This window comes from Ranitomeya variabilis, chromosome 3, assembly GCF_051348905.1.
Source record: "Ranitomeya variabilis isolate aRanVar5 chromosome 3, aRanVar5.hap1, whole genome shotgun sequence".
Taxonomy (NCBI): domain Eukaryota; kingdom Metazoa; phylum Chordata; class Amphibia; order Anura; family Dendrobatidae; genus Ranitomeya; species Ranitomeya variabilis.
In genome coordinates, this window is record NC_135234.1 from 105085098 (window position 1) to 105229276 (window position 144179).

General features: G+C 44.1%; 1 protein-coding gene across 1 annotated transcript; it reads right to left on the reverse strand.

Moving 5' to 3' along the window:
- Nucleotides 1-42880: 42880 nt before the first annotated feature.
- On the reverse strand, nt 42881-116453 carry LOC143815352 (protein ABHD15-like). The gene is made up of 3 exons (XM_077294471.1): nt 115608-116453; nt 72364-72716; nt 42881-43650 (listed from the first exon to the last, which is right to left on the reverse strand). Exons 1-3 carry the CDS (start codon nt 116043-116045, stop codon nt 43110-43112), a joined length of 1332 nt encoding a protein of 443 aa, XP_077150586.1. The 5' UTR covers nt 116046-116453; the 3' UTR covers nt 42881-43109.
- Nucleotides 116454-144179: the final 27726 nt, after the last annotated feature.

A 144179-nucleotide genomic window follows, 5' to 3' on the forward strand; every position in this document is an offset into this window, starting at 1 on the left:
GAAAAGTCAGATTTAGGGAGGTTAGTAGATGGCGGGAGCAGAAGAAATTCAGTTTTGGAGAGGTTGAGTTTCAGATAGAGAGTGGACTTGATGTTGGAGCCTGAAGACAGACAGTGGCGTTCTGTAGTACAGCGGGGGTAAGGTCAGGGGATGACGTGTATAGTTGTGTATACAATAGATCAATGGCCAAACTTATCTGTGCTAAAAAACAAGGAAATGTGAAATATGTGAAATATGAATAGCATACTGGCTTATGAACTTTATGAACAAACACATGAGATTTTTAGCACAAGATTTGCAAACGTTGTGAGCCCATTCACCAAAACGTCAAGGTAATCTCAGATCGAAATATTTCACATTTCCTTGTTTTTTAGCACAGATAAGTTTGGCCATTGATCTATTGTATATTTGACTTTTTTTTGGCTACAAACTATTTATATATATATATATATATATATATATTGTTCGGTCAGTTGATCTATTTACTATATATTATTTTCTGACTTGAACGCCCTGCCCTTCTCCATGTTTTAATTACATCTCAACACAATTGGTTCTGAGCCTCCTATATAAGTAGGCTTTACCCTGTCATTAGCCATAAGTAAGTGTTCACATTAGGCATTCAGCTCAGATACCATAGGTAAGTGTTCACACCAGACAGTCAGTGTAGTTACCCATTCGATCTGAGATTACTTTGACGTTTTGGTGAATGGGCTCACAACGTTTGCAAATCTTGTGCTAAAAATCTCATGTGTTTGTTCATAAAGTTCATAAGCCAGTATGCTATTCATATTTCACATATTTCACATTTCCTTGTTTTTTAGCACAGATAAGTTTGGCCATTGATCTATTGTATATTTGACTTTTTTTTGGCTACAAACTATTTATATATATATATATATATATATATATATATATATATATATATATATATATATATATATATATATATATTGTTCGGTCAGTTGATCTATTTAGTGTATAGTTGTGTGTCATCAGCATAAAGATGGTACTGACTCTCACTGTGGTTCGCTGGTGTCCCAAAGCTTTAGAAATGCCTTTGTAACCTTTTCCAGACTGATAGATCTCAGTTACTTTGTTTCTCATTTGTTTCAGAATTTCTTTGGATCGCGGCTTGATATCTGAATTTTGAGCATCTTTTGTCTTCTTCACTTTGTTAGGCAGATCCTGTTTAAGTGATTTCTTGATTGAGAACAAGTATGGCAGTAGTCCAGCTTGGATGAGGCTAGGGAATTTGATCTTAACTTCCTAAGGATGTGATTAACCACAGTTAGTTTATGTTTTAAGGGGGACAAGGGCAATCACTTTTTCACACAGGGCCCTGTAGATTTTGAATTTTTTTCCCCTTAATAATAAAGACCTTAATTTAAAAAATGCATTTTGCTTTTACTTGTGTTATCTTTATCTAATATTTAAATTTGTTTAGTGATCTGAAATATTTAAGTGTGACAAACATGCAAAAGAATAGGAAATCGGGAAGGGGGCAAACACTTTTTCACACACCTAGAGCTGTGCACATTTATTTCTCTTGACTCTACTACCGTAAGTGTAAATTCACTCTACAGGTTTATTGCAACATATACTGTTTATCAGGGCTGCCACTAGGAATTTCGGGGCGCCATACGGGTAAAATTTTCAGGGCCCTCCGAGACTCAGCCCAGGCTCCACCCCAGCTCCGCCTCCACCCCTCGAACTGGCCACAGCCCCACCGCTCTCTCTTGGAAAGACTCAACTTCTCACCAATCACACATTAACAGTTCCCATCACCAGATCACACATATAGCCAACAGCTTTTGTTTTAGCCAAAAGATTTTTTAAGCCGCCACCACGACAAGGTAGACTCTTTTGGCCGAGCTCTACTCTACTCTATCCTATTAATCATTTGATAAAATATCCAATACAGTTTAGGTATTTTTTAAATTTATTTTTCAATTTTTAAAATGACCAATATCATCATATACAAGGGACAAATACCGCCGCACCATGACCAGACACCATATAACCACCACAGTGACCGAATAATATCACATACAAGGGACAAATACCACAGCACCATGTCCAGATCACATATTACCAGCACATGGTGACCAATAATACCACATACAAGGAACAAATACTACTACACCATGGCCGGACAACATATTCCCACCACATAGTGACTGAATACTACAATACCGATCACTAATAAAAAGACACAATACTAATATCACCATAAGTTCCATTATACATAGGAGATCTGTACTTAGTATGCTGTGTCTGTGTAGAGGTAATACCGGTTTACCGGTGACATTATACACAGGAGCTCTGTATGTAGTGTCAGTGTACAGGTAATACAGTGATCACTGGTGATGACATTATACACAGGAGCTCTGTATACAATGTATATAGTACAGGTAATACAGTGATCCAGGTGACATTATACACAGGAGCTCTGTATACAGTATTCGTGTACAGGTAATACACAGTGATCATCAGTGACATTATACACATGAGAACTGTATATATTGTGCAGGTTATACTGTGATCAATTACATTATACACAGGAGTTCTGTAATATAGTGTCAGTGTAAAGGCAATACAGTGATCACTTGTGACATTGTACAGAGGACCGCTGTATATAGTATACAGTGTATAGTGTCAGTGTACATGTAACACACAGACACAGACACACACAGTGACATCTCTAGATGAAGTCCTTCATCTTTGCTTTTCATCTTCATGCAGCACAGACCACCATCACTTCCAGCCAGGGCTCGTCTATGCAGAAAATAACACAGTTAGCTAGAGCACCGCTTGCAGAACACATTACTGAATTTTTTCCCAACTTCTAAACTATACCAGATGAGGAAAAAAAGGCGATATAGTGTCGCTCTGCACAGTAACAGGACCGCCTCCCGCGTTTAAAACAGTATCCTCAAAAAATAAAATAAATACATCACTGCAGTAATAATATCCCTTAATTAGCCCTTATGGTAATAATATCCCTCTTCCTGGCCCCCGTGTGTCTCATTCCTGGCTCCAGCCATATGTTATCCCATCCTGGCCCTATATGTTCTCCCATTCTGCCCTCATGAGTATCCATTCTGCCCCCATGTGATGTCTGATCCTGCCCCATCTGTCCCGTGATCCTGCCCCATCTGTCTCCATTGTATCCATCCTGCACCATGTGTCTCCATCCTGCTCCATGTCTTCATCCTGCCCCATGATCCTGCCCCATCTGTCTCCATCCTGCCCCATGATCCTGCCCCATCTGTCTCCATCCTGCCCCATCTATTTCCATCCTGTCAATAATCCTGCCCCATCTGTCTCCGTCCTGCTGTCGAAACATATTGTGGCTTGCTGCTTTCAATAAAAATAAAAAACCCTTTCTCCTTACCTGACCACACCATCTGTCTCCATTCTGCCCCCTGTGTCTCCCATTCTGCCCTGTGTCTCCCTTCCTGCCTCGTATCTCCCTTCCTGCCTCGTATCTCCCATCCTGCCCCCTGTGTCTCCCATCCTGCCCCCGTGTCTCCTATACTGCCCCCGTGTCTCCTATCCTGCCCCCTGTGTCTCCATCCTGCCATTGAAACATATTGTGGCTTGCCACTTTCAATAAAAATAAAAAAAACCTTTCCCCTTACCTGACCGTGTCATCTGTCTCCATCCTGCCCCCTGTGTCTCCCGTCCTGCCCCTTGTGTCTCAGATCCTGCTCCCTGTGTCTCCCATCCGGCCCCCTGTGTCTCCCATCCTGCCCCCTGTGTCTCCATTCTTCCCCCTGTCTCCATTCGTCCCCCTGTATCTCCATTCTTCTCCATGTCTCCATACTTCCCCGTGTCTCCATACTTCCCCCTCTGTCTCCATTCTGCCCCCTGTGTCTCCATACTTCCCCCTGTATCTCCATACTTCTCCATGTGTTTCCATTCTGTCCCGTGTCTCCATACTTCCCCCTGTGTCTCCATATTTTCCCCTGTATCTCAATTCTGCCCCCATTGTCTCCATACTTCCCCGTGTCTCCATACTTCCCCATGTCTCCATACTTCCCCGTGTCTCCACTCTTTCCCCCCATATCTCAATTCTTTCCCCTGTGTCTCCCATCCTGCCCCCTGTGTTTCCATTCTGCCCCGTGTCTCCATTCTTCTCCCTGTATCTCCATTCTTCTCCCTGTATCTCCATTCTTCCCCGTGTCTCTATTCTTCCTCCTGTGTCTCCATACTTCACCCTGTGTCTCCATTCTACCCCCTGTGTCTCCATTCTACCCCCTGTGTCTCCATTCTACCCCCTGTGTCTCCATTCTGCCCTCTGTGTCTCCATACTTCCCCCTGTATCTCCATTCTTGCCCCGTGCCTCCATTCTGCCCCTGTATCTCCATTCTGCCCCCTCTGTCTCCATACTTCCCCGTGTCTCCATACTTCCCCGTGTCTCCATTCTTTCCCCCGTATCTCAATTCTGCCCCGTGTCTCCATACTTCCCCCTGTGCCTCCATACTTCCCCCTGTGCCTTCATACTTCCCCCTGTGTCTCCATACTTCCCCCTGTGTCTCCATACTTCCCCCTGTGTCTCCATACTTCCCCCTGTGTCTCCATACTTCCCCCTGTGTCTCCATACTTCCCCCTGTGCCTCCATACTTCCCCCTGTGCCTCCATACTTCCCCATGTACCTCTATACTTCCCCCTGTGACTCCATACTTCCCTCTGTGTCTCCATTCTTTCCCCCATATCTCCATTGTTTCCCCCATATCTCCATTGTTTCCCACATGTCTCCCATCCTGCCCCATGTCTCCCAATCTGCCCCGGGCTTGCTGCTTTCAATAAAAATAAAAAATGATCTTCTTACCTGGCCGCGCTCCTGCGGCGAAGTTCCCTCAACGAAGTCCAGGCGTGCACTCGCCGGCGAATGACAATGACATCATATGCTGGTGATGTGCATGCTGACGTCAGCTACCAGCCTACGATTGGCTGGCAGCCTTTAACTATTGGCGTGCAGGCCTGGGCATGGGCCCGCACAGCAATAGAGTTTAACTGAACCAGCATCTCGAACGCAGGTTCAGTTACTGCACCGGCAGAATCCTGCCGCTGGGGCCTGATAACCTGAAGAAAGGGGCCCCCTCTGGTCATTGGGCCCCATACGCCAGTCAGGGCAGTAATGCCTTGATGGCGGCCCTGCTGTTTATCTGAATTGACCTTGCAGAAATCCTCATGTTATGTAGTGGATTTTCCATAGATTTCATGATTCTACAGTAAATCCAGAGTGAAATCTACAGTAGAATATGGAATTTCAATAATATATATGTTAATTTTTTCCTCGTCTGAACTCGCCTTAAACAAATAATGCTTTATCCTAGAGAGGCAGTCCTCTAATTTAGAATTAGGGGACCACATTTTAGCATTCTGTAAACTAAGAATGCAGACTTATTAGTTACACTTAGTAAATCATTGAGAAAACCATTTTAAAGTTTGAGAAAAGCAATGAATAACTTGGCGTTAGAGGAGTCCAAAAATATCTAATGATTTCTTAAAAAGGAGTTCCCTTCATCAGATCACTGCTTTCAGGAGTAGGAAGGAACATAAATTTGAAGGCAATTATATATGGTGGCTCCAAAGCAGAATTAAGTCGGTTTTCAAGCTGACAATCGACAAGGTCATCTATCCATAAAAATATTCAGGCCTGATGCCTAGGAATGCACTATCCAAAATCAAACCATCCACAAAACTCAAGATGCACATTATATGGATATTTAAAAAAGCACTCCCATCAAAGTTTTAATCCTCTTAATACTGTATATTGCTGTCATCATATTATATAGCACAGTGTGGAGACTTCATATATAATATGGTATAAGATAAAGAATGCCAATTTTTGTATTACTCATGGATTCTGTGTCAAGGTACATTAAAATATTGGCTCTACCTATATATTGTATTCTGCAGTGTGAAGAACACCAAAAATATAGTATATTAAAGGACATTCACAATTTTACACTGATTTCTTAAACAGTTCTTTTGCTTCCTAAAATCCAAAATTTGTCTATTTTCTGAGCAGTGTTAATCAAAAATGTCCTACTGTTTTGTCTGTGCAACTCCTTTACATATCTGGCAGTGCTGCTGCTTTTGACTGCTGTCCATGCAGCGCCCCAGAGTCCTGGTCGTTGCAGTACTGACGCTCCGCCACTAAGGGGAGTGATGGTACGTCTGATGGCACTAAAGGAGTTCACCTGACTAGGTATCACAGTCACACATTACACTTCACACTCCGGCCACCAGGGGGAGCAAAGGGTTCTATGTATTAGGCCACTCCTCACACTCTGGTAAAACTGGGGGTTGGATAGGAAGTTAGGCAGAAGCTGACTGGGTTTTGCCCAGGTAACATCTAGTGAGAGAAGAGTGCTGCTTGGAAAGATCCAGGGGGGTCCCTGTCAGGGGTGGGATCCTGACAGAGGCCTAGCGAAAGGACAGAACGTTACGGAGCCGCACCTGCACTTCATTGCGGCGGCATCTTAAGAAAGGACACGAAGTGAAGTATATTGTGGAGAAGTGAGGATCAAGATAACAGCACAAAGGCGATAGAACCAGTAGGAGTCGTGCCCCGAGATCGGCAACATCCTACTGAGGCGCGTAGCCGGTGGCCGGAACGCCGAGGAAGTATTGGTCTCTACGCATTACTTCAAACCAACGGCAGGGCAGTTAATTTTAGGTTGACTGTCTCACATAAATCACCTAATGAAGACAACGGAGGCAATTGTGGGAGAGGGGCGTCTCTAGGGTCCCTATAAAATAACTCCAGGCCTACCCCGTCATACGGGTGCGTCCTATCCATATCATCTGGGGGACGGAGAGAAAGAACAGAAACATACACGACAGTTGTGAGGACTATCCCGTGGTGCTCAGCAGGGAAGTACTACAACACCCAGGCGCTAGTAGGTAGGCACTGATTTCCACCTGCAAAGGGAACTCTGGATGTGCCTTCGGACCGGCCGATCTCAGCCAGCCCTGTTAGCAGTGCTCTGGATTGCGGATGCCGAAGCCTTCAGTAAAGAGGTAAAGAGACTGCAACCCTGTGTCCTCGTTATTTACTGCGACCTACACTACCTACACCTTTTATTGGGCACCCCTTAGCAGGACCACGGACCGGGTCGGGCCACCGTGACATCCTCAGAACCGAGAGACCCGGTACCAAGTACCCCGTCATCCTGCGTCTGGGGGCCGCTCTATCCACTTACCTGCAACTTGGATACCCCAAATACAGTGTTTAGTTTTAGAGATACCACAAAGGGAGAAGAAGGAAATTGTACATAGACAAGCAAGCTGTATTAAGGAGAGAGAAGAGAACCTGCTGAATCTGCTATGAGAGGGAGGGGATCACACAAGCTGCATCAGTATATAGACAGAGCCTTTGGCAGAATTTTAAGAAGTAAGAAGTATTGATCACATACAAACAAAGCATTAGTGTTGGCAAAGATTTTTTGATGAATCAATTTATTCATCAATTTAGAGATATTTGGTGAATTTTAAAATATACAGTCCTGAGAATACTTGACCTTGTGGGGTTAGATAAATATGTAAAGCAAATACAGATTTATAATGCTGATATCATGTGACCTAAACCCAAAATTACCCCATAGACTCTAGATAGCTCTGCCATAGACAGGAGTGCTCGATTTACCAAGCACTCCTGAGCTTTCTATAAAGTCCGTCATGCATCTCTGGTGGCGGCTTATCTCTTAGGTAAAAAGAATCAGTAGTCCGAAATCAGGCATGCCGCATCCTTATCTTCTACAACATCATCTGGTGGGGGAATGTTTGGTGCGCTCATACACATTAGACTGTCGGTCGAACATGTCAATATGTGTTTGAGGGGAGAAGAAAACAGCGCGGTCTTGTGAGGAGCGCTAAGGCAGAAATTAAATCCAGGCAATGTAAGTTAAAAGGCACAAACCTTTATTATCCTCTATTATCCACAACGCGTTTTGACAGCACTGCGCTGTCTTCATCAGGTGACATACCAATATGTGTTTGAGGGCCTTAAGAGTACAGGTCCAAACACATTACTGCAGTTCAGAGCTGGTGAGATTTAGGCCAGAAATATTGTTGCATGGTTAAAGCATAAAATCGCATTAATAAATAAAGCTTTCAACATATGTATATATCAGTAATACGTGCTGTAAAACAAGAATCTCAACATTGTAAACTTTACAGCTGCTTGCGTGTGCTAAAAAATGGAGGATCTTCTGCTACCAGGCAGGCAGAATGCTGATCTATGAATGTCTGATGTGAGCAGACAAGGCCTTGAGTCAGCGCAGTGCCTGGGGAGCGCGTTAGGAAGCATGTGTCAGTCACAAATATTGGGTGAGGCTTTGGTCAGAGATTATGACTTACTCACAGTTTTGTAATTCTTTGCATTCATAGAAAAAAAATCAACTAGGCAAGTTTAGCCTAAGGAGAGAAAAGTGTAGAGGCTTCAAAATCTGCAAATACATAAATATCATTTCTTATGAGGAAGAACAACATGATTGAGTGTCGATTTATGAACAACTAAAGTATTTCTGTATATTGTACTCTCTTTCTTCGGAAAATAAGATTCTAGCTAAGGCATTGTACTATTCAAAAATTTTAGGTAGGTGTAGACCGAATGCTGCAAAGTAAGAATGCCTTAAAAAATAGAAATGGTTAGAGGGAACCGGTCACCTGAAAAAACGGTATTAATCTGGAGATATTGGGTTAATCTGCAGGTTAATAGCATTGTGAACCTGCCTGGCGCCCACACTTAGACCCTCGCTGCTGGGAGGAAATTAACTTTATTCCTCCCAGCAGTGTTTCAGTCAGGGGTTGGCACTGGCACGGGTTCAGCCACCCCTCTGTGTGTATGTAAGCAGGGCACTGGATGCAGCACGCTGTCAAGGCGGAAGTAACCAACTTAACTAATTATTCTCCGGGGGCGAATACAGGAAGCGGCATGGTTGGAACAAAGAATAATTCGCCAATAACAGGGTATTTACAGAGTACAATATTCAATATACAGTAATAGCATGGTTATAATTAACACACTGTAACTCCTGCAACGCGATTTCACTACTTTATACAGTGAAGAGCAAAAGGGTAACAATGTTTTAAACTTTTGACTTTAGGGCTCCATATCTTATCATCCACAACTGATTTGAACATGAGACTAGCATCACTTTATAGACAATCATCTTGGATATCTCATACTTAAATATGACTTGCAACTATTTAGAATATGATTAGTTATGCAGATTCTTGTCATGTCACTGCATTGTTACTGTTTTGCTACTGGTGGTGGAAAAATATTTTTCTTCCTGAAAACTACAAAATGCTCTTCGCTGTATATATCTGGTTTCTAATGACAATAATATTCACAGTAGCAAGGGTGTTGCTATAACGATCCCCTTTATCTTCCGGACCCTAATGGGGGTCTACGGTTCTTCATGCTAGGCTGCAAGCCCTTTTGACAAAGTCAATCAATGCTCTCTGAGTCTCCCACACTCTGGTAGGTCCCCACCCTCTCTGCTGCACCACCCCAGACTGTTTCCTGTACTGTACATCAATGTCTGTAGTAATGGTGCGATTCACTTGCGCCTCTTGGTCACTGCCGCAGACGTTCCCTTGCGGATTATGGTCCTCACTGCATCTTCAGGGCTTATCCTGCGTTGGGTATATGTAGGGTCTGGATGGATGAGGGCTGGGCTTTGGATTTTGCCTGGCTTAGTCTGGTGCCTGGATCTTGACTGACGCAAGGCTAGGCCTCGGGTCTTAAATGGCTTGGTCTGTATATCACTTGCAGGCATGCAGCAGCGGCTGGTCTGGTTTCTCGAGTGCATCCTGGTATATTGGCAGCGACGTCTCCCCGAACACCTGTCCTGCTACTCTCTCTATTTTTTTTGTCAGGGAACTGCGTCATGAAAGTCACCTGACCTGGTGCTCCATCTACACTCGTCCTTCTTAAAACACTCCCCCTTGGTTCCTCAGGGTCATGGTTGGACAGTAGGTGACAGTCTCTGGTCAGAAATGCCGCACAGCTCTGATGAATTTCATCCTTCACGGCACACTGTCCTAGATATTGTGAGCTGCGGCTATAACTTTGCCTCCAGTACTGACTGATGGCTGGGTCTAATGCTGAGCCGCTGTCAGTCAGTGCCAGTTGTGCAGGTACAGCCACCGCTCTTTATACACAGAGTGGTGACTGAACCCATGTCGTCGCTATTCCCATGACTGAAACCGGACCGCTGCTGGGGGGAATGCAGTTCACTTTCTCCCAGCAGCGTGGATCTACTTGTGGGTTCCGGGCAGGTTCACAACGTTATTAACCTGGAGATTAACCGCATATCCGCAGGTTATTAGTATTTTTCAGGTGACAGGTTACCTTTAATAGGTTCATTTTGTCAATTAACAAAATGCAAAGGGAATGAACAAAAGATAAATCTAAATCAAATCAATATTTGCTGTGGCCGCCCTTTGCCTTCAAAGCAGCATCAATTCTAAGTACACTTGTACTTGCACACATCTTTTGAAGGATCTCGGCAGGGAGGTTGTTCCAAACATCTTGGAGAATTAACCACAGATGTTCTGTGGATGAAGGCTTGTGCAAATTCTTCTGTCTCTACAAGTAATCCCATGTGATGTTGAGATCAGGGTTTTAAGGGGGACACATCATCACTTCCACACTCCTTGTTCTCCTTTTCTCTGATGATAGTTCATAATGACATATGCTGTATGTTTGGGATCCTTGTCCTGCCGCAGAGTAAATTTGGAGCCAATCAGTCAACTCCCTGATGGCATTATATGAATACAATGTATTGTATTTGCTCGTTTATCTTACCAGCGAGAACATCATTAATCCTGACCATTCCCACTACCAAAATATCAGTACTTGGATTTAATTTTTCAAAAAAAGTTATACAAGAGCCATCAACATGGTCTTAGTGAATGGAGCTGGGAGGCACAACTCGTGCTGTTTTTCACATTGCCCATTTGCAATGTAGTATCTCTGCAAGTGATTTGTGCTCAGCTCGATGGCTGCATCTGGTTGCTAAGTAACAGATGCTTCTTCTTTTCCTTCAGTGTCTGTTTTCCACAATGGTCTTATTGGTTCGGATCATGGCTAGTTCTTTGTTTTGGCCTCCTTGTTCCTCATTTAGTTGGATCACTATGCATTGGCCTCTCTTCCTGACCTTGACCTTACTTCCTGACTAGGCATTTTCTTTGAACACCATGCCTGGTACTTGTAGCACTTCTCCTGAGTTTGCCTCCTCTTTTGCCCACCATGCTTAGTTCCCATGATGATGCTACTGCTAGCTACTAGTCCTCACCTACAGTTTGATCTACATTTCGATCCTGACTTATCCCTAGGTTTGTTGCATCCTGAATGCTATCGTGGAGACAAACCTTGAGTCTTTGTAGCTGACTTTGCCATTGGCGACACTGTCAGAACAAGACAATCTGTTAGGCCATGTGCACACGTTGAATATTTGATGACATTTTTACCTCAGTATTTAAGCTAAAACCAAAAGTGGAACAGTCAGAAGAAAAGTATAATAAAAACACATCACCGCTTCTCTATTTTATTCCCATTACCGGTTTTAGCTTACAAACACTGAGGTAAAAACTCACCAAACACTAAATGTGTGCATGTGGCCTTATTATTCATGGGACTAAAATTTGGGTATTTAAAAATTTAGGAATTTAAAGACGGGCTCACGCTTTTTTTTTACGCCGGGGTCCCTTACCTCCTTATGCTCCTATCTTAAACCTTATCTATTCCTTCCCTCTCCCAAGGAGGTGTGAGGCTGAAGTGTATAGGATAATACTAAGGCTTCTTTCACACTGGCGTCGTCTGGCGGACGTTGCAATGCGTCGTTTTGGAGAAAAAACGTATCCTGCAAAGTTGCCCGCAGGATGCGTTTTTTCTCCATAGACTTGCATTAGCGACGCATTGCGACGTATGGCCACACGTCGCATCCGTCATGCGACGGATGCGTCGTGTTTTGGCGGACCGTCGGCACAAAAAAAGTTCCATGTAACTTTTTTTGTGCGTCGTGTCCGCCATTTCCGACCACGCGGCCGGAACTCCACCCCCTCCTCCTCGTACATTACAATGGGGCAGTGGATGCGTTGAAAAACTGCATCCGCTGCCCCCAATGTTCATTATTTTCACAACGTGCGTCCGTACATCGGGTCGACGCATGGCGACGGCCCCGTACCGATGCTAGTGTGAAAGTAGTCTGACCAGACAAGAGAAGAGAGACAGGGATGATAAACAACTGCAGTCATACAAATATATTCAGGATAAGCATGCAAGCCAACTCCATGCAGAAATCTCCTGACCAACTCTCCAACTGCCCACTCCAAACACTGAATTTCTCCTCCAACGCCTAACCAGCAAGTAGGAACTATTACTGGCAATTCCCAAGTGCCAGTGATGAGCATATATACCGGAGGAGAGTGGCCGAGACAGAACAGCTGAGGCAATTCAGGATGGAGAGCTCCAGGAGATCAAATGAACTGATTAACCATTGCAATGAAAGGGCAAAGAAAACCAGCACTGTTTATTTGGATGGTGAAGCAGTTCTAATTAGTGCAGGATTTGATGTGACCAGACGCTGCAATCTTCTGGCCCTTCTCTGTCACGGTATCCCTGTAATTTGGTGTATTGTTATCTTGTTTTGTTATTGTGTTAATACAGTATACTCACTGCTGTTTTCTCCGATATATGGAGCCGCTCTGGCCCTCTTCTGAGTGATGTCGCCGCTCTTCAGGTCACACTGTGCTCTGTGTGACCCAGAAGTGGCTTTTACAATATAAGTTTATGGAGCCTCATTCTGACATTCCATAGACTTACATTATAAAAGTCACTTCCTGGTCACACAGAGTGCAGTGTGACCCAAAGAGTCTGAAGAGTGGTGACATCACTGAGAAGAGGACCGTAACAGCACTCAATATTGGAGAAGACAGCAGAAGTTGAGTATATTAACACACTGACACTATACTACATGCACATATACACAGGTTTAGGGGGAAAAAGTTAATGGTAGGGCTTATTTAAGTGGGAGAACTAAGGGGTTCAGCTTAAAGTACAAAACAGTACAGACCTGAAAAATGACAGCTCCATACACTGTATAGTGGCTGTTTACAGGTACTGCAACTCACCTTCAATTGAAGTGAATGAAATCTGAGCTGCAGTACTCAAGAATGGCCACTACACAGTGTATGGCGCTGTGATGTTCCAACTCCGTACACTTTGTGACTTAGATGCAGCTCTAGCTATCATTTGATTGAGGAGGTGCCGCAGGTTGGACCTCTACGATGTTATATTGATTTAAAACTAGATAATCAATATTCAATCCTGTACAATCACTTTAATAAACCCCAAGAGAATACATCAATGTCTATTCAGCGTCTATTTTGCATTTTAAAACAATTAGCACGTTTGCCTAGTGACATGACACCAGGCAGCGTGATCTGGAATTGTTTGTTATTCTTAATTTTTTTTAGAAGTTTAATGACTAATGAAACCATGATCATTCATTTACTATCAGAATGAAGGAAAAACGGTAAGTAAAGACAGTAAAATGGAAAAAATATATATTTTGCAGTTCATTTTTTAGAGTTTTTGGTTTCAAGTCAATAGTAATAAAATATGTGGCGTTTTTTGAGAAGTGTGTCAATCAGTTCAGACTGATCTGTTTAACATGCCACTGTCCTTACTTCACTCCGGTCATAGGAGGGGCTGCCCTTTTAAAGTGCCTGCTTGACAATCACCAATTCAGCCTGTGACCTGCCAGAAATTCCTGTGACAAATCCCCAGGAAGGTGCTAAAACTAGGGGGATGGTGACATGAACGGTGGACTTTAAATAGCCACATAATTTCATTATGTCGTCAATATTTATTTCTTTTTATCAGAAGAAAAGTTAAACACTAATTTCTGCCAAGTTTTGTTTGGGAAAATATTTTTTTATTATAAAAAATGAGGGGGAAAATGATTACTAATCACCAAAGTAGTTGCTAGATAGACCATATCTAGAAGCAAAAAAACACAAAAAGACAAAACACAGGGCATTCTTAGCTTGGAATTTCTAGGAAAAGAATCATCACAATTCCAAACATGGAGGGAATGATCTCAGATGAGACACTGAAACTAGGCACTGACACCCACTTCTATTACTTGTTTATAGCATAAGTTGTCAGAGGGAAGAATGATTGTTGAGAAATAATTTACCATTGAATAATCTATTCATTGTAACTAGTGACCATTGAGAACTATTATGCTCGAGTTCTCAGTATTTGAATAGAGCAGGTCAGACACTCGGACGAGCTCAACTCGAGAAACGAGTGTAATGAAAGTTAATGATAAACTGGAGCATTTATCCAGCTGACCCAACCAGTAAAATCACTGAAATGGATGGAAACAGTGCTCAATTGGAATGTGAACAGCATGGCAGTAGCATAGCTACCGGGGAGGCAGAGGGGGCCATCGCCCCGGGCCCGGTGCTCAGAGGGGGCTCACCCGGAGCTACGCTACTGTAACTGTATCGGCGTGCTCAGCGCGCTGATACAGTTACATTCTGCAGCAGAGCATGGAGACTCGTTCTCCCTGCTCTGCCGCTATGGAGCCCCTGAGCAGGCGGCGGGGCCCGGTGTCAGCTGTGGGCCCCCCACCGTCATCGGAAGATCAGCTGTACTGGCATTAAGCCGATACAGCTGATCGCATTGATGGGAGAAGGAGCGCTGAGCTCCTTCTCCCATCATCCCCCTGTCAGTGTCGGCGTCTGACGTCACCGACATTGACAGCGGGCGCGATGACGTCACTACCCGGCACCCGCTGTCAGGAGATCAGCGGGAGCAGCTCAGCAGGAACCAGGAAGAAGCGAGGTGAGTATTTTTTTTTTATTGGTGCTGCCGCCTTATTACAGGGTCTGACTATGGGGAGGGCTGCCTTATTGCAGGATCTGACTATGGGGGCTACCTTATTACAGGGTCTGACTATGGGAGTGCTGCCTTATTACAGGGTCTGACTTTGGCGGTGCTGCCTTATTACAGGGTCTGACTATGGGGGTGCTGCCTTATTACAGGGTCTGACAATGGGGGTGCTGCCTTATTACAGGGTCTGCCTATGGGGTGCTGCCTTATACTACAGAGTCTGCCTATGGGGGTGCTGTGTTATTACAGGGTCTGCCTATATGGGGGTGCTGCCTTATTACAGTGTCTGCATACGGGGGCTGCCTTATGCTATAGAGTCTGCCTATGAGGAGTGCATTATACTATATTGTGGACTATTTGGTGCCTTATGCTACTGTATATGGAGGCTATCTAGGGGGCCATCATACAGTGTGGAGATTACAGTGTGGAGGTCATTATACATTGTTGGAGCTATCAAGCAGTTTGGGGGCTACTAAGGAGTCAGTATACTGTATGGGTTGTACTATATAGTGAGGGGGCATTATTCTGTGTATAAGAGAGCATCATACTGTATATAGGGGAGCTGTACAGGTGGGGAGACTAGGGACATTATTAAATGTAAAGTGGGCACTTATTGTTATAAGGGAACTCAGGTTACTGTGACTATCAAAGGGGCACACATGGTAATATTACTTTCTAGGGAGCAAAATATGGTCACTGTTTTCTAGGGCACTTGCACCCAGCATTACTATGTTATAGAGGGGTGCTTTAGAATTTAGAGGGCACAGAGAATCACACAGCAGGAGCAGTAATAGGGACACATATGGCAGCAGCGGCTCAGTATTGGGGTATCAGGTGGAGTAATAGGGACACATATGGCAGCAGCGGCTCAGTATTGGGGTATCAGGTGCAGTAATAGGGACACATACGGCAGCAGCAGCTCAGTATTGGGGTATCAGGGGCAGTAATAAGGACACATATGGCAGCAGTGGCTCAGTATTGGGGTATCAGCAGGATGAGGAGTTTGTGCAGGTTGGGAATAGATGGTGATAGGGCTGGAATGTGAGGTGTGAAATGTGTCTTTGTTGTATTCTCTGCAGACGAGTTGTAGCTGGAAGAAGTTGTCATGTCGGTCTGGGCCAGATGGAAAAGACGGGAAAAATGAACGATTCCATCAGAAAGGACATCAGGGGTAAGACATTATCTGTAACTGTGCAGTGATCTGTTATATGTTCTAAAAGAGAAGAAGAAAGGAGTATAAATATCCAAAACATCATATTAAAAGCCAATTATAAACTTTATTACACAGATTAAATAGAAAACAAATCCATAATAATCATATGTATATATGCAGTAAGCAATATATACCAAATACAGAGGTATCAAAGGAAGAAACACGGTATGCCAGGTTACAGGTGAGTCACAGGATTCATCCCCAGGGTAAGCAATAAGTATATATAAATATGGCAGCATGTGGGCCCCAGTATTAAATTATACATAGAGCAATCCCCAAATAGCAGAAGGGTCCCCAAAAGTGCCGCTGTCAAACCAGAAGAATTGCACACTTACCCATATTAAATATACAGGGGATGACCCACACTTCACCCGGTGGCCCCGGACGCGCGTTTCGCGGTGTAGCTTTATCAACAGGGTTTAAGTTGTCATGTCAGTCTGGGCCAGATGGAAAAGATGGGAAAAATTAACGATTCCATCAGAAAGGACATCAGTGGTAAGATATTATCTGTAACTGTGCAGTGATCTGTTATATGTTCTGTAGGGCTGGTAGTATCCATATTGGTCTTTATATAGAGATTATCTTCAGTAACAGCGCGGTCATCTGCTGAGGTTCTCCACTATTAGGGGGCGGTCATCAAGTTGTAATCAAGGTTACCTGGTTAGGGGCCCACTCAGAAGTTTCGCACCCCCCTGAACCAAAACCCTAGCTACGCCTCTGCAGCATGGGGAAGATACCCGGATGCATCTCTGACTCCCAGGTCACTGCTCGGAACAATTTTGTCAGAGCATTACTCTACGTTTACGGACTGACAATAAAACCGAAGATAGAATGGATTTTACAGGAAAAAATGTTAGGAAACATTCTTTCCTATATAATGACTTGTATATAAGGCAAAATTAAAAAGACCCTCTAAAACTTTGAAGCAAGGGCCACATGATGACCCTGTAAAAATTTGGAGCGAGGGTCGTATGATGAGTTCATGACCCTCTAAAAATTATGAGTGAGCGCCATCTGATGACACTTTAAAAATTTGGAGCGTGGGCCGCATGTCTTGCACATTTCAAATTAGACATATAATATATGCCTGCAGACTTTTCAGTATTAATAGGGAAAATAAAATATGGAGCTCTGAAAAGGACTTTTATCTTTAGGTTGCATCAGCAGTATACCAATAGAATGACTGTAAGGCAATACACCCTGCCTATGTGCCGCTAATCCAAAACTATCCCTCCTCTAACGGCTATCCCTACACTAAATGCAGGTAAACGACAGAGACAGGACTAGAGAAAGGACAATATGTAGCCCCGAAAAGGACTTTTTGTTTTAATGGTGCAGCAGCGATATACAAGTACTGCAATAGCAATTAAACACTGCCTATATGCCTGCTCTAATCTAAGCTCTCCATCAGGGCCAGACTAGCCATCAGGCACTTCTGGCAAATGCCAGAAGGGCCGGTGCCAGTAGTGGGCCGCTGCACTCTTCCCCCCCCTCCCCCCACCAGTGCCGCCGCCGCATTCAACTATACCGGTGTCTATGACCCCTGTACAGTTCAATGCAATGATGGAGGAGAGAGTGTCTGCTGACACTCCCTCTCCCATCATTCCCCGCTCTGCCTCTGACACTGCGGGTGCGCAATGACGTCATATCATCGCGCACCTGCTGTGTCCCGGGCAGACTGCAGCCACCGAGACAGGAGCAGGGAGCAGCGCGGGCAAGAGGAGAGGTGAGGAGAGTGTTTTGTTTTTTTTTACTTGACTGTGGGGCCATTATCGGGGGGGAGGAGAGATGAGATGTGGGCTGTGCTAGTCTGTCATTGCCTCAGTTACAGTTGTGTGGGCTGTGCTGTATATACTACTGTGTGGGCTGTGCTGTATATATTACTGTGTGGGCTGTGCTGTACACTACTGTGTGGGCTCTGCTGTATATACTACTGTGTGGGCTGTGCTGTATATACTACTGTGTGGGCTGTGCTGTATACTACTGTGTGGGTAGTATTTGTAATATTTGTAAGCCAAAACCAGGAGTGGAACTATTAGAGGAAAAGTATAATAGAAACATATGCACCACTTCTGCATTTATCACCCCCTCCTGGTTTTGGCTTACAAATACTGATGTAAAATACTGACCAAATACTGCTAGTGTGACGGCAGCCTTATAGCTTGGCTACGGGAGAGGACTCTGACAGGTGGTATAAAAGGAAAAGTTTGTAATGGTGGAGAGTGCCAAACCAGCATAAGGAGACTTAAAGACCATGCAATACTACCCAATAAGTAGAACTAAAGCTCCTGTACTTTTCCTCTCTGATATTTGCATATTTAAATTCCCAGAAGAGTCTAAAATTCACCTTTTGCTGGCTTAGCACTCTATACAAGGAGAAAGCAATCTATACAAGGAGAAAATTGCCACAAAAATTGCTAAATAGAACATTAAAAAAAATGCTAACAGTAAACGATGAAGGAAAACACTAACAGAAAATTAAAGGGGATATCTGGTCATTGACCGCTTCTGCCAGAGATTCAGGAGCTCCCTGTCAACAGAGCATCAAGTTCTCTTCCTGTTGACAGGGCGGGAGTACTGGTGTCATGCTGATGGACAGCCGACTTCCCCCAATAAGGCAGCAGAGAGCTGGCTGTTAATCAGTGTGACACCAGCGGTCCCGCCCTGCCAACAGGGAGAGAAAGTGCCGCTCTGTTGACGTGACATCAAAGGAAGTCTTTGACCTCTCTGTGCCAGTGGAGAATGGTGTGGGACACAACAGGCAGGTAGGTAGCAACTACCTAGGTACTTTTTTTTTTTTTTTAAGTCCCAGATATCCCCTTTAGCAAGAATGCTTTATGCTAAAAAAAAAAAACTGCCAGCATTTCCTGAAGCTGTTTCTGCTTGAAGAAAAACATGTCATTTTTAACTGCTAGAAAAAAAATAGTGTGAACATATCCTTAGGGTATATTCATAAAGTTTTTTTCAAGGGTCTTTGGAGCAGGTCCGTTCTGGAAAATGCCTGAAAATCATTAGGAAAAAAACAATTGAATAACTTCTCCAATTTATTTGTATTAAAAAAAAATACTTGTTGATATATTCAGGCTTCTGATTAAAGAGAGCACGATTTTGCAAGGTAATAATAATAAATAATAATATTTTTTTTATTTATATAGCGCCAACATATTCCCCAGCGCTTTACAACTTATAGAGGGGACTTGTACAGACAATAGACATTACAGCATAACAGAAATCACAGTTCAAAACAGATACCAGGAGGAATGAGGGCCCTGCTCGCAAGCTTACAAACTATGAGGAAAAGGGGAGACACGAGAGGTGGATGGTAACAATTGCTTTAGTTATTTGGACCAGCCATAGTGTAAGGCTCGGGTGTTCATGTAAAGCTGCATGAACCAGTTAACTGCCTAAGTATGTAGCAGTACAGACACAGAGGCTATTAACTGCATAAAGTGTATGAGAACATGATGTGAGGAACCTGATTATGTATTTTTTTTTTCGAATGGGCCACACAGGGATAGTTAGGTTAATGCATTGAGGCGGTAGGCCAGTCTGAACAAATGAGTTTTTAGGGCACGCTTAAAACTGTGGGGATTGGGGATTAATCGTATTAACCTGGGTAGTGCATTCCAAAGAATCGGCGCAGCATGTGTAAAGTCTTGGAGACGGGAGTGGGAGGTTCTGATTATTGAGGATGCTAACCTGAGGTCATTAGCGGAGCGGAGGGCACGGGTAGGGTGGTAGACTGAGACCAGAGAGGAGATGTAGGGTGGTGCTGAGCCATGGAGTGCTTTGTGGATGAGGGTAGTAGTTTTGTACTGGATTCTGGAGTGAATGGGTAGCCAGTGTAATGACTGGCACAAGGTAGAGGCATCGGTGTAACGGTTGGTGAGGAATATGATCCTGGCAGCAGCATTCAGGACAGATTGGAGAGGGGAGAGTTTGGTAAGAGGGAGGCCGATTAGTAGAGAGTTACAATAGTCCAGACGATAATGAATAAGTGAGACAGTAAGAGTTTTTGCAGAGTCGAAAGTAAGAAAAGGGCGAATTCTAGAAATGTTTTTGAGATGCAGATAAGAAGAGCGAGCCAGTGATCGGATGTGGGGGGTGAATGAAAGCTCGGAATCAAGGATGACCCCAAGGCAGCGGGCATGTTGCTTTGGAGTAATGGTGGAACCACACACGGAGATGGCAATGTCAGGCAAAGGTAGGTTAGTAGAGGTAAAGTAAAGACGTTGTCGAAATGACGCTAATATATAGTTTATATTGATATCTTTGCTGAAGAAATCCACGTGGTGGTTATTCTTCAATCACCATTTGTAGTTTTCTGGCAATGAGACTTCAGTGCACAAGGGCGGGAATGTGCACTGGGTCTTTTCCATCTTCCTCAGCCTCCTGTGTCCGGTGTATGAACTGCTTCAGAGACCTGCTTCCCTTTTGAAATTTTGTGCAGGCGCCATCATTGCTGCGGACGTCACATGGGCAGATAGATTTCCCGGCTGGTCTTCAATAAAATGGCTCCCTGGGGGTGGCACATGTGCAGATTGAGATTGTACTCATTGATATCTCTGAAAGGCGTCAATGAGCTGAAATCTCAACCTGTGCATGCACCAACCAAGCTTCAGGAGTTTTTGGTTACGAGGTTTCTGCACTTTACAAAATAAGTCAACGGGAAAGCTTTCTTTGAGCACTTTGTAATTGTTTTTGAGGTTTTTTTTGTCTCAAAAAAATATTAGCGTCTTATTCATTGTTTAATGGATTTTAAAAATAAAAACACAATGGGAAATCACCCCAAAACATTAAAATCATTAAGAGAAAATACTTAAGAAAAATGTTAACAAAACGCTTCAGGAAATTTCTAAAACTCACACTCATGTGAACTCCACAGATGTTTCTGTGACAGGATTTCATTAGCGGTATGATGGATTTCTTTCCCCAGATTATACGAGTCCTGGTTAGGAACATGGAGAGGACTATAGAATGTAGCACCCAACCAATTATGTCACCTTGTCACTGACAACTGAACTTATACACTTTTGATGAAAAATGTTAACTAAGTACCTCACGTTTTTACTTATATAGCAATAGTGGAGTTCATGGATTCATTCATTGGAGAGTGTTGGTGCATAGTGTTTGCATATATGTTTATTGACCTATCAAGCCATTATCCATATTTGATTTGCTCTTAAATTTGTACTCTAAAATGCTGAACAAGATATAGGATCATATATTAGATAGAGATGAGCAAACAGACTTGAACTACCCTTGTCCAGTGTTCACCTCCGCACCAGCAATCCTCTGCCCAGCATTCTAGGTGCTTCTGCCACATCTGATATCATAGAGGCCTAGTAAGCGATCGTATTAAGCATGCCGGGCAGATGATTACTGGATAGGGCCGGGACAAGGGGTAGGCAGAGTAGGCACCTGCCTAGGGCGCTACCTCCTGCCTACTCGAAGGGGACGCAGTTTAAAAAAAAAGAAAATACATTGCTGAGTGCATGCGGCCACCTGTCACTTTCATCCAGCCACAGACATTCAGCAAAATGACAGCGGGCACACAGTCAGTGACATGGCTCATCCCTGTCTCTGCCTGCGCTCTGGCCCATCGCTCGTTCCCCTCCGGCACAAGGGCAGAGGGGTCGTAATCAGCCCCCTGCTCCGTCAGGGACTCCAGCAAGACGCAAGCTCCTTCCTCCCTGCTCCTTGTTGGAGAAGGCACATGCAGTGGATGGCAGATGGCGTCCTGCACCCACTGCTATGCTTCATTCAAGAGTATATGAGTATAAGCTTTTTTTTTAAAATTCTTATATTATTTAGCCATTAAGTGGAGAACATTACAAAGGTGACTGTAGCGGAACCTGATATGAGAGCTGTGGGGGACACAATATGAGAAGCTGCAGGGGGACCTGATATGAGGGGCTGTGGGTGGGCATGATATGAGGGACATTATTTGAGGAGCTGCAGCAGACATTATACCTGGGCTGTGGGGACATCATACTGTATAGGAAGCTGTGGTGACCATACTGGATAGGGGTCTGTGTTGCTTGTTATGGAACACATAATATATATATATATATATATATATATATATATATATATATATATATATATATATATATATATATATATATATATAAATGTCTTTGGGGCCATTATACTGTATTGGGCACTGGGGGACCATAATATTGTATAAGGGGCTGTTGTGGTGACCATACTATATAATGGGAGGGCTGTGGTGAGTGACCATACTATATAATCGGTGGGCTATGGTGGACATCATACTGTATTGGTTGCTGTTATGACAATCATACCGTGTGAGGAGGGGGTACTGCTTGGAAAGAGCAGTGTGGTAGACAGTATGAGGGTATAGTTTGAAGAGGGGGCACAGAATGCAGCGAGGGCAGAGTGAAATGGGGGCACAGTATGGAAAGCAGTTAGCATGGTGGGGGAGACAGAGTGGAGATGTAGAAGGTGTAAGGGAAAACAGTGAAGAGGGGACAGCTATGGTATAACAGGACAGTGTAACAGTTATAGCTGACAATAGCAGACAGTGTAGTGGTTATAGATCATTAAGGCAGACAGTGTGGAGGTCATATACCATAGTTCTGTGGTGGTCCTAAATGGTCCACAGTCACCAGTATCTCCTTCCCATTGTTAAGGACATACTGAGAGTTGTAGGTTTATACAATACAAATGTGTATGGGGCTGACTTGATATTGCAATTGATTGCTGTACTAAGTTCAGTTCTCGTATTCAAGCACTTATGGTGGTTCTGGTGATCTATTGATGTACTGATCATGATTTTGGTGATGAATTCATGCACTGATCGTAAATCTGGTGATATATTCATGTACTGATGGTGGTTCTGTTGATGTATTTATTTACTGATGATGGTTCTGGTGCTTTATTCATGGACTATTGATGGCTCTGGTATACTTTTTATGTTCTGATGATGATTTTGGTTTTGTAATTATATACTGATGATAGTTCTGGTGATAAATACATTACTAGAACCATCATCACTCCATGAGTACATCACCAGAGTCACCATTAGAACATGAATAGGTCACTAGAACCACCAACCATCAGTTTTGTTGCAAGCAGTATTTCTCGCATGATGGATGTCTGTTTGGTTTCAATTAAAGTTTCCAGTATTTGGCGAATACCCCAATGAAAACATTGCATAGCATTCGGACCACTGTTAATCTATGGGGCAGCTCACATTACCATTTTTTTTCATGGACGTATTCAGCATGTGAGTGAAATCGCAGCATGCTGCAATTGTACGTGAATATCGGCCAATGCAAGTCTATGGGTGCGAGAAAAAAATCGGACACTACACGGACCATCAGTGTGACTTGCGAGAAATACAATTTTTCTCATTTCAGCCCATTGAGCCATAAAATTCAATGGTGAAAAGCAGTGAGAAATGTAAAGCCACACGCAAGTCATACGGATACTTAGATGCGAGGAAATCGCATCATCACATTGCAAACGTATTACATGGATGACCATACGAAGAACACTTGTGCGACTCTCGGCAGGCAGACACGCACTGATTTTCCATACGGTAAGTGTGACCCTGGCCTAACTGACAAAAAAGGAACAAAACATACTATAAAAATGTTTCTAAATGCACTATGTGAACTTTGTACATAATTCAAACATTAGCATAGAAAACCTGAATGCACTTCACCTACAAAGATCCAAGGCGGCCTTGGGCGTGCTGCAGCATGGCCACAGATTTGCACAAGGATTAGCCTCTTCCTTGGTCACTGGGGTTAAATTCTGGGGCGTTTCCACCGAAAATAAGTATCACACTGCTTACTTCTGCACTAAATTTTATTCCGCCATAGAAAAGAGGGTCTAAAATTTAAATGAGAGGGTTGAGGAAACCTCATTCAGGTGACATGTGTATAATCTGCATCAAATCTGACTTATGTGAATTGATCCTTCCTGATATATTTAAGAGCTGAAAATGTTATGACATACAAAAAAAAAACAGCAAACAGATATGATAGAAGTTGGCCACTAGATGGCAATATAACCACATGTTTTATAACAAAGAGAACTTTCCCGTCATTTCCGCACCAGTTTTCTTTTATTACTTGAATCCATTTAGAACAATTGAACACATAATGGGGCCTTCTAATATCTAATCGTAAGTAAAAACTGAACAGTTTTAATTTTTGACATTTGACTAATTTAAAGATTTTAGAGATACATTTGCTCTGCTATTTCCTAACTAATAGTGGCACCATTTCCTCTTTATTACTAAATGCTCCAAATCATATTTTGAAGAAGAAATTCATATACAGAGACTACGTTACCCAATAAAAGTCATGAAATCATCATAGCAGGCAAGGACATATGTGGTTTTTGAATGATCGGATACCTTCGTTTCTATGCTTGCATTTGGTTGCAGAAATGCAACATGTAGTAATTTCTAGAGGCATTTTTTTGTGGCAAAAAAGTATTGCTGTCTATGTAAACGCATGCGTTTTTAAAGAAAACCAATTGATTACCTTTGTCAAATAGACCGCATACATAACATGTCTATTAGCCATCATTGGCTGATACCTGCAGCGTCTATAGTAACGGAAAGTATATACATGTTCAACGCCATATACTTAAACTCATAAGAAGGAAAAAATTGCGTATTTTGAACAATTTAGTGAAAATGGTCTTTATTCTCAATAAAAAATAAGGGATATAATCCCTATAACATACATAATACAAAAAGCAAAAAAAGCAAAAGAAAACACACGCCTGGTAGCCATATATGTGTGTTAATGGTGAGCCAACAGAAAGATAGATGGCACCCTTCAGAGTATGTATAAATCTTGAAAGTACATAGACCTGGACCTAAACAGCCATATGTTAGATAAATAATAATGGCCAGACCAACGGTACTGGAATGCAGGTAGTAAGTGAACACAGATCAACCTCGCATCTATTGTAATAGATAGGATCCGCTGTGACACGGATCACTAAATACCAGCACACAAACTGGTGGCAATTGAACAATAATATAGGCCAGACATTAGTAAGAGGTACCTTACCCACACACTCAGAAGATGGTGCCACGACCCCACGTTTTCTTTTGCTTTTTTTGCTTTTTGTATTATGTATGTTATGGGAATTATATCCCTTATTTTTTATTGAGAATAAAGACCATTTTCACTAAATTGTTCAAAATACGCAATTTTTTCCTTCTTATGAGCATGCGTTTTTAAGCACATGCGTTTGCTTGCGTTTTAATAGAAAAAAACAAGAATACACACTGATAAGCCACCCCCCACCGTCCAGGTGATAAAGGGATCCAAACCCTAACCCCAGCCCTAACCCATAAGCCACCCCCCACCATCAAGGTGATAAAGGGATCCTAACCCTAACCCATAAGCCACCCCCCACCATCAAGGTGATAAAGGGACCCTAACCCTAACCCATAAGCCACCCCCCACCATCAAGGTGATAAAGGGATCCAAACCCTACCCCTAACCCTAGGGATCCTAACTAGGGTTGAGCGAAACAGATCGGCCAATTTCAAAAGTCGCCGACTTTCGTGAAACCCGACCCAATCTCACTGTGGGATCGGGTCGGCGATCTTCGCTCCAAAGTCGGGTTTCGTTTATATATATATATATATATATATATATATATATATATATATAATGTCATTGAGACACATATATATATATATATATATTTATATTTACTTCAGCGCGATATAGCAGAAAAGCCGGTAATTCAATTGCCTGCTTTTCATTTCTCCTGCCTAAACCCGACATGATATGAGACATGGTTTACATACAGTAAACCATGTCATATCCCCCTTTTTTTTGCATATTCCACACTACTAATAGTAGTGTGTATGTGCAAAATTTCGTCGCTGTAGCTATTAAATTTAAGGGTTAAATCGCGGAAAAAATTGGCGTGGGCTCCCGCACAATTTTCTCCGCCAGAGTGGTAAAGCCAGTGACTGAGGGCAGATATTAATAGCCTAGAGAGGGTCCATGGTTATTGGCCCCCCCTGGCTACAAACATCTGCCCCCAGCCACCCCAGAAAAGGCACATCTGGAAGATGCGCCTATTCTGGCACTTGGCCACTCTCTTCCCACTCCCATGTAGCGGTGGGATATGGGGTAATGAAGGGTTAATGTCACCTTGCTATTGTAAGGTGACATTAAGCCAGATTAATAATGGAGAGGCGTCAATTATGACACCTATCCATTATTAATCCAATTATATGAAATGGTTAAAAAAACACACACACAATATTGCAAAGTATTTTAATGAAATAAACACACAGGTTGTTTTAATATTTTATTGCTCTCTCAATCCACCTGAAGACCCTCGCTCTGTAACAAAGGAAAAATAATAAACCAACAATATACATACCTTCCGATGATCTGTCACGTCCCACGATGTAAATCCATCTGAAGGGGTTAAAATATTTTACAGGCAGGAGCTCTGCTAATGCAGCTGTGCTCGTGCCTGTCAAACCCTGGTGAATGAAGGTAATGTAGGTCAATGACCTGTAGTTACCTTCATTCGCGGTGATGCGCCCCCTGCTGGATGTCCCTCGAACGTGGGAAAATATTCAGAAAAGTTACCAGGCTCGAGGTCATATGAGGACATCCAGCAGAGGGCGCATCACCGCAAATGAAGGTAATGTAGGTCAATGACCTGTAGTTACTTTCTTTCACGGTGATGCGCCCCCTGCTGGATGTCCCTCGAATGTGGGAAAATATTCAGAAAAGTTACCAGGCTCGAGGTCATATGAGGACATCCAGCAGAGGGCGCATCACCGCGAATGAAGGTAATGTAGGTCAATGACCTGTAGTTACCTTCATTCGCGGTGATGTGCCCTCTGCTGGATGTCCTATGACCTCGAGCCTGGTAACTTTTCTGAATATTTTCTCACGTTCGAGGGACATCCAGCAGGGGGTGCATCACCGCGAATGAAGGTAACTACAGGTCATTGACCTACATTACCTTCATTCACCGGGATTTCACAGGCACGAGCACAGCTGCATTAGCAGAGCTCCTGCCTGTAAAATATTTTAACCCCTTCAGATGGATTTACATCGTGGGACGTGACAGATCATCGGAAGGTTGGTTTATTATTTTTCCTTTGTTACAGAGCGAGGGTCTTCAGGTGGATTGAGAGAGCAATAAAATATTAAAACAACCTGTGTGTTTTACATGTGTTTTTTTCACCACCTGCGTTTGCGTTTTAAACGCTGTGTTTTTAAACGCAAATGTGAAACTAGCCTAACCCAGTTGCTTTCTGTTTAAAACTTCATAACAGGCTGAAAATACACCCTGTATTCCATGTATCCTTACTCAAACCATTCAGTGAAAACTCCTTTTCAGGAAGAACTCAGCCACCTCCTCCAGCAGAAAAAGTCCATGGTGAAGAAGAGTACATTGTGGATAAAGTTCTGGACTCTAGAAGATGATTACAATATTTGGTGCAGTGGAGGGGCTCTGAACCAGAAGATAATTCTTGTGGACCGGAGGCATCCAGGCTTACAAGAGATTTTCACCAGAGACATCCAGAGAAGTCAAGGCCTGCGATGTCCAGAGGCCTTCCTGCATCCCAGAAGGAGTGGAGTACTGTCAGGATTCGAACCCAGCAGCTCTTGTGCACCAGTCAACAGCTCTTCCCTCTGAGCTATTCAGCTTGCTGGACAGTTCATTGCTAAATCTGATACTAGTACCTGTGTTGTTCCTGACGTCTCCAACCTGAGTTCCTGATGTTTCCACCCCAAGTTCCTGATTGGCTCACCCAGTGATCTCCTGTTTGAGCACTCTACTTAAACCTGGCACTGCACTTCCTTCATTGCGATATTATTGAGCTCCAGCCTTTAGTCTAGCTTCTTCCTATCTGCTGCTTATCCTCAAGATCCTACTGCTGCTCTGTGTATCGACCTCTGGCTATATCGTGACTAGGATTCATGCTTATCCTTCCAACTACACTGCTGCTCTGTGTCCCGACCTCTGGCTATATCCTGACGATGCTACCTGCCGGTGATGCGCCTAGTGATTGCAATATCACTACTCCAACTGAGATCAGTCCTTAACATTAGTATAATTGGCATGATTATTTCACACTAAAAAATCTACGGCAGTGTGAGCGAGTCCTTACAATCACACGCCGACTAGGCCTAGCTTCTCTTTCTACTTCTCTCAGTGTTCAGTGAAAAACTGCAGCCCCTTCTTCAATGAAAGAAGCCAAAAAGAGAAGATAGTTGGCACATGAGCACAAGTATGAAAATCGCATGAATGGTCATTTAATTTCTGCTGGAATCAGCAAGTAGAGCCAAATCGTGACAGTGAGTATATTACACACTGTGAGGAATTGGCATGCTACAGACTTTTATAACTAATGCTCCTACCATAAATACAGATATTGTGATTAGTGATGAGTGAGCATACTCATTGCTCGGGTTTTTTCTGAGCATGCTCGGGTGGCCTCCTAGTATTTTGGCGTGCTCAGAGATTTAGTTTTTGTCGAGGCAACTGAATGATTTGCGTCTGCTAGACAGCTTGAATACATGTGGGGATTCTCTAACAAACAGGCAATCCCCACATGTATTCAAGCTGTCTACCAGCTGCAAATCATGCAGCTGTGTCGACATAAACTAAATATCCGAAACGCCAAAATACTCGGAGACCACCTGAAAATGTTCAGAAAAACCCGAGCAACGAGTATACTCGCTCATCGCTAGTTGTCATCCTTAATCAGAAGGGACAATAGTCTATTACCATAGCCATGTATCTTTTTATTTGACAAGTTATGGATAGATAAATGTGTACAAGATCAGAATCAATAGCAATGCAAAAATAAAACATTACAACCATCAACAGTACATGAATACAGCACCAGAACTACCATCAGTGCGTGTATACAGAGCCAAAGTCACTATCTATTCAAGAATACAGCACGCACCAGAATCAACATCAGAACATTCAGTCATTACCAGAAGCACCATCAGTACACGAATGCAACACTAATACCATCATCAGTACATGAATACATAACCACCATCAGTACTGTATATGAATACAGTGGCAGAACCACCATCAGTACATGAATACAGTGCAAGAACCAGAACCACCATCTGTGTACATCACCAGAACCACCATCAATAGAAGAATATAGCATCTTTACCACCACGAATACAGCACCATTTATACAATCAGTACATGAATGTACCATCAGTTCGTGAATACATCACAAGGCTTAGTACAGCAATCAATTGCTATGTCAGGCCAGCCTCACATAAAATAGTAATGCATAAACCTACAACTTCCAGTATACGCTTAACAATTGTAAGGAGATACCGGGAGTTGTTAACTGTGAACAATACAGGAACAACAGTACTGAATAGATGCAGTCAGTATCTTCAATTACCATTTACATCCAGGTACCTTGTAGGTGACATCTTCTCTGATTTGAGTGGTTTCTTTTATTCTCCATCTTGTCCAGACACCATGATAACTTTTCAGATCCACAGATCTTCTTTTGAGACTTCGATCTTCTGGGTCTTCTGCAGAACATCCCAACATGATCCCTTAAAAGTAACAGTGTTATTTTAATGCTCCTGAATAAAATATCTGTCCTAGGCTGTGCCACTGAGTAATTGCCCATCACTGTGCTACCTGCACAAAACCCCTATACTGTCGCTATTATGGTACATGACCTTAACCCTGTTCTTTCCTATAAAATAATGCCTACACACCATCCTTCTTATGAACTATAACTAACTCTTCACCCTTCTGAAGTATAACTGCCACACTGTCCGACCTTATTAACTATAACTGCCACACTGTCTACCCTAATTAGCTATATTTGCCATACTGTCCCTATCTAAAGTGTCTCGCCCTATGCTGCCACCTATCCAAGAACAGAAATATATACTGGACATGTGAACAAAGCCGAATCATGCTTCTTTGTACTACAGTTCAAAATATCTTTAGCAACCTATCACCATGCTGCCACAATAGGTGGTGGTGAGTTCTCCTTCAATGGAAGTCTCTAGCAGATGCAGGAATTGGGGATACCCAAAACGAAATCCAATAGTAACACAACGGATCAATTCTATGTCTATAGGCTCTCTCTGTGCTGTTGATGAGTAAATCCATAATATTTTGCAAAGTAAAAATCAGTGAGCGTAAACAGCCTGCTAATTAATGCTACACATACCGCATGAGAAAAAACGTCAGATTAGTCCCATGCCAATCCTTGTCCGGTAATAAAGATGTGTTGGAATTGTTTGGGCATATCTGACATATGTGAACGCTCCCTTAGACAGGTATTAAGGTGGATGAATTCCCAGAGGGGGTTTTCCATGGCGGCATCCTTACCAGTCATAGGTTCTTCCTGATCTGTCGTGGTGTTAGTGAAGCTGAGCAGACTGTCTGCCATGTGCTCTCTCCCACAGGAGAGGAGAGATGCTGCCAGTTGTGATTTATTGAGATGATAAAGTCGTCTGTGAATGCCAGCCATAGCCGAGGAATCCAGCAAAACAAGTCAATTGCTGAAGTAATTAGGTTGCTTGATAAATATGACTTTTGAAAATGTGTAGAGGGAGCAGTGTACTAAAATAAAAGCAATTTTTGGAGCACAGAGGCTTGAAAATAACATTTAGACTTTAGGGATCTGCAGTAAAGTAGCAGAGGCTGTTTATCATACCACTGTAAAATGACGGTCTTCCTGGATGAAATCCATAGCAGAAGTTGATAAATGAGTTTTCCTACAAACTCTCCACGCGGTAACATTTTGTCACATTGCTCGTCACTGTAAGATCAGATCAGGTCACATGCCACATAGGGAATGGGTAGTGCTGCAAGCAAGGTACCGATGTGATCCCCTAGCTTTAGGACATAGAGAATGGGTAGTGCTGCAAGCAAGGTACCGATGTGATCCCCTAGCTGTAGGTAGAATCCTAACCATGCAGGTTTCATATTAATGTAATTTTTCACCCTGGCATTTTGCTGCTTTGAAAGGGATCTTTAGACAAGAATAAAAAAAAGAATAAAAGGCTCAGCTTGGGTAAAATATCAAGAAGTTGTACCCACCATACTGATTCTCCTTCAAAGATTGACTACAGCTTTCACATACCCCTTCATGTGCAAATATGTGTCCCAAGGTCTAGACTCTAGAGGATCCTAGGCCAGCTGCCCATTAAAACATTGTGCACTTGGCCATATTGTGAATCTGTGTTGGAGGGGTCCATAATGCAGAACCCATAGAAATCTATCCCCTCATGCTATTCAATTTGCTTATAGGGAGAATCCAGTATCTTCAGAGGTACTAGGTTTTAGTGGTGTGTCCAACAGGAGCTCTATTAACCCATTCACCACCCTGGGACTTTCCTTTTTGCATTTTCTTTGTTTGCTCTCTCTTCTTCCCAGAGCCATAATTTTTTTTTTCCATCAATACGGCAATGTGAGGGCTTGTTTTTTTTTTTGCGGGACAAGTTGTACTTTGAATGACACCATTGATTTTATCATATAGTGCACTGGAAAACGAGAAAAAAATTCCCCCAAAAAAGTGCAATTCCACAATTTTTTGTCTTACTATGTTTACTAAATGCTGAAATTGACCAGCCATTATGATTCCCCAGGTCAGTACGAGTTTGGAGATACCAAACATGTATAGTTTTTTTTAATTTTTTTTTTAAAGTGGTGAAAAACATCTGAACTTTAGAAGAAAAAAAAACGTGGTTATGTCGCCGTTGTCCAAGACCCCTAGCATCTCCATTAGTGGTGCCATTTTTTAAAAAAATTTGTAAAAAAAAAAAATGGCACGATTTTCCAAGACCCAAAGCATCTCTATTTTCCGGGATCCGGGGCTGGGTGAGACCTCTTTTTTGCGCACCAAGCTGACTTTTTTATTGATACCATTTTGAGGTAGATACCATGTTTGCTCTCCTGTTATTGCATTTTACTGCAATGCTGCGAGGACCAAAAAAACATAATTCTGGTGTTTTTATTTTTCGTTATGCCATTTACCGATCGGATTGATTCTTATATTTTGATAGATCGGACATCATATTCTTAAAAACATTTTTTTTTCTACTTTTCACTTGCTTCAATAGTCTCTTTAGGAGACTTGAAGGTGCGATTTTCCAATCGCCTGTGTTACACATAGCAGGGCTTCAGCCTTGCTCTGTGTAGCAGAAATCTTCATATCTTATGACGGCATTCATAGCAGATCAGCAATGACAAGCATGGGGGTCTTCTGCAGACCCCCGGTTCTCATGCCAACCCATCAGCGCCCTGCAATCATGTGACGGGGCGCTCACGGGCAGAGCTAGTGACTCGCTTCCGGCGTAATCATGTAAAATGCTGCTGTTAGAGATTGACAGCTGCATTTAACATGTTAACAGTCATGGGTGGATCGCGATTCCACCCGCGGCTATTGAGGGCACAAGTCAGCTGTTATGTGCCGGAAAAGATGTGGGCTCAATGTCGGAGCCCGCATCAAAGGGGGATACATGACCTATGATGTACCTATACGTCATAAGTCATGAAGGAGTTATTTTAGTAGAGATGTCTTTTGACTATATTTCCATTGTAAATATGAGAGCTCTTTTGATAACCATGTATGCAATGTCAATTCCCTAATTCAACTATTAATCTTGAGTTTCGATTTTGGGTAGGTGGGGTGTTTCAGTTGCCAGCTAAGCAAATTAACAGGGTATGATTCGATCCGTGCTTCAAAAAAGGTGGTTAAAATAACGTATATTTTCAGAACTTGGGAAAATCAGAATTCCAATTTGCTTCCAATTAACGCACTGGCGGACACAGAAAGAAGAGGGTCCCTGTGCAACAACACTATATAGACCCTTTGCAGTCCAATAGCTCATCCTAAAGTACCATTCCACCTGATTTGGAGGTGGTAGTGGCCCCCTTACCTCTTGGGCCCCTGTGCGGCTGTACCAATGAAATGACCGCCCTTGAATTGACACTGTGAATATCTTTATTCTTAGGACATGGATACAATGAAATTATCATGCTGTGAAAGAAGTGTACTAGGAAGCCGTGGGTACTCTCCCCTATCATTTGGCACTTTTTCTGTTGCTTGGGAGTCAGATGTGGCCAAAAAAACTCTAGCATGGCATCCCGTGGGACAAAAGTATTTTTTACTCTGGTGGGGGGAATGCATAAAAAAATATTTAACTCCAGTGGGTACGATATAGTAATTATTTCTAGGGGGCATGATCTATAAATTATTTTCATGTGTACAGAGCTTTTTTGCATAAACTATGACTTGTGACATTACGTAATATATTTTGACAGCAAAGTGTGTAGTGCCATTATATCCGGGGGGGGGCACAGTTTGCGGTAGTATTTTTTTTCAGGGGATACTGTGTGTGGCAATGTCAGTCAATAAATTCTGTGTAGCACTATGATAAAATTTTGTCTACAGGGTTTTGATTATGAATGTCAGCTGGCTGTAACTGAACGCAGTCAAAATGGCGTTTCTTTTGGTTGGAGGTCGCACCGAATATCAAAAAAGCAACCTTCTACTCAAACACCTCTAACCCTGGAAAACACAATCCTTCAAAGTATAGACCAGGGGTCATAGCTGTGGTGTCTGTGACTGGGACTCACACTGATGTGAGCAATATGAGATCTTGCTCTGCAGCTTCCTATATATGCATTCATCTATACATATTATTTTGTTTACAACTACTGTGCCTCCGGTGATTGTATTCCTTTATATTTAGGCACTTTGCACTTCATTTATTATGGGTAATACCTTATCCTAAAATGACCCTTTTGTGATTATGATTCAGCGATTTCCATTATACCTAGTTGCTGCTAAGTTTTTCCACCACTGACAGTCCACACCCTGCTACCTCTGAAAAAATCCCTTTGTTTATATTTTAAATCATTTTTTTTATATCTTTTCAATAAAAGGTTCTATTTTATGACATTTATGCTTATGCCTCTTTATCCCTTTTGACAATTTTAATTGGGATTTTGTTTAATCTAAAGCATAGACGAGGTTCGCAATTTGGACGAAGTTATTGACCAGACATTGTCGTTGAAAAACTAAATTATCAGCATTGGTATGTCTTAATTTTTCAGAGAAAATTGCGAAATGAAAGAAGAAGACCTACCAACACTGGTACATGTCCTCAGACCATTTCGGCTGCTGCAATGCCCTACACATCGTCCTCTCAGACAAAGCAATAGACTGCATTCAGTTAGTCCAAAATGGCACAGCTAACTTACTGTATTTTTTGGACTAGAAGACGCACCTTTTCCCTCCCAAAATGTGGAGGAAAACGGGGGAGGGGGCGTCTTATAGTCTGGATAAATTGGCTCTGGCTGTGGTGGGGAGTTGGGGGAGCGGTATCGGAGGAGCAGGGAGTCATAGAGGCAGGAGCCGGCGGCTCCGGTTAACTCCTGTGCCCACAGAGAAATAAATATGCACTGCATTCCACGCACATGGGCATGGAGGGCAATGAGTATTCATTTCTTCCTGGCATCCTGTTATGATTGATTGGCCCCATCCCAGTCCTGGTATTCATGTCCCATCAGCAAAGATTAAAAAAACAAACCTTTACCCTTACCTTCCTCCGCTGCCTCGCAGTCACAGCGTCCTGCTCTGTTGCCAGCAGCTGATTAATGCTTGTAAGCAGCGCATGGCAGGGACATCATGCGCTGCTCACAAGCACAGCACAGCTGCTGGAATACTCACCAGGTGTTCATCAGAGATCGCAGGGAGTATCCATTCCTCTTCAGTAGCGCACACTGTCAACAGGAAGCAGGGGGCTGATAGAGCGTGCTACTGAAGAGGAATGGATACTCATCCCAATCTCCAATGAACATCCGATGAGTATTCCGGCAGCTGTGCTCTGCTTGTGAGCAGTGTATGATATCCCTGCCATGCGCTGCTTACAAGCATTAATCATCTGCTCGCACCGGAGCAGGATGCTGTGACTGTGAGGGAGCGGAGGAAGGTAAGAGTAAAGGTTTCTTTTAATCTTTTCTGATGGGGCCATGGATACCATCAAGGGGATGGGGCCAATCAATCATACCAGGAACTGGATGGCGCCAATCAATCATACCAGGAACTGGATGGGGCCAATCAATGATATCAGAATAAGAAAGGGACCATGAATACCAAGACTGGGATGGGGCCAATCATACCAGAATAAGGATGGGGCCATGCATACCAGGATGGGGATGAGGGCCATGCATACCAGAATGGGGATGAGGGGACCATATTTACCAGGATAGGTGATCTTAAGTACAAAATTGATGACATTTTTTGCTTCAGTTTTTTTTTTCCTAATTTCCTCCTCTAACACCTAGATGCATCTGATGGTTCGGTGCGTCTTATAGTCCGAAAAATATGGTATAACCTTCCAAACTGGTTTTGGCCTAACACCAATGCTCTGTGCACTGCACTGGCTGGACATAAGGCTTTATTCACACATCAGTATTTTTGATTAGTGTTTCATCAGTTTGTATACCAAACCTAGGACTGTCTCCAAAACACAGAACAGATGTCAATCTTTTAATTATTATAGTTTTTCTCTGCAAGTTCTGTAGTGCAGCGGTGTCCACACTGTGCAGTGATCAGGCAGAGACCCAGAAAAGTAAGTAAACATAGTTTAATGTCCAAACTCACAACATAAACAGCACATGGTATCCTCTGGATCGCAGCAGGGAAACAAGACAGTCCGCATCCGAGACCAGTTGCCGCTGGTGACTGCATCACTGTATCACGCTCTGCTTGGCTCTGTGCTATCTCACACAGGCTGAGTTTTACAGAGCCACCTGCTCTGCAAGTTGCAAACTCCAAACTGACACAACCACCAACCCTTTGCTGCAGGGTTTTCACAAGGAACCTGTGGCCATGGGCCACTTGGAAGACCTGGCTGGGAGGAAGCGGACCGCCCCACTACCATCCTGTAGTCCGCTCCAAAAATAAAAGCCCATGGCAGGTTTTCTTAAATCTGCCTTGGGCAAATAGCTTGCCCAAGAAAAACACTTACTTTTATTTTGCATTGCAATCACAGCTATGCCTGTGACTACAATGCACTCCCGCGGCTTCAATACACTTCTGTGCACATCCTGGGTGACACATAGCGACCCTCGGGTATAACACCGGTCACTGCCTTACAATTCCAAGCCTGACTATGGAATATAAACACTGATGCAAAATACACGACCAAATACTGACGTTGAATAAGCTCTAACATGTAGAATAACTTTTTCAATTTGCCTGATGACCTTTAAAGCCAAGAACAAGTTAGACTCCAGTTATTTGAAGGATCTACTGAAGTTCTATACTCCTAGTCAACCGTTCAGATTAGCTGGCAGGAATAAATGGTTCATATTCATGTCCAGCCTACAATATTTAGAGGCAGAGCTTTTTGTTATGTAGCCTCCATTCAGATGTCCATATAAATCAGACCGAGATCGGACTGCAATACACAGACTGGCCAGCGGGTATCTCTACCTGTGTGGGATAGCTTAGTAGAAATTTATGAAGCGGTCCTGCTCGGGTGGGAAGACCCGCTGACCCGTCCAATCTTGGTCCGATATAAGGACATATGACTGCACACTTACCTGGATCAATCACATACACATTTACATCAAGACTCACAGTGCACCTGTTCAGTTTAGAATTTGAGCTCATTGTGAGAAAAGCAGAATACAAATGTCTGTCATTTTTGTAATTATGATCTGCTGAGTAATTGTGGCTTTTTTGGCTCCTTTTAACTTCATAGAAGCAAGACATATAGAGAAGTTGTAATACAGGTCTGGGATGAATAGGAAAATAAATGGGAATGAGAACATCTGCAATCAGAGGAAAACATGGGTTTGTAGCAGTGGATGTTTATTCTGCCTTTAGTCGGAAGTAATCTAGTCAGTATTTTTGCATCAGTATTTGTAAGACAAAACTAGAAATGGATGCAAAGAAATGGAAGTAAATATAAATCTTTCCATCCTATTTCCACTGTGTTTATAACCTACTTGGTGTTTTTAGGTTACAACGCAAAATACTGCAGAAGTGTGAATGAAGCCTAATTTGTGTGATATAAAGGCCTCGCTCACACTCTCGTATAAACTGGACAAGTGTTATCCTGTTTTGTTATTAAATGAGGCAGTGCTGATGACCGATTTTCTTTTTTTTTTTTCACAGAATCTGTGAAAGAAAAAAAAAAAAAAATCACAGCATAAATAAATCAGGTCCTCATATGGCTATTTGGATGGAAAAAAAAGTTATGGCTTTTGTCAGAAGGGGAGGAAAATATGAGAATGCTTAAAAAAAAAAAATAAAAAAAAAAAAAATGATAAAATAAAAATGGCCACGCAGTTAAAAGTAGAAACGTTTTTTCCATTACTCCAGCAGACCAACAAAGTGATTTACTAGTTGTTTCACTGACTCTACAAACAAAACTCTCCAAATCTATTCTTTGTAATGAAGAACTCTCCTGGGAAGAAGAAAACAACTTATGGACACGATGTTCTAGTGGGCGCTGACTGGTACATGGAGTATTAAGTAAACACTACAGGAAAACCTTTGTGTAATGCCAATAATACCACTGATGGGCACTTACTGCAAATGTACAAGTTCATTGTTTTAATATTTTAACAGCAGGGATTTCGCAAACTTCTATGGGCAACTACTCTGCAGCTGTTAAATCGTTTTAATATTTGTAATATTGTATGCCAGAACGAAGAATGCCTGAGAAACGAGAACATTACCAAGACGTCATTTTGAAAACTGTTATTGTCGGCCATACACATAAGCAAGTAAGTATACTCAGCTGTGCCATATTTACACCTCGTGCTGACCTAGGCTCATCTACAATGGCCAGTTAGTGTCATTACATTTTCATTTTTGGTTGATAGTACTAATAGTTGCCCAGGGTTAAAGGCAATCTGTCAGCAGGTTTTTGTTATGTAATATAAGAGCAGCATAGTGTAGAGCAGTTTTTCCCAACTCCGGTCCTCAAGAGCCACCAACAGGTCATGTTTTCAGGATTTCCTTCATATTGCCCAGGTGATTGAATTCTTGTCTGTCCAGGTGATGCGATTATCACCTGTGCAACACTAAGGAAATACTGAAAATATTATCTGTTGGTGGCTCTTGAGGACCGGAGTTGTGGAACACTGGTGTAGGGGTAGAGAGCCTAATTCCAGCGATGTGTCACTTAGCAGGCTGTTTGTTAATGTTTCAATACAATTAGTGTTTTATCAGCAAGAGATTATCACTACAGTATGAGGTGTCTCGTACCTTAGTCGACTGCTCTCTATAACCTCTCCTCCACCATTAATTAGCAAATTTCTGCCTATGCACAGTGTACACAGAAAGCTGCCAATCAGCAGTGTGAGTGGGATTATACAGGGCTCAGCATGTGCAGGTCAAACAACTGTGATTGTATAAAAATGGCTGCAAACATCACTGGAATCAGGGTCTCAGTCCCTACATCATGCTGCTCTTTGATACATAGCAAAAACTTAGTGACATATTCCCTTTAAAGAAGGAGAACATCCATAATAAAATTATTGTATACCTCTAGTCATTATCAATAGCGCTGTTATGGAAAATCATTAGTGAAGGTTATTAAACAGTGACTAAATATCACAGTACTATGACAAAATACCAATATACTAAGACTTTACATTTGTATTTCCAAAATTAGTTTTAGGGCAGATTTCCTTGATTTGGCTGGCAGATTGAACTTCTTCGGAATAAAATTGTTTCAATTTGAAAATGTCCCTGTTATAGTGAAAACTTATTTATTATGCTCCAATATAGCATAGTAAACAGAGGGGAGGGAAGAGGGGCTTTCAATAACAAATAATATTATATTCGCCTGCCTTAGACCCCTACCTGACTTTTTACCACATCCACAGCTTCCTAGTTCTCCGTGCCGGTCTTCGGTTCCTGTGGCAATGAGGCCTGTAATTGGTCCCACAAAACCAATTAGGGGGCAACGCACATTATTGTTGTCAATGGACCTAGAAAAGTTGAGTGTCACGTTCGCTCATCACTGTTGGGTATATATATCTTTTTTTAACTCCTTACAGATTCTCAAACAAATGTAGTAAAATATTGGTCGACGGTCGATAAATTTGCTGTAGTCATGTGATTCAGATCCAAAAAATTTCAGATACGATAGAATCCAAAATTTGGGTAAATTCATAACCTATTTGACTAGTTACAAATTGATCCTTGCTTTTCTATAAACACAATTAACAAAAGAGAAGGTTTAGACAGCACTTCAGGGAAAAGAGAGGGAACATGGTAGTGTTCATTATAGTAACAAAAACAGGTAACAAGCAGCACTCAGTAGAGGAAGTTGCAAAATGTTCATGAAATAGGCAACCTCTAGCCGAAACATGGCATTGCTGGATTAGATCTTCCTCATATTTTGCTACTTCCGCTATAGAGTGCAGGATAGATTTATAAAGTACTGATTAAACAAGCGACATACAGGTGCTTCTCACAAAATTAGAATATCATCAAAAAGTTAATTTATTTCAGTTCTTCAAAGCAAAAAGTGAAACTCGTATATTATATAGAGTCTTTACAGAGTGATCTATTTCAAGTGTTTATTTGTGTTAATGTTGAGGATTATGGCTTACAGCCAATGAAAACCCAAAGGTCATTATCTCAGTAAATTAGAATACTTTATACCACCAGCTTGAAAAATTATTGTAAAATCTGAAATGTTGGCCTACTGAAATGTATGTTCAGTAAACGCAGTCCATACTTGGTCGGGGCGCCTTTTGCATCAGTTACTGCATCAATGTGGCGTAGCATGGAGGCGATCAGTCTGTGGCACTGCTGCTAACACCATATCCGACCACGTTCGCTCATCACTATTGCTTACACAAACACTTTATGAAGTATCCTCTTATATCTCTCAAATAACTCACCAGTTGTTGTGCGCTATGACCTTTATTAGCGCAGTCCCATACTTATCAAATTCGTAGTTCAGGATTCAGCTCAGGGATAGGGAAATGTCCGAGTGGGCCCCTAACCAGATAACCTCAATTACAACTACAGTGGCACCCCTAATAACACTGTTTAACAACAAATTTGTAAATTGAACAAAAGTAGCTAATTCGTATAGAATTGATGCTCCTAAAAGCAAAAATGTCAGCAGATAAAATTGAGAATTAGCCGTCGTTTTTATTTTACAAGTATAGATCATGGAGAATTGTAATGCAGTAAATGTATGGAATCGAAGACATTTCTTCATATTCGGTTGTATTAGTTTGGCATTATCCGGTGAAGAGAACACTTCAGTCCGGTGCAAAAAATGTACAAAGTGAACCATTGGCTGACTTTAAGAATATTTTACTCCCTCCACTACACATCAGACTAGGACTAATGGAAAACACTTTATAAAGAGCTTGTAACAAGAAATTGACGGTTTCAGGTCTTTAACTTCAAAATTTCCTCAATTAAGTCATGCAGAGTTGAAAGAGGGTATCTTTGTTGGCCCACAGATTGGGGAGAATTACACAGACATTCAGTTCAATTATGTACTTCAGGCTGTCGAGAAGGCAGCATGGAATAGTTTTAACCCCTTCACCACCTTGCGATTATCCGTTTTTTACATTTTTGTTTTTTCCCTCCCAGAGCCATAACTTTCTTACTTTTCTGCCAATATGGCCGTGTGAGGGCTTGTTTTTTGCAGGACGAGTTGTACATTTGAATGACACCATTGATTTTACCATATAGCGTACTGAAAAACTGGGGAAAAAAATTCCAAGTGTGGTGAAATTGCAAAAAAAAAAGTGCATTTCCAGAGTTGTTTTTTAGGCTTTTTATTTACCATGTTCACTAAATGCTAAAACTGACCTGGCTATATGATTCCCCTTAGTAGATAGTTGCCTTCGTGTCATGGCCCCTTTTTAGCACCTATGCTGTACTATAGCTTGCCTCCCTTAGTAATTACCACTGTGTGTGAGTGACCTCTGAGTAGCTTTCACTATATATGATTTGATCAGCTGTTATATGCCATTAACAGCCAAGGGTGGAATCGCGATCCACCCACAGCTGTTAACATGTTAAATTCTGCTGTCAATCAGTGACAGAATCTTTAAATTCGAGAGTGCCAGAAGCTAGTCATGAGACCTGCCCATCGGCACCCCTTTCATGTGATCGCGGTGTGCCGATGGGTTAGCATGACAGCCAGGCATCTGCAGAGGACCCTCCGTGCTTGTCACTGCAGATCTCCTATGAATGTCGGCCCATGGCCAACGTTGATAGGAGATGATGATTTCTGCTATACATAGCAGGGTTAAAACAATGAAAAAAACAACAACAAAAAACCCAAACTTTTTTGTATCACTGCGTTCAGAAATGTTCGATCAAAATATAAAGTAAATCAATTCGATCAGTAAACGATGTAACAAGAAAAAAAAAAAATGGAGATGCCAAAATTCAGTTTTGTTGGTCGCTGCAACACTGCAATAACGGGCGATCAAAACATTATCTACCCCAAAACGGTATCAATTAAAGCGTCATGCTGTATGATGGCCCCTTTAGTAGCCGACACTATGTTATTATGGGCCTCTTAGTAGCCCCATACATAATGACACAATAACACAATCTTAAAATAAACATCATAACCTCTCCTATATCGGGCGAGTTCAGCAGACAGTGGCATCTCTCGGCCCTGGATCTCCCATCCCTGGATCTCCCATCCTGTAGGCCTCAGGCCTAATGCAACTTGCAGCCTACAGAAGGGAGAGCGGCTGTGCAGGGAGACCATTTCTACCTACTCTGCTGCAGAGATAAACTACATCGGCGTGCTGTGTTGAGTAGCAGTAGCTCCGGTTGGGCCCCTCTGAGCACGGGGCCTGACGTGACCACCACCTCTGCTCCCTGGTAGCTATGCTACTACTTGTAATCTAATAGCAGTATGCTACCTGCTATTGTTTAGCAGCAGTGAGCACCTTAGTGACACGTTAGTGGCCTTTGTGCCGCCACAAAGGATGCACATATGGTATATCTGCCCCTGTAATATACATTGTATGGGCAAAGGTATTGTGACATTACACCTGCAAGAGCTTTTACAACAAGTCTAAATCCATCGGCAATAATATGGAGTTAGCTTCCACTTTCCAGCGGAAACTGCTTCTACTCTTCCTCTTCCAGGACCACATGGGTATCTGTGAGATCTTTGGAATGAGCCATTCTTTCACAAATGTTATTAAAGCTAGCCTACACACCTGTGGTATCGTAACAGAATGAAAAACCTCAATACGAAAAGTCCTCCTCCTCCCATTAAAGTTTTTATCCTCTTAATATATTGCAATCATCCTATTATATAGCACTGTGTACTTAAAATTGCTTGTTTCACCTTTCTATTCATCTAATTGTTCTCTTTTCCATTAGGTCTACGACATCATGTGATTAGAAACAGACTAGTTGAATCCTCCTAAACTCTGTATAATCGGGGGTCAATTTTCCCAGTATGCCCCACATCATAAAGAAAATTTGCCCACTTAGCTGCTATGGACTATAGATACTGCATGCTTACTGAGATATGTAAATGCTGAAATTCTGTATATATATATATATATATATATATATATATATATATATATATATATATATATATATATATATATATATATATATATATATATATATTTATTTATCTACACAGGATATTACACCATCCAGTTGCAACTCAAACTAGTGAGCTTTGCTTCAACTCTACAATAGCAACAAATCCTGGAAACGGAATATGTTTACTGTGGCAAGGCCTTTAATATGCTTTAGTATTTTTAAATCGATCACATTACTAATTCTTTTAAAATTTGCAGAATGAGATAAAGGCCAAATGTTACCACCCAGATGTCTAATAAGTATATAAAATTTCCATAATTGATAGCCACAAGTAGTTCCACAATAAAAAAAATTCACATATTTTACAGTTCTGATTGTAGTTTGTGTCATCGTGTGTAGGACCGTTGCCAGTTATATATTTCATGGATATTGTGGGGACAGGTTTGTTCTTTTCTGCAGGAGGCTCTGTCCTGTAGCAATCTGATCGTGGAGCTAGAGATAGTTCCTTTCCTTCTAGAAACACCTTTCGACCTTTCTTCCATTGCAAAAAAGTCTACAGTTGACTTGAAAAAGTCTAGCAGTGCGCTGTGACTCCACATTGTACTGGAAATATTGTCTTTGATGAACCCGCAGTGACCACCATAACGGGTCATCAACAAGAAGAAGTGTGGGTTTGTCTCAAAAAGCTCAAAGGGTACAGTGTTATTGGCTTCCCCACGGATGGAATCATCCTTGCTACAAACGCACAAGACTGGAATAGCCACTTCATCAATATCTCTTAAAGGGTCGTTCCTTTCCCAATAAGCATCCCAAGTCAAACCGTTGGAAACCTTGGTCTGACAAAACAAAGCTTCTTCAAGTTCCTTCAAAGTCCGACTCCCCAAAAGTCTTTCAGTATTAATAAGTTGTCCCAGAGCTGTGGCATATCTGTAAGGAAAAAAGTAATAGAATGAGTGAACATGGAAATGGAAGAATTCCTAATATTTTCCATGATATTGAAAAATTAACTAATGTTGAATTTGCTACTTGATGTACCTGTATTATTATAAGCAAACTTTCTAGATGTAAAAATTATAATGAACATCTGTAAAGAGATAGAGATAATCTATATCAGTTACTTGTGAAACATGACTTTTACCTACACACTATATAAATACCAGACATTTTTTGTATGCAATATTTATAACAGGACAGTGACTCAGCTGGTCAAATATGTTAAATATTGCAAAAATCTAGACAGGCAGTAAAAAAAACTCCAAAATGTCTGCATTTGGAAGTTTGTGCTAAGGAAACACTAAGACTTACAAAAAAAAATTAACCCCTTAAGCCCCGAGGGTGGTTTGCACGTTAATGACCGGGCCAATTTTTACAATTCTGACCACTGTCCCTTTATGAGGTTATAACTCTAGAACGCTTCAACGGATCCCGGTGATTCTGACATTGTCTTCTCGTGACATATTGTACTTCATGATAATGGTAAAATTACTTCGATATAACTTGCGTTTATTTGTGAAAAAAACGGAAATTTGGCAAAAACTTTGAAAATTTCGCAATTTTCCAACTTTGAATTTTTATGCCCTTAAATCAGAGATATGTCACGCAAAATACTTAATAAGTAACATTTCCCACATGTCTACTTTATATCAGTACAATTTTGGAACCAAAATTTTTTTTTGTTAGGGAGTTAAGGGTTAAAAGTTGACCAGCAATTTCTCGTTTTTACAACACCATTTTTTTTTTTTTTAGGGACCACATCTCATTTGAAGTCATTTTGAGGGGTCTATATGAGATAAAATACCCAAGTGTGACACCATTCTAAAAACTGCACCCCTCATGGTGCTCAAAACCACATTCAAGAAGTTTATTAACCCTTCAGGTGTTTCACAGGAATTTTTGGAGTGTTTAAATAAAAATGAACATTTAACTTTTTTTCACACAAAATTTATTTCAGCTCCAATTTGTTTTATTTTACCAAGGGTAACAGGAGAAAATGGACCCCAAAAGTTGTTGTACAATTTGTCCGGAGTACGCTGATACCCCATATGTGGGGGTAAACCACTGTTTGGGCGCATAGCAGAGCTCGGAAGGGAAGGAGCGCCATTTTACTTTTCAATGCAAAATTGACTGGAATTGAGATGGGATGCCATGTTGCGTTTGGAGAGCCCCTGATGTGCCTAAACATTGAAACCCCCCACAAGTGACACCATTTTCGAAAGTAGACCCCTTAAGGAACTTATATAGATGTGTGGTGAGCACTTTGACCCAACAAGTGCTTCACAGAAGTTTATAATGCAGAGCCATAAAAATAAAAAATCATATTTTTTCACAAAAATTATCTTTTCGCCCCCAATTTTTTATTTTCCCAAGGGTAAGAGAAGAAATTGGACCACAAAAGTTGTTGTGCAATTTGTCCTGAGTATGCTGATACCCCATATGTGGGGGTAAACGACTGTTTGGGCGCAGGGCAGAGCTCGGAAGGGAAGGAGCGCCGATTGACTTTTCAATGTAAAATTGACTGGAATTGAGATGGGACACCATGTCGCGTTTGGAGAGCCCCTGCTGTGCCTAAACATTAAAACCCCCCACAAGTGACACCATTTTGGAAAGTAGACCCCCTAAGGAACTTATCTAGATGTGTTTTGAGAGCTTTGAACCCCCAAGTGTTTCACTACAGTTTATAACGCAGAGCCGTAAAAATATATATATTTTTTTTTTTTCACAAAAATGATTTTTTAGCCTCCAGTTTTGTATTTTCACAAGGGTAACAGGATAAATTGGACCCAAATAGTTGTTGTCCAATTTGTCCTGAGTACGCTGATACCCCATATGTGGGGGGGAACCACTGTTTGGGCGCATGGCAGAGCTCAGAAGGGAAGGAGCGCCATTTGGAATGCAGACTTAGATGGATTGGTTTGCAGGCGTCACGTTGCATTTGCAGAGCCCCTGATGTACCCAAACAGTAGAAACCCCCAACAAGTGACCCCATATTGGAAACTAGACCTCCCAAGGAACTTATCTAGATGTGTTGTGAAAACTTTGAACCCCCAAGTGTTTCACTACAGTTTACAACGCAGAGCCGTGAAAATAAAGAATCCTTTTTTTCCAACAAAAATGATTTTTAGCCCCCCAAATTTTTATTTTCTGAAGGATAACAAGAGAACTTGGACCCCAAAAGTTGTTATCCAATTTTTCCCGAGTACGCTGATACCCCATATGTTGGGGTAAACCCCTGTTTGGGCGCACGGGAGAGCTCGGAAGGAAAGGAGCACTGTTTTACTTTTTCAACGCAGAATTGGCTGGAATTGAGATCGGACGCCATGTCGTGTTTGGAGAGCCCCTGATGTGCCTGAACAGTGGAAACTCCCCAATTCTACCTGAAACCCTAATCCAAACACACCCCTAACCCTAATCCCAACGGTAACCCTAACCACACCCCTAACCCTGACACACCCCTAACTCTAATCCAAACCCTAATCCCAACCGTAAATGTAATCCAAACCCTAACCCCAACCCTAACCCTAACTTTAGCCCCAAACCTAACTTTAGCCCCAACCCTAACCCTAACTTTAGCTCCAACCCTAGCCCCAACCTTATCCCTAGCCCTAACCCTAGCCCTAACGGGAAAATAGAAATAAATACATTTTTTAAATTTTTTAATTTTTCGCTAACTAAGGGGGTGATGAAGGGGGGTTTGATTTGCTTTTATAGCGGGTTACTTAGCGGATTTTTATGATTGGCAGCCATCACACACTGAAAGATGCTTTTTATTGCAAAAAAATATTTTTTGCATTACCACATTTTGAGAGCTATAATTTTTCCATATTTTGGTCCACAGAGTCATGTGAGGTCTTGTTTTTTGCGGGACGAGTTGATGTTTTTATTTGTAACATTTTCGGGCACGTGACATTTTTTGATCGCTTTTTAGTCCGATTTTTGTGAGGAAGAATGACCAAAAACCAGCTATTCATGAATTTCTTTTGGGGGAGGCGTTTATACCGTTCCGCGTTTGGTAAAATGGATAAAGCAGTTTTATTCTTCGGGTCAGTACGATTACAGCGATACCTCATTTATATTTTTTTTATGTTTTGGTGCTTTTATACGATAAAAACTATTTTATAGAAAAAATAATTATTTTGGCATCGCTTTATTCTGAGGACTATAACTTTATTTTTTCTTTGATGACGCTGTATGGCGGCTCGTTTTTTGCGAAACAAGATGACATTTTCAGCGGTACAATGGTTATTTATATTTGTCTTTTTGATCGCGTGTTATTCCACTTTTTATTTGGCGGTATGATAATAAAGCGTTTTTTTTTGCCTGTTTTTTTTTTTTTTTTACGGTGTTCACTGAAGGGGTTATCTAGTGGGACAGTTTTATAGGTCGGGTCGCTACGGATGTGGCTATACTAAATATGTGTACTTTTATTGTTTTTTTTATTTAGATAAAGAATTGTATTTATAGGAACAATATATATTTATTTTTTTGCATTTTTCGGGGAATTTTTTTTTTTTTTTTTTTTTTTTTTTACACTATAACATTGCCCCAGGGGGGGCATGATGTTATAGTGTAAGATCGCCGATCTGACACTTTGCTGTGCACTGTGTCAGATCGGCGATCTGACCTGCACAGCTCCTGGAGGCTTCCCGGCGCCTGCTCTGAGCAGGCGCAGTGAAGCCACCTCCCTGCGGGACCCGGATGCCGCAGCCATCTTGGATCCGGGCCTGCTGCAGGGAGGAGGAGGTAAGAGACCCTCGGAGCAACGCGATTACATCGCGTTGCTCCGGGGGTCTCAGGGAAGCACGCAGGGAGCCCCCTCCCTGCGCGATGCTTCCCTATACCGCTGGAACACTACGATCATGTTTGATCACAGTGTGCCGGGGGGGTTAATGTTCCGGGGGCGGTCCGTGACCACTCCTGGCACATAGTGCCGGATGTCAGCTGCGATAGTCAGCTGACACCCGGCCGCGCTCCCCCCGAGAGCGCGGCCGATCGCATATGACGTACTATCCCGTCACTGGGAATTAAGTCCCAGGTTACCTTGACGGGATAGTACGTCATATGGGATTAAGGGGTTAAATACCGTATATAATCGAGTATAAGCCGACCCGAGCATTAAGCCGAGACCCCTAATTTTGCCACAAAAAACTGGGAAAACTTAATGAGTCGAGTATAAGCCTAGGGTGGAAAATGCAGCAGCTACCAGTAAATGTAAAAAATAAAAATAGATACCAATAAAAGTAAAATTAATTGAGACATCAGTAGGTGAAGTGTTTTTGAATATCCATATTGAATCAGGAGCCCCATATAATGCTCCATACAGTTCACGATGGGCCCCATAAGATGCTCCATACAAAATACGCCCCATATAATGCTCCATACAGTTTATGATGGGCCCCATAAGATCCTCCATATTAAAATTATGCCTCATACAATGCTGCACAAATGCTGATTATGGCCCCATAAGATGCTCCATACAGACATTTGCCCCCATATAATGCTGCACAAATGCTGATTATGACCCCATAAGATGCTCCATAGAGATATTTGCCCCCATATAATGCTGCACATGGCCCCATAAGATGCTCCATAGAGATATTTGCCCCATATGCTGTTGCTGCGATAAAAAAAAAAAAAAGAAAAAACATTACACTCACCTCTCGTCGCTCAGGCCCCCGGCACTTGCTATATTCACCTGTCCTACGTTCCACCGTCGACGCCGCTGTGTCTTCCGCGTCCTCTGCACTGACTGTTCAGGCAGAGGGAGGCGCACACTAATTGCGTCATCGCGCCCTCTGACCTGAGCGTCACTGCAGAGGACGCGGAAGATGGAGCGGCGCCGACGGTGGAACGTGGGACCGGTGAATATGCCCTTGTTATACTCACCTGCTCCTGGCGCAGTCCCTGCAGGTCCCTGGTTCTCTGGGTGCCCGCAGCTTCTTCCTGTATTGAGTGGTCACATGGTATCGCTCATTACAGTAATGAATATGTGGCTCCACCTGTTGTGAATTTGGATTCTGGGCTCCCCCGGTGGCTACTGGTGGAATTGAACTGGTGTTTTCATCTTCTCTGTTCACCTGTTCCCATCAAGATGTGGGAGTCGCTATATAACCTTGCTGCTCTGTTAGTTGCTTGCCGGTCAACAATGTTATCAGAAGCCTCTCTGTGCTTGTTCCTGCTCCTAGACAACTACTAGATAAGTTGGACTCTTGTCCATGTTTGTTTTTGCATTTTTGTTCCAGTTCACAGCTGTAGTTTCGTTACTGTGTCTGGAAAGCTCTTGTGAACAGGAATTGCCACTCTGGTGTTATGAGTTAATGCCAGAGTTTTAAAGTAATTCCTGGATGGTGTTTTGATAGGGTTTTCAGCTGACCATGAAAGTGTCCTTTCTGTCTTCTACTATGTAGTAAGTGGACCTCAAATTTGCTAAACCTATTTTCATACTACGTTTGTTATTTCATCTTAATTCACCGCCAATACATGTGGGGGGCCTCTGTCTCCTTTCGGGGTATTTCTCTAGAGGTGAGCTAGGACTAATATTTTCCTCTGCTAGCATTATTTAGTCCTCCGGCTGGTGCTGGGCATCTAGAATCAACGTAGGCATGCTACCCGGCCACTGCTAGTTGTGCGTTAGGTTTAGTTCATGGTCAGCTCAGTTCCCATCTTCCAAGAGCTAGTTCCTATATATGCTGATGCTATGTTCTCTTGCCATTGAGAACATGACAGTTTGACCGGCCCGCAAAGTGTTAATTGTTTGGGCTGAAGCAGGAGAAAAAGAAGTGTTTAAGGGAATTTTTTTTTTTTTTTTTTTCCCCTCAGAGTTTTGATGCCTAGCCCTTAATTGCTGTCTAGCTGCTTCTTACCTCCTCTTAACCCTTGAATGGCTCTGTGTCCACCTGTTTGTAATGGATCTTCAGAGTGTAACTGCAGGTTTGAATAATCTCGCCACGAAGGTACAAAATTTGCAAGACTTTGTTTGTCATGCACCTGTATCTGAGCCGAGAATTCCTTGGCCGGAATTTTTCTCGGGGAATAGATCTGGGTTTCAGAATTTTCGAAATAATTGCAAATTATTTTTGTCCCTGAAATTTCGCTCTGCCGGAGACCCTGCACAGCAGGTCAGGATTGTGATTTCCTTGCTCCGGGGCGACCCTCAAGACTGGGCTTTTTCATTGACACCAGGGGATCCTGCGTTGCTCAATGTGGATGCGTTTTTTCTGGCCTTGGGGTTGCTTTATGACGAACCTCATTTGGAGCTTCAGGCAGAAAAAACTTTGATGTCCCTATCTCAGGGGCAAGATGAAGCGGAAATTTACTGTCAAAGATTCCGTAAATGGTCTGTGCTTACTCAGTGGAATGAGTGCGCCCTGGCGGCGACTTTCAGAGAGGGTCTCTCTGATGCCATTAAGGATGTTATGGTGGGGTTCCCTGTGCCTGCGGGTCTGAATGAGTCCATGACAATGGCTATTCAGATCGATAGGCGTTTGCGGGAGCGCAAACCAGTGCACCATCTGGCGGTGTCCACTGAGAAGTCGCCAGAGAGTATGCAGTGTGATAGAATTCTGTCCCGAAGCGAGCGGCAGAATTTTAGACGGAAAAATGGGTTGTGTTTCTATTGTGGTGATTCTACTCATGTTATATCAGCATGCTCTAAGCGCACTAAAAAGCTTGATAAATCTGTTTCCATTTGCACCTTACCGTCTAAGTTTATTCTATCTGTGACCTTGATTTGCTCTTTGTCATCTATTACCACGGACGCCTATGTCGACTCTGGCGCCGCTTTGAGTCTTATGGATTGGTCCTTTGCCAAACGCTGTGGGTATGATTTAGAGCCTTTGGAGACTCTTATTCCTCTGAAGGGGATTGACTCCACCCCATTGGCTAATAATAAACCACAATACTGGACACAAGTAACTATGCGGATTAATCCGGATCACCAGGAGATTATTCGCTTTCTGGTGCTGTATAATCTACATGATGATTTGGTGCTAGGATTGCCTTGGCTGCAATCTCACAACCCAGTCCTCGACTGGAGAGCTATGTCTGTGTTGAGCTGGGGATGTAAGGGGGCTCATGGGGATGTACCTGTGGTTTCCATTTCATCATCTATTCCCTCTGAAATTCCTGAGTTCCTGTCTGACTATCGTGACGTCTTTGAAGAATCCAAGCTTGGTTCATTACCTCCGCACCGAGAGTGCGATTGTGCCATAGATTTAATCCCGGGTAGTAAATACCCAAAGGGTCGTTTATTTAATCTGTCTGTGCCTGAACATGCTGCTATGCGAGAATATATAAAGGAGTCCTTGGAAAAGGGACATATTCGTCCATCGTCATCTCCCTTAGGAGCCGGTTTTTTCTTTGTGTCAAAAAAAGACGGCTCTTTGAGACCATGTATCGATTATCGGCTTTTGAATAAAATCACTGTAAAATATCAATACCCATTGCCGTTGCTGACTGATTTGTTTGCTCGCATAAAGGGGGCCAAGTGGTTCTCTAAGATTGACCTTCGTGGGGCGTATAATTTGGTGCGAATCAGGCAGGGGGATGAGTGGAAAACCGCATTTAATACGCCCGAGGGCCACTTTGAGTATTTAGTGATGCCTTTTGGTCTTTCAAATGCTCCGTCAGTTTTCCAGTCCTTTATGCATGATATTTTTCGCGATTATTTGGATAAATTTATGATTGTGTATCTGGATGATATTCTGATTTTTTCGGATGACTGGGACTCTCATTTCCAGCAAGTCAGGAGGGTTTTCCAGGTTTTGCGGTCTAATTCTTTGTGTGTGAAGGGTTCTAAGTGTGTTTTTGGGGTACAGAGGATTTCCTTTTTGGGATATATTTTTTCTCCCTCTTCCATTGAAATGGATCCTGTCAAGGTTCAAGCTATTTGTGATTGGACGCAGCCCTCTTCTCTTAAGAGTCTTCAGAAATTTTTGGGCTTTGCTAACTTTTATCGTCGATTTATTGCTGGTTTTTCGGATATTGCTAAGCCATTGACCGATTTGACTAAGAAGGGTGCTGATGTTGCTGATTGGTCCCCTGACGCTGTGGAGGCCTTTCGGGAGCTTAAGCGCCGTTTTTCCTCTGCCCCTGTGTTGCGTCAGCCTGATGTTGCTCTACCTTTTCAGGTTGAGGTCGACGCTTCTGAGATCGGAGCTGGGGCAGTGTTGTCGCAGAAAAGTTCTGACTGCTCCGTGATGAGGCCTTGTGCCTTCTTTTCCCGTAAATTTTCGCCCGCTGAGCGGAATTGTGATGTTGGGAATCGGGAGCTTTTGGCCATGAAGTGGGCTTTTGAGGAGTGGCGCCATTGGCTTGAGGGGGCCAGACATCAGGTGGTGGTATTGACTGACCACAAAAACTTGATTTATCTTGAGACCGCCAGGCGCCTGAATCCTAGACAGGCGCGCTGGTCATTATTTTTCTCTCGGTTTAATTTTGTGGTGTCGTACCTACCGGGTTCTGAGAATGTTAAGGCGGATGCCCTTTCTAGGAGTTTTGAGCCTGACTCGCCTGGTAACTCTGAGCCCACAGGTATCCTTGGGGATGGAGTGGTATTGTCAGCCGTTTCTCCAGACCTGCGGCGGGCCTTGCAGGAGTTTCAGGCGGATAGAACGGATCGTTGCCCACTTGATAAACTGTTTGTTCCTGATGATTGGACCAGTAGAGTCATCTCTGAGGTTCATTCTTCTGCGTTGGCAGGTCATCCTGGCATTTTTGGTACCAGGGATTTGGTGGCAAGGTCCTTCTGGTGGCCTTCCCTGTCACGAGATGTGCGAGGCTTTGTGCAGTCTTGTGACGTTTGTGCTCGGGCCAAGCCTTGTTGCTCTCGGGCTAGTGGATTATTGTTGCCCTTGCCCATTCCTAAGAGGCCTTGGACGCACATCTCGATGGATTTTATTTCAGATCTGCCTGTTTCTCAGAAGATGTCTGTCATCTGGGTGGTGTGTGACCGTTTCTCTAAGATGGTCCATTTGGTTCCTCTGCCCAAGTTGCCTTCTTCTTCCGAGTTGGTTCCTCTGTTTTTTCAAAATGTTGTTCGTTTGCATGGTATTCCTGAGAATATCATTTCTGACAGAGGGACCCAATTCGTGTCTAGATTTTGGCGGGCATTCTGTGCTAGGATGGGCATAGATTTATCTTTTTCGTCCGCTTTCCATCCTCAGACGAATGGCCAGACCGAGCGGACTAATCAGACCCTGGAGACATATCTGAGGTGTTTTGTGTCTGCTGACCAGGATGATTGGGTTGCTTTTTTGCCATTGGCAGAGTTCGCTCTCAATAATCGGGCCAGCTCTGCCACTTTGGTGTCCCCGTTTTTCTGTAATTCGGGGTTTCATCCTCGATTTTCCTCTGGTCAGGTGGAATCTTCGGATTGTCCTGGAGTGGATGCTGTGGTGGAGGGATTGCATCAGATCTGGGGGCAGGTGGTGGACAATTTGAGGTTGTCCCAGGAGAAGACTCAGCTTTTTGCCAACCGCCGCCGTCGTGTTGGTCCTCGGCTTTGTGTTGGGGATTTGGTGTGGTTGTCTTCTCGTTTTGTCCCTATGAGGGTCTCTTCTCCTAAGTTTAAGCCTCGGTTCATCGGCCCGTATAAGATATTGGAGATTCTTAACCCTGTTTCCTTCCGTTTGGACCTCCCTGCATCCTTCTCTATTCATAACGTTTTTCATCGGTCATTATTGCGCAGGTATGAGGTACCGGTTGTGCCTTCCGTTGAGCCTCCTGCTCCGGTGTTGGTTGAGGGTGAGTTGGAGTACGTTGTGGAGAAAATCTTAGACTCTCGTGTTTCCAGACGGAGACTCCAGTATCTGGTCAAGTGGAAGGGATACGGCCAGGAGGATAATTCTTGGGTGAATGCATCTGATGTTCATGCCTCTGATCTGGTTCGTGCCTTTCATAGGGCCCATCCTGATCGCCCTGGTGGTTCTGGTGAGGGTTCGGTGCCCCCTCCTTGAGGGGGGGTACTGTTGTGAATTTGGATTCTGGGCTCCCCCGGTGGCTACTGGTGGAATTGAACTGGTGTTTTCATCTTCTCTGTTCACCTGTTCCCATCAAGATGTGGGAGTCGCTATATAACCTTGCTGCTCTGTTAGTTGCTTGCCGGTCAACAATGTTATCAGAAGCCTCTCTGTGCTTGTTCCTGCTCCTAGACAACTACTAGATAAGTTGGACTCTTGTCCATGTTTGTTTTTGCATTTTTGTTCCAGTTCACAGCTGTAGTTTCGTTACTGTGTCTGGAAAGCTCTTGTGAACAGGAATTGCCACTCTGGTGTTATGAGTTAATGCCAGAGTTTTAAAGTAATTCCTGGATGGTGTTTTGATAGGGTTTTCAGCTGACCATGAAAGTGTCCTTTCTGTCTTCTACTATGTAGTAAGTGGACCTCAAATTTGCTAAACCTATTTTCATACTACGTTTGTTATTTCATCTTAATTCACCGCCAATACATGTGGGGGGCCTCTGTCTCCTTTCGGGGTATTTCTCTAGAGGTGAGCTAGGACTAATATTTTCCTCTGCTAGCATTATTTAGTCCTCCGGCTGGTGCTGGGCATCTAGAATCAACGTAGGCATGCTACCCGGCCACTGCTAGTTGTGCGTTAGGTTTAGTTCATGGTCAGCTCAGTTCCCATCTTCCAAGAGCTAGTTCCTATATATGCTGATGCTATGTTCTCTTGCCATTGAGAACATGACATCCACCCCTATGGGAGCGGAGTCGGGTCCATATTCATTACTGTAATGAGCAGTACCATGTTACTGCTCAATACAGGAAGAAGCTAAAGGTGCCCAGAGAACCAGGGACCTGCAGGGACCGTGCCAGGAGCAGGTGAGTATTATTAGACAGCTGCCACTCCCCCTTCCCTGCCAACCCCTGGGAATGACTCGAGTATAAGCCGAGAGGGGCAATTTCAGCCTAAAAAAATAGGCTGAAATTCTCGGCTTATACTCGAGTATATACAGTAGTTATGCTATCACTTGTTATAGTATAGAAAAGACAGCATGAGCACAACTACGAAATAAAGGAAGGTGCTAGGGTTAGGTTCCCAAACCATATAGATGCAAGATAGTTGAGTGCTGGGTTTACTATCTTGCATCACTTGTTATAGTGACAGAAACCGGTCCTAGAATGTTAATAGGGCAGGTACCTGAGAACATCTGAAGTAGAAGTTCAGTCCCTTCTTTCATGAGTAGGAAGAGGTGTTCCTAGTGGATGCTCTGGCAGAATACCAAGTAGGCTGAGATAAGATACTGCTGCCCACCATCAATCCAAATGTTGAGTGTCTGCTATGACCTAGAGTTAGATTCACTGTACATGGTACAAGTTTAAGAGTGGTGGACTGTGCTGCTGTGTTCCTTACCTCTGAAGGCGCCAATCGCGTCAATATTGTGTAATGTGATAGTGTCATGCGTTTCTGTGCATCTAGTGTGTAATGTAATATAGGGTAGTATAAGTACTGTTTATATAGCAATGTAAAGTATAATATGCATAGTGTATAAAGTATAAGGACAATATGTTTAGTACAGACTGTTATAGGATAGTTGCTGTTAGCTGAAGGTGCAAGATAAGATAATTAAAGTTTTGGGGATAGTCCACAGTGAGAGGGGGTAGTGCTAGTGAAAAGCAGGCACTTCCTGGTTATGACTTAGATAAGGAAATACAGTAACAAGGACACGTTCAAGTGGGCTACTAGGGCCAGCATGTACGTATCGTTCAAGACAGTGGGAGGCCTTAACAGAATCTGGTGCGGACATTCTGGCAACGCCCGGAGCTCAAGGCCCAACATAGGGGCTAATGGACACATTGTGCCTTCTGGCGCACAGGAGAAGATGGACTCTGAACTGTGTTAAGGGAAGGTAGTGGATCCCGGGTGCAGTGAGAGACTGAACAGGAAATCCCTGCGGCTGATGGGGCCAGAGGGGCTTAGGGATAGTCAAAGAGGAACGGATGTAGGGATGTGTGCATGTATCCTACATGCTGCAATCTGATGAACTTGAACTGTCCAGTAAAGTTGTTTGTTGAAATTAACTTGGTGTCCCCTGAGTTGTATGCGGCGGCTCCTGAAGACGGAAGCATGGAGATAGCAGAAGCCTGTGGCCTACAATTGAGTATGATGCACCCCACACCTGACAACATACTGGCACTGGGCTGCGGTTTTCCTGTAAAGTGCCAGAGCGTAATGGGACAGCAGAGAGGTCATGACTATAGCTCTCGGCCACTTTGCACAGGTTATATTCAGGTCACAGGAGCCCCTTCGCTTTCAGAAAGCCTGGACTGAAGTGTGAACAGCCTTTTCTTACCTCGGTTTCACTGGTATCTTCAGTAATAGGTCAGAATATCCACTGGGAGCACATCTTAGAATCATAGAATGATAGAGTTGGAAGGGACCTCCTGGATCATCTGGTCCAACCCCCTGCTCAAAGCAGGATTCACTAAATCATCCCAGACAGATGTCTGTCCAGCTTCCGTTTGAAAACTTCCATGGAAGGAGAACTCACCACCTCTCGTGGCAACCTGTTCCACTCATTGATCACCATAACTGTCAAAAAGTTTCTCATATCTAATCTGTGTCTCCTCTCATTCAGTTTCATCCCATTGCTTCTAATCTTTCCTTGTGCAAATGAGAATAAAGATGATCCTTCTACAATGCAACAGCCCTTGAGATATTTGTAGACAGCTATTAAGTCTCTGTCCTCTCAGTCTTCTTTTTTGCAAGCTAAACATTCCCAAATCCTGTAACCGTTCCTCATTGGTCTGCAAACCATGTCCTATCACCATTTTGGTCGCTCTTCTCTGAACTTGCTCCAGTTTGTTGATGTCTTTTTCAAAATGTGGTGCCCAAAACTGGACACAGTATTCCAGGTGAGGTCTGACCAAAGAGGAGTAGAAGGTAATATTAACTTTGCGTGATCTAGACTGTATGCTTCTGTTAATATATCCCAGAATTGCATTTGCCTTTTTTACTGCTGCATCACACTGACTCATGTTCAGTTTATGATCTATTAGCATACCAAAGTCTCTCACATGTGCTGTTGCTTAGCCCTATTCCTCCCATTCTGTATATGCTTTTTTTATTGTTCAGATGTAGTGCTTTGCATTTTTCCTTGTTAAAAACCATTCCGTTAGTTGCTGCCCATTGCTCTAGTTTATTTATATCTTTTTAAATCCTCTCTCTCTTCTCTAGGATTAGCTATCCCTCCTAGTTGTGTGTCATCAGCAAATGTAATTAGTGTACCCTCAATTTCTTCATCTAAATAATTGATAAAGATGTTGAACAATACAGGGCCCAGGACAGAACCCTGTGGTACCACACTTGAGACATTCTTCCAACTGGATGTGCAGCCATTTACGACCACTCTTTTGAGTCCGATCACTAAGCCAGTTATGAATCTACCTAACAGTTGCCTTGTCCATTCCATACTTAGACATTTTTTCAATAAGGATGGTGTGAGATACTTTGTTAAATGCTTTGCTGAAGTCAAGATATACTATATCTACAGCATTTCCCTGATCCACCCAGTCAGTGATTCTGTCACAGAAGGAAATTAAGTTAGTCTGACATGACTTATTAGTTACAAATCCATGCTGACTTGGTAATCACTTCATTCTTATCCAGGTACTTACATACATGTTGTTTAATAATTTGTTCCAAGATCTTTCCTGGTGTGGAAGTCAGACTCACCGGCATATAGTTCCCTGGGTCCACCTTCTTCCCCTTTTTGAAGATAGGAACAACATTTGCTCTTCTCCAGTCTTCTGAGACTTCTCCTGTTCTCCAAGAATTTTCAAAGATTATGGAGAGTGGTTCAAAAATTTCTTCTGCCATCTCCTTCAGTACTCTGGGGTGTAGTTCATCTGGACTTGGAGACTTGAATTAATTTATGTTAGCTAAGTGTTTCCTCACTATCTTTCTGTTTATAGATATCCTGCATTCTTCTACTCCTTTAATAGGACAGTGAAGATCAGTTGATGTTACATTTCCATTTCTGAGAGAAAACAGATGCAAAATAGGAATGTAAAAGTTCGGCCTTCTCAACATCCTTTCTTACCATTTCATCAGTTTCATCCTGTAAAAATCCTATAGCATCTTTGACTTTTCTTTTACTTTTGACATATCCCCAAAATCCTTTTTTACTGCTTTTGACATCTCTTGCAAGCCTTAATTCATTGTCAGCTTTAGATTATCTGATTCGTGCCCTGCAGGTTCTGCAGACAGCATTGTATTCTTTTGACATGCCTCCCTCTTTCCATTTGATAATCATTTCTTTCTTCCATTTTAGCATGTGTTTTAAAGTTCTGTGTTCATCCATCCTGGTTTCCTTAACTGCTTTGTATTCTTCCCTCTTTTTGGAATTGTTAACGATTGTGCTTTGAGAATCTCATTTTTCAAGATTACCCAACCTTCCTGGACATTGGATCCCTCCGATTCTCTTTCTGAGTCCCTTAAAATCTGCCTTTCTGAAATCTAACCTTGAAGTCTGAGACTTCACAGGTCTTCCTCCTCTAGTTATCCAAAATTCTAAAATAGCATGGTTGCTACCTCCTAGGGTCCCAGTCACTCTTACCTCCTCAACCATTTCCTCCCTGTTTATAAAGATTAGATCAAAGGTAGCAGATCCCCTTGTTTTCTCCCCTACCTTTTGGAAGATAAAATTGTCAGCAAGAGAGGATAAGAATTTGCTTGACATGTTAGTTTTGTCTGAGAGAGATTCTCAACAAATGTCTGGATAGTTGAAATCTCCCATGACTACCATGTCATATTTTTTGGAGAACTTGGCCATTTGATGCATAAAGAGTTCATCCATATCTTCAGCTTGCACAGGCGGCCTGTAGTAAATGCCTACAATGGACACCCTTTCTGTTGTGCTCTCCTTGTATTCTTACCCAGTTTCCACAGAAGGTAGAGGACGAAACATCTTATTACACATGCTCACAAGCAAAAGCCCTATTACTATTCAATGAGGGGTTTAAAAAAAAGTGTGATTTGATAGTTAAAAAGGTGCTTAGAAATTTGGATACAGAATCACATTTGATTTTGTTTCTCATTTTTTCTGTTTCTGAAGAACTCTTAAAAGTAACTTGGGACTGGGGCTACATGACGACTATATCTGCAACACAGGTGACACAGCCAAAGGTTGCACTGTGCAGCTGCTATGTTGCAGTATAATGTAGGAGAATGGGGTCACATTGCTACTCCTAAGGTACAACAACCAGCAAGTCCCAAAAAGTTAAAATCAGTTGGAAATTATGAGACTTGCTCATCGCATTTATGGTACCCTAGGGGGTCACAATGCAACACCATTCACCTGCATTTCTTTTATAATTTAACGGTTGCACTAAGATTTTTTTACCGTGCAACCTGTATTGTGGCCAAAGTTGCCACGTTGCCTCAGCCTTAAAATGTTTAATTGCTACATACAGGAATATTTGAGCAATGTAAAAAAGTAGTTGCTCATTTTCTCCTCTATAGAGCAAAGTGTAAATCCTTTGCAAAACATTTGTTAAGGTTTAGATTAGTCTGCTATAAAAGTCTTAAACAAAATAAAAGTCTAGATGTCGCCCTAGACTTCAAGGCATTTCCAAACTGGTGGCACACTTATCTACAGATTGAAGTCACACTCCAATTTGCATAAACAGACCGGCAATGCTAGAGACAACCTATTGGGGTATGTGCACACAGTCAGTAAATGCTGCGGTTGCACACTTCGTACTTTGCAGCGTCCAACCCGCAGCGTCCAGATGTTACAGCATAGTGTATGGGATTTCAAGAAATTCCATGCCCACTATGTGTGCGCCGACGCCTGCAGATCAACTGCGGAGATGGACATGCGGTGCGTCTTTGCAGACTGCAGCAGGTTTGTTTATCTTGCGGAGATTGAGTCTCCACAAGATAAATTTCACCCATACAAAGTATTGGAGGTGATGATTCCGCACGGTTCAATGAACACATATGGGAGTCACCTGCATTCATACACTGCATCCAATCACTGCATCTAAAGCTCTGCCAGTTACTGACAGTGTGCACCTACCCTAACAGGCTTGGTTCTGTTGTGCCCATAGAATAGATGTAAAATCTACATATTACAGTAATAGTCCAAAAGAGATTCTTCTCCAGCACCAATAGAAAGGTAGTTAAAACGAATCATTTAATCATATAGCATAAAAAAAAAGGTAGAATGTGCACATAATTAAAAAAAAAAAATTAAAAAAATGGTACTATTAAGGATTTTTTTCTTAAACATGTAAGCTGTGGTAGATTGTCTCTCTCGGCTGTACACGGAGGTAGACACAGGAACACTGTGGCTTTTAAGACCTTCACTGGTTTTATTATTCATGCAGCATACACCATAGTGAAGTAAAAATAAAACAAAGTGGTAACACCGCACAGACCTCTTGGTAGTGGGGATCTGCCCGCTCAGGGTTAGCAAAACACATGGTTCAGGTTAGCACAAACTTCTCTGGAGTTAGTCACTTCCTGACACAATGAATACTGAATGTCTCAGGAGGCCAACTATTTAAACCCCAGACCACACCCTGGAGTGGATATAAGGTGGACAACCTCCCACCCGTTCTATGGTTGTTCACAAAAACCCAGCCCTTAAAATGGCAGATTAACCCCTCTCAACATAGTGTACTGGAGCAAACTTCTAGGTTTGAAATCACTGAAGCTGATAACCTTACTGAAACATATCTCCCCTCCAGTACTTTGCCAGTGACTGTCACAAAGCATTATGGACTTTTTTGATGTGCATATTCTGCCATTTTTTATCCTATATAATTAAAGGCTAAGTTTTAACTGCCTTTCTACTGGCGTCGGAGAACATACCCTCTTGGATTACTGTGAGCTATTTGACCTGGAAGCCCGATGAGTGCATACACTGCATTATACCCAGACCACATAATGCCTACCCTGAAAGTTTGTTAGGATACTTATATTTTACACTGAAGTGTTGAGTTAAATTAACACTAATTTTGTATATTACAGCAATTAAAAATCTAAGGTAGAGATTTGTATGTGTAACCATCTTCCTCCAAATAATCTAAATTACATTCTTTCACTTATATGTACAAAAAAAATAAAAATAAAAAAAAAAATAGATTATCTATGGAATTCTCTAATGTATAGAAATATAGACTTTTTATTTCAGGTGCAGCTACGCTGTAAGTCTTTCAAGACAAGGCGAAAGCAACAGAATATTCTATTTTACTCCTGGAACCCAGCTGTCAGTAAAGGCAAAAGTCCTGCAATGTGGTAGGGAACTGCAATAACCAGCGCTCTGACAGGTTTCCCCATGTGGCGTACATTTACATTACAAGTGCATTATTTTGCAACTTCCTCCTCTCCTCCAGGAGACAGAGTTGCAGAAACAGAAAAAAACAAACAAAAAAAAAACAAAACACGTTTATCGGTACCAGAGAGAAAAGGCAAGAATTTTTTTTTTTTTACAATGAGCCCTAATTATTTTAATCAATTAAAAAATATTTTAGAAAAAATATTGTGTCTAGATATGTGTGGGATTATGGGAGTTTCTGCAGGTTTGGCAATGTTCCTATTGGAATGTGGATGAGGCTTACAATTTGCTGCTCTTTGGGATTGAAATGTTAGTGCATATGCAGACAATGGACATACAGAGGGGAAAAAAGTATTTAGTCAGCCACCAATTGTGCAAGTTCTCCCATTTAAAAAGAGGAGAGAGGCCTGTAATTGACATCATAGGTAGACCACAATTCTGAGAGTCAAAATGAGAAAACAAATCCAGAAAATCACCTTGTCTGATTTGGCAAGATTTATTTTGCAAAATATGGTGGAAAGTAAGTATTTGGTCACCTAAAAACATGCAAGATTTCTGTCTCTCACAGACCTGTAACTTCTTCTTTAAGAGGCTCCTCTGTCCTCCACTCATTACCTGTAGTAATGGCACCTGTTTGAACTTGTTATCAGTATAAAAGACACCTGTCCTCAACCTCAAACAGTCACACTCCAAACTCTATGGTGAAGACCAGAGAGCTTTCAAAGTACACCAGAAACAACATTGTAGCCCTGCACCAGGCTGGGAAGACTGAATCTGCAATAGGCAAGCAGCTTGGTGTGATGAAATCAACTGTGGGAGCAATAATAGAAAAATGGAAGACATACAAGACCACTGATAATCTCCTTTGATCTGGGCTCCATGCAAGATCTCACCCCATGTGGTCAAAATGATCACAAGAATGAGGAGCAAAAATCCCTGAAGCACACAGGGAAACCTAGTGAATGACTTGCATAGAGCTGGGACCACCGTAACAAAGGCTACCATCAGTAACACCATCAGTGCCAGACATGTCCCCCTACTTAAGCCAGTACATGTCTGGGCCCATCTGAAGTTTGCTAGAGAGCATTTGGATTATCCAGAAGAGTATTTAGAGAACGACATATGGACTAATGAAACCAGAGTAGAACCGTTTGGTAGAAACAAAACTTGTCGTGTTTGGAGGAGACAGAATGCTGAGTTGCATCCCAAGAACACCACACGATACCTACTGTGAAGCATGGGGGTGGCAACATCATGCTATGGGGCTGTTTCTCTGCAAAAGGGACCAGGACAACTGATCCGTGTACATGAAAGAATGAATGGGGCCACGTATCGTGTGATTTTGAGTGCAAATCTCCTTCCATCAGCAAGGGCATTGAAGATAAAATGTGGACGGGTCTTTCAGCATGATAATGTTCCCAAGCAGCCAGGGCAACGAATGAGTGGCTTCGTAAGAGGCATATAAAGGTCCTGGAATGGCCTAGCCAGTGTCCAGATCTGAACCCCATAGAAAACCTTTGGAAAGAGATGAAAGTCTGTGTTGCCCAGCAGCAAGCCCAAAACATGACTGCTCTATAGGAGAGCTGCATGGAGGAATGGGCCAACATACCACCAATAGTGTGTGCCAACCTTGTGAAGACTTACAGAAAACGTTTGACCTCTGTCATTGCCAACAAAAGATAAATAACAAAATATTGAGATGAACTTTTGTTAATGACCAAATATTTATTTATAATTTTCAAAATAAATCTTGCCAAATCAGACAAGGTGATTTTCTGGATTTGTTTTCTCATTTTGACTCTCATAGTTGTGGTCTACGTATGATGTCAATTACAGGCCTCTCATCTTTTTAAATGGGAGAACTTGCACAATTGGTTGCTGACTAAATACTTTTTTCCCCACTGTATATTGTATGGATGCACAGCTTCATAAACAACAATCCTTAGCAGCACTTTACAAACCAGCATACGTTTTTACATATAGAGTAATATCTAGTAAATGGAAAAAATAATGTGTAGATTTCATGTAATGTTAATATGCCTTTATCATTAAAATACAAATATAACCCCACAACTGCTGTAATGCCGCCTACAGTCGCTTTCATCTTTAGAGCTCTTGCTTGCATTGTGCATACCATTGAATATGTTTCACAAACAGACAAACAGTGCGGATTTACACTAGTTTGCATGTTCTGAGTAGAGAAAAATATCCAGTCACATTATGAAAATCTCTGGTCTAGGTCTAATTTACATGACTGCCTAAAACCATGAATTTGGCTACTGAGTGAGGATGGTGTGAGAGAAAGAGAGACATAGGTTCTGGAACTAAAAGACCCCCTTAGGGTAGTGTTTCTCAACTCCAGCCCTCAAGACGCACCAACAGGTCAGGATTTCCTTAGTATTGCATAGGTGATGAAATTAAAGCGAACCTGTCACCAGGTTTGGCCGATATAAGATACCGCCATCACCTTTCAGGGCTAATCTGCAACCTTCTTCGGTCAGGCCTGGGTGACTTGAGACAGTATCTGCATGAGTGTTTTGGGCCTTCAACCAAGAGGAGATCCTATACTGATATTTGGACATCCTTGCAACCCACTGCTGTTCTAGCGTGCAGAGCTTCGCATTGTCCAGGTGGGTCAGGGGGTTATTGTCCGTCTGCAGATGTACAGTGGGTACGGAAACTATTCAGACCTCTTTAAACTTTTCACTCTTTGCTTCACTGCAGCCATTTGGTAAATTCAAAAAAGTTCATTTTTTTCTCATTATTGTACACTCTGCACCCCATCTTGACTGAAAAAAACCCCAGCAAAATATAAATTTTTGCATATTTATAAAAAAAGAAAAACTGAAATATCACATGGTCATAAGTATTCGTCCCCTGCAACAGCTTGTTGAGTTGTATCACAATCCGGGCAAAATCTTTTATGAACCTGTGGTAGTATCTGGCTACTCCTAGGAATACTCAATTTCCTCAGGTTGGTCAGCGTGGGCCACTCCTGCACTGCAGTCACATTCTCTGCGGTGGTGTAAACTCCTGCACTAGACACAGTGTGTCCCAGGTACTCAATTTTCTGCTTGAATAGGTGAAACTTCCGAGGCTTAACCTTTAGGCTATGTGGACACGTTCAGGAATTTTTGCGTTTTTTTCGCTATAAAAACGCATACATTAAGCATCCTATTAGAATGCATTCCGCATTTTTTGTGCACATGCTGCGCTTTTTTCCGCGGCGGAATCGCATTCCGGAAAAAAATGCAGCATGTTCATTCTTTGTGCGGGATCGCGGGGATTGGTGGCGCAGTAGTCCTGCGGGAACAATGGCGTGCTGGTGCACACGCTGCACCAGCACGCCATTGTTCCCGCAGGACTACTGCGCCACCAATCCTACTCAGTTGCCACGGTCAGGACAGCGCTCCACTGGCTTGCTGCTCCTGTTCCTCCTCCAGTGCAGTACACATATACTGCACTAGCACGTCGTTGCTTCCGCAGGACTACTGCGCCACCAATTCTTCTCAGCTGTTACGGTCAGGACAGTGCTTCCTTGGCTTGCCGCAAACCCCTCCTGGACCATCCATCAAACTGGATGTACATCATCAATTTGAGATATTCCAAAAAACGGTGCCTATAATCTTTCGGTGACCTTAAAGGCGACTGTATGATAAAGGCCGGAGTCCGGCCAAAACGTCAAAAAACTGTCGCTTCACCCACCACCGTAAATAAAATTTATTCACTTGAAAGCATATTTTTCCATTGAGTGCAGTGATTCTATATCTATTTCGGACTTGATCCAGATGGTTAAGGTGATCTTCAAATGTGGTGAAATAAATGATTATGTAGTCCAAATATATGAAAGTGGCTTCGAAATTCAGATCTTGCAAGAACCTTTCCATTAAACCCTGGAATGTTCCTGGTGCTTTCGTCAGACCAAAAGGCATCAGGTTGAACTCGAACAGACCCATAGGAAGAACAACGGCTGTTTTCAAGTGATCCTTCGCAGCCACAGGAACTTGCCAGTAGCCACTGGCCAAGTCGAGGGAGGAGAAATATTTTGCTTTTCCCAATGCGGATAGGGACTCCTCGATTATGGGCAAGGGGAAGGAGTCTCATACAGTGCACAAGTTAAGCCTTTGGCAGTCTACACAGGACCTCAGGGTGCAATCTTTTCTCCAAACTAACATGTTAGTAGCCACCTATGGACTCTGCCTTTCAAGAATCAAACAGTTATGGGCCAGCAGGTCTTTCACCTCCTGATATCTGAGGCAGGATCTGCCAATAACTCTCTCAAATGAGAGCCATAGTTCCTGTAGGGATCTTGCATTGAATAGCCTGGGTGCACCCAGAGTCATCTTCATGTAGTGCAAACACTCCCTGATATCGCTGAAATAACTGTTTGATTTATCCAACTTGCCTTGAGGAGAATTCCATGAGATGGACTGACATCTGTTCCAAGAGGTGATGCACAGCCAGGGTTTCATTCCTGCCTTTAGGACTATTGAGCGACACCTCCAAGGTCGACGGATCTCCTCAGACGGTTGTCAGTCCTATAGTGTCAACTCTGGTGAAATATTCTGGCATTATGCAAACTTGGGCCACTTTTTAAAATCGGGTGTCAACTGTAAACTTTCTTCATTCAAATTTCTACAATGCACAGTTACTCATCCTTGCCGCACGGTGGCCAGGGTCCAACCAATAATACAGAGATAGTTTCCTCTCAATCTATCTGCTCAATCTGAACGTCCACACCCTCCAAGCACACGAGCCAGAACAGGCATAGTTAGTACAGTTTGTCCCACCAGCAACGTCATGGTAACTTAGAGTGGTATCGACACTTTGCCAAGGTATCAACACTTTGCTGAGAAGAACTGAATTTGGCTGACTCGCACGAGTTGCTTAAACACCTTACTGGCTGGATCACGAGTGGCACGGGTACAGTTGTTTTTATCTAGGCCCTCAGCCAAGAATTGTCCCACTTCTTTTAGCATGTTCATGTGCAGGGTAACAATGGGTCCTCCTCCTCTGGGCCCCTTGGTCAACACTATTCCCTTTCGACTTAGGTCTTTTCCACACATCCAGACAAACATCCACACTACTCCTGCTACTAGGATAGGTAGTTGATTTGCCGCCAACAGTCAGATGGGGTGTTCTTTTTTAGATTGAGCAACCTTGGGAAGTGACTCTGGAAATACGCTTCTGGCATAGTAATCCCCTGGAACCCTGTGTCCGTTAAACAGCTGATCCACTGCCCACTGAATTCAGATCAGATAGTAAGTCATTCAGAGACGATATCCTCAGAGTGATCTCCTCTGCCCTCTGAGGCTCGAAATCCCATGGTGTCCTCCATTACCGTGGGGCGTGCTAGTTTAACAGGCACCCCAGTCTCCTTTCTCAACTCGAACAGTCTCTTCAGATATGCCCCCTTTCACCGCAGGTCCAACACACTGGATCATATTCTGCTGAAGGCTATCAGCACGACATGATGTGGCTCAGGAGAAACAACTTTCCCGCTCTGACCTCCTTTCACATGGGGCCGTGTGATCAGCTGGAGGGATTGCAGTAGGGGTCCCCTTGACACTGCAGAGTTTATGTCGAATGTCCCAGATCTCTTGATGTATCTCCTGTACCCTGTCAGGCTCAGTACGGGTTGACTCGGGGGTGACCACTTCATGACTCCGGACTGCGCTTGTCAGTACAGGGTCTCTCTTTCAGTGACTCTAGCTTCGGCACCAACCTCAAGGAAGTCCTGATCAGGATTCAAGCATTATCACTCCTTTAAAGACCTGCCTCAGGGAGAGATCTTTCAGTCCAGCAACTAGTTGATTCCGCAGCACTTCGTCCAAGAACCGTCTTTTTGGTGATATTGGCCATTACTTCCTGCAATGCAATAACATACTGAGCACTTTCCCCTTGGACTCACTGCAACAACAGCATGCGGAGGTGCCCTAGGTCCGTGGTGTCGCCATGCAGGTCCTCCAGGATTATTACCACCTTATCCACAGTGTCCCAGTTCCTAGGTGGGAGATACACAACAGTCTGCCGGGCCACCCCATCAAGGGTCAGGAGGGCTAACTCTGTCTGAGCGGAAGGGGTCACATGCGAAGCCTGCTTTCAGCCTCTCTACCCAATCCCACAGAGACATGCTGCTCCCCGTGAACTCGAGAAGGTTGCTGAGCATAGCCCCTAAGGGTATATGTCCCCTGCCGGACTCAGTCACGGACTCATCCACCATCTCGAGGTCTGAAAACTGCACCCTGCCAACTACCTCCAATGTAATGCAGGTGTCTGAATGCAACACACAAAAGCAGGAGTCAAACATTCAGGGATAATTCTAGTTCTATTTATATACAGCGACTTCAAGTGACTCTGAACAATTAGTGTTAGTAACTAGGCAAATTAACATTCAAACAAAGATAACAATAAACTGGAAAGAGCAAAGGAAATCTATCTAATGTTAATATTCTGCTCACAACAGTAATGCACCCAGTCGTGGGAGCCACCATGTAAGTTCTTTTGCTACAAATCCAGCCCTAGCGGAGGTCACCAGGTTTTCCTGCTAGACCGCAAGTCTCTCTCTGATGTAGTCTATCAAAGCTTGTTGAGCCTCCCGCACTCCAACCGGCCACGGTACCGTAGAGGATAGCTGGGAGTGACGGCCCTGCTCACACGCAGTGTTCTTCATCAAGCGTGTCCCGCCTGTTGCAGTCTCCTCATGGATATTCTCAGATTGACAGTCAACGGAAGTCTCTTAGGATTGAAACGGAGTGGACAAGGCCTCGACTCTTGATGAGCAATGTCTGGTCTCTTGAGCTCTACTGGCGTGGGGCACGGCTCCTGTTCCTGATTAGCGCAGACGGAACTCGAAGTCCTCCCGTGCAGAATCTGGGCCATTTCAGGTGATAGCTGACAGCTTCATGTCATAGGCTCTTCACTGAGGCTTGTTCTGGTCCGGTACATGAAGTCTCTCCCCTGCAAATTTTCCAACACAATTTGGTTCGGCTTGATTTCGCCTGTCCAGCAGATGACAGTTTCTTCTCATTAATGACACATCTTGCAAGGGCTCTGCAGGGATTTCACTGCTTCTTATTGCAGCATTACAATTTTACACACCTCAAGTATAGGGACATAGAGGACCCACTTGCACTACCGAAGCTGCAGTAAAGAGAAGAGAAACAGCACATGTGAGACCACTGCTGGAGACTTACAAAAGGAAAATGTACTAACAGGTTAGAAGTGACATTACAGTTGAGTGGGTTTCATTGTCTGCATATGTCCTCGCTTAATTGTAAAGTGGTGCGGAATATGTTGGCGCTATATAAAATTATTATTGTTATTATATGTCCCATGACTTGGGACTCATACAGGATGGTATTTTATCTGTAAAAGGAAATATATAATGGTAAGGGAAATATATAACAGTAGTAAAGTTACACTGATTTAAATCTGCCATCCACAGGATTGGGTCTACATCAAAAGGCATAACCTTTAGGTACCGTATTTTGATTACAGGAACTCAGAACAAAGGGAGCTTTACCTGGAATACAGAGGTGTTAACATGACACCTCAGCTCTGTGACTGAGCAATAAAAGGTACCTTCACACTAAGCGACTTTACAACGATAACGATAGCGATCCGTGACGTTGCAGCGTCCTGGATAGCGATATCGTTGTGTTTGACACGCAGCAGCGATCAGGATCCCGCTGTGAGATCGCTGGTCATTGCTGAAAGTCCAGAACTTTATTTCGTCGCTGGATCTCCCGCAGACATCGCTGAATCGGTGTGTGACACCGATCCAGCGATGTCTTCACTGGTAACCAGGGTAAACATCGGGTTACTAAGCGCAGGGCCGCGCTTAGTAACCCGATGTTTACCCTGGTTACCATTGTAAAAGTAAAAAAAAACAAAAACCACATACTCACATTCCGGTGCCCGGCGTCCGCTTCTCTGCACTCCTCCTGCTGCAGTCTAACAAGGTGGCTCTTTTAGTTTTTGCTTCTGTTATTCCCTCAATAAGGCGTTTTATAATTTTCCCCAAATATCTATCTTTGTACCTGGAGGCGGGTCTGAAGCCTCCTCTGTGAAGCGCCCAACTGCCGTCACTCATCTCTTCTGGGGCGATGGTCGCCGCCCCCTGCGCGCTGTTCTTCTTAAATCCGGCGCCTGCGCTGTGCGTGCCTGCCTGGGGCAGGCGCAGTGTTCATTGGCCGTCATAGCTCAGATGCCGCGTGCCTGACTGCGCCTGTGCGGGCAGTGCGGCCACCCTGTTACTGAATCCCCGCCCCGCACTGTGTTATGCATTATGCACAGTGCGGGGCTGGGATTCCTGGGCAGCTTCCTGCACAGACCGACGCTGGAAGGTGGGGAACCTGGGGGAGCGTCTGACAAGCGCAGTGCGCATGCCCAAGAATCCCAGCCCCGCACTGACAGTGACTAATAGGCTCTTCAGCAGAGATGGGGCTTTTGGCATGTGGTTTAGTGCTGATTTTAGTTCAACTTAATCCCAAGTTTGGCTGAATGTCTCTTGGGAAAAGTGGCTGGATGACAGTAAAATTGATTTATGGAAGAGATTATCATCTCCTGGCCTACCACCAGTTTTTAAAAGAAAGGACATGTATAATAACTCCTGGGTAAAGGCTTTGGTCTGCAAATTGTGCATTAGAGTCCCAAATGGAATCTGTAGCCATGTAGTCAACCATGTGAAACCCTCAATGCTGGAAACTCTTGATAAAACTCCCCCCAAAAAACTATAGGTCAGTGATTTCCTACCTGTGTCTTTCCAACTGTGGCCAAACTACAACTCCTATCATGCTGGGAGTTCTTGTATTACAACAAATGGAAAGCAGAGTGTTTGTTACCATTGCCCAGCATAGTAATCTGAAGAAGTACGGTACTTCCACTGTCTTACAAAATACACACACCATGACTAACTTTTCTATGCATCACTAGTTTGGCAATGACATTTCCTTCGGAACAAACAGACATTGTGCTATGCACATTTTTTAATCTACTTTGCAAGGTCAAAATGTATTTAAAAATCTTGGAAGGCGACCAAGCTTAAACACAGAGCAAGTTTATCTAAAATGGAGAACACACTCCTTTATAGACGGAGCCATGTATACATTACAGCAGCTGTGTTATATCTGTATCGTCATATATTCAACCCGACGCATTGTGGCCTGGTCTGTGGTAGAAGACTGCAAACTGGATGAGGGACTGCGGTCTGTGCAAAAGCTGAAAACTAGGACGTGATGACTGTACTTTACACTGTCTGAAACATGTCATTTCAATAAAAAAAAATTTTTTATACAGTATATCTCGTCACCTCCATTGATTTACAACAGATTGGTAACCACAGTCATAGCAATTTCAACACAAGTTTATATATACAAGGTAGAATAAAATGACCAAAGCAAAGTTGTATCCGAGATATTTAGTTACTGTGTAGTTCAGGAAACTGCTACCCGACATTTTCATTATGTTGTATATACACGTCTTTCTACAATTGTGAGACAGATAATGGACACACACAAAGTGAATAAGGCTACTTTCACACTAGCGTCGGGCCGACGTTCCCGACGCTAGCGTAGTCTCCGCCGCACAACGGGGGCAGCGGATGCATTTTTCCAGCGCATCCGCTGCCCCATTGTGAGGTGCGGGAAGTGCGGGGAGTTGGGTTCGGAGTTCCGGCCGCGCATGCGCGGTCGGAAAAAGCGGACCGTCGTGAGCAAAAAACGTTACATGTAGCGTTTTTTGATCCCGACAGTCCGCCACTGCACGACGCATCCGTCGCACGACGGGTGCGACGTGTGGCAATCCGTCACAATGCGTCGCTTCATGTTAATCAATGGTGAAAAAACGCATCCTGCAAACACTTTTGCAGGATGCGTTTTTCGGCAAAATGACGCATTGTGACGGAATGCAGTTAACGCTAGTGTGAAAGTAGCCTAAGAATATTAGAGGTCATCAAGGAGTTTCAGTACCATAGAAAAGATTGAGGCTAAGTCCTTAGCCCTTTACATGGGTCAACATACCTTAACATGCTTTAAAATGTATATTAGTGAATACATTGGGGCTGAATTAATAATCTACAAGAGTCAGAAACTTTGCTTTAAACATGCCAATCTAGCCAATGACAAAGTGGGTATGGCCTAAAAAAGAAATAAAAAAAAAAGACACAATATAAGCCCATGTCATCTCAATTTGCACAGTGTTTAGTATATAAACCCCATTATTCCTCATCATACACACATTTGTTGCTTCAGAATTGCTTTTTGATGATTAAGGGGCTAGAATATGCCATCACTTTATGATCAGTGGGGATGTTAGATAACCATTGATCATATTGATATGATCATATCCCAGCAACATGTTATCACTTTATTAGAGGGAAAACCCTTTAATCTCTAAAAAGGGAATGAAGGGAGAGCTGCTCGGTGCACAGCCCAGTGGTTGGGGATTAATCTGTATGGGATACAGCACTACAACAGTGTTAAAGGGAACCTGCCAGCAGGATTGTGCTCAGCAACCTACAGACAGTGTCAGGTTGGCACCGTTATACCGATTAAAATGATATCTGGGTGATGAAATCTGTCTTGTGGTTGTTGTTTAACCTGTATTTGTAGTTTTGAGTTAATAATATGCTCGTGCTCTGGGGCGGCCTGTGAGGGGGTCTTCATGTGGTGCTTTGCTTACATATTCATCTGTATGGCTTATGACAGGTTACTGATACCTCACTGACCTGCCCTCTAGTTTACATACTGTATATCTTATTGTAAAAATACAGGAAAAAAAAAAAAAAAAGACGATTCATCATTTCCATTTTATTTTTCAGTTTTGTTGTGTTCTGGTATTCATTGACTGTTTTTGAGCCAAATTCTTCTAAATGGCAAACAAGGTTCAATAATTTCGGACAAAATAAAAAATGCTTTTACTTTTTTTTTTTTTAAAGGACATTCCACTAAAATATTGCAAAAAAAATTCAGCCACTCTCCAATAATAAAAAGTCACTATGGTTTAGAGCAGAGTTCATTTCTGCAAAAGTTTTGTGACATTACAAAAAGTCACAATTTATGCATCTGCTGAAAACTCTAATCCTTGCCACAATAACGAACCTTAAAAAAAAAGCACATATACATAGACTTTAAAGAAAAAGGTGAAAATTAAAAAAAAAGACTAAGGCGCAATTGAAAAACAGGTGAGAACACCAATAACCGGAATAAAAAAGTCACAGATGCAATAATGAATTGGGCCCTGAATTTCTAATTACCCCTAAATTTTGAAATCCCCCCCTCCAAAGAAAAGAGCCCACACTGTCACACTGAGGGGAGAATAGAACATGTATCAACTACTCTAAAACTCACACTTACCTGCTCAAATACATCTTTTGGTACAGGAGCAAAGCTGCCTGCCACATCCATGGACACCCAGCTTCGTACCAGTCTTGAAGGCGAAACAGAGGAGAGATGCAGCCCGCTGCGGTGATGTAGCTGGAGGAGCCACACTCCCCAAGATAGGACAGGAGAAGTCCAGCACCAGTGCCTTCTCCTGCTGCAAACAGTCGAGATGATGGCTGACAATGTCGGATGTATCGAATGGCTTCTCGCAGGTCATTAGGGTCACCATACTGTTGCAACTTTGTTGTGCTGAGAGGGCAGCCATTTTGGCATCGACGATTGAAGATCACAGCCTGGTACCCATGAGTGAGGGCCAAGTGACACATCTGTCAATAAAAAGGATAGCACGGTTACATTTTACAGTACTAAATTATTGTTATTTATTAAGCTTTGCTTACATAGCGCTATCTTATTCCGCAGCGCTTTACATACATCATCACCACTGTCCCCATTGGGGCTCACAATCTACATTCCCTGTCAGTATGTCTGTGGAGTTTGGGAGGAAATCAGAGAACCCAGAGAAAACTCACCCAAACACAGGAGAACATACAAACTCCTTGCAGATGTTGTTCCTGGTGGGATTTGAACCCAGGACCCCAGCGCTGCAAGGCTGCAGTGCTATTGTTTTATCAGCAAGAGATTATCACTGGAGGATTAGTAAATCTGCTGTGTACACTCTGCATAGACATAAAGCTGCCAATCAGTGGTGTGGGCAGGGCTATACAGAGCTCAGCATTCAAACATGAAAATTAAATTGCTGAACTAAAAACATGAACAATTGAGAAAGCTTGGCACATAAATTGGCCAATTCATGTGTACCTGGCAGCATTCAGACAACTGGTAAAATCTGCAGCAGATAAAAGTTATTTTATGAAAACTGTAGCAAGCTGCCCAGTTAGTGATACATAGCTGGAATCAGAGTTTTTGCTTCTACATCATACTGCTCTCAGATGGGTTAGCAAACTCCTGGTGATAGATTCCCCAATCAGAATTATTATTATTATTTATTTATATAGCACCATTAATTCCATGGTGCTGTACATGAGAAGGGGTTAAAATACAAATATCACTTACAGTAAACAAAACTAACAATGACAGACTGGTACAGAGTGAAGAGGACCCAGCCCTTGCTGGCTTACATTCTACAGGATTATGGGGAAGGAGACAGTAGGTCGAGGGTTGCAGTAGCTCCAATGGTGTTGAGGTGGCCATGTGGTCGTTACAGGCTGTAAGCTTCTTTGAAGAGGTGGGTTTTCAGGTTTCTTTTGAAGGATCCAAAAGTAGCGGATAACCAGACGTGTTGGGGCACAGAATTCCAGAGGATGGGTGATATTCGAGAGAAGTCTTGGAGGCGATTTGGTGAGGAGCGAATAAGCGTGGAGGAAAGGAGGAGGTCTTGGGAGGACCGGAGATTACGTGAGGGAAGATAGAGAGATTAGTATGGAAATATACGGAGGAGGAAAGTTATGGATGGCTATGTAGGTCAGTGTTAGTAATTTAAACTGGATATGCTGGGAAATTGTGAGCCAGTGAAGGGATTTGCAAAGAGTGGAAGCAGGAGTGTAGCGAGGAGAGAGATTAATTAGTCGGGCAGCAGAGTTAAGGACAGACTGAAGGGGTGCGAGAGTGTTAGAAGGTAGGCCACAGAGGAGGATGTTGCAGTAGTCGAGGCGGGAGATGATTAGGGCATGCACGAGCATTTTGGTAGAGTGTGGGTTGAGGAAAGGACGGATTCTGGAAATATTTTTGAGCTGGAGGCGACAGGAGGTGGCGAGAGCTTGGATGTGCAGTTTGAAGGACAGGGCAGAGTCAAGGGTTACTCCGAGGCAGGGGATTTTGGGGACAGGGCAAAGCGTGATTTCATTTATTTTGATAGATAGATCAGGCAGGGAAGATATAAGTGATGGAGAAAAGATAATGAGTTCAGATTTGTCCACAAAGGAATTGAGAGGAGAAGGAGGAGGATATGGCTGATAGACACTCTGGGATTCTGGAGAGCAGAGAGGTGACATCTGGGCCAGAGAGGTAGATTTGAGTGTCATCAGCATATAGATGGTACTGGAAGCCATAAGACCTTACGAGTTGTCCCAGGCAGAGTGTATAGATTGAGAAGAGTAAGGGTCCTAGGACAGAGTATTGGGGGACACCAACAGAGAGGGGGCGAGATGAAGAGGTAGTATGGGAGTAGGAAACGCTAAATGTGCGGTTGGTAAGGTATGAGGAGATCCAAGATAGGGCAAGGTCTTTGACCCCAAAGGAAGAGAGGATCTCTAGTAGGAGGCAGTGGTCAACTGTGTCGAAGGCAGAGGACAGGTCTAGGAGGAGGAGTATAGAGAACTGTCTGTTAGCTTTGGCTGTAAGTAAGCCGTTAGTAATTTTGGTCAGGGCAGTCTCAGTGGAATGGTGGGGACGGAAGCTAGATTGTAGATTGTCGAAGAGAGAGTTAGCAAAAAATGAATCCACCAATCCAAAAAATTGTAAATACAAGCAGGGTGTGACTATAACTAAAATATAACTTTTAATAAATAGGTTTAAAAATGGTGTAGTAAACCAATATAAACACACTAGAACGGACTCACAAGAAAATCACATTCATTGGAATGTAAAACTACAATAATCCCCGAGATCTTACGCCTCTATTTCACTTCATCAATCTCAAAGGGGAAAGAAGATTCTCATAAATGTGAGAATCACAATAAAAAAGCAATCAACCATCGCATGTCTCATGTTCCCAATACCTTTTTGTGGAAAGGAAACACAGTAGTGGTGATTAACATATGCAAATGGAATGATCTCACCTCAAAAGTTCTCTTTCTTTCATATGGGAAAGACTGCTCACTATTGGCGCTGCATCCGGGAGGGGGGGCACATTCCGGCCGCACATTCATCCACCCACGCTGCCAAAAGGATTTTTGCTTAGCCCCAGAATAAAGAAACCATTTCCCTACGCGTTTCGTTATCCAAACTCATCAGGGGAAATTTACAAGGTGTCCCTCCAAAAACGTGGTGGGCACTCAAAGCGGGGGTATGAGGCCCACCACGTTTTTGGAGGGACACCTTGTAAATTTCCCCTGATGAGTTTGGATAATGAAACGCGTAGGGAAATGGTTTCTTTATTCTGGGGCTAAGCAAAAATCCTTTTGGCAGCGTGGGTGGATGAATGTGCGGCCAGAATGTGCCCCCCCCCCTCCCGGATGCAGCGCCAATAGTGAGCGGTCTTTCCCATATCAAAGAAAGAGAACTTTGAGGTGAGATCGTTCCATTTGCATATGTTAATCACCAGTACTGTGTTTCCTTTCCACAAAAAGGTATTGGGAACATGAGACATGCGATGGTTGATTGCTTTTTTATTGTGATTCTCACATTTATGAGAATCTTCTTTCCCCTTTGAGATTGATGAAGTGAAATAGAGGCGTAAGATCTCTGGGATTATTGTAGTTTTACATTCCAATGAATGTGATTTTCTTGTGAGTCCGTTCTAGTGTGTTTATATTGGTTTACTACACCATTTTTAAACCTATTTATTAAAAGTTATATTTTAGTTATAGTCACACCCTGCTTGTATTTCGAAGAGAGAGTTAGATGCAAAGTGAGAGGAAAGTTCAGCATGGACGTGCTGCTCATGGAGTTTGGAAGCAAATGGGAGCAAAGATATAGGGCGATAGCTGGACATAGCGCTTGGGTCAAGGGATGGCTTTTTGAGGATAGGTGTGATTGTGGCATGTTTGAAGGCAGAGGGGAAGGTACCAGAAGCTAGTGATAGGTTGAAGAGATGGGTTAGGGATGGAATTAGTGTGGTGGTGAGGTTGGGGAGGAGGTGGGATGGGGTCAAGTGCACAAGTGGTGAGGTGTGATTTGGAGAGATGATGAGGAAGCTCCCTTTCAGTGATTTTGGAGAGTGAAGTTATGGGGTTTGGGCACTGGTCTGGTATACAAAGGGGTTGTGGTGGTTTGACAACAAAGACTTGCCTTGTTTGGTCTATCTTACTTTTGAAGTGCGTGGCAAAGTCCTCGGCAATGATTAGGGAACTCGGAGGGGGCAGTGGTGGGCGGAGGAGGGAGTTAAAAGTGTTGAACAACTGTTTGGGGTTGTGGGATAAGGAAGATTTGAGGGTTGTGAAGTAGGCCTGTTTAGCAGAGGTGAGAGCTGATTTGAATGCGAGTGTTGCTTGTTTGAGTGCAGTGAAATCATCTTGCGAATGCGTTTTCTTCCAACACCGTTCTGCAATTCTGGATACTTGCCGAAGCTTTTTAGTGATGTTATTGTGCCAGGGTTGTCTATTAGTTCGTCGCACTCTGCTGTGCATGACAGGGGCGACCGTTTCAATAGCTTATGCAAGAGTGGCATTGTAGAAACCAGTGGCAGTGTCTGTGTCGTGGAGTGAGGATATGGATGCCAGTGGTAGGATAGAGTCAGAGAGTGTGTGGGTGTCTAGGTGTGCAAAGTTCCTGCGTGGGTGCGCATGTTGCTGGACATGGGTGACAGGTGAGGAGGACAGGGATGAGAAAGTGAGTAGATAGTGGTCGGATAGAGGGAGAGGGGAGGTTGTGAAGTTAGATAGGGAGCATAAACGGGTGAAGACCAGGTCTAATGTGTGTCCGTCTGTGTGGGTGGCTGAGGAGGACCACTGAGTGAGTCCAAAGGATGAAGTAAGGGACAGGAGTTTGGAGGCTGCTGACTGGTGGGTGTCACTGGGGATGTTGAAGTCACCCATGATGATGGTGGGAACGTCAGCAGACAGAAAGTGAAGGAGCCAGGTGGAGAATTGGTCAATAATGGCAGTGGTGGGGCCCGGAGGTCGGTATATGATGGCCATTTGGAGGTTGTAGGGGGAGTAGGCTTCAAAAGAGGGGAGGATAAGGGAGGGTAGAGGTGGAATTGGGTTAAAGGTACAGTTGGAAGAAAGGAGAAGGCCCACTCCTCCACCATGTTTGTTGCCAGGGCGAGGAGTGTGGGTGAAGTGGAGGCCACCGTAACATAGTGCAGCAGAAGAGGCTGTGTCAGAGGGTGTCGGCCATGTTTCGGTGATGCCCAGAAAGAAAAGATTACGAGAGGTAAAGAGGTTGTGAATCACAGAAGTTTACTTGACCTTACTTGAAATTAATGTTTTTTTGCATTTTTTTTGGTCACTTTGCACATTATCAAAATGCTCTCCATTTTAATCTTTAAATGGGTTGTCCGGCCATAGTTACTACATCCTTGTAGCCTATGTGACTGCAGACTTGTGAATAACGACATCGCTCACACTGCGAACTGTAAGGATTCTCTGGTGCCATAGAATCATGTGCTTTGCATACTTCCAACCACATTCTGGCTAGATGTTTCAAACTTCACTAAATGCACTTGCAGTGAGGGAGGCTGCACATTTCTAGTTGGCACGTGACTGCACTTATGCAAATCACATATTTGTAGCCACTTATCAGCCGCTCCCAGTGCGCAATGTGATGGTCTACAAGTCTGCAATCACAGAGTGACTGCAGACTTGTAACCCAAGCCTGTACAACCCCTTTAACTGTTTTGTGACCTTTTCACAGGTTACGCTAAAATGTTGCAAGAAGAGTTTCAAAAAGAAAGCAAAATAAACAACACATGGATTAACACTCAGAATGGTTCTCTATTAAAAGAACTTGATATAGGAAGACTATTATTTGAAGCCATCTCTGCACAATAGGAGCAACATCCATGGAAATCAAGCTTCTGTTGGATGCAGTAGAAAAGAGGATTTCCAGGACTGTTTTTTTGCACTATGATTGGAATTGACCTCTATCTATTAGCTCTTATGGTCTTAAAGGGACCATCATAGAATGACTGTTCAAACCAAGTACAGGCACTCGGCCCATCATGGTGGAGCCAAACATTTACACGCACCTTCCCACTTGCTTGTTTTCCCATGAAGCCAGAGCTGTCAATTAAAGAAGGAAAGGTGTGCTGACAAACCCTTCAATTATTCTTAGCAACTCTTCAGTATTGCCCTGTTTGAACCCACTGACCAACTTTTTTTTTTCGTGGTAGTGTTTTTATGAAATATCCTGTTGATACTCATGTTCATGTCAATGTATCGATCACATTTTGTACTTTGTTATATATCCCTGGTATCTAAATTTTAAAAAACAACAATATTAATGGTCTTCAATTTTCAGAACAATGATATTCTAAGTGTAGAAAGGAAGTGACAATTTACACTGAACATCAAAAAGCCACAAGTCTAAACCACACAAGGCAGTGGCTGGATTATTTCTCACAATGACAAAGAACAACATCTTCCTGTTGCCTCTTCAATGATTTATTAGCTATTTTGCAAAGAGGGTTACAAAAACAGCAAAGGAGACAAGTGCATGAACTTGTAATTGCAACATATGAGAGAAACTGGAGAATATCCATTTGTTCTCTTTACAGATATCCATGTCGAGAACACCAGTTATTAGGAGGTGAACCTAATAGATACAATTATGACTCAAGCACATTGCAGTACCAAGGCTCCCTCCTGAGTTGTGCAGAGCCATTTCATAGAATTATAGAATGTTAAAGATGGAAGGGACCCCAGAGTCATCGTGTCCTACCCCCTGCTCAATGCAGGATTCACTAAACCATCTCAGACAGATGTCTGTCCAGCCTCTGTTTGAAGACTTCCATTGAAGGAGAACTCACCACGTCTCGTGGCAGCCTGTTCCACTTTTTTCTAATGTCTAATTTGTATCTTCTCCCTTTCAGTTTCATTCCATTGCTTCTTGTATTTCCATGTGCAAAGCAAAATAAGGATGATCCCCTCTACACCGCTATTAAGTCTCCTCTTAGCCTTCTTTTTTGCAAGCTAAACATTCCCAGATCCTTTACGCGTTTGCAGCGCCCCAGAGTCCTGGTCGTTGCAGTACTGTGGCTCCGCCACTATGGGGAGCTATGGTGCGTCTGATGGCACTGAAGGAGTTCATCTGACCAGGTATCACAGACACCAATACATTTCACAGCCGGGCCTCTGGGGGGAGCTAAGGGTTCTATTCATTAGGCCACTCCCCACCATAGTGGGTAAACTGGGGGTCAGGCAGGAAGTTAGATCAGAAAGCTGACTGGGTTGGAACCAGGCAACACCTTGTGGCAGAGGGTGTTGTAGGGGAAGATACAGTAGGGTCTCTGTCAGGTGTGGGATCCTGACAGAGGCTTGGCAACTTGAACGAACGTAACGGGACCGTGCCTGCTCAGCATAGCGGCGGTGCCCAAGGAAGGACTAGAAGCGAGATAGATTGTGCTGAGTGAGAAACGAGATCACGCAAAAGGAGAAATACCAGCAGGGGTCGTGCTGTAAGACCGAGGCAACATCCTACTGAGGCGCACTACCGGTGGCCGGAACGCCGAGGGAGTATTATAACATTCAGCTTCAAGCAATACTTCAAACAGCGGCAGGACAGTCAGTCTAAGGCGGGCTGTCTAACTTAAATCACCTATGCAGTCTTGGGGGGCAACTTGTGGAGAGGGGCGACTCTAGGGTCCCGGAAGAGCTCCGAGCCTACCCGTCAAACGGGTGCCGTTCCAACCAGAACATCAGGGAGGGACGGAGGATTAGCAGAACATCATCTAATTGAGTTGTGAGGGAACTTAAGAAACAGACACAACAGTTGTGGGGACTTTCCGTAAGCACAGCAGGGAAGGACCACAACACATAGCGCTAGCAGGAAGGCACAGATTTCCACCTGCAAAGAGAACTCTGGAGGTGCCATCGGACCGGCCGGACTTGCGCAGCCTGGTGAACCGTATTCTGGACTGAGGACCCAGAGATCTTCAGTAAAGAGGTAAAGAGACTGCAACCTGGTGTCCTCGTTATTTACTGCACTGCACCACTACAGCCTCATCACCATCATCCGTTGTACTTTTTTCACTGTGAGCCCCACGGCAGGGTCACGGACCGGGGCCTAGCCGCCGTGACAACCCCAGAGCAGAGACTCAGAGGCCCGGTACCGGGTACCCCCCGGCCCTGTGGCAGTGGGGGCGCTACACGTTCCTTGCAGATTATACATTGCAGTCTGCTCGCCATCCCAGTAGCTCTTCTCTGCACTTTCTACAGTGTTTCAATGTCTTTTTTTAAAATGTGGTGTTCAGAACTGGTCACAGCATTCCAGATGAGGCCTGACCAAGGAGGAATAGAAGGGGATAATTACTTCACATGATCTAGACTTTATGCTTCTCCTCCTTAACCCCTGGAGCTTTTTTCGGTTTTGCGTTTTCATTTTTCGCTCCCCTCCTTCCCAGAGCCATAACTTTTTTATTTTTCCATTAATATGGCCATGTGAGGGCTTTTTTTTGTGGGACGAGTTGCACTTTTGAACAACACCATTGCTTTACCCTGTCGTGTACTAGAAAACAGAAAAAAATTCAAAGTGCGGTGAAATTGCAAAAATAGTGCAATCCCACACTTGTTTTTTTCTTTGGCTTTTTTGCTAGGTTCACTAAATGCTAAAACTGACCTGCCAGTATGATTCTCCAGGTCATTATGAGTACATAGACACCAAACATATCTAGGTTCTTTTCTTAAGTGGCAAAAAAAAAAAAAATCCAAACTTTGCTAAAAAAAATTTAAAAAAGTTTTTCCTTCCGATACACGCAGCATCTCTATTTTTTGTGATCTGGGGTTGAGTGAGGGCTTATTTTTTGTGTGCTGAGCTGAGCACACCGGTGTGTGCATTTCTGGCTGGATGGCCGGAAGCGCTTGTTAAAAGAGTTTGACAGCGGCATTTCACTAGTTAATAGGCGCAGGCGGATCGAGATTCCACCCGCGCCTATTGGCACATGTCAGCTGTTCAAAACTGCTGACATGTCTCAGCTTTGATGCGAGCTCACCGCCGGAGCCCACATCAAAGCGGGGGTATTGCCATCAGACGTACTATTCCGTCCGATGGCAGAAAGGGGTTAATACATCCCAGAAATGTTTTTGCCTTTTTTGCTGCTGCATCACTTTGTTGACTCATGTGAAGTCTGTGATCTATTAGTATAACCAAGTCTTTCTCACACGTGCTGTTGCTTAGTTCCTACCATTCTGTAGATGTACTTTTCATTTTTCTTGTTCAGATGTAGAATCTTTCATTTCTCCCTGTTAAATACCATTCTATTAGTAGCTGCCCATTGTTCACGCTTATCTAGATCCTTCAGAGTCCTTTCTCTGTCTTCTCTAGTGTTAGCTATCCCTCCTAGCTTTGCATCGGCTGCAAATTTGATCAGTTTATTTTCAGTTCCCTTATCTAGATCATTTATAAAAATGTTCAACAACACTGGGGCCAGGACTGAGCCTTGTGGAACCCCACTTGAAACACTTTTACAAATTGGATGTGCAACTAGTTATTACCACTCTTTGAGTACAATCACTAAGCCAGTTATGAATCCACCTAACTGTAGCCTTGTCAATCCCATACTTGGTAATTTTTTCAATAAGGATAGTATGAGATACTTTATCAAAGGCTTTCCTGAAGTCGAGATATACTATATCTACTGCATTTCCGTGATCAACCAGTTAGCCACCCATATTGTGGAGCTAAGGGCATAGTCAGACAGCCGTATAAATTGGACTGAGATTGGAATGCAATGCTTGGACTGGCTGGTGGCTTTCCCAACCCAAGCACGACAGTTGCATAGAAATACATGAAGCGGTCATGCTCTGGTCAGGAGAGCTGCCTGCCAGTCCATATACTGCGTTCCCATCTCAGTCCAATTTATGCGGCTGTCTGTGTCCATACAGAAGTTTTGAGATGAAAAGTACTGGCCTGCACTCTGTCCAGTGGCGAGGTGCTGATGTAACGGGCCAGTTGACCCCAGATCAGTCTAATTGAAATTCACCGCACACTCTAAGAATTGTGTAATCCAAGAAAAACATTTATTCACGTCAGTGAAGATCAGAAAAAGAAAATGCAAATCACAGGAAAAACAGATAACATTACAGAGCGACTGTATTCAAACGTAGACGTTTCGGCCTGTCCAGGCCTTATTCATTACGTCCTTGTATGACTTTGAGGATATAGTATCGTATGGGGACAGTCTCCAGTGTAAGAGTAAGTTGAGAGCTGTACTGTCCTCAAATTCCTGGAGTAGCTATGGTGTGCTGCGTATAGAGATGTCGGCGGCGCTCCTGCGCTGTGCCCCTAGACTATCCTTACAGAAGTTTACGGAGCCCTAATTTATCTCCATACGCCTCTAATTTCATAGAGTTCAGAGTTTTATTCTGTAGGATCCAGTAAGAGGCAAAAGTAATAAAAACAAAGCAGCGAGTCTGTCCGATTACAAAGGTCTTGCGTTCAAGGCCAACATATAACTCCAACTGCTGACACTGTACATGTAACTCCAACCAGTGACAATGTATAAGCATACGGTGGCATCCATTATCTATAGGCTCCCTATTGTGAATAACACATTGGAATAACGATCGCGGTCACAGAGGTTACGACCGTGACAGGGCTTGTGCTGTAGGGGTATTGCCAATGCCAGTGCCTATTTCAGCTGCCTGCATTGTAATGCATGCCACCAAACAATCAGAGGCTGGCAGCTGATGTCTGCGTGCCAGTCACAGGCAACACATGACAATTAAACCATGCACTGCCTATGGCTGTCACGGTAAAGTAAGCTCTTGGCCTCTGTGACGGCTAGAGAAGATACCACACATCATGGAAGCGGCGGAAGGCAAGAATAATTTTTACATTTTTTTTTAAAAAGGTGTTAGAGGAAAAATAGGGAACATATTTAATGCAAGGGGCTGAGGATAAGGGACATTATTACAGGAAGAGGTCCATAAGGGGGACAATATACCAAGAAGGGGCATTATTACAGGATAGGGAACAGTATTACATGATGGCAATCAAGTATGTCTTTATAGGATCTAGAATGCTACAAGGGCCCATGCATTTGTCCATCATGCATTGGTGGGTCCGAGTCCAAATTTTGCACTGGGGCCCAGTGGACTCTAGCTACGCTACTGCTGATAAAGCAGCATGAAAGTAGTCTAATGTCAACAAATTGACATCAGGAATCGTGGTGGCTAAAGTAAAATTAGCAGATAACCTAAAAATAGCTGCTGGAATCTAAGGTATCACTTTTTATACAAAAGGACAATATCTTCTGTTGTGTATCTGCTTTTTGGGCTCCCCTGGTGGTTGCTGGTGATATTGGTGACTTGTTTGCACTTTGCTGTTTCTGTTCACCTGCTTCCATCAGTGTTTGGGAGTTTCCTATTTAGCCTTGCTCTCCAGTCATTTCCTTGCCGGTCATCATTGTAACCAGAGCCTTCGGTTGCATGTTCCTGCTACTAGTCTGCTGATCAGCTAAGTGGACTTTGTCCTTTTGTTTTGTATCTTTTGTCCAGTTTGCAGTTTTTGTTATTCTCTGTAGCTGGAAGCTCTTGCGGGCTGAAATTGCCACTCCTGTGTCATGAGTTGACACAGGAGTCTTAAAGTAATTTCAGGATGGTTTTTGAAAGGGTTTTCAGTTGACCGTGAAGTCCTCTTTTGTATCCTTCTGCTATCTAGTAAGTGGACCTCTCTTTGCTAAATCTACTTTCATACTGTGTATGCCTTTTCCTCTTAACTCACCGTTATTACATGTGGGGGGCTGCTATCATCTTTTGGGGTATTTCCCTAGAGGTAAGCCAGGTCTGTTCCTTCCTCTACCAGGCGTAGTTAGTCCTCCGGCTGGCGCGTGGCATCTAGGAAGTCGTAGGTATGCTCCCTGGCTACTGTTAGTTGTGTGGTAGATTTAGCTCACGGTCAGCTCAAGATTCCATCTCCCACAGCTCGTCCGTTATTTTTGTGTTCTGATGTTTCCCTGCCATTGGGAACCATGACAGTATGACCGGACTGTGTTAAACTTATTGGCAGAAGAAAGGAGAGAAAAAAGAAGTCTGTAAATTTTTTTTTTTTTTCCCCCTATGCTTGCTCCATAGTTGGATCAGTTGTATTTCAGCTCTAATTACAGCCTTTGCCTTTCTCTCCTTATAATCCTTGAATGGCTCTGAGCTCACCTGTTTAAAGATGGATCCTCAGGGTTTGGCTGCAGGTTTAAATAATCTTGCTACGAAGGTGCAAAATTTACAAGATTTTGTTATTCATGCTCCTATTTCTGAACCTAAAATCCCTACACCAGAGGTGTTTTCCGGAGATAGATCTCGGTTTTTGAATTTCAAATATAATTGTAAATTATTCCTTTCTCTCAGACCTCACTCCTCAGGAGATCCTGTCCAGCAGGTTAAGATTGTAATCTCTTTGCTGCGAGGTGACCCTCAAAATTGGGCATTTTCATTGGCACCAGGGGATCCTGCGTTGCTCAATGTGGATGCGTTTTTCCTGGCTTTAGGGTTGCTTTATGAGGAACCTAATTTGGAGATTCAAGCTGAAAAAGCTTTGATAGCCCTTTCTCAAGGGCAAGATGAAGCTGAGATATACTGCCAAAAATTTCGTAAATGGTCTGTGCTTACTCAGTGGAATGAGTGCGCCCTAGCGGCAAATTTCAGAGAGGGCCTTTCTGATGCCGTTAAAGATGTTATGGTCGGGTTCCCTGCGCCTACAGGTCTGAATGAGTCCATGACAATGGCTATTCAGATTGATCGGCGTTTGCGGGAGCGCAAACCCGTGCACCATTTGGCGGTATCTTCTGATGAGACGCCAGAGAAAATGCAATGTGACAGAATTATGTCCAGAAGCGAGCGGCAGAATTATAGGCGTAAAAATGGGTTATGCTTTTATTGTGGTGATTCTGCTCATGTTATATCAGCATGCTCCAAGCGTACTAGGAAGGTTGACAAGTCTATTTCAATTGGCACTTTGCAGTCCAAATTTATTTTGTCTGTAACCTTGATTTGTTCATTATCAGTTATTACCGTGGATGCCTATGTGGACTCTGGCGCCGCTCTGAGTCTTATGGACTGGTCCTTTGCCAGGCGCTGTGGGTTTGATTTAGAGCCTCTGGAAGTCCCTATACCTCTAAAGGGTATTGATTCTACACCTTTGGCTTGTAATAAACCACAGTTCTGGACGCAAGTGACTATGCGTATGACTCCAGACCATCAGGAGGTGATTCGCTTCCTTGTGTTGTACAATTTACATGATGTTTTGGTGCTTGGATTACCATGGTTACAATCACATAACCCAGTCCTTGACTGGAAAGCTATGTCTGTGTTAAGCTGGGGATGTCGGGGGGTTCATGGGGACATACCTTTGGTGTCCATTTCATCATCTATTCCCTCTGAGATTCCGGCATTTTTGTCTGATTATCGTGATATTTTTGAAGAGCCTAAAATTGGTTCACTCCCTCCTCACAGGGATTGTGATTGCGCCATAGATCTGATTCCTGGCAGTAAATTTCCAAAGGGTCGTTTGTTTAACCTGTCTGTACCTGAACATGCTGCTATGCGCGAGTATATTAAGGAGTCCCTGGAAAAGGGACATATTTGTCCTTCGTCATCACCTTTAGGAGCCAGTTTTTTCTTTGTCTCTAAAAGGATGGCTCTCTGAGGCCTTGTATTGATTATCGACTCCTGAATAAAATTACAGTCAAATATCAGTATCCGTTGCCTTTGCTGACTGATTTGTTTGCTCGCATAAGGGGGGCTAAGTGGTTCTCTAAGATTGATCTTCGTGGGGCGTATAATTTGGTGCGAATTAAGCAGGGGGATGAGTGGAAAACCGCATTTAATACGCCTGAGGGCCATTTTGAGTATTTAGTAATGCCGTTCGGCCTTTCTAATGCACCTTCGGTCTTTCAGTCCTTAATGCATGATATTTTCCGTGAATATTTGGATAAATTTATGATTGTGTATTTGGATGATATTTTAGTTTTTTCTGATGACTGGGAGTCTCATGTTCAGCAGGTCAGGAGGGTTTTTCAGGTTTTGCGGGAAAATTCTGTGTGTGTAAAGGGTTCAAAGTGTGTTTTTGGGGTTCAAAAGATTTCCTTTTTGGGGTACATTTTTTCCCCTTCTTCTATTGAGATGGACCCTGTCAAGGTTCGGGCTATTTATGACTGGACGCAGCCTACTTCTCTGAAGAGTCTTCAGAAATTCTTGGGCTTTGCTAATTTTTATCGTCGATTTATAGCTGGTTTTTCTGGCGTTGCTAAACCTCTGACTGATTTGACTAAGAAGGGTGCTGATGTTGCCAATTGGTCCCCTGCTGCTGTGGAGGCCTTTAGGGAGCTTAAGCGCCGCTTTTTGTCTGCCCCTGTGTTGCGCCAGCCTGATGTTTCTCTTCCCTTTCAGGTTGAGGTCGATGCTTCCGAGATCGGAGCGGGGGCGGTCTTGTCGCAGAAAAGTTCCGACTGCTCGGTGCTGAGACCTTGCGCGTTCTTTTCTCGAAAATTTTCGGCCGCCGAGCGAAACTATGATGTTGGTAATCGGGAGCTTTTGGCCATGAAGTGGGCATTTGAGGAGTGGCGTCATTGGCTTGAGGGTGCCAGACATCAGGTGGTAGTTTTGACTGATCACAAGAATCTGATTTATTTAGAGTCTGCCAGGCGCCTGAATCCTAGACAGGCACGTTGGTCATTGTTCTTTTCTCGGTTTAATTTTGTGGTCTCGTACTTACCGGGTTCTAGGAATGTGAAGGCAGATGCTCTTTCTAGGAGTTTTGAGCCTGACTCTCCTGGGAATTCTGAACCTGCTGGTGTCCTTAAGGATGGGGTAGTTTTGTCTGCTGTCTCCCCAGATCTGCGACGTGCTTTGCAAGAATTTCAGGCGGATAGACCTGATCGTTGTCCGTCTGGTAGACTGTTTGTTCCTGACAATTGGACCAGTAGAGTCATCTCGGAAGTCCATTCTTCTACTCTGGCAGGTCATCCGGGAATTTTTGGCACCAGAGATTTGGTGGCTAGATCCTTCTGGTGGCCTTCTCTGTCTCGAGATGTGCGTGTTTTTGTGCAGTCTTGCGATGTGTGTGCTCGGGCCAAGCCTTGTTGTTCTAGGGCTAGTGGGTTATTGTTGCCCTTGCCTATTCCGAAGAGGCCTTGGACTCACATCTCTATGGACTTTATCTCGGATCTCCCTGTTTCTCAGAAGATGTCTGTCATCTGGGTGGTGTGTGACCGTTTTTCTAAAATGGTTCATTTGGTGCCATTGCCTAAGTTGCCTTCCTCATCTGAGTTGGTCCCTCTGTTTTTTCAAAATGTGGTTCGCTTGCATGGTATTCCGGAAAACATCGTTTCTGACAGGGGTACCCAGTTCGTGTCTAGATTTTGGCGGGCAGTCTGTGCCAGGTTGGGCATTGATTTGTCTTTTTCGTCTGCATTCCATCCTCAGACCAATGGCCAGACGGAGCGAACTAATCAAACTTTGGAGACTTATTTGAGGTGTTTTGTATCTGCGGATCAGGATGATTGGGTTGCCTTTCTGCCGTTGGCAGAGTTTGCGCTTAATAATCGGGCTAGTTCTGCCACTTTGGTTTCTCCTTTTTTTTGCAATTCAGGGTTTCATCCGCGTTTTTCATCTGGTCAGGTTGAATCTTCGGATTGTCCTGGAGTGGATGCGGTAGTGGACCGGTTGCATCAGATTTGGGGACAAGTGGTGGATAATTTGGAATTGTCCCAGGAGAGGACTCAGCAGTTTGCTAACCGCCGTCGTCGTGTTGGTCCTCACCTTCGTGTTGGGGACTTGGTGTGGTTGTCTTCCCGTTTTGTCCCTATGAGGGTTTCGTCTCCTAAATTTAAGCCTCGGTTCATCGGTCCTTATAGGATTTTGGAGATTCTTAACCCTGTTTCCTTTCGTTTGGACCTCCCGGCATCTTTCGCTATCCATAATGTGTTCCATCGGTCGTTATTGCGGAGATATGAGGTACCGGTGGTTCCTTCTACTGAACCTCCTGCTCCTGTGCTGGTGGAGGGTGAATTGGAGTACGTGGTAGAGAAGATCTTGGACTCCCGTATTTCCAGACGGAGACTTCAATATCTGGTTAAATGGAAGGGCTATGGTCAGGAAGATAATTCTTGGGTAACTGCCTCTGATGTTCATGCCTCGGATTTGGTTCGTGCCTTTCATAGGGCTCATCCAGATCGCCCTGGCAGTTCTTGTGAGGGTTCGGTGCCCCCTCCTTAAGGGGAGGGTACTGTTGTGTATCTGCTTTTTGGGCTCCCCTGGTGGTTGCTGGTGGTATTGGTGACTTGTTTGCACTTTGCTGTTTCTGTTCACCTGCTTCCATCAGTGTTTGGGAGTTTCCTATTTAGCCTTGCTCTCCAGTCATTTCCTTGCCGGTCATCATTGTAACCAGAGCCTTCGGTTGCATGTTCCTGCTACTAGTCTGCTGATCAGCTAAGTGGACTTTGTCCTTTTGTTTTGTATCTTTTGTCCAGTTTGCAGTTTTTGTTATTCTCTGTAGCTGGAAGCTCTTGCGGGCTGAAATTGCCACTCCTGTGTCATGAGTTGACACAGGAGTCTTAAAGTAATTTCAGGATGGTTTTTGAAAGGGTTTTCAGTTGACCGTGAAGTCCTCTTTTGTATCCTTCTGCTATCTAGTAAGTGGACCTTTCTTTGCTAAATCTACTTTCATACTGTGTATGTCTTTTCCTCTTAACTCACCGTTATTACATGTGGGGGGCTGCTATCATCTTTTGGGGTATTTCCCTAGAGGTAAGCCAGGTCTGTTCCTTCCTCTACCAGGCGTAGTTAGTCCTCCGGCTGGCGCGTGGCATCTAGGAAGTCGTAGGTATGCTCCCTGGCTACTGTTAGTTGTGTGGTAGATTTAGCTCACGGTCAGCTCAAGATTCCATCTCCCAGAGCTCGTCCGTTATTTTTGTGTTCTGATGTTTCCCTGCCATTGGGAACCATGACAATCTTCTTTGGGTCCTATACAATACAATGGTGTACTCCATTGAAAGAGCCATGGTGGAGCTCAGACATACAATAATGGAGAGGGGAGGGCTTAAAATAAGATGAAGGAGCATTGGCTATTTGAGTAATGAATAGGACACAATACTCATCTACCCTTTTTGGATAGATTGGTCACTGTGGACGTTTATAAAAGGGTTCAGATTAAATGGATTGGCTATGCATTATTCTTCTGTCATGGTAGCTTTGATAGAGGGAATATCGATGCTGATGAAGAACAATTTGGGAGGGAGTCAAAGCTCAGAGTCAGGACTATCCAAACCAATGGCTAAATAATAGTCACTTTTCAGCTGATCTGATCTCGAGAAACTCAATGTTAAACATCTGTGGTATTAAGGAGGCTTCAATGAATGTTAAGGAATCAAAATAATACCTCATTTGGCTATTGATGCAAATTATTATTAATCTTATTTAACCCCCCTCATTTTTTAAGCTGATGTTTCATAGAAATTAAGTCTGGGAATCTACATAGTCACTAAACTATCATATTGTATACGCCCCCCGGAAGAAGGCAAACGCCGAAACGCGCGTAGGGACCCGGAGCACGAAAGGGATGAGGAGCCCTTAACTTATTTGCAGCATTTACCTGCTATTTAAATGTGTATCTATCCCTTTGGCACTTCAGCACTTTATATTATTTTCTGCACAGCAGTGCTTTATATTACTGTCATTATTTGGGATTTACTCATTATAATCTGCAGTACTAGCACTATTGCACCTTGTTACTTTCCTACTTGGGATATACTCATAATCTGCAGTATCAGCACTGTTGCAATTTTTTTTTGCACTGTTGCACTTTTTGACAGTATTATTTATTTTCACTATCAATTCATTCAGTGTGGTTTGGTCTGTTACCTATTTTGGTATAAACACTAGGTATTAAATTCAATAATTTATTGTGTATGACTTTTTGGTTTCATTCACATTTTTTGTTTTTTACTGATTTTTTGAGTATTATCCATTTTTTTCCACATTTTTAGCAAGGTTTCTTTATTATTAATTTTGGGTCTTCTCTGCAATATTATTGGATCGCCCCGTCAGGGCAGCGAGATACTCGGTACCGGGTCCTGCAGTTCACAGGGGGATGTCACGGTGGCTAACCCGGTCCGTGGCCCTGGGACATCCGTGTAAAAGGGAAAGGTCTTTAAAGGGGAAATGTTTGTGATGCCACCTGTGGTATTCGGTCAGGGTGACCGACGCTGCTTTAAGGGGTCTGCTGGGGTGATGTTATTGCAACTAGATGGTATACCTTCCCACAGGTTAAGTATATCCCCAGGGCTTCCCGGTGTGTAGATGGTGGATGGTGAGAGGCGCAAGGAAAAACGAGGACACAAGGTTGCAGTCTCTTTACCTTTACTGAATACTTCAGCATCCACAGTCCAGGGCACCAGACCACAGGGCAGGCAGAGTCCGGCCGGTTTGGAGGCAAGTCCAGAGTCCCCTTGTTCAGGTGGAAATCAGTAGCCTTCACCTAGCGACGTGGTGTTGTATGTTGTGATCCGCTTTTTGGGCTCCCCTAGTGGTGGTTGGTGGTACTGGAGACTTGTGTGTTCTTTTCTGCCTCAGCTCACCTGCTTCCATCAGTTTTGGGAGTTCCCTATTTAGCCTTGCTCTCCAGTCACTTCCTTGCCGGTCATCATTGTAACCTGAGTCTTTCAGTTGCATGTTCCTGCTACCAGTCTGCTGATCAGCTAAGTGGACTCTTGTCCTTTTTGTTTTGTATTTTTTGTCCAGTTTACAGTTTGTCTTTTCCTGTTACTGGAAGCTCTTGTGGACTGAAATTGCCACTCCTGTGTCATGAGTTGACACAGGAGTCTTAAAGTAATTTCAGGATGGGTTTTTGAAAGGGTTTTTCAGCTGACCGTGAAGTCCTCTTTTGTATCCTTCCTCTATCTAGTAAGTGGACCTCGCTTTGCTAAATCTACCTTCATACTGTGTATGTCTTTTCCTCTGAACTCACCGTTAATATATGTGGGGGCTACTATCATCTTTGGGGAATTTCACTAGAGGTAAGCCAGGTCTGTTCCTTCCTCTTCCAGGCGTAGTTAGTTCTCCGGCTGGCGCATGGCATCTAGGCAGCCGTAGGAATGCTTCCTGGCTACTGTTAGTTGTGTGGTAGATTTAGGTCACGGTCAGCTTGAGTTTCCATCACCCGAGGGCTAGTCTGTTATTTTGTGTTCCTGATGTTCCCATGCCATTGGGAAATCATGACAGTATGACCGGCCGCTGTTAAAGTAATTGGCAGAAGAAAGGAGAGTAAAAGAAGTCTGTAGATTTTTTTTTTTTCCCTCACATGTTTGCTACTTAGTTGGCTCAGTTGTATTTCTGCTCTATTTACAGCCTTGCCTTTCTCTCCTTCTAATCCTTGAATGGCTCTGATCTCTCCGGTGTAAGGATGGACTCTCAGTTTGGCTGCAGGTTTAAATAATCTTGCTACGAAGGTTCAGAATTTACAAGATTATGTTATACGTACTCCTATTTCTGAACCGAAGATTCCTACACCAGAGGTATTTTCCGGAGATAGATCTCGGTTTCTGAATTTCAAATGTAATTGTAAATTATTCCTTTCTCTCAGACCTCACTCCTCTGGAGATCCTGTTCAGCAGGTTAAGATTGTGATTTCTTTGCTGCGAGGTGACCCTCAAAATTGGGCATTTTCATTGACACCAGGGGATCCTGCGTTGCTCAATGTGGATGCGTTTTTTCTGGCTTTAGGGTTGCTGTATGAGGAACCTAATTTGGAGATTCAAGCTGAAAAAGCTTTAATAGCCCTGTCTCAAGGGCAAGATGAAGCTGAGATATACTGCCAAAAATTTCGTAAATGGTCTGTGCTTACTCAGTGGAATGAGTGTGCCCTAGCGGCAATTTTCAGAGAAGGCCTTTCTGATGCCGTTTAGGATGTCATGGTGGGGTTTCCTACGCCCACAGGTTTGAATGAGTCCATCACAATGGCGATTCAGATTGATCGGCGTTTGCGGGAGCGCAAACCCGTGCACCATTTGGCGGTATCTTCTGAAGGGACGCCAGAGAAAATGCAATGTGACAGAATTCTGTCAAGAAGCGAGCGGCAGAATTATAGGCGCCGCTCTGAGTCTCATGGATTGGTCCTTCGCCAGGCGCTGTGGGTTTGATTTGGAGCCTCTGGAAGTTCCTATACCTTTGAAGGGTATTGATTCTACACCTCTGGCTTGTAATAGACCACAGTTCTGGACGCAAGTGACTATGCGTATGACTCCAGACCATCAGGAGATGATTCGCTTCCTCGTGTTGCATAATTTACATGATGTGTTAGTGCTTGGATTACCATGGTTGCAATCTCATAACCCAGTACTGGACTGGAAAACTATGTCTGTGTTAAGCTGGGGATGTCGGGGGGCTCATGGGGACATACCTTTGGTTTCTATCTCGTCATCTATTCCCTCTGAGGTTCCGGCATTTTTGTCGGATTTTGGGGATATTTTTGAAGAGCCTAAAATTGGTTCTCTCCCTCCCCACAGAGAGTGTGATTGCGCCATAGATCTGATTCCAGGCAGTAAATTTCCAAAGGGTCGTTTGTTTAACCTATCTGTACCTGAGCATGCTGCCATGCGAGAGTATGTTAAGGAGTCCCTGGAAAAGGGACATATTCGTCCTTCTTCATCACCTTTAGGAGCTGGGTTTTTCTTTGTCTCTAAAAAGGATGGCTCGCTGAGGCCTTGTATTGATTATCGACTCCTGAATAAAATTACTGTCAAATATCAGTATCCGTTGCCGCTGCTTACTGATTTGTTTGCTCGCATAAGGGGGGCTAAGTGGTTCTCCAAGATTGATCTCCGTGGGGCATATAATTTGGTGCGAATTAAGCAAGGGGATGAGTGGAAAACCGCATTTAATACGCCTGAGGGCCACTTTGAGTATTTAGTAATGCCTTTCTGCCTTTCTAATGCACCTTCAGTTTTTCAGTCCTTTATGCATGATATTTTCCGTGAATATCTGGATAAATTTATGATTGTGTATTTGGACGATATTTTGATTTTTTCTGAGGACTGGGAGTCTCATGTTCAGCAGGTCAGGAGGGTTTTTCAGGTCTTGCGGGAGAATTCTCTGTGTGTAAAGGGTTCTAAGTGTGTTTTTGGGGTTCAAAAGATTTCCTTTTTGGGGTACATTTTTTCCCCTTCTTCTGTTGAGATGGACCCTGTCAAGGTTCGGGCTATTTGTGACTGGACGCAGCCTACTTCTCTAAAGGGTCTTCAGAAGTTCTTGGGCTTTGCTAATTTTTATCGTCGATTTATAACTGGTTTTTCTGGTGTTGCTAAGCCTCTTACGGATTTGACTAAGAAGGGTGCTGATGTTGCCAATTGGTCCTCTGCCGCTGTGGAGGCCTTTCGGGAACTTAAGCGCCGCTTTTCGTCTGCCCCTGTGTTGCGCCAGCCTGATGTCTCTCTTCCCTTTCAGGTTGAGGTCGATGCTTCCGAGATCGGAGCGGGGGCGGTTTTGTCGCAGAAAAGTTCCGATTGCTCAGTGATGAGACCTTGTGCGTTCTTTTCTCGAAAATTTTCTGCCGCCGAAAGAAATTATGATGTCGGTAATCGGGAGCTTTTGGCCATGAAGTGGGCATTTGAGGAGTGGCGTCATTGGCTTGAGGGTGCTAGACATCAGGTGGTGGTTTTGACTGATCACAAGAATCTGATTTATCTTGAGTCTGCCAGGCGCCTGAATCCTAGACAGGCGCGCTGGTCGTTGTTTTTCTCTCGGTTTAATTTTGTGGTCTCATATCTACCAGGTTCTAAGAATGTGAAGGCAGATGCCCTTTCTAGGAGTTTTGAGCCTGATTCCCCTGGTGATTCGGAACCTACAGGTATCCTTAAGGATGGGGTGATATTATCCGCTATTTCCCCAGATCTGCGACGTGCTTTGCAAGAGTTTCAGGCGGATAGACCTGATCGCTGTCCACCTGGTAGACTGTTTGTTCCTGATGATTGGACCAGTAGAGTCATCTCGGAGGTTCATTCTTCTACGCTGGCGGGTCATCCTGGAATTTTTGGTACCAGGGATTTGGTGGCTAGATCCTTCTGGTGGCCATCTCTGTCTCGAGATGTGCGTGTTTTTGTGCAGTCTTGTGATGTGTGTGCTCGGGCCAAGCCTTGTTGTTCTAGGGCTAGCGGGTTGTTGTTGCCCTTGCCTATTCCGAAGAGGCCTTGGACGCACATCTCGATGGACTTTATTTCTGATCTTCCTGTCTCTCAGAGGATGTCTGTTATCTGGGTGGTGTGTGACCGTTTTTCTAAGATGGTTCATTTGGTGCCATTGCCGAAGTTGCCTTCCTCGTCTGAGTTGGTTCCTTTGTTTTTTCAAAATGTGGTTCGCTTGCATGGTATCCCTGAAAATATCGTTTCTGATAGGGGTACCCAGTTCGTTTCTAGATTTTGGCGGGCATTCTGTGCCAGGTTGGGCATTGATTTGTCTTTTTCGTCTGCCTTCCATCCTCAGACTAATGGCCAGACGGAGCGAACTAATCAGACTTTGGAGACGTATTTGAGGTGTTTTGTGTCTGCGGATCAGGATGATTGGGTTGCCTTTTTGCCGTTGGCGGAGTTTGCTCTTAATAATCGGGCTAGTTCGACCACTTTGGTTTCCCCTTTCTTTTGCAATTCGGGGTTTCATCCCCGTTTTTCTTCTGGTCAGGCGGAGTCTTCGGATTGTCCTGGAGTAGATGCTGTGGTGGATCGGTTGTATCGGATTTGGGAACAAGTGGTGGACAATTAAGAATTTGTCCCAGGAGAGGACTCAGCGGTTTGCTAACCGCCAGCGTCGGGTTGGTCCTCGCCTTCGTGTTGGGGACTTGGTGTGGTTGTCTTCCCGTTTTGTCCCAATGAGGGTTTCTTCTCCTAAATTTAAGCCTCGGTTCATCGGTCCCTATAGGATTTTGGAGATTATTAACCCTGTTTCCTTTCGTTTGGACCTCCCGGCATCTTTCGCTATCCATAATGTGTTCCATCGGTCGTTGTTGCGGAGATACGAGGTGCCGGTGGTTCCTTCTGCTGAGCCTCCTGCTCCTGTGCTGGTTGAGGGTGAATTGGAGTACGTTATAGAGAAGATCTTGGACTCCCGTATTTCCAGGCGGAGACTCCAGTATCTGGTTAAATGGAAGGGCTATGGTCAGGAAGATAATTCTTGGGTAACTGCCTCTGATGTTCATGCCTCGGATTTGGTTCGTGCCTTTCATAGGGCTCATCCAGGTCGCCCTGGCGGTTCTTGTGAGGGTTCGGTGCCCCCTCCTTAAGGGGGGGGTACTGTTGTGATCCGCTTTTTGGGCTCCCCTAGTGGTGGCTGGTGGTACTGGAGACTTGTGTGTTCTTTTCTGCCTCAGCTCACCTGCTTCCATCAGTTTTGGGAGTTCCCTATTTAGCCTTGCTCTCCAGTCACTTCCTTGCCGGTCATCATTGTAACCTGAGTCTTTCAGTTGCATGTTCCTGCTACCAGTCTGCTGATCAGCTAAGTGGACTCTTGTCCTTTTTGTTTTGTATTTTTTGTCCAGTTTACAGTTTGTCTTTTCCTGTTACTGGAAGCTCTTGTGGACTGAAATTGCCACTCCTGTGTCATGAGTTGACACAGGAGTCTTAAAGTAATTTCAGGATGGGTTTTTGAAAGGGTTTTTCAGCTGACCGTGAAGTCCTCTTTTGTATCCTTCCTCTATCTAGTAAGTGGACCTCGCTTTGCTAAATCTACCTTCATACTGTGTATGTCTTTTCCTCTGAACTCACCGTTAATATATGTGGGGGCTACTATCATCTTTGGGGAATTTCACTAGAGGTAAGCCAGGTCTGTTCCTTCCTCTTCCAGGCGTAGTTAGTTCTCCGGCTGGCGCATGGCATCTAGGCAGCCGTAGGAATGCTTCCTGGCTACTGTTAGTTGTGTGGTAGATTTAGGTCACGGTCAGCTTGAGTTTCCATCACCCGAGGGCTAGTCTGTTATTTTGTGTTCCTGATGTTCCCATGCCATTGGGAAATCATGACAGTTGTAGTTCCTTACTGCCTAAGGCTTCACATAAGGTCCTCACAGATGTAATGTCTCTCTCTCTGTCCCCCATATAGGATAGGACAAACCTGTATGACTGGTGGCTTGAGGCATTTTACAGGGACTCTATCATGCCCCAGCCTCTAAGGGGTGCCACCGTGCCTCCTGGGTGTAGGGCAGACAGGTAACATGAAATTAGCTGTCCTGCCGGTCTCCGGAGCAAAGCATAAAGGTCCTTACTCCCTCAGTGTTGCGGCTACCGGGCTTCTGCACCTCAGAAGGAGGCAGACTGTGTAGGGCTGGTCCCCTTCTGGTATCCACTCCTTTGCTACGACTTCCTTCACGCTTGCTGCAACACAGTTCTGCTTTTGATGTCTCTTCCTAGGAGCTGCAGCTCTGAGGGCATGCACAGCTCCGTGGCCTCTCCTTCGTTCCCTGACAGGATCCCATCCCTGTCAGGGACCAACTACCTGAGCGGAGCTCAGCCAGCAACTAACTAACTTTCCCTACAGGCGACCAGTTTTACTAATGTGGGGAGTGATCTAATAAATAGGAGCAAGAGCTCCCCCGGTGGCCAGGAGTGTGAAATGTGTTGCATGTTTGTGATATCTGGATGCAGTTATCCCTCTTTGCCTCCAAACGTAGCATCACTCTCCCTGAGAGGAAAGCATTACCACTGCGACGACCAGGACCCTGGTGAAAAAACACAAAGAATTGTCCTAAAGCCAAATTGGATATAATTCCACACCAAACATAAAAAAGGGGGTGGACAAAAGTATTGGCACTGTTCGAAAAATCATGTGAGGTTTCTCTAATTTGTGTAATTAACAGCACCTGTAACTTACCTGTGGCACCTAACAGGTGTTGGCAAAAACTAAATCACACTTGCAGCCAGTTGATATAGATTTAAGTTTACTCAACCTCCGTCCTGTGTCCTTGTGTGTACCACATTGAGCATGGAGAAAAAAAAGAGAAGACCAAAGAACTGTCTGAGGACTTGAGAAGCCAAATTGTGAGGAAGCATGAGCAATCTCAAGGCTACAAGTCCATCTCCAAAGACCTGAATGTTCCTGTGTCTACCGTGCGCAGTGTCATCAAGAAGTTTAAAACTCATGGCACTGTGGCTAACCTCCCTAGATGTGGACGGAAAAGAAAAATTGACGAGATTTCAACGCAAGGTTGTGCGGATGTTGGACAAAGAACCTCGACTAACATCCAAACAAGTTCAAGCTGTTCTGCAGTCCGAGGGTACAACAGTTCAACAAAAATAGCAAGTAGTTGACAGCACATCAGACACGTAGATGCAAGTCCTAATTCCACTGGACCCCATGGAAAGTGTACATACCAAAAAAGCAATGAAGGACAGCATCCAATCCAGGTGAAATGTACAAAAGTGATTCCTTTATTTGCCAAATGCAACATTTCAACCACAATGCTTGAAAAAGACCCTTGTGGTTGAAACGTTGCATTTGGCAAATAAAGGAATCGCTTTTGTACATTTCACCTGGATTGGATGCTGTCCTTCATTGCTTTTTTCCAGGGTACAACAGTGTCAACCCGTACTATCCGTCGGTGTCTGAATGAAAAGGGACTGTATGGTAGGAGACCCAGGAAGACCCCACTTCTTACCCCGAGACATAAAAAAGCCAGGCTAGAGTTTGCCAAAACTTACCTGAAAAAGCCTAAAACGTTTTGGAAGAATGTTCTCTGGTCAGATGAGACAAAAGTAGAGCTTATCGGGCAAAGGCATCAACATAGAGTTTACAGGAGAAAAAAAAGAGGCATTCAAAGAAAGGAACACGGTCCCTACAGTCAAACATGGCGAAGGTTCCCTGATGTTTAGGGGTTGCTTTGCTGCCTCTGGCACTGGACTGCTTGACCGTGTGCATGGCATTATGAAGTCTGAAGACTACCAACAAATTTTGCAGCATAATGTAGGGCCCAGTGTGAGAAAGCTGGGTCTCCCTCAGAGGTCATGGGTCTTCCAGCAGGACAATGACTAGAAAATGGTTTGAGAGAAAGCACTGGAGACTTCTAAGGTGGCCAGCAATGAGTCCAGACCAGAATCCCATAGAACACCTGTGGAGAGATCTAAAAATGGCAGTTTGGAGAAGGCACCCTTCAAATATCAGGGACCTGGAGCAGTTTGCCAAAGAAGAATGGTCAAAAAATTCCAGCAGAGCATTGTAAGAAACTCATTGATGGTTACCGGAAGCGGTTGGTCGCAGTTATTTTGGCTAAAGGTTGTGCAACCAAGTATTAGGCTGAGGGTGCCAATACTTTTGTCTGGCCCATTTTTGGAGTTGTGTGTGAAATGATCAATGTTTTGCTTTTTGCTTCATTCTTTTTTGTGTTTTTTCATTTAAGACAAATTAAATGAAGATAATAATACCAAATAATTTGTGTTTGCAATCATTTTCAGGAAGAAACTGAGAATTATCTGACAGAATTGCAGGGGTGTCAATACTTTTGGCCACAACTGTACCTAGCAGTTCACATGTTTGACGTGTGTGTGGTTTCTATGGTGGTGACAGGTCTACTTTGGCTGTGTTAGGTCGCTGACAGATGTAGTAAAGGGGTCGGAAAAAGCCGCAAAACTATAAAATAAGTGTGCTAGAGCAAATAAAGTCAAGAGCCAAAGACTTCAGTTAATAAGTAGTATGAGCGAACTCTGTCAATAGGTCATGCGTCAGGTTCTTAGTCAGAAATCTGATGTGAATTCAATGGTGGACACAGAACCTGGGATATTTCTTCATGTTATAACCCCATCCCTGCTGCTCTCATCCGTCTCATTATGGCTATAAAACCAAATATAGGAAAGTATTACCTAACAACGTAAATTACCGCTAATGATATGTTTAATGCTTTGCAAATTAATTTAGCTTGTCATCATTTTGATAAATGGCAGGGAACCCCTCCCGATAGTAAAATCTTTCTCAGACAAGTCTTGTCACTATTAACTCTCACAGAGATTACAGAAAAAAAGCTTTTTTGTTCTCTCCTAAACATTGCCTTTATACATTGGATGCAACATTAATGGAAATGGGACTGAGATGTGGAACACTGGGACATGAGACCTAACTTTAGTACCTCAGCTGTACTGTTGCCTAAAAGCTAAGACATTCCCAACACCTACAAAAATATCATAGGGGGTTAGTTTAATCTGGTTTTTATTGAAAAGAACTTCAAAACAAACAAGGAACAAATGATTCAACAACATAAAAAGTATTGAGTACAAAAAGAAATCTCATATACAACTGTATATCAAGACCTGTAACCAATAAATCCCGAAATAGTATAACTTTCAGGTCAAAATCATTTTCAATCAAGTCCAACAAGATCTGAAAAGAAGAAAATAAAAAAAAATAAAAAATCCATGGCGGATGTAGGTATCCCCTATCCAGGGAGACTGTATGACCTTTGGTGATACATATGAGGTATCCTCTGAAAGAGCAACCCAAACAAGAGGAGCTAGGTCACTCCAAGTAATAATGGTATAAACACGAACGGAAAGAATGAGACTAAGAAGAGGAATATGGGGGAGGAGAGAGGAAGAAAAAAAGGGGGGGGGGGGGGGAAGGGGAGGAACCATGGAGTCTGATATAGAAGGGGGCAACTTGCACCCCTATAATGATGTCCATCTAACCCGTATTGTTCAATCTATCTTCCTTATGGCTTACAAAAGAAGGATTGAAAGTCCTGAGAGTCCATATACAAAATCCAAGGACTCCAAACCTGCAGATATTTCTCCATTGAACCATTAACCTCAGCGGACAATTCCTCCATACTTTTGAACGCTGGTCATCTCCTTGACCCATTCAGACACATTGGGAGGATTTCCAATGTCTCGGGATCACAGTGAGCGCAGCAGTTAAGCAGAATCTTAGAAGCCCCTTTTTCTGGAAGCGAAATGTGCCCGGGAGGATAGATAATAAAGCCACCTGGGAGAAGTTGGTCACCAAATGACCGCTAATGGCTTGATAAGCGGAAAAGACAGAATCCCAAAATGGCTTAATATGCTTACATCCCCACCAAATGTGTAGCATGGTACCTCTCTCTACTCCACAACGCCAGCACCTATCGGACATGAAGGGAAAAGCGGCGTGTAAGACATCAGGACAGCGATACCACCTGGTGAGAATTTTGTAATTCTTTTCCTGTGCGGCACAGGCAATAGAAAATTTATGTGAATATACAACGCCTTCCTCCACTCCGCCTCCGATATGGCAACTTCCAACTCACCCCGCCACCTCTCCACATACTTGGGGAACTTGTCTTTGGTATTTTGGTTCAAAGAGCATATATTAAGGAGACAGCATGTGCAGGCGGCGACCCCAACAGGAAAAGCTTTTCAAACGGCGTAGGAAGGGAGGAGTATGAGCCTGCGCCCTCTGGAGACGAGAGGAAGGATTTTAGTTGGAGGTATTCCAACCAATCAGAAGGGCCCCCTCCCTCTAACGGCTGCACTGATTCGAAAGCGGGCATGGCCGAACCCTTGAGGACATGAAAGCAACTGGTATTGTCTCCTCTCTCCCACCCAAGAAAACGATCCCTCTCCACCTCCCTGGGAAACTCCGAATTAGAGAAGAGAGGCGTAAGCGGTCCACTGCCTAAGGACAGAGAGCCTCTGCGGGTCTCCAGATCCCATCCTCTAAGTGTATCTTTAAGGAGGTCAGCTTCAGAACTGAATTGACCTCTACTTTTAGGGCTGATCCAGGGAAGGTTATGGAGTGGAATTGTAGAGCTAATTTGTTCTATTCCCACCCATTATTTGTCTGAACTGTGGAACTGCCAGTCTAGCATGCGTGCCAATAGCGCTGCTCTGTGATACCATTTGAAATCCAGAAGACCCGCGCCCCCTAAGCCTTTGTGCCTGTATAAAGTACCCATGTCGATCCGGGGTCTACCACCCCCCCCCCACAAATCTCAAGATGGCTGATTGGATTCTGGAAAAGAAAGAAGGAGGAGGAATTAGAGGAACTGTCTTGAAAATATACAGGAAACGAGGAAGTACATCCATTTTTATCGCATTTATACGGCCGAACTATGAGAGCTTCCGCTTATCATAGCTACATAAGTCTTTCAAAGTCTTATGCAAAAGGGGTTTGAAGTTTAAAGAATATAGTTTAGTATGATCTGTCGGGATGGTTACTCCCAAGTATCTTAATGCTGTTTCCTGCCATTTAAAGGGAAAATTATCTTTAAGATGTTGAACTTCATCTCTAGATAAAGTTATTTTAAGGGCCTCTGATTTAGAATAATTCACTTTAAAATTACTAAGATGGCCAAATGTCTCAAATTCTTTGACTATGGAGGGGAAGGAAATGCGAGGCTGTGATATAAACATGAGGTCATCTGCATATAAGGCTGATTTACATTGACCTACCCCAACTGGAATACCGTGAATGCTGGGGTTCTTTCTAATGGCTATTGCCAGATGTTCCATTATCAATACATACAAGAGAGGGGACAGAGGACACCCCTGCCGTGTACCGTTGTTGATGTGGATAAGGGAGGACAGGAACCCATCAACCCTAACCCTAGCTGTAGGGCCCCTATATAGAGAATCTTCTGAATAAATTTGGTGCCCAGGCCCAATTGATGGGGTTTAGTTTTTATCTACTTAAATTTTTGGTGGGAGAGGGGGGAAAATAAGACATCTATACTCATTGCCATACTATGCATGAAAAGCGAATTTTGCCACAACACCTGTTGTGCAAGCAATTTTCGCTTGGTGCTGCTGGTTATTGCAGTGCAATACAAGTGAGTGAAATCACATTGCAACCCTGATAGTACTGGGACAAGCAAGTGGTAGAAAAAAAATCTGATGAGATTGGCCTTATTGCAACTTGCTTGTTACAGTAGTCTCAGGGTCGCAATGCTATGCCATTCACTTGTGTTGTGCTGCAATGTATCAGTGGCACCAGCAAACCTTGGTCGTCGAGGCCAAATGGCTCATAATATATATTGCAAAGTATTAATCAACCAACTCCCAAGAAACACTCAATACAGCAGCCTGCAATTCATGCAGTTCTACAACACAAAGAAGGGAACAAGTACTAGCATCTAAAAAAATTGTATCCAGGGGAAATCCTTGGTGCATTTGTTGGATGAGAACATTTGATAAAACTAGACCCTGATAACAGACAGCACTGGGTAAGATATGACTGCTAGAGTTGAGCGACTTACTTTTTTAGGATCGAGTCGGGTTTCGCGAAAACCGACTTTCTCAAAAGTTGGGTCGGGTGAAATCGGCTGATTATTGCGAAAAGTAGGGGAGCCGACTGAAACACGAAACCCAATGCAAGTCAATGGGGAAGCAAAGTCGGCAGTGAGTGGAGGACAGGAAAACACCTACAGTGCCCATTTTAATGCCAAAAAAATCAATTCTTGTTACTTAAGCTTGTCAATCTTAATTTACCTTATAATAATAGTTATTCATTGAAAACAGGGGGTCATTTGGCTAAAGTGGGGGGGTAGGGCTGGCTCAAGATTTTCGTGGGCCCAGGAAACGCGGAATACGTCACGGCGGGGGAGCAGGGAGAGGTAAGTATTTCAACTTTGCAAGTGCTGTGATCCTGAGCAAGCAGGGGGGGGTCCACTCGTTCGCATGGGCACTGGCACAGGGCCCCTCAAAGTACGGCGGTGTGTTTGACGGCGGGGGCACCTCCCACCGGCAGACACTTTTGCGTACTATGAGGGGCTCTGTGCCAGTGACGTCGCCAGCGAGTATGCCCCCCACCTGATGAAGGAACCTGCACTTTCATCTGCACCTTCCTCTTTGTCCCCGTGTAAGGTTGTATAGTATGCGGGAAGGGGAACCTGACTTTCAGCAGGGTCAGATTCTGGCTGTGTAGCGTGCAAGGGGAATGTAGTGGTCTGGGTAAATGTACCAGCAGACTCATCTAGCAGTGGCTGGGCAATGGGCAGGATGAGGAGGAAACACAGATATAGGCCCAAACAATAAAGTAGGCTACATGCAGTTCAAAATTGGTAACAAGACTAAACAGGCGGCATTGCTTTGTTCAGTGGAGGAAAACTGTAATGAGTGGCAGACACAGTTAGTAGGCCCAAGTAATAAAGTGGGCCAAATGCAGTTCAAAATTGGTAACAGGAGTAAACAGGCGGCACTGCTTTGTTCAGTGGAGTAGAACATCAAGGAGCGGCAGACACCATTTGTAGGCCCAACCAAACAAGTAGGCCAAATGCATTTTCATATTTTCTGCAGGCCGAAAGCCTGAAAATTGAAGCTCAGCTTTGTTCAGTGGAGGAGAAAAGCAAGGAGCGGCAGACACCGTTAGTAGGGCCAACCAAACAAGTAGGCCAAACACAGTTTCATAGTTCATATAGGCTGAAAGCCTGAAAATTGAAGCTCAGCTTTGTTCAGTGGAGGAGAAAAGCAAGGAGCGGCAGACACTGTTAGTAGGGCCCAACCAAACAAGTAGGCCAAATGCAGTTTAATATCTGATATAGGCCGAAAGCCTGAAAATTGAAGCTCAGCTTGGTTCAGTGGAGAACAACAAGCAACGGCAGACACCGTTAGTAGGCCCAAACAAACAAGTAGGCCAAATGCAGTTTAATATCTGATATAGGCCGAAAGCCTGAAAATTGAAGCTCAGCTTTGTTCAGTGGAGGACAGCTGTATTGAGTGGCGCAGACAGACACAGGTAGTAGGCCTAAAATAAAAAAGTAGGCTCTATGCAGTTTAAAATAGTTTACAGGGGTACACAGGCAGCATTGGTTTGTTCAGCGGAGGACGATTGTAAGGAGTGGCGCAGACAGACTTAGTAGGCCTAAAATAAAAAAGTAGGCTCTATGCAGTTCAAAACTGGTAACAGGAGTAAACTGGCGGCATAGGTTTGTTCAGTGGAGGACAACTGTAAGGAGTGGATGACACAGTTAGTAGGCCAAAACAAAGTGAGGTAAATGTCTGCCAAACAAATTTTCATAAATAAAGAGGTGGCATAGCTACGTACAGGGGTGGGCTCCTCTGCTGAGTAGCAGACAGTGGTAGTAGGTGCAAAGTATTAACTGGTCTAAATGGAGGCCAGGGCCCCTGTAGATTTTAACTATCATCTATCATTTCAACAAATTTGTATTGGCAGTGCCATTGGAGGATTTAACAGCACAGACTACACAGTGGTGGAGCAGTGAGAGGTACGTTTTGCAAGTGGTAGAGCGCTGTTCGAGCTGGGGGGGACACACTCTCGTGGACGGCGGTACTGGCCCAGGGCCCCTCATATTACGACGGTGTGTCTGACGTTGGTTGTGCACCACCACCATCAGAGACACTTCATTGTACTATGAGGGACCCTATACCAGTGCCGTCGCCCAAGAGTGGGCACACCCACCTGTCCAGGCAAACGGCACTCGCACGGGTGCTTGCGCTAGGTGGTGACCACGGCCCTGTGGGAGTCAGCCCATTTATGGAGGTAAAAAAATGGCCTATGGTGGACATTCAGCAGCTGCAAATGGAGGAATTGGAGCAGTCAGTAATAGGAGTCCAAAAGCAAGACATTTTTCAGGCAAACTACGTGTCAGCAGGGGAAGGTGGGGCAAAATAATTAGAAATCCATGATTGGTTCATTTTAATGAAGGTTAGATCATCAACATTTTGGCTAGCCAGACGAGTCCTTTTTTCGGTCAGTATTGAACCAGCAGCACTGAAGACTCTTTCTGATAGCACACTAGCAGCTGCGCAAGCGAGCTCCTGTAATGCATATTCTGCCAATTCAGGCCAGGTGTCTATTTTAGATGCCCAGTAATCAAAGGGGAATGACGTGTGAGGGAGAACATCGATAAGGGAGGAAAAATAGTTCGTAACCATACTGGACAAATGTTGTCTCCTGTCACTTTGAATTGATGCAGCAGCATCTGTCGTGTCTGCGGTCATTGCGAAATCACTCCACAACCTGGTCATAAAACCCCTCTGTTCAACGCCACTTCTGATTTGTGCACCTCTAACACCTCTGCCATGTTGCCCCCTGCAGCTCGTGTGAGAACCATCACCGCTGCTGTGTGCTGGGAATGCCTGAACCAAACGGTCTACAAGAGTTGCTTGTTTGGTAGCCAATATTTGCTCAAGGTTCTCATGTGGCGTGATATTTTGCAATTTCCCTTTATAGCATGGATCCAGGAGGCAGGCCAACCAGTAATCGTTATCGGTCATCATTTTGATAATGTGGGGGGTCCCTTTTTAGGATACACAAGGCATAATCAGCCATGTGGGCCAATGTTCCAGGTGTCAATTCACTGCTTGTGCTGGGTTGAGGAGCACTTTCTGGCAAATCAACATCACTCGTCTCCCGCAAAAACCCTGTACCTGACCTTGCAACGCCACCAGTTTCTATTGCCCCCTGAGAAGCTTCCTCCTCCCATAAATATTCATCCCCATCATCCTCCTCCTCTTCGTCTGCCACCTCGTCCAGGAGAGTTCCCTGAGCAGACAATGACTGACTCATCAAGGCTTCCCTCCTCCTCAGCTGCAGACGCCAGCTCCTTAATGTGCGTCAAACTTTGCATCAGCAGACGCATTAGTGGGATGCTCATGCTTATGATGGCGTCGTCTGCACTTACCAGCCGTGTGCATTCCTCAAAACACTGAAGGACTTGACAGAGGTCTTGTAGCTTCGACCACTGCACACCTGACAACTCCATGTCTGCCATCCAACTGCCTGCCCGTGTATGTGTATCCTCCCACAAATACATTACAGCACGCCTCTGTTCGCACAGCCTCTGAAGCATGTGGAGTTCCACCTTGTTGCAACGTCGATTATTAGGCGGTGCTGGGGAAGCTTCAACGATCGCTGATGGTTCTGCATACGGCTGGAGTGTACGGGCGACCGGCAGATGTGCGAGCAAAGTCTTCGCACCTTCAGGAGCAGGGCTGGTAACCCCGGATAACTTTTCAGGAAGCACTGCACCACCAGGTTCAAGGTGTGAGCCAGGTAAGGTATGTGTTTCAGTTCTGAAAGGGCTATGGCAGCCATAAAATTCCTTCCGTTATCACTGACTACCTTGCCTGCCTCAAGATGTACATTGCCCAGCCAGGACTGAGTTTCTTGCTGCAAGAACTCGGCCAGAACTTCCGCGGTGTGTCTGTTGTCGCCCAAACACTTCATTTCCAACACAGCCTGCTGACGCTTACCACTAGCTGTTCCATAATGGGACACCTCGTGTGCAACACTGGCAGCTGCGGATGGAGTGGTCGTGCGACTGCGCTCTGTGGTCAAGCTTTCGCTTCTGCTGGAGGAGGAGGGGTGGCGAACGCCTACGGCCAACTGTTTCCTAGACCGTGGGCTAGGCAGAACTGTCCCACTATGGCTGTCCCCTGTGGACCCTGCATCCACCACATTATCCCAGTGTGCCGTGATGGACACGCAACGTCCCTGGCCATGCCTACTGGTCCATGCATCTGTTGTGAGGTGCACCTTTCCACTGACTGATTGCCTGAGTGCATGGACAATGCGGTCTTTGACATGCTGGTGGAGGGCTGGTGTTGTGAATTTACTTTTTGCTCCCTCTAGTGGTTACTAGTTTTTTGACTCTGGTTTTTCTGTCATTCCTTTTATCCGCACCTGGGTCGTTAGTTAAGGGTGTTGCTATTTAAGCTCCCTGGACCTTCAGTTCTATGCCTGGCAACGTAGTTATCAGAGCTAGTCTGCTGTGCTCTTGTCTACTGATCCTGGTTCCAGTTATATCAGCTAAGTCCGCTTTTTGCTTTTTGCTATTTTGTTTTGTTTTTGTATTTTTGTCCAGCTTGTTCCAAATATATATCCTGACCTTTGCTGGAAGCTCTAGGGGGCTGGTGTTCTCCCCCCGGACCGTTAGACGGTTCGGGGGTTCTTGAATTTCCAGTGTGGATTTTGATAGGGTTTTTGTTGACCATATAAGTTACCTTTCTTTATTCTGCTATCAGTTAGCGGGCCTCTCTGTGCTAAACCTGGTTCATTTCTGTGTTTGTCATTTCCTCTTACCTCACCGTTATTATTTGTGGGGGGCTTCTATCCAGCTTTGGGGTCCCCTTCTCTGGAGGCAAGAAAGGTCTTTTGTTTTCCTCTACTAGGGGTAGCTAGATTCTCCGGCTGGAGCGTGTCATCTAGAATCAACGTAGGAATGATCCCCGGCTACTTCTAGTGTTGGCGTTAGGAGTAGATATATGGTCAACCCAGCTACCACTGCCCTATGAGCTGGATTTTTGTATTCTGCAGACTTCCACGTTCCTCTGAGACCCTCACCATTGGGGTCATAACAGGCTGGGATGGCTTTTCTCGCAAAGAAGTGTCGACTGGGTAGGTCATAGTGTGGTACTGCGTAGGCCATCAGGGCTTTGAAAGCTTCGCTTTCAACCAACCGGTAGGGCATCATCTCTAACGAGATTAGTCTAGCAATGTGGGCGTTCAAACCCTGTGTACGCGGATGTGAGGATGAGTACTTCCTTTTCCTAACGAGAGTCTCTTGTAGGGTGAGCGGGACTGGAGAGCTGCATATGGTGGAACTAGCGGGGGTGGTGGTGGACATGGCAGATTGAGAGAGGGTTGGTGATGGTATTCTTGATGTTGGCCTACATACAGTGTTTCCTAGCAAGAACCTGGTGATTCCCTGACTGCTTTGGCCTTGCGACGATACCTCCGCATTTGCTGCAGGTGATGTCCTAAACGGTGGGCTTACAGTGAGAGAAGCAATGTAGCGTTGCTGACTACCTTCATTCTGAGCAGGTGCACCAACGTTACGGGACGTTTGGTAGTTAGTCCAGGCTTGCGAGTGCATGCTGGTTAAATGTCTACGCATGCACGTTGTATTTAAATTTTTGACATTCTGCCCTCTGCTAAAGGTCTTTGAGCATTTCTTACAGATCACTTTGCACTGATCATTCGGATCTTGGTTAAAAAATTGCCACACTGCACTCTTCCTACTATCGAATACCTTTTCAGGCATTGCACGCTGTGCTACTTTCACCGGATGGCCACGCTGTCCTAAAACGGTTTTTGTTTTTGACACACGTTTTTGGCCTGATACGGGCCTGCCAGATGAAAGCTGTTGTGATGTTGATGCCTGCTGCGGCTCATTCTCCTCCGCTTCTAAGCTATTGCCAGCGGCACCCTGTTCCCCCAATAGCTGCCAATCTGGGTCAACAACTGGGTCATCTATCACCTCCTTTTCAATGTCCTGTGCACCTTCCTCTGTGTCACCGTGTAAGGTGCTATAGCGTTCGGGACGGGGCACCATAGTCTCATCAGGGTCAGGTTCTGGCTCAGTACACTGCGAGGGCAATGTTGTGATCTGAGTCAATGGAACAGCATAATAATCTAGCTGTGGCTGTGCATCTGTGCACTCCATGTTTGATTCATCTTGTAAAGGGCTGTGAACTATTTCCCTTTCTAACCCTGGCACGGTATGTGTAAAGAGCTCCATGGAGTAAACTGTAGTGTCGCTTGCCACATCCTTCACTTTTGCTTTGGGTGAAGGACACAAGGAAGCGACTTGTTCCTGACCGTGAGCATCCACTGACGACTCACTGCTTTTAAATTTGGAACTTTCGGAAGAGGAGGCGAAAGAGCTAGAGGCTGAGTCAGCAAGGAAAGCCAAAACTTTTTCCTGCTGCTCCGGCTTTAAAAGTGTTTTTCCTACTCCCAGAAAAGGGAGCCTTCGAGGCCTTGTGTAGCCAGACGATGACGCTGGCTCAACAACTTGAGCCTTAGGCTACTTTCACAATAGCGTTAACTGCAATTCGCCACAATGCGTCGTTTTGCCGAAAAAACGCATCCTGCAAAAGTGCTTGCAGGATGCGTTTTTTCCCCATAGACTTACATTAAGCGACGTATTGCGACGGATTGACACACGTCGCAACAGTCGTGCGACGGTTGCGCCGTGTTGTGGCGGACTGTCGGGAACAAAAAACGCTACATGTAACATTTTTTGCTCACGACGGTCCGCTTTTTCCGACCGCGCATGCGCGGCCGGAACTCCGCCCCCACCTCCCCGCACTTCCCCGCACCTCACAATGAGGCAGCGGATGCGCTGGAAAAATGCATCCGCTGCCCCCGTTGTGCGGCGGAGACAACGCTAGCATCAGGAACCTCGGCCCGAAGCACCGCGACAGAGCTGATGCACAAAAATCTAGACTCCACTATCCCTGCAAAGAAAAGGTGGTGTTGGACAGTGGAAATCGCTACAGCACAAGCGGTTTGAGGGTTAATCTTCCCTCCCTAACTATAGCCCTTCTTCTGACGAAGCTGAAACCTCTCCCTATGCTCAGATCGGCAGAAGTAAGATGGCGGTCGGCGTGCACGCCCCTTTATAGCCCCTGTGACGCCGCAGAAAGCAAGCCAATCACTGTAATGCCCTTCTCTAAGATGGTGGGGACCGAGACCTATGTCATCACGCTGCCCACACTCTGCGTCCTCCTTCATTGGCTGAGAAATGGCGCTGAAAGCGTCATACAAAACGTGACTTTGGCGTGAAGATCGCCGACAGCATGGCCGATCCCACACTGGGATCGGGTCGGATTTCATGAAACCCGACTTTGCCGAAAGTTGGCGATTTTTGAAATTGTCCTATCCGTTGCGCTCAACCCTAATGACTGCCTCTAGTGTACATCCATGCCCAGCCATAGTTATAAACTTATCACCAATCCATTATGGATGACTGCAGCTTGACATGAATAACAAAGCTGCAGAAGTGCAACATTATATGGAGGCCATATGGGAAAATAAATGATTGTTCTTATAATCCAAGAATAGGCTTGTTTTACCTGAACAGCTCTCCACTATGGTTCATGGAGGGATTGAGTTTATATAACAACCCCCTTGAAGGCCCAGGATCCAAGTTGTACAACTATACCACATGATTAGCGATAATAATATTCTATTGGACTCCTAAAATTACATGCTTTTCTACATTAATATACAGTTAGGTCTAGTAATAGTTGGACAGTGATTTAGCATTTTAACAGTTTACCAAAACTTATTCAAGATACAGTTATATAATCAATGTGGTCTTAAAGTGCAGACTCTCCACTTTAATTTGAGAGCATTCACATTCTAATTGGAGTAAGAATTTAGGAATTACAGCTCTCCAATATGTAGATGCATCCCTTAAAAGGGACCAAAGGTAATTGAAGAATTATCTAAAAAGCTCTTTAAAGGGAACCTGTCACCCCCCCCCAGGCGTTTTTAACTAAAAGAGCCACCTTGTGCAGCAGTAATGCTGCATTCTGACAAGGTGGCTCTTTTAGTTCTGGGTGCTGTAACTGCCGAAATAATCAGTTTTGTAATTTGTCCTAAATACCTTTTCTTCAGTCATGGAGGCAGGCCTTTCCCCCGTGCTGCAGACGCCACACAGCCGTCACTCAAATCTTCTTGGCGCCGGGCGCCGCCTCCTCCTCACTGCTGTTTTGAAATGAGCCGGTGCCTGCGCTCTTTTCTCCTGCCTTGGGCAGGCGCAGTGAGCGCTGCCCGTCTGTCCTCATATGCAGTCTAGCTGACTGCGCCTGTGCGGCCGCCCTGCCTGTGAATCCCAGCTCTGCAATGTGAATAAATCAGAAGACACTACGGGACTGGGATTCCCAGGCAGGGCGGCCGCACAGGCGCAGTCAGCTACACTGCATATGAGGACAGAGGACGGGGAGCGCTCACTGCGCCTGCCCAAGGCAGGAGAAAAGAGCGCAGGCGCCGGCTCATTTCAAAACAGCGGCGAGGAGGCGGCGCCCGGCGCCAAGAAGATTTGAGTGACGGCTGTGTGGCGTCTGCAGCAGGGGGGAAAGGCCTGCCTCCAGGACTGAAGAAAGGTATTTAGGACAAATTACAAAACGGATTATTTCGGCAGTTACAGCACCCAGAACTAAAAGAGCCACCTTGTCAGAATGCAGCATTACTGCTGCACAAGGTGGCTCTTTTGGTTAAAAATGCCTGGGGGGGGGGGGGGGGTGACAGGTTCCCTTTAATACGCTGCATGAGCTATTCCTCATGAATCCATCATCAATTAAGCAGTGATCAAAATGTACCTCGGGAATGAATGAATCTGCCGGCGCACTGCGAATGCGCCCGTCATTTTGGAAGATGGCAGCGCCCATCGCTAAAGACCGCCGGCACTGGGAGGGACGCCAGGACTCGGGAGGCACAGAGGGGGCGAGAGCGGACAGCGGGGAAACGGAGGACAGGACGGAGAGGAGGGCTGACGGCGGCGGCAGATCGCCGCTGTCAGTCGGTGGCGGGGGTGGATCGGGGTCTCCAGCCATGGCCGATGATATTGCAGCATCGGCCATGGCTGGATTGTAATATTTCAGCAAGTTTGAGTGGTGAAATATTACAAATTGCTCTGATTGGCTGTTGAAAGTGAAACAGCCAATCAGAGCGATCGTAGCCACGTGGGGGCAAAGCCACCCCCCCCCACCCGGGCTGAAGTACCACTCCCCCTGTTCCTGTAGGTCGGGTGAAATTACAGTTAACCCTTTCACCCGACCTGCAGGGACGCGATCATTCTGTAACACAGCATATGCGTCACAGGTCGGACTGGCCCCGACTTTCATGACGCATGCGCTGTGTCACAGGTCGGGAAGGAGTTAAGTCTACCATGAAGAGAAGACTTGAGAGCATATACAGAAGGTTCACCACAAGGTGCAAAATAGAACAGCCAGATTAGGATTTACCAATAAATATCTAAAAAAGGCAGCCTAGTTCAGGAACAGCGTTCTTTGGACAGATGAAACCAAAAATCAACCTGTACCAGAATGAAGGTACAAAGAAAGTATGAAGAAAGCTTGGAACGCTTCATGATCCAAAGCACACCACATCCTCTGTAAAACATGGTGGAGACAGTGTGATGGCATGAGCATGCATGGCTTCCAATGGCACTGGGTCAATGGTGTTTATTGATAAACTAATGGCATCGCCATAATGGCGCAGGGATGCTGATTAATCTGATAACTGATGTAAAGGATCCGCTCAATGGCTGAGGAATGCTCACCTTATGACATTTTCATTCAGTGTGCTTCGGTGTGTGTGTCTCTCCTCTTCTTGTACAGGTCACCGATTATTCAGTGACCTGCCGAGTTTTAAATATTCCGCGCCGTCCACACAATGTTGGTAGTGGTGGCGCAGAATTTTAAAAAGGCGTGCGAGTCTGCGTCCTGTATGCAGGACTTCAATAAAATGGAATGCGCAGATCGACATTTCGGCTCAGTAAATTTTTCACCAAGCCAAAATCTTGATCTGCGCATGCACAAGTGCCGCCCACACAATGATGGCAGCGGTGCAAAATCTTAAAAAAAGAAAAAAATTGTAAAAGCACTTTATTTTAATAGAGGTAGTTTACCTCTTCCTCAGGGGCCTGTGCTGTTCCCCATAGGGTACACAGGTAAGAGTCTGTTTGTAATGCTTCTATCTTCACTGAATGTTCTTACATCCCTAGCTATAATATCTATAGATGTGTATATCCACTTACATTGACATTTATATACTGTATTCAGTGTGATACATTCAGTGAGGTTGCTTCGGACCATTTGAGCACTGGCACTTCATATGTTTCTTTCAGCATACCATTGATGTCCCCCCACCTATTACTGGACAGCATGTCTTTAATACCTGTATCCAGCTATTGATTTTGTATACTTATTTGATTGCCTATTCTTATATATTGATTTAGTAAAATTTGATGCCATCTACTCCATTTCTCGTTTATAAATATTCCAGTCTAGGAGTGCCCTTCAATAAATATTTTAGGCCCTGTGAATATACGGCATAGGAGTCTCTGTACCATACCTTTTGATTACGATATTTGTTCGGTCGATATGGTTTCAGAATTGTGTAAGTAACCTGAGTGCGCAGAGAGCCAAGCAAGCAATCAGTGGTGTAGCGTTAGGCTGCTTTCACACATCAGTTTTTTGCCGTCATTCACAATCCGGCGAATTTTGAAAAAAAAAAAAACGGATCTGGCAAAAGTTGCCGCCAGATCCGTTTTTTTTTTTATCATAGACTTGTATTAGCGACGGATGGCCTCACGTTTCATCCGCTTTTTGACGGATCCGTCAAAAATTGTTTATCTGGCGGCTGGAGAAAAATGGACAAAGTAACATTTTTTGTGTCCGTCGAAAAAACAGACAGTGACGGATCCGTTGCCATCCGTCGTTTGCTCGAATAGAAGCCTATGGCGCCGGATCCGTCAAATGACGGAATCCGGCGACGGAATCCATTTTTTTTTTAACTGAGCATGCTCCAATTTTTTTAGGATCCAATAAGCTGGATCAGCTAGTCGGATCCGGCGAAAAAACGGATCCGTCACATCAGTTTTTCACAATCTGCAACGGATCCGTTTTTTACAAAATTCTACGGATTGTGACTGATGGCAAAAAACTGATGTGTGAAAGCAGCCTTTTAGTCAAGATTATCATCCAGCCTCAGCTGTTGTGATACATTTCAGCACATTTAAAGACAGTCTAGTCAAAGTTTACACTGTTCAAGGTCTCATTCAGACGTCTGTGCTGCACATATGTGATCTATCCTTGTATTTCACGGATACAACACGTACACATTATACTCTGAGGCTGCTCACAAGTCCGATTTTTTGCAGCAGCACAAATGTAAAGTGCCAATACAAGTCTATGGGTCTGTGAAAAAGACATATAGCACACACAGACTGAATGAAGCTTAGAAATGAGACAAGTAAAATCTCTGCCCCAATACTTTTAGCATATGCAATTTTGTTGCATTATTTACATTGCAAATCATGTGATTCATAGATTCCTCTTCGGATCACATGATTTGTATCATAAGGCTGCCGTCACACTAGCAGTATTTGGTCAGTATTTTACATCAGTATTTGTAAGCCAAAAACCATGAGTGGAACAATTAGGGTATGTGCACACGCTGCGGATTTTGCTGCGGATCCGCAGCGGATTTGACGCTGCGGATCCGCAGCAGTTTTCCCAAAGTTTACAGTACCATGTAAACCTATGGGAAAAAAAACCGCTGTGCACATGCTGCGGAAAAATCCGCACGGAAACGCAGCGGATTATTTTCCGCAGCATGTCAATTCTTTGTGCGGATTCCGCAGTGGTTTTCAACCTGCACCAATAGGAAAGTGCAGTTGAAAAACCGCAGAGGAATCCGCGAGAAAATCCGCAGTGAAAACCGCAGTGGCTTTGCACTGCGGATTTTCCAAATCCGCTGCGGAAAAATCCGCAGCAGAATCCGCAACGTGTGCACATACCCTTAGAGGAAAAGTATAATAGAAACACGTCACCACTTCTGAATTTATCACCCACTCCTGGTTTTGGCTTCCAAATACTGATGTAAAATACTGACCAAATACGGCTGGTGTGACGTCAGCATCAATCTGCAGTTCTACAAGATCAAGTGAAAAAATAAAAAGTTAGGGCTCATGCATATGTTCATGCAAACGGGTCTGAGCACAGAACACAATGCACGGACTGGCTGCGTCTCTGCCGACCTGAGCATAAGGGCTCATTCTCACATGCGAGAAATTCGGATGAGCCCCGCACGTCAATACCCGGCCCTCAGGAGCAGAGCATGCGGCTGCATGTATTGCTATGCGGCCGTAAGCTCCGATCCGGGTGCAGTGCCTTGTATTGGCGTGCGAGACTCATCCGTGTTTCTCACATGTGAGAATGAGCCCTCACAGCCTCCCAATTATATATGAAGCTCTCACGCTCGGATCAGGAGACCTGCAGCCAGTCCGTGCAGACATCTAAATGAGCACTTACAAAAACTCCTGGGAAAAAAATAAAATAAAAAATTAACTGCCTATAAATGTATTTATATTCCTACTGACTTACAGAAGACATGTGGCTACATGTTTTTTTTCTGAAAAAGAGGCAAAAACTTTGCGGTTTTCCATAAGATGGCAAAGTGCTGCAACCATTGCAAAACTGTGCCAAAACCATAGCATTGGACTACATTGTGTGAACATACCTGAAGGCTGTGTATATCTAAAGACTTTGGTTGCGTTCGCAAAGATCATGGTATGCCACAACTACATCGCAGCATAGCCCTGGTGAAACAGGTCATATTATGACCCGCAAGGTACCGCAACCTTGGCAAACAATTCCCAAAAGCCAGAACCAGTAGGATTTTTTTTTTTTTATCATCTTCCTCATTGCAGTATATTGGTCGCAATGAGACCCTGTTCTCTTGCACTATGCTGCGATGCAGTAATGGCATAATGAGATGTTCGCCAGTGCGTTCTGTGTTACGGCCAAAGTCGCCACGTGTAGCCTCAGTCTTATTCTCTGAGGTAACGGATTATTCCCCTCACCCCAATACAAAGCTGTTACACCTGTAGCTTATTTATTAACCAGTGAAACATTGTATACAAAAGTGTGCATAACATTGAAAGTACACAGCAAATAGCTCACGTTATCGTTACCTTACTGGTGTTCCTAGTGATCTTGCCAAAAGAGTTTGGGATGACCAGCAGAATGGGCACAGTGGAGTTACTGGATGCCCTCCTCCTCCTTTGATGTTGTCCAGGTTTCACAGCCCAGTCCAGAGCCACCAGCCCCTCATCACTCATCTGTAGATACTCCCTAACAAAGTGCACCCCAACATCCACAGGTCCCAGCACCCCAACCAAAGTCTGCAGAGTGGGGAAGGTCCTCCAGAGCCACCTGACATGAGAGTAGCTCCCAAAGCTCCTGCACTGTTTCACCAAGTAGTTGGCCAAAGCTGAAGGTTTGCAGATCAGTTTATAATCCTCCTCAACCTTCACACCCCCAACTGCTAAGAAAGTACTACAGAGGCGTTTCTTATAGGACCAGAGAAGCAGGAGCAGGAGAGTTCCTACAGAGGCAGCCCATCCTAGCATTGCACCTGGAGGAGGTGTGAGGTCCAAGGTGCCTCAGTTCTAGGAGTGCAGGAGCTGAGCTAACATCCTCAGAGCACAGCCAGGGAGGCAATGCTTTCACTGACACTGTGTACAAGCAGAGGGAGGGGAGCAGCAGACTTCACACAACCTATTATTGTGGTCACTCCCCACTGCAGGCAGAGGAAGGATGAAATCTCTCACATACTGTAGACTAGGTGGCAAGGGGCAGTGAGGAACTGCCAGGCACTGTGGGTGCGGTGCTTCAGAGACAAAGCAGTAACTAAACAGACAAGAGCCCATGCAGAACTTCTAGGGGCTGTTACCCATCTCACCTGCAGCCCAGGGCACAAATCACCCAACTTGTCATAAGGCATCTGGTATAGTTTGTCCTATAGATCTCTCACGTACAGGGTCTGGCGCAAAAAGGTTCGATATAAATAGATTAAAAATTTGCAAGTTCTCACACCCAATGAATTACCATACTGTTGCATAAAATCACACGTGTTCAAGAAACACCAGCATGGAATTGAATTATGAAAGCAAGCAATATTATGTTTTTTTTCACTTACCAATGAAATTTATCCCTAAATTGTTAAAAAAAAAGTCATGTAAAATTACATACATTATTGCATATCATAACCATGCACTTATTGCATGTACCTTCGTGCAACCTATCCCATGTATTAAAAAGTGTCTGTCACCCACAAATTATACCACTTATACATTCATATAGGTAATTTAGCCCTATAAGGCTATGTTCACACAGTGCAGATTATTTGCGGTTTTTTAGCGTTTTTGCGCTATAAAAACGCTATAAAACCGCAAATAATCTGCATGCATTAAGCATCCTATCATTTTTAATGAAATCCGCAATTTCTGTGCACATGATGTGCGTTTTTCCGCATGAAAAACGCATTGCGGTAAAAATCCGGACATGCTCATTAATTTTGCGGTTTTTTCGCTATTTTTCCACTGTCTAATGCATTGGGAAATGTTTGGGAAAAACCGCGACAAAAACGCGTCAAAAACGCGTCAAAAACGCGCAAAAACGCATTAAAAAACGCATGCGGTTTTCATGCAGAAAACCGGCAGAAATGTCAGGATTTTCCCAGGAATTTTCTGCATCAATTCCTGAACGTGTGTATGGGGCCTAAGGGTAAGTTCACACTGGGCGTTTTTGCTGCGTTTTTTTTCTCCAGCAAAACCTGATTTCTTAACAGGAAAGAAGCTGTGGCAAAAACTGTGTTTTGGTGCGTTTCTATTTGCATTTTTGTTGCGGTTTTGGTGCAGTTTTTTAATGCTTTTTTGGAGCTAACTTGTGTCTCTTTGTGCATGCTAATAAAGTTTAGTGCCCCCAGAGAAAAAAAACCTACTTTCTGTAGAACAATACCTCTAGATCCTTTTAAAAGCCGGTTTCATGTGCCATATACAGTATAATCACACTGAAAGGTTAGAATAGAATATATATGTACACATAGAATATTTATATATATATATATATATATATATATATATATATATATATATAGATGTCAGTGACACTCATATATATATATATATATATATATATATATATATATATATATATATATATATTTATTTATATTACATAGATAGAAGGAAAGCCGGCAATTCAGCAGCCGCCGTAGTGTAAAATCACAGCAGGAGCCGACAGGATAGAAGAGATGGATTACATTCAGTAAATACATATAGAATCGGTAGATATATAGATGTCAGTGACAAATAGCTTACTGTACATGTAATTAATTAATAAAATATTATTTTTCAGATAAAAATAGCATGGGCTACCGCGTAATATTCATAACTAGCAGAGGGTCAATGTTTATAGCCTGGGAAGGGGTAATACCCATGGACCTTCCCAGGCTATTAATATCAGCTCAAAGCTGTATAATTAGCCATGATAGGGTTTGATAAGGAGATAGCAAAAGCCGGTAATTGAATTACTGGCTTTTATGCTATCTGGCGCTGTATTAAATTTAAATATATATATATATATATATATATATATATATATATATATATATATATATATATATATATGTCTCAATGATATTCTATCTATTCTATTCTAACCTGTCAGTGTGATTTTACTGTACACCGCACTGAATTGCCGGCTTTTCTATAGAACACCAGTGCGTATTTCTCGCAAGTCACACTGATGGTCCATGTGTAATCCATATTTTTCTCGCCCCCATAGACTTTCTTTGGCGGATTTTTTGCGCAATACGCTGACAAACGCATGCTATTTTCTCAGCCCGTAAAATACGGCTGAGAAATATACGCCAGATAGGAGCTGCCATATAGAGAATCATTGGTCCGTGTGCAATGCGTAGTTTTTGCACCTCTCACGTCTGTAAAACTCTCTAGTGTGACCCCAGCCTAAGATGCACCAATTCTGGCTCTTAGCCTTGCTCTTCCCACTTGCCCTGTAGTGGCAAGCGGGGTGATGGTTGGGGGGGGGTTGATGTCACCTTTGTATTGTCTGGTGACATCAAGCCCCGAGGTTAATAATGGAGAGGCGTCAATAAGACACCCCCATTACTAACTCCATAGTCACATTGTAAGAAAACACACAGCAAGAATAAAGTCCTTTAACCCCTTACTGACCTCGGACGTACTATACCGTCCGAGGTCAGCTCCCCTGCTTTGATGCAGGGCTCCGCGGTGAGCCCGCATCAAAGCCGGGACATGTCAGCTGTTTTGAACAGCTGACATGTGCCCGCAATAGGCGCGGGCAGAATCGCGATCTGCCCGCGCCTATTAACTAGTTAAATGCCGCTGTCAAACGCAGACAGCTGCATTTAACTACCGCATCCGGCCGGGCGGCCGGATATGACGTCATCGCCGACCCCCGTCACATGATCGGGGGTCGGCGATGCTTCTGAATGGTAACCATAGAGGTCCTTGAGACCTCTATGGTTACTGATCGCCGGTGGCTGTGAGCGCCACCCTGTGGTCGGCGCTCACAGCACACCTGCAATTCTCCTACATAACAGCGATCTGATGATCGCTGTTATGTAGCAGAGCCGATCGGGCTGTGCTTGCTTCTAGCCTCCCATGGAGGCTATTGAAGCATGGCAAAAGTGAAAAAAAAAAGTTTTTAAAAATGTGAAAAAAATAAAAAAAACATAAAAGTTTAAATCACCCCCCTTTCGCCCCAATCAAAATAAATCAATAAAAAAAAAATCAAGCCTACACATATTTGGTATCGCCGCGTTCAGAATCGCCCGATCTATCAATAAAAAAAAAGCATTAACCTCATCGCTAAATGGCGTAATGAGAAAAAAAATCGAAACGCCAGAAATACGTTTTTTTGGTCGCCGCGACATTGCATTAAAATGCAATAACGGGCGATCAAAAGAACGTATCTGCACCAAAATGCTATAATTAAAAACGCCAGCTCGGCACACAAAAAATAAGCCCTCACCTGACCCCAGATCACAAAAAATGGAGACGCTACGAGTATCGGAAAATGGCGCAATTTTTTTTTTTTGTGTGCAAAGTTTGGAATTTTTTTTCACCACTTAGGTAAAACATAACCTAGACATGTGAGGTGTCTATGAACTCGTACTGACCTGGAGAATCATAATGGCAGGTCAGTTTTAGCATTTAGTGAACCTAGCAAAATAGGCAAGCAAAAAACAAGTGTGGGATTGCACTTTTTTTGCAATTTCACTGCACTTGGAATTTTTTTCCCGTTTTCTAGTACACGACATGGTAAAACCAATGATGTCGTTCAAAAGTACAACTCGTCCCGCAAAAAATAAGCCCTCACATGGCCAAATTGACGGAAAAATAAAAAAAAAGTTATGGCTCTGTGAAGGAGGGGAGCGAAAAACGAAAACGGAAAAACGAAAAATCCCAAGGTCATGAAGGGGTTAATTAAAAAAATGACACAGACTCCTTTAATAATCTCAGTTAAACCATACTTACAATCTTGCCTAATTCCTCCAAAGCCCTCGATCTCCTGTAATAAACCAAAAATATTAAAACAACAATATCCCTCACGTCTCTGTCGTTCTGTCTCACACCGTCTGGCAGATAATTAGTTTTCAACCTGGATGGTGCCAAGATGCAACCGTCCAGGCTGAGAACCACTGGTGAATTCAACTGGCTCACGATGACCATCATGATGATGTGTTGCCCTCTTTATGCACTGAAGATGGCACGTTCCCTGAGTTTTTCCAGCAAGATGGTGCACCGCCACATTATGGGTGTCAGGTCCGAGCATTCCTACATGAACAGTTTCCTGGAAAGTGGATTGGTCATCGTTGGACAGTTGAATGGCCACCAAGGTCTCCCGATCTGACCCCCTTAGACTTTTATCTTTGGGGTAATCTGAAGGCAATTGTCTATGCTGTGAAGATACAAGATGTGCAGCATCTGAAACATCGGATATTGGAAGCCTGTGCTATCATTTCTTCTGCAGTGATGCTATCAGTGTGTCAAGAGTGGGAGAAGAGGGTCGCATTGACAATCCAACACAATGGGCAGCACTTTGAACACATTTTATAAGTGGTCATGAACTTGCAAATAACTCATGAAAGAATAAAGTTACGTTAAAACCAAGCACACCATTGTTTTCTTGTGAAATTCTCAATAAGATTGATGTGAAGGAACAGATGATTGGCCTCGGGGAGACCAAAACATCCAACACCGCGGAGACACCATCACGTGTTTCTCAACGCAGTGATCCAGAACACTGCCCCCATCCCTTATGGGAAATATGCAAATGCATGTAAGATAGCTGCGGAGACACCATCACGTGTTTCTCAACGCAAGCAGTGGATAGCCAGACCTTTCCCCGGGAAGGAACAACCACGGGAAGGGCAGCATCCAATAAAGGAAAACATCCAATACAGGAAAACCACCTATGCCAAGCATGGTATCCATCCACAGACAGCTGTTTCGGGGTGTTTGCCCCGCATCAGTGTGGAGTAGGAATCTGACTATTAGGAGCAGTGCCTAGTAAAAGGCTGTGAAGGAACAGATGATTGGCCTCGGGGAGACCAAAACATCCAACACCGCGGAGACACCATCACGTGTTTCTCAACGCAGTGATGGGGGCAGTGTTCTGGATCACTGCGTTGAGAAACACGTGATGGTGTCTCCGCGGTGTTGGATGTTTTGGTCTCCCCGAGGCCAATCATCTGTTCCTTCACAGCCTTTTACTAGGCACTGCTCCTAATAGTCAGATCCCTACTCCACACTGATGAGGGGCAAACACCCCGAAACAGCTGTCTGTGGATGGATACCATGCTTGGCATAGGTGGTTTTCCTGTATTGGATGTTTTCCTTTATTGGATGCTGCCCTTCCCGTGGTTGTTCCTTCCCGGGGAAAGGTCTGGCTATTCACTGCTTGCGTTAAGATTGATGTGTCACATGACCCTCTTCCCATTGGTAAAATAATGTTGGATCCAAAATGGCTGACTTCAAAATGGCCACAATGGTCACCACTCATCTTGAAAAGTTTCCCCCCCTCCTATATACTAATGTGCCACAAACAGGAAGTTAATATCACCAAACATTCCCATTTTATTTAGGTGTATCCATATAAATGGCCCACCCTGTAGTTATCAACTTATTTAGAAGTTTCCAGGAAGCATAACATGCAAAAAACTATGCAAAAAATGACCATGGTCCCCAAGCTTCAAATACAAAATGTTTCAAATGATTTTTAGAGTCAGGTTTTAGATAAATGGGTATATTTGGACCAAAAAGCTGTTATTTATAACTTGCACACTATTTATTTTAGACACTTTCTGCAACTTGCTCATTAAGGGGCTATGGTTTCACTGAATAGGGAAGAGGCTTTGGCCTCATTCAGGCGTTTATTTTGTTTCCATACACGAAAAGCAGATCGATTTCCATCCAAGTGTATGGTCCCATAGTAATGTGATTTTTTTTGTGTATCAATTTTTTGCTTTGAGTGGTACATGTTTCCTGTATGCAAAACAAATGGAAGGTGGTCCAAATTTTGATTTAGAATTTAATTGAAGTTGTGGTCTATCTTGAAACCCTTTAATTAGTCAATTATACAGCCAATTGTTGCTTTCTGGGATTACAAGGGTTAGAGTAAGTATATAGTTACATAGGTTGAAAAAAGATCTAGGTCCATCAAGTTCAACCTTTTTTCACCAATTGTGCATTTTTTCATTAAATTAACTGTAACCCGCAATGTTATGTGTATTGAGCAAATCGTGCAGCCCTTGTATAACAGCAGTTATAGTGTCTGCCATTACTACCTCTTGTGGTCGGCATACCACAGTGTGACTGCTCTAACTGTAAAGAACCCTTTCCTATGTAGCTGTCGGAATCATCTTTATTTCACCCGTAATGAAAGCCAATGGTACTAAGTATGGTCCTTGGAAGGAATAAATCATGTACCAGTCCTTTGTACCGACCACACATTCATTTATACATGTAAATGAGATCTCCTCTGAGGCGTCTTTTTTCTAAGCTAAAGAATCCCAACATTTTGTTTCTTGTAGGTTTTGTATGCTTTATGGCTAATGTGAACATGCATTTATGTGCTGCATGTATACCAACTTAACTCAAGCTCAATTTTTGTGTTTTTTTCTCTGCATTTTTGCATTCTGTGCAAGCCAGGGTGTGGCCTCCCTCTCCTGAGCTGGAAATTAAATTTAAAGGCTTCCCTAGACTGGTGTCCATAATTCGGAACCCGGTCCTTTTGTCTGCCCTTATTCACACACTGAGGTCAATTCTGACACATGCTAAGGTTTTTAATATTAGATACCGTAGGACCCGTCATGATCTGGGTCACCTCATCGATGTTGGGATGGCTTTTATGCTATTTTTGATCAAAAACAGTATTATTAAGAACCCTGTGTTATGTAAATGCCCTTTTGCTTTTTACTTATTTAGTTACAGCAGTGTGTTTGCTCATTTTGTTTCTTGTAGATTTTGTATTCATCTACATTAAACCTCATTTGCCAAATGTTTGCTCATTCAGACATCTTATCCAGATCGTTTTGCAATATTGTACTGTCAAGGTCAGATTTTAGTATCCTACAGTTTGGTGTCGTCACTCAGCAAAGACTGACACTTTACTCTCAATCCCATCTACAAGGTCATTAATAAAGAGGTAAAAAAGAATCAGACGTAGCACAGATCCCTGTGGTATACCACTGCTGACTATATTCCATTTAGAGAACATACCATTTTTTATGAGGACCCTTTGTTTCCTGTCATTCAGCCAATTCCTTACCCATCTGCATATAGTTTCCCCCAGTCCTTGTGTCTTTAGATTGGATTGGTTTTGACCCTGGAAAGTTATACTGTTAGCAATTTTTTTTTTGTCTTAGCTGCTGTGTATGCCTTTTGGATAGCGCCAAGACCTGATGACAGAAGGGTGGCGTAAGCTATATAGACTATGGGTTCATATCATAGTGTTACAATTATTCTCCTATGGCCACTTTCATGCCCTATATTCCGAATTTTGGCAACACTCAGTGAAATTTGTGGCGTTTTGCCCTTTGTCCAGTGGGACGTTTGACCAGCTTTTGGAAGAATTGCGTTCCAAGATTATCTACAATACCACCTGCATGCGGTTCTGCCTTTCTCCGGAGGAAAGACTATGTAGCGCAATGACTGGTGCCCCTGCAAGGAGTCCCCTTTTCATTCCATGCAGGGATGCCGCGTTACCATCCCGGACTCACAGCGTGGTTCCCTGGCGTGCTTCTGCTTCCTGCTGTAGTGCAACTGTATCTCATGTATTGCCTTAAATCTTGGATTCACAGTATAGTCCCTAAGTGGTTGAAGGTGTACAGTGTCACTGTAAGGTCCTATTAATGACCCATAAGGAGCACTATACTTGCGTATTGTTTTAAAAATACAATTTTGAACAGGACTCTACATAAGAAAGTACAGTTGGCCTATCTCTCACATACACTAGAGCCACAATGGTCAATAATTGTTTTGTGGGAATCTATTTTTATACTGGGTATGTAGAAAACACATGACAGTACACGTAGCCATACATTCTAGGAGATGTAAATGTTGTGATTCAAATTACAATAGAATACAAACATGGATATACGGATATGTCATTGGAGCTGTTTGGTGAGCAAGCACATATACTGTGATTCATCAGGGTGGTATATTTTGTGACATGGAACTTTCTAGGTTTCTTGCAAAGGACTTGGAGCATTGTTTTGGAAGACATACACAGTGTGGTGTTTATAAAGGGACTCTGTCAGTAAACAATGACTGTTCACAACAATAGGTGAGATGTGCTTGGCACTATGTTAAAAATGTCAAAACAATATAAAGAGGGCTTGGTAGAAGCAAAGGCCAAGCAAACAGGTGTGAAGATGCACATAACATGTTGATGTAACAAACACCTGCACTTGTTGGGTACAGTCACACTGTGCTAACAGAGGCCCTTTAAAACAATTGTATATAATAACGCTAAACACCTGATACTGGTCACAAATGCTCTTACACCTTGAGCTCCATCACTGGGAGCAGCAAACTTAAAGAATTTGTCCACTAATTGGACAAGTTTATATACCCCACATTTGGCCCCCGATAAAATGAAAAAGCTTAGACTACCTACCATGCTGGTGCCGTTCCTGCGGTGTCGGCACTGGTGCTCCCGTGCTGTTATTGTGACCTCGGCATCCAATCAGCGCTGGCGTCACTGTCCCCGCTTCCTGACGAACTGAACAAGAAGAGGGAGTGAGCGAGCAGCTGCAGCTAGGACTTCATCTTCATGTTCGATTTATCTGAAGGCAGGTTTTTTATTTAACGGTGCCAAACATTTAGAAATACATGTACGGTATATCTTGATCTTGACAACTGTGCATATCCACGTACTTAACTATGAAAGAAAAAAAACATAAACTTAAAAACATACAACAGAGCAGTACACATGCAAACTACATTACATATGGTGACAAAAGCTCACATTTTGGAAAATGCTTAAAATAAAAAGGAACATTACATGGTTTGCAAAAAAAATCACTTGTATACTAGGTGCAGTCAGCCAGACACAAAGGCAAATGTGCTGCCACTCTGTGACAGATTCAAATGTATTTACATTATTATTTTGTCTGGTTTTTCCTAGTTGTTCTGAAAATGCATTCAGTTTGTATTGTGTTCTTACTTGTTATGATTTGCTGCCACCCAGTGGTCATCTTGGTGTTCAACATGTATATTTGTATATGTTAATGACCTGGGTGGAGACCTTGCTTTCCGGTCAGAACTAGTTCTTCTTCCTGTCTGCATTCTGTAATTGTGGAACATTGAAGGAAGTCATACTTTCTGACCTGGCAAAGGAATTGTCTTTTTACCTAGCGGACCGTGATTTGCTTCAAGGCAAAATAAACTGCCAAGTAATCTACTCCCTGACTCCTTGTCTTGTGGATACAGATGTACTAGAAGATTCAGGTACGATTCGAGTAATATCTGCATGCAGTTTTCTCACACATGGCAACGTTCTCATGAGGCTGAGCATAGGACAGTACATACGTGAGGGACGCGTGACAGAATAGTAAAAAGACATCTCAGTATATTCAGGAAGAAAGCTTTGTGTGAAGATTCCTCAGCACTACATAGTGTGTGTGTCATAAGCTGCCGGAAGCCTCAGCAGCCCAGCACAAATCAGAGACTGTAATATGTAATAGGACACCTGCCTGTGTGTGCCTCATCCTGCAGCCGCATGGTGCCCACAACTGTTCAAGACACAATCCGAACCCATCTGCCCTCAATTAAGTGATAATCCGATCCGATTTGTCATACAATCTGCTTATCTATGAGTGACTGTGACTTATCATCCACCATTTGTGAGAGCACATGTTGAAATCACAGCTTGCCGCCATCTACAGTTCGCGCCATCCGCCACGCGCTCAAAGAGATCTTGATTAATCATAGACTGTATTCCTTTCTTGCATCATCTAAAGGCCTGCTTTCTGCCTCAAAAAAGATTTAAAGTGACAGTACATCTTTATTGCAAAGTGAAGGAAAATGTCTGATATAAGCTCGCCTGCCGATGCAGTGACAGTGATGGACATTCCTGTGTGCACAGAAGTCACAGAGAGTGCAGATGCAGCCACAAAACCTAAAAGGGCACTCCACCCATCCACAAAGGCAGTGGAAAGTTACATGTGCACAAAAAGTGAATATGAAAGCAACTTAAGTGAACTGTGGGAAAGAGTCTCCCAATGCATCTCAGCTTTCCCTCACGGTGATGATACAGCAGAATTAACAGCGTTCATTAACCGTTTATCTGCCAAGCAGGAATCTTATGAGAGGCTTCTTACCAAGTATACCACCTTTCTGAAAAGTAGTAATGTTCCAGATGCCTCACTAACCCTTGCCCAAATAGAAGAACTGAGCCAGCAGAGGCAGGGGACAGTGGAAAACACCAAGGTTAAAGCAGACCTCCGCATCGCCCATTTACAGGAGACCAGATCACACCGATCTGCTGCATCCAAGCAAACCATCAGGACAGCCAGATCATTACGGTCATGCAGAACTACTAGTTCCAGGAGGTCAGTCTTAAGTGACCAACTCATCCAAGCGCAAATAGCCGCTGCAGACTTAGAGGTGAGGAGCGCCTTCTCAAAGAAAGAAGCAGAAGCAGAGGCTGAAGCCAAACAAGCACAAGCAGAGGCCCAAGCCAAACAGGCAAAAGCAGAGGCTGAAGCCAAACAAGCACAAGCAGAGGCCCAAGCCAAACAGGCAAAAGCAGATGCCCTATTGAAAATCCTCCATACAGAAAAGGAAAAGGCCGCTGCCTTCGCTAAAGTAAAAGTCCTGGAACAAGCGTTGGGCCAGTGCACTAATACAGACTGTTTTCTCCCCACAGAGGAGGTTAGCACGGCTGATCGCACTGCCGAGTACGTGCTGAACCAATCAGCCTCCATGCCTCCTACCAGCGATCTCATGCAACCGCCTAAACCGGATGTCGCAGTGCCGCAGACACTGGCGCCACCTCCAATCCAATCTTTAAATGTGCCTACACACCAGCAGATCTCATCTGCAGCAGACCACAAGGTGAACACCAGCGCACCACCACAGTTCAAGCTACAGCCACCAGTCACCACAGAGGTTAAACCGCAACTCAACCCTTATGCTATGTCATTCCACCCTGGTACAGCTCAGCCTTACACGCCAAACGACTTACCCGTCCAAGAGGGACTACAAGTTTCAGCGGCAACAAGGAACGAGAGGTCAGATCTGTCTGACTTTGCCAGGTACATGATACGCAGGGAGCTGATCAAGGTTAGCCTCTCCAAGTTTGATGACTGTCCAGAGAACTTTAGGGCCTGGAAATCAACTTTCAAGGCTGCAATCGCAGATTTAAGCCTCACCGCCAAGGAAGAACTTGATCTACTCATCAACTGGCTTGGCCCAGAGTCTACCAATCGCATCAAACCGCTAAGGTCAGTGCACATGGATAACCCAGCTCCGGGTCTCGCTGCCACCTGGAAAAGGCTTGAGGAGTCGTATGGCAGCTCGGAGGTCATTGAGCGTGCCTTGCTCGACAGACTTAAGAACTTTCCTAGGATCCAGATGAGGGAAACTCGCAAGCTTCAGGATCTCAGCGATTTACTGACGGAACTCGAGTTTGCTAAGGCTGACCCACGCCTAACTGGACTGAGTTATCTCGACAGTGCTCTTGGTGTGAACCCCATAGTAGCGAAACTACCACATGGCATACAGGAGAGATGGACAATACAAGGCTTCAAGTACAAGGAAGATTATGGTGTGTCTTTTCCCCCTTTCTCTTACCTTTGCAGGTTTGTCCAGAATCAAGCGCGGGTGAGAAATGACCCCAGTTTCGTCTACACCGATCCTGACATGTCAATGCCACCATCTGCCGCTAAGAGGTATGACAACACCACACCAAAACGCAGAGACATTAGAAGGACTGTATCCGTCAAGAAAACTGACATCCCTTCTGCCATGCCCCCTCCTGCTACATCAGTTCTCCCTGCCCCGAGGGAAAGGGATCCCAATAGAGAGTGCCCACTCCATGGCAAGTCTCACTCTCTTCATCACTGTAGGGGGTTTAAGGCAATGCCTCTGAGAGAGCGCAGAGAGTTGTTAAAGAAACATAGAATATGTTACAGGTGCTGCGCATCTACCAACCATATTGCCAAAGACTGTACGGTAGAAGTCAAATGTGCTGAGTGCAGTAGCAATAGACATGTAACAACCATGCACCTTGCCTTAGCTCCTGGAATTGCCCAGCATACCCCTGCCTCCAGTCCTGTACCAGTCCATGGCGGGGAGGGTGAGGGGCCAGTAGCTGCTAAAGCAACAGTCTCATCCTCTTGCACTGAAGTCTGTGGGGAGGGATCCGGTCCCAAATGCTGTGCCAAAATATGCTTAGCCAGTGTTTACCCAGAGGGGAAGCCAGAGGGGGCTGTCCGCATGTACGTTATGTTAGATGAACAAAGCAACAGGTCTCTAGCAAAACCCAAGTTCTTTGACATCTTTGGTATAAAGACACCGGCCACTCCCTACACTCTCAGGACCTGTTCCGGCCTGGTAGACACCACGGGCAGAAGGGCCAGCGGGTACATGATCTCTCCAATTAAGGGCACAAAGAGCTTTCCCTTACCTGCATTGATTGAGTGCAATGATATGCCAGATGAGAGAGAGGAAATACCCACACCTGAGGCCGCTTATCATCATCCCCACTTAAGGCACCTGGCCAGTGAGATCCCTCCCATGGACATGAATGCAGAAATACTAATCCTTCTTGGGAGAGACGTCCTTAGGATGCACAAGGTGCGCCAGCAGTGCAATGGTCCCGATAATGCCCCATATGCGCAGAGACTTGATTTAGGCTGGGTAATCGTAGGAGATGTGTGCCTGGACAGGATGCATCACGCAGACTGTGTGAGTTCCTTTAAGACCTATGTTCTAAGTAATGGCCGTCCTACCTGCTTCAGACCCTGTCCCTGTCATTACCAAGTGAAAGAGGGGCCTTCTGACATAGTGCAGACACCCGATGTCATTCCCACCCCTTATGATGACAGTTTGGGGGGACAGGTTTTCCGCACAACTCACGATGACAACAAGATAGCCTCATCAGTAGAAGACGAGGAGTTTGTCAATATTATGGACAGTGGGTTTGTCAAGGACAAGACCAGTCATTGGGTCGCACCCTTACCCTTTAAACTCAACAGGGCCAAACTCCCAAGCAACCGGGAACAAGCCTTATCCAGACTCAACTCCTTACAGCGCACTTTAAGCCACAAACCTCAGATGAAGGAACACTTTGTCACCTTTATGGGTAGGATATTCAGCAACAACCATGCCGAATCAGCCCCTCCACTACAAGTCAACGAGGAGTGCTGGTACCTGCCTTTCTTTGGGGTATACCACCCACGTAAGCCAAACCAAATAAGAGTAGTGTTTGACTCTAGCGCAAAGCACCACGGTACATCCCTTAATGACGTGCTCCTTACAGGTCCCAACCTCACCAATAACCTAGTGGGGGTGCTATTGAGGTTCAGAAAAGAGCGTGTAGCCATCACTGCTGACATTGAACAAATGTTTCATTGCTTCATTGTGCAAGAGGATCATAGGAACTTCCTCAGGTTTATGTGGCATCGTGACAATGACACCAGTAAGGAGGTAATCGAGTACCGTATGAGAGTACATGTGTTTGGTAACAGCCCTTCACCTGCCGTAGCTACCTATGGGTTGCGCAGGACTGCATCTGAAGGAGGGGCAGAATACGGGGCAGATGCTCAGCGCTTTGTGGAGAGAGACTTTTATGTTGATGATGCACTGAAGTCCCTGCCCACTGAAGGGGAAGCCATTGATCTGTTAAAAAGAACCCAGAGTATGCTGTCCAAGGCTTGTTTAAGACTGCACAAAATTGCCTCCAATAGCGCAGAGGTCATGAAAGCCTTTCAACCTAGTGACCATGCTCCAGGTTTTAAAGACTTAAACCTAGGGTCAGACTTGCCACCTGTGCAGATGAGCCTAGGCCTGAAATGGGACTTGTCAACAGACTCCTTTGGGTTTCAGGTCAGCTGTGCCAACAAGTCATTTACAAAAAGAGGTGTCCTTTCAGTAGTCAATAGCCTCTATGATCCCATGGGATTTGTTGCCCCCATCACCATTCGGGGTAAATTCCTATTAAGGCAGCTTTCAGAGACTGTGAAAGATTGGGATGAACCGCTGCCTGACAGTAAGCTTAAAAAATGGGAATCCTGGAAGCAGTCCCTTCAAGCCTTAGAAGGGGTTAATGTGTTAAGACGCTATGTACCAATACCTCTTGCCTCAAGTAAAAGAACTGAGATACATGTGTTTTCTGACGCATCCACTGAAGCCATAGCAGCAGTTGCCTATCTAAGGATTACAGATTCTTCAGACAAAAACCATATTGGGTTCCTGTTCGGCAAGGCTAAGCTAGCCCCCAAACCCGATCATACAGTCCTAGACTTGAACTTTGTGGGGCAGTGCTGGCCGTGGAGATGGCAGACTTTGTGCAGCAGGAGCTAGATGTCAATGTGGACAATGTTAAGTTTTATACAGACAGCAAGGTCGTCCTTGGTTACATTTACAATCAAACCAAGCGCTTCTATGTGTATGTACATAACCGTGTGACAAGAATCAGGAAATCTTCTAAGCCTGAACATTGGAGCTACGTTTCGTCTGAACTTAATCCTGCTGATCTCGCTACCAGGGCAATATCTGCCAGTGCCCTAGTGAAATCTGCCTGGTTAACAGGCCCATCATTCTTGCTGGACAAGGAGGAAGAGTCAATTCAGGACAACTTCTTCAGTCTCCAGAATCCCAACAGCGATCCTGAGATCCATCAAGAAGTCAAGACTTATAAAACCAGAGCAGGACAGGACCGCCAGCACTTTGAATGCTTCTCGAGCTGGACGAGGCTTGTACGAGCTATTGCAAGAGAAATAGCCCCTTTTCAACTTAATCAGTTCACGGCGGGAGTTATCCTGTGGTCGCTGGGAACTCTTGGATTTGCAACCCTGTGGATTACAGTTACACTGTGGATTACAGTTACACTTTGGATTACAGTTACACTTTGGATTACAGTTACACTTTGGATTACAGTTTGCTGTTCTTTTTCCTTGAGGCCTTGGCCAGGAGGCAGCCTCCCACCTTCATTACAATTTGTTCCTGTTTTACATTTTTGCTTTTTTTTTTATGAACAAGGACTACAACTGTTCTTTTTGCATATTGTGTCTATTAAAAGTGCAATTATTAATGCTTTTCCCTTGCAGCTATTCCATGGACTTTGGGCATTTTCCAATGCAGTTAATAAAGTAGTAAAATCCCTTGGATTTTAGGCGAGGAGTGTGCTGCCACTCTGTGACAGATTCAAATGTATTTACATTATTATTTTGTCTGGTTTTTCCTAGTTGTTCTGAAAATGCATTCAGTTTGTATTGTGTTCTTACTTGTTATGATTTGCTGCCACCCAGTGGTCATCTTGGTGTTCAACATGTATATTTGTATATGTTAATGACCTGGGTGGAGACCTTGCTTTCCGGTCAGAACTAGTTCTTCTTCCTGTCTGCATTCTGTAATTGTGGAACATTGAAGGAAGTCATACTTTCTGACCTGGCAAAGGAATTGTCTTTTTACCTAGCGGACCGTGATTTGCTTCAAGGCAAAATAAACTGCCAAGTAATCTACTCCCTGACTCCTTGTCTTGTGGATACAGATGTACTAGAAGATTCAGGTACGATTCGAGTAATATCTGCATGCAGTTTTCTCACACATGGCAACGTTCTCATGAGGCTGAGCATAGGACAGTACATACGTGAGGGACGCGTGACAGAATAGCAAACCAAATTTCCACATACAAAAATGTACAGCATTCAGTCACACAGACCCATTTCAGAATGTTTTGATGCAAATTATGTGGGCCCATATCTGTTGTTGTAGCGCCTGTGTCCTTGCATGCCTTCGCTCCCTCCCCCTGGCAAGGATGTCAACTTACCACTCCGGCCGTGTCTCCTGCCTTTGCTCCTGCTCCCCAAGGTCTGCTCATGCCTGGCAGATTCCCTGGCAGTGCACCTGGGGTGTGTGTGCTCACAGTCTCTTAAAGAGACAGCGCACATGCTCCTAAAGTGTCCCCAGCCAATAGCTGGGAGACACTACTTAAGGCACCTCCACCTTTTGGGAGGTGCTTGTGCAAAAATTGCGTTAGTTTGTTGGCTCACCAGATTTCTTCTGACCGGGCCAAAGTGGCTTTTCTTATGTCCCATTCTGGAGAAGAAGCACTGCCCTGGCTCAACCCTCTATGTGAGAGAGGGGATCCAGTGATCTCAGATCTATAGGCCTTCCTAGGAGCGTCCTAGGAGCGTTCCTCGAGGTCTTTGATGAGCCAGGATGTGTCACCTTTGCCACACCCTCTCTTCTTAGACTGCGACAAGGTTGTCTCACTGTGGGTCAGTTTGCAATCCGATACCGCACTTTGTCATCTGAGCTCAACTGGAACAATGAGGCAAAGATGACTCCAGGCAATGATTTTGAAGCATTTTTGACTGTGTTTGAAAGGGTAGTGGAGCGGCCCCCAGACACAGGACAACGGGGTACTCGGATCCGGGTCTCTCGGTTCTGAGGATGTCACGGTGGCCCGACCTGGTCCGTGGTCCTGCTAAGGGGTGCCCAATAAAAGGTGTAGGTGGTGGTGTAGGTTGCAGTAAATAACGAGGACACAGGGTTGCAGTCTCTTTACCTCTTTGCTGAAGGCTTCGGCATCCGCAATCAAGAGCACTGTTAAGTGGGCTGGCTGAGACCGGCCGGTCCGAAGGCACATCCAGAGTTCCCTTTACAGGTGGAAATCAGTGCCTACCTACTAGCGCCTGGGTGTTGTAGTACTTCCCTGCTGAGCACCACGGGATAGTCCTCACAACTGTCGTGTATGTTTCTGTTCTTTCTCTCCGTCCCCCAGATGATATGGATAGGATGCACCCATATGACGGGGTAGGCCTGGAGTTATTTTATAGGGACCCTAGAGATGCCCCTCTCCCACAATTGCCTCCGTTGTCTTCATTAGGTGATTTAGGTGAGGCAGCCAACCTAAAATCAACTGCCCTGCCGTTGATTTGAAGTAATGCGTAGAGCCCAATACTTCCTCGGCGTTCCGGCCACCGGCTACGCGCCTCAGTAGAATGTTGCCGATCTCGGGGCACGACTCCTACTGGTTCTATCGCCTTTGTGCTGTGATCTTGTACTTATACTTTGCTTCGTGTCCTTTCTTAAGATGCCGCCGCAATGAAGTGCAGGCGCGGCTTCGTAACAATCTGTCCTGTTCGCTAGGCCTCTGCCAGGATCCCACCCCTGACAGGGACCCCCTTGGATCTTCCCAAGCAACGCTCTTCTCTCACTAGATGTTACCTGGGCAAAACCCAGTCAGCTTCTCCCTAACTTCCTATCCAACCCCCAGTTTTACCAGAGTGTGAGGAGTGGCCTAATACATAGAACCCTTTGCTCCCCCTGGTGGCCGGAGTGTGAAGTGTAATGTGTGACTGTGATACCTGGTCAGGTGAACTCCTTTAGTGCCATCAGACGTACCATCACTCCCCTTAGTGGCAGAGCGACATTACTGCAACGACCAGGACTCTGGTGCTAACCCCCTATCTAACTGGTGAACCCCAAAAGGGTTGTGACCTGGACTTACAAGATGCACAAGAATATGCCAAGTCGGTCAGTGAGTGTGTCTGTCATGGTACAGAGGGTCTACCACTGTGCGTATTGCAATGATAAACCCCCTCACTCCCAAATGTTTGACCTACTAAACCATGTACAGAAATGGACGCAGCTGGAGTCCTCCATCCCAGCCCAAATGGTCAAGCTTTTTGGGCTGGTCAGGTTTATCACTCATATCCCAGGTCAGTGCAGACCTGGGTTGTCCAGGGAGACCCCTGCAATGCAGATGACCTGGTTGGCCTGTTGGAAATATGACAGGTGGGCAAGAAGTCCTTAAAGAAACCAGGCCTTGTCACATCCCCTTACTGGAATACCTAGAAGGAGTCTGAGTCTCAAAAAAGGGGTAGTAGAGCCTCAACTGGGGGAAGTCTGATGTCCTACGGGCCACTGGCAAGGACTTAATGAGTTGGAGGTGACGCAGTCCTGGGCACATAGCCGTTTGTTGTCCTATGTCCACTGTACCTATGGACTGCAGTATAGGGAGGTGCTGTTCGTATTGTTCCTATCCAGCCTCCCGTGTGGACTATCAGCCCAGTGAGGTCACAGGCATGTTCCCTGACAATAAATGGGGTACCTGTGTTGGAACTCTTAGACTCATGGAGTTTGGTGACCAAGGTAAGGGCCACATTCCCCTACCAGTTCATCTCCAGAAAACACATGGATGTCCGCTGGATTCATAGGGATGCCAAGGACTACCCCGTTGCCAGAGTGACCATAAAAACAAACTGTGGCACAGAGTCCCCTGAGCTGGGAGTAGTTAAAGACCTGCTACACCCAGTGATAATACGGCATGATTTAGCTTGATCTGGGACTTATGGCAAAAGGTGGGGGTGTCAAGTTGCTCAGACAGGAGCCAGTTTGACCATAAAGACTCCCCATCGCAGTCAGAGGCGGATGAGTTTCCACTGTGTGCTCTTGCTGGCTATCATTACCTGCCAAGACGGTGACCCATGAGGCTGAGATTCCTGAGTTGGGGGTTTCTGGGGGGAATTATGGGACAGCTCAAATGCAGGATCTTATTTTAGAAGGGGCATTTGACCATGTAACCATGATAAATAGAGTTGCTCAAGACTCGGGGAACAACACCAGGTTTCCATATTTTGCAGTAAATGAGCAACTGCTATATCGGGTCACTAAACTGAGAGGGAAAGTAATAGAGCAGTTGTTAGTACTGGGTATCTTTAGGTGTAGGGTACTAGACCTGGGTCATTCTCATGGCTTGGGTGGGCATTTGGGAATTGAAAAAAATTCAGGGGCGGGTCCTTCAGAGATTTTACTGCCCTACCAGTCAGCTAACTGTTCCCGTATCCCACTTCCACAGTCCCCTAGTGCTGTTGTCCATTATAGAGATCCCATTTGACCGGATTGTCATGGACCTTTTCAGGTCCCTAGTTAAGTCCACCAGGGGTATCCATACATCCTGGTGGTGATGGATTATACAAGACGGTACCTGGAGGTGGTACCACTGAGAAACTCCTCTGCCAGGAGAAAAGCCCAAGAGCCAGTCCATATTTTCTCCTGACAAAGGAGGTACTGATGGACCAAGGAACCCCTTTAATGTCCAAAGTGATGAGAGAGATGTGTAAGGCTCTCTAGACTACACAACTCAGGAGGAAGTCAGTGGAAAGGTTTAATAAGACCTTGAAGTCCATGCTTAAGAAGGTTGTGGAGAAGGATGGCCAAGACTGGGATTGCCTACTGACATATCTGCTGTTCCCTATTAGGGAAGTCCCGTAGGCCTCTACAGGGTTCACCCTCGGGGACTTTTAGATATTTCAAATGAGACCTGGGAGGCAGAGGTTACACCCCACTGGAGCATCATCGAGCATGTGGCCTAGATGAAGGAGAGGTTTGCGAGGGTGATGTTGATTGTGAAGGTGAGCCTCCTTCAAACACAAGAGGCCCAGGCAAGGCTCTACAATCTGTCAGCAAGCTGAAACAGTTTATGTAAAAGGAAAAAAAGCTGAAAACAGCCATAGCCAGCTCACCATCCAGACCACAGGCACGGAGCAAAGGAGTTCGTCCTGATCCTGACGTCCAGCAGTAGCGATCCAAAAAGAAAGTGGTTACTCCAGCTCCAGTAAAACCAGTGAAAACTTTATTAGTCCAAAATATTAAAAATAGTCCTTACATGCGGCGGACCATATAAGTGTCTGTACATATGCAACTGTACAAGCCGTTGCATATGTACAGACACTTATATGGTCCGCCGCATGTAAGGACTATTTTTAATATTTTGGACTAATAAAGTTTTCACTGGTTTTACTGGAGCTGGAGTAACCACTTTCTTTTTGGATCGCTGAAACAGTTTATCCCTGGAGACCGGTGTTGGTGTTGATACTCACGGCCAAAAGTAAACTTATAATCAAGTGGCAGGGATCATACGAGGTAGTCTAAAAGCTGACTGAGTCCACCAGCCAGGGAGAAGAAAACTCTATCAGGTGCACCACATCAGTCTGCTTAAACCATGGCGAAACAGGGAATCGGTGGAAGCTATGTACCTGGAGACCAATCCTGAAGCCAAGGTCGAGAATATTACAGTGGCAGAGACACTGTCACCGGCCCAGAAACAACAGTGCCAAGAACCTACTTCAGCAGAACCAGGACCTGTTTTTGGAGTTTCCAGGATGTGTGCAGGTTGTTGAGCATGAAATCCTGATGGAACCACGTGTATGCACGAAACCTTACTGTATCAAGTTCCTGAAGCTCGTTGCAAAGTGATTTAGAAGAAGGTGAGGAGAACATTGAACCTGGGCATTATTGAGGAGATAAAGAGCAGCTGGTCCAGCCCCATTGTCCTGGTGCTGAAACCTTATGGAGAATAACATTTCTGTAACGACTACAAGAAGCTAAATGAGGTGTCAAAATTCAATGCATATCCGATGCCCCGTGTCAATGAATTCATTGCATCGAGAGGCTAGGTTCAATCACATACATCATCACCCTGGACATAACGAAAGGGTACTGGCAAATCCTCCTGTTCCAAAGTGCCAAGAAGAACGCAGCCTTCTATATACCTGATGTTTTCTTTCAGTACACCTGGATGCCATTTGGGCTGCAAGGTGCCCCAGCCCCAGAGGGCCATGGACTGAATCCTAGCCCCTCACAAAAAGTATGCTTCAGCTTACCTGAATGATATTGTGATCATCAGCCCAGATAGGGAAATATCTGCACAAGTTCCAGGTGGTAATAGATGTGCTGAAGAAGGCAGGGTTTACCATAAACCCAAAGAAGTTCACCATGAGGAAAGAAGAGGCAAAATACTTGGACTATATCGTTGGAAGGTGAAAAATAAAGCCACAAGTAAATAAAGTAGAGGTGATCCAAAATTGGCTCAGCCAATCTCCAAAAAACAGGTTATGGGGTTTCTGGGATACTATTGGCAATTTATCCTGAATTTTGCCATGATAGCCTGACTGACCTTCTTAAAGGCACGAAGACATCGATGGCCAAGTGGTCTTCTGAAGCAAAGATGGCAATCAAGGAGTTGAAGCTCACCCTGTGCAAACCAAACAGCCCGTCTTGGTCACACCTAATTTCACTAAATAGTTGGGCGTTCAGACGGACACTTCCGTGTTTGGCTTGAGAGCCATGTTGTCCCAGTAAATAAATAGGGACAAACATCCAGTCCTATACCTGAGTAGAAAACTCTCCTCTTGTGACAAGAACTATGCTATTGTAGAGAAAGAATGCTTGGCCATCAAATGGGCAATTGACATGCCGAGGTACTACCTGTTAAGCTGGAAGTTCAGGCTAAGGTCAGATCATGTGACCCTGAGATGGAAGGGGAAGAATGCCCGAATGACTAGGTGGTTTCTAGCGCTCTAGAACTTTAGCTTCCATGTGACGCACAGGCCCGGGAAACTACATGGTAACGCCCTGTCCAGACAACCCTGTTTAGAGGCTAAAGATGGCTTTGGACAGAGGAGGGGGATATGTGACAGTCACTGGTAATGTACTGGATGGGAGATATGCATCACTGAGGTTGTCAGCTTCAGTAATATGAACCTAGGGAAAATGCTCCAGCACACTAAGTGCTGAAAGGGGTTGTAAATAGTCAGCCTTCTGAATAATTCAGTTTTTGGTGTGCCTGGAGGAGAGCGCTCCAGAGTTTTATTTATGCTAAACTGAGCTACACTCTGTTGTTCTTTGCATTGGTTTAGGCTGTACTTTAGTAAACCAGTAGAAGATTCAAACAAGAAAGGTTCCTGTGTCTACCTCTGTGAGCAGCTGAGTAAGCAAGTCTACCACACTAGACATTGTTTAAATATGCATATAATAGTATTTCACTCTGGCACATTTTAAACCTCTGCTCACATGTTTATTTGGAAGTTTCATTTGTTGGTTGTTTTAGAAGCAGAAAAATGGAATTCTTGCCCAAAACGTACCTAGTTCCTAACTGATGCAAAGAGAAGCAGAGGGACCACATTGATTATAAAAATAATAAATGGAAACGAGAGAGAACTCTTAATAATCAACAGGGCCCCTTTACTTCTCTTTGCATCTTGTGGTGAATGGGTCCATTTTCAGCACGATTTCCATTTGTCTGTTCCAAAAATAAAACAGACAAACAGAACTCATGTAAACAGAGTCTAAGACTGTCTAGTCTAAGTTTTCAATATCTAAGAAATTAGACAGATTGGATATTTATCACCCCATGTCTACTATTAATAGATCATGTTGTGGATATACTTTTTTACCTCCTAAAAACTACATGTGAAGCGCAAGTGAGATAAATAGCTGAAGAAGAATTTTCCCATGGGAAAACCTTTTGCTAAAGAGCCTTCTCCGCAATGCCTGTTTACTCGCTGTAGTCATGACTCATGACACCATTAGATACATTTTCAATGCTTATAAAAACATTCCATCTGATTGATATATTAATTTTGCCATTGTACACACAGTGCATATTTGTTGTTTTCTTTTAATTCTTGGTTATATAGTTTGGTTCAGAGTTTAATATCCCTGGCTGACATGGATGAAAAAGGTGTTAATAACCACACTTGTCCGCATTGATGTGGGAGAATGTTTTTGGTGGTCTACCATGTTTTAGATTTCAGTTAACAGCACAGTCATTCAGCACTCAGTCATTATGGGAGAATGAATTGTTTTACATGGGACATAAAATAACTATCATCATTATTATCACAGCAAGGAAGATTAGGAAACAACAGAAACAAAACCAGAGAGGTCACACAGTCCAGTCCAGATAGGAACCACACACATATCAGCAGACTGTGACAGTTAACATAGCCCCATCTACTGTCTGTTCAAGATAGTCCATTCGTATAAGCCTGTAGCTGAAAGACTTTCCCTTCCCTATAGCTTAGGCTTAAGGTACCGTTACACTAAGCGACTTACCAACGATCACGACCAGCGATCGTGATCGTTGGTAAGTCGTTGTGAGGTCGCTGGGGAGCTGTCACACAGACAGCTCTCTCCAGCAACCAACGATCAGGGGAACGACTCCGGCATCGTTGAAACTGTCTTCAACGATGCCGAAGTCCCCTGCAGCACCCGGGTAACCAGGGTAAACATCGGGTTACTAAGTGCAGGGCTGCGCTTAGTAACCCGATATTTACCCTGGTTACCATTGTAAAAGTAAAAAAAAACACTACATACTCACCTTCTGATGTCTGTCATGTCCCCCGGCGTCCACGCGCTGCTGCAGGGAGCTTTCCCTGCACTGAATGTGTCAGCGGCACCGGCAGTAACAGCGGTGATGTCACCGCTGTGCTCTGCTTTACGGACGGCCGGCGCTCACACAGTCAGTGCAGGGAAAGCTCCCTGCAGCAGCGCGTGGACACCGGGGGACGTGACAGACATCAGAAGGTGAGTATATAGTGTTTTTTTTAACTTTTACAATGGTAACCATGGTAAATATCGGGTTACTAAGCGTGGCCCTGCGCTTAGTAACCCGATGTTTACCCTGGTTACAAGTGAACACATCGCTGGATCGGTGTCACACACACCGATCCAGCGATGACAGCGGGTGAGCAGCGAAGAAAAAAAGGTCTGGACTTCTAGCTCCGACCAGCGATATCACAGCAGGATCCAGATCGCTGCTGCGTGTCAAACACAACGAGATCGCTATCCAGGACGCTGCAATGTCACTGCAATGTCACGGATCCTTGTCGTTCTCGTTGAGTGTGACGGTACCTTTAGTCCATTAGGTTCAACCTGGTCAATAGCATCAAAGTCTCTGTCAGCAGTTGTTTTGGCTGTTTTGGCTTTTGTCCAAAATATCCACAAGCATGTCCACAGTACAAAAATACTGTAGGTCCAAAAATCCTTCTTCTTGAATATCCGTCAATATCACTAACAGGTGGTTTACCTTTGTTTTCCCTTTTTGAACACCTCGGCACTCTATCTGTATTGGTTTATTTGCAGTTTTTTGGGCTTGTGTACTGACTTCAGCCATGCATTCAGTAGTAGTGAGGTGTCTGTCAGTTTTCTCTACAGGAAGTGGTTTCCTTGTAGCCATTCACATCTTATACCATTTGGACAAGAGGAAACTATAAGATCATTTCTCATGTACCGTTTTTTTGAGTTCTTTAAAACTTTTCTGGATTTCCATGACACAGACGTCTGTGCCACATGTGAATGCAGTGTGCAGAGTCTAATCTATTTCTTTACTTTATTGAGATTATATAAATGCTTATGGTATCTGCCTTGGCATTGGCCATCACCTGCTTTCCAGTCCAGGATAAGCGTTTTGTTGGCTTGGAATTTTACAGTGAGTTCTCTAGTTATGATACTCTTTAAGGCTAGCAGTCCTTCTAGATTGGAAGCGTACAACTCACCTTTTATTGATATGGCTAAATTCTGTCCATTTTGACTGGGCCACAGGAGAATTATATGTCCAGTTACCTTCTGCATTTATTCTGACACCATCAGCAAGATAGATTATTTCGTTGTTACACAAGTCAAGTTCTTTGAGAAAGTTTCTATCATACCTCATGCTACTTTTACTTCTCGAGTCTATGCACCATCATTGTAATGTCTAGTTATTTGTGCAAGTTCAATTGCATGCGCATGGATCTGAAATTATGGCTTTGACATTTTGCTTATTCCCTTTTGGAAATTGTTTCTGTCCTGTTTTCCTTATTGCACAGTCTTTCTTTAAGTGTCTCATCTCAATTAAAATTTGGACTGGTTTCCTCCTTGTGTGTTCTTGTATTTGTCGCTTTAAGAGCAATTCTATTGTCACTTTCTATAGATTTCTGTATAAGTTGTTTTCTTCTCTGATATTCATATACAAGTGCTTCTCACAAAATTAGAATAACATTTTATTTCAGCTCTTTAAAGGGAACCTGTCACCCCCAAAATCGAAGATGAGCTAAGCCCACCGGCATCAGGGGCTTATTTACAGCATTCTGGAATGCTGTAGATAAGCCCCCAATGTATTCTGAAAGATGAGAAAAAGAGGTTAGATTATACTCACCCAGGGGCGGTCCGATCCGATGGGCATCGCGGTCCTGTCTGGGGCCTCCCATTTTCTTATGATGACATCCTCTTCTTGTCTTCATGCTGTGGCTCCGGCGCAGGCGTACTTTGCCCTGTTGAGGGCAGAGCAAAGTGCTGCAGTGCACAAGCACTGGGCCTCTCTGACCTTTCCCGGCACCCGCGCACTGCAGTACTTTGCTCTGCCCTCAACAGGACAGACAAAGGACGCCTGCGCCGGAGCCGCAGCGTGAATACAAGAAGAGGATGTCATCGTAAGAAGATGGGAGGCCCCTAGAATGAAGAGACTAGACTTCTAGTGATGCTCTGATCCATGCGCAGTGACACTTCTAGTAACCTGCTAAGCAGGAAAGAACACAACCTGTTTACTTTAATAGGGCTCAATTACTAAATGAGACCTTGATTTTTTCATTCTCAGAATTGGTGCCAGTCCCAGAGATCATATACCAAACAATTACTGCACACTCAGAACTGGTATGATGTAAAAAGTTTTTCACAAATTTATTGAGTCAACAAACAAGGTTGCCACTAAAAAATACGTGCAGATAGAAACCCAACGTTTTGACTCTCCCGGGTCTTATTCATGGCGTTACTGAGGAGATAAAGAAATCGTAAACAGATTTTAACTTAGTAACATTAACAAAAAACAACAACGTAACGTGAACAATAAGCCAAAAAATAATGTATACACACCAATGGATAAAACACAAGAAACATAAAAGATAAAAACACAGTCGGAGATGGTCACAGGCTACTGATATAGAGCAACAGTGCTCAATTCAGAATACCTCAAAATAATAATCAAAGATAGGATAGAAGATGTTGGAGGTAATAGATGTAATGCAAGCTGATTACCTAAGTTCACGATTAAAGGTATATAGGTGGCAGAAGTAGGGCAGGAGGATAATTTCCTTAGTGCATAATCTGTCACTGCGATGGATAACATAATGGTAAAGTTACATGGAATTGGATATAGTATGAGAGGCGTCTAGATGTAACGTATACTAGCGAGACCCAAAACATCCTGAATGTAGGTAGCCAAGTTAGGAAGGTATGATGAGACAGGTGGGAGATGTAAGGTAAGAAGCCAGACCCACTAAAGATCAGGTTGCCATATCACTGCGTGGTCAGCCCGGTCCGGTTACCTTGTCATGAAGCGAGGAAGGGGCATAGGGATCCTCGGTAAGAGATGATGGACCCTTAGTGGGGTGGCCGTCACATCCGTGGTGGGCCTGAGGATAATATCCATATACTTAAGAGAATGTCAGGAGAGGCAGTGGTGGTGTAGCGTAATGGGCTAGAGGGAAGACGCTAAAGTACCTGTAAAGTCCTGTAACTCCTGCATGAGCGGCGCTTCAGTGCCCTGCTCCATGTGGTATGTAGGACTGAGGGGAGACGGCGGGTTTAAGTGCCGCCGTGGGCATCGCCGCACCGGAAGTGAGACCCCTTGAACTGGAAGTGACGCGGCGCTCTGTTACTGGAGCAGACGCGCATGCGCGGTGAGCGCAGTGTATGTGTATGAGGGCATGAGGATGCCAGGAGATAGGTGTGCGGTCACATGTGTGGCCGCACCAATAGAACATTAAGGTGCTCAAGGATATCTGGATGCGTGAGCCTGGGACAAAGAAGGCAGGGGTATAGTTTAATATGTGCGGCTATAGCAATAGAGGACATCAGATCAGGATCACTAAGTGTAGCAGGGCTGTATATGGAGGAATGTGTGGGTTACAGAATAAAAGGACAATGTTATTAGTGTGGGCAATGGGTACCTGGAATGGAAGGAAGAATCAGTGGGGATCTCACCTACTGGAATGTGGGATCATTGCGTCTGGAAAATAAAACGCAAGATTAGTGGAATATTATAGTACCCAGTCCATTTCCCTATTCAGACCTTTAGGGGTTAAAGTCTCCAATTTGTGGATCCAGAATGTTTCTCTCAATCTAAGTTGTTTAATGTGATTGCCTCCCCTTCTTGGTCGGGGTACCTGTTCAATTACTTGGTATTTCAACTGGGCTATCGTGCGTCTAAATTTAATAAAATGCTCAGGGATGGGTAACCGTGCTTTGCCACAGCGGATGGTAGATTTGTGGCTCGCTATACGGTCCAAGACATGTTGTGTCATTTCCCCTACATACAGGAGACAACAGGGGCATTTTATGACACATACCACGAAGTTGGAGTCACACGTGTGGTATCCACGGATGGGGTATGATTTGCCCCTTCTAGGGTGTGTGACGTTGTCTGATTTGATGATGTTAGAGCATGAGGCACAACCAAAGGACACAAGAGAAAAAGTAAAGGTCATACAAATGGGGATCACCGCAACAAGGATTCAGCTAGGATATATACAATTTTTATTAGTACACTACAGTACACATGAAAACATGTAATAAAGTGAACACACACTTAAAAACAATTAAAAAAGGCAACATTCTTGTCCCTTGTAACTTCAGCCCGAAATAGGGCTAACACCTGCGCCCAAGACCATAGATCAATACCTAATAAGGCAATACCTATGTGGACATCACCACAAAAATACACACGGTTCAATGTAACAAGCTTGTTATATATATGACAGAAGACTGAGTGAAGGGCAACTTTACCAAAGTATCACATAATACAATGAATACAATAACCAATGCAGCCGTAGAAGACTGCCCCTAAATAAAAACAAGTCCCGGTCCGGCATAGCACAAGAGCAATAATGCTAACTTGCATCACCAAGAGGGGTTAAATGCAAGTGAAATACCACGGAGCCCTGAACCCAGCCCTGCAAATACAATACCATGGTCCAATGCCCGCTTGGACCAGTTTGTGCTTGAGATTGGGGGCTCTCCTATTGCACATGAGAGCTGGTGCTGAGATACTTGTTATATTGGGGTAGGCTTTAGCCAGCAGTGGCCAATGTTTTTTGATGACGGACTCTACTTTCAGCATGAAGGGATTAAAGGTGTGGACAAAGGTACTGTCAGGAC

Excerpts from the sequence above, each read along its gene's own strand:
- LOC143815352 (XM_077294471.1), bottom strand. The coding sequence starts at position 116,045 with ATGCTAGGATGGGCTGCCTCTGTAGGAACTCTCCTGCTCCTGCTTCTC. Across the intron at positions 72,717-115,607 it reads TCACTAGGAACACCAGTAAG|ATGTGTCACTTGGCCCTCAC; the intron begins GTAACGATAACG and ends TTTTATTGACAG. Across the intron at positions 43,651-72,363 it reads CAAAAGATGTATTTGAGCAG|ATATGCCACAGCTCTGGGAC; the intron begins GTAAGTGTGAGT and ends TTTTCCTTACAG.